Source organism: Apteryx mantelli, chromosome 4 (genome assembly GCF_036417845.1).
Source record: "Apteryx mantelli isolate bAptMan1 chromosome 4, bAptMan1.hap1, whole genome shotgun sequence".
In the NCBI taxonomy this organism is placed as follows: domain Eukaryota; kingdom Metazoa; phylum Chordata; class Aves; order Apterygiformes; family Apterygidae; genus Apteryx; species Apteryx mantelli.
In genome coordinates, this window is record NC_089981.1 from 51,532,085 (window position 1) to 51,636,797 (window position 104,713).

Consider the following 104,713-nt stretch of genomic DNA (forward strand, 5'->3'; position numbering starts at 1 on the left):
TTGCTAATATTTTTAGGTTTGTGCACGCACTAGTCAATCTTGTGGTGCAACCCCTGCAACTTCCATAGGCTTTCCAACTAAACCTGCTATTATGTACCATGGTCTTCAAATCAACAGTCAGTGACAAACGTACACAGCTTCTGTAACTGTGCAGTTGCTGTATGCCTTGTGTTTGTGCCAGGTATTTCAGCAAAACCTGGATACGTAGTAGTCTGTGTGTTTAGGGGCTGTGTTTCTGGATTCAGCCCATTAGCTAAATAAGATACATGTATGACCCAGGTCACTAACATATCAGTGCTTCAGTCTAGTATATTTAATTCCTATTCTGAGAACTTCTGCATTGCTCCATTGGCTGTGTGGGAAACAGGCTCCTAAATTTGAGCTATGAACTTGTTAGCTACGTAGATGATGATAGTATTTCCACACCCACAACACAGACCTGTTGCCCAGAGAGGCTGGGAGATCTACATCCTTGGAGATGTTCAAGACTTGACTGGACACAGCCCTAAGCAACCTGATCTGATTAAGACTTGCTCTGAGCAGGGTTGGTCTAGATTAGTTCTGAAGCTTCCTTCTAACCTAAATTATCCTATGATTGTGTTAGGCTCATTACTGGAGCATCCCCTATCCTGGAGTACAGGAAATCTAAGCTTTGAATCCCCACTCTGACCAATTTCAAGCAGGCATGTGAGCTCAGCATTTCCCTGTCTCCTTAGGAAAGTGCTGCAAATGGCAGGCTGTTGAGTACTCTTAAGTGGGTTTGCATGACGCAAACAACAGTATTCACTGGGCTAGAGAAAGTACAACTAGTACTCAATGACAAAGATAAGATATAGAACAGTCAGATTTGGTCCTGCTTTGATGTTCTTTGAGTGAATAAAATTTGACATGGGACACTGACAATAGTGCCTTGTCACAGAAGTTTGGCCTGGAGAGGTCATCAGAACTTCCACCCAGACCTCTGCCCTACATCTCTCCCCCCCCCCCCCAAGCCTTTCCAACACTCAGCAAATTTAAAAATTTCTGCATAAGAGAGAAAAAGCCTCAAAGAACTGTAGCATACCCATAGGGGAAGCTGAAGGACATTGCAAAACACCAGGAGAAGGTAAGAAACAGACCATGCATAACAGCAGAGAGAAGCAACCATACCTTCCCCCCTGCCAACACTCCCTGCTTGTCTCATTGGGAGGCAAAAGTATCCTAACTCACTATCCACTAATGCTGTACATGCTGGGGGAGAAGAAAATCAACACCATTAAGACTAGAAATAAACCTTGCTCCACATTTCATTTTTAGCTATGGCCACTCTCACATACTGAGAAGGAAGGAAATAAAAGAAGTATGTTAAAGTCGTCTCTCAGGACATCATTAACATAATTTCCGAGGGAGTTCTTAGCTCCTACATCTGTTCCATAGTAACAACAGAACCCAGCAGAGGTACTGAGACACAACTAGAAGGAAGTAAGCAGAGTCATCGCTGAATTTGTCTCTTGGAATAAGAAATGCTTTTCTCAAATCTAGCATTGTTTCTGTCGTATCCCACATCCTCTCCAGAAGTTTAGCCAGTGCCAAACAAACAATGCAGCTTGCCTTGCCCGCCACCTGCTTTGTAAGGCTATTCCAGATCACACTTCTCAGCTCATTAGTATCTTTCTAGTTTCTAGCCTAGGTGACTTTATGATCCATTTTTACTGACTTTCTTTGTGCCAGCCACATCTTTTTATCCTCTTCTCTAGATTAGCAAACCACGATTGGTAGTTTCTTCTCATACAATAGGTTGCTTTTCCTCCTGCTCATCCTAGTAGTTCTCTGCATCATCTCCTGTTTCAATTTGTCTTTGATTGAACATCATAGTTATCATTCTCAGCATTTACAGCGCTGAATAAAGCTTACCAATCTTTCATACTGTGGTAACGCTATCTCCCTTATCTCTACCAAGAATAAATAATTTAATGCCCCCTAGAATTGTATGTGTTATTTTCATGTTTGCAACACACAACTCAGTCGTTCAGTGATAACTCAGTACAACCTCTATCCCTTTCTTCCTTCATTGCCAATTAAAAGCTGTCATTATTCGTTCACAAAGAAACAACTTCAGCTAGAAAGACTGGGAAAGAGCCATGTGAGAATAACCAGGCAGTTAGTCCTAATTAGGACACTCACCTGGATATGTCAGAGAACTCAAGGCCTGTCTGAAATGAGCAGAATACAGACTGCGTTAACCACAAAACTCCTGTGTTGCTCTGTTTCTTGGGAGAAAGGCATGCAAATTAGGTCAGCCCTAGTTCCAGGAAATGTTTCTCACCTGAGAATCCTAAGAAAAAATAGGCACCTCCTTCCAGCTCATTAGTGGACTCATTAGCATATTGTTTAGCCTAGGCAGCTCTCTGCTCAACATGCTGACTTCTGTCAATCATCTTATTCCTCAGACTCAGTTCTCTAAGTACAGGAAGCCTAGGCATCACATTTGGTTCCCTGGATTCATTCTATGGTGGGATGGTAGCTTGCAGAATTTTTATATAACCCAAGACATCTCGAATAAAACATTTTAAGCTCAACAAATCCAAGTTCTCCATTTAAACTGTTTCAGTGGAAACTTCATCACCACATCTAGGCATGCTGTCATTAGAAGTTAGACATTACTTAAAACTGCTTGCAGAGAAAATGAAGGTCCAGCCTCAAAGGCATTTGCAACCTAATTCAGATTTTAAAATCTACCTGCTTGACTTGCCCAGGCTCTCTTCTGGCTCCTGTGGTAATGTGAAAATTAAATCAGGGTCTCAGCTCAGTAACAGTTGAACCAGATTCACACTGGGCTTCTGGGTCCAGCTCCACCTTTCCCCTATTTCCCATACTCACACATACATTGACCTAACAGGTATCTCTTGCCCTAGCTTCCATCAAACACTGACACTCACCATAACTAGCAATAATTAGTGCTAATTAGTTAAAGCAAAAGATCTATTGAGGATAGAAACATGCCCCCTTTTTCTATATACTTAGACAAACCCATTGAAGAGAAATCTATTAATGGTTATTAAATGCAAAGATGCCAACCCTGGCTCAGTGTGTCCATGAACCAGAAGTTACTGAGGGGAGTGAAAGTATTTTGACAGAGTAACACTATACAATTGCCCTGTTCTTACATTTTTCCCAAGACACTCGCTTTTGGTTACTGACAGAAATAGAGTAATGGGCTAGGTGGAGCTTTGGTCTGATCAGATGGATATACATACCCATTCATACGTTATATTTTTACTTGACTTATGTTTTCCACAGTTGTTCTGCAGGGAAGATGAAAGAAAGTGTGTATGCAGACTTGAGGTAGATAAGGAGCTGTAAGACTTTCTCCATTACATACTTTCCTCATTGTTTCCACTAGTTTGGCTTTGCAGGCACAGTGGCATGAGAATGAGAGAACTGGAGATGATATAACTTGTTGATGTAGCTACAGATTAAGAGCTATTTGCTTGTGGTGTTTATGAAAATCTAGAAAGTACTCCTCTTAGAACACAAGTGGTACCACAAATAAGTTAAAAAGTATACTTCATGGTACTGAGTGGTTTTTAAACTGACTGTTAAAATAAATTTTCTGTAAGCTAAATGCAATTATTAATAGTGAATTAGCCACATCTATGTTTCTTTGAAGTTTAATACTTCAGTACTCTTGCAATCGCTTCTCCAAAAGAGTTCTGGGGGCCTTGGCAATTGCTTACTGCTGATATTTTGATTCTAAGTCCTAGGCGTATAATAAACTCTGTTATAGAAAGTCCATGTGAGCCCATTTAATGAACTACATGAATCAAAGCCCTGCAATAAAGCCCAGTTAGAAATGGAGAGTACAGAGAATATTGATCCGCTTCTTAAAACCTTTTACAGATTTCCTAGCTTTCAGAAGCTCCTTGGTCAGTCATTGCTACAGAACCTTTCTTGCCATTTCCCTTTCATTAGGCTGCTGGGAGTATGGTCAGATGAATATGATTGAATAGATCAGCTGATGTGAGGCCTGGGGTATGAGGGAGCCCCCAAAATAACTGTTCTCACATATGCACGTAGTCCTCTGGGACTGGTTTTATTACTACCATACACAGAGGAAATTTCCACAGAAGCATTTGCTTCTCCTCTGAGCAACACCAAAACCCTTTGGGATTATATATTTCCTTTTACTGATGAGACAATGTTGTCTGGAGGCTCTGGGCTGCACAGAGGTTACAGATGGTAACATTACTATGTGCAGCACACACATGAAAGGGTCCTATGAACTCCACTAGCTCAAGAGCTTCAACCTTGGTCACAGTACATATGACAGGATAAAGCCCCCTGGGGTAGTGAAGCACACATTATTCAAATGAGAGATTTGAATAAGCCCTTTGAGAACTGTATCTTAAGATATAAACGAGGGATGTATGGTGTCCTATTCAAAACGTAGGGCTCAAAGTCAGATGATTTGGACTCTTTTCCAGGATCTACCACAAACGTATGGAGTTCAGAAGCCCAGATTCAAAGGATGTAGGTGGGATTTGAATGCTTAGATCTCACTGGCATCCACAAAGCCTCTGTTCAGCTGTTGTCCAAAGCTGGATTCACCTAAACTCCACATATCTCAGTATTCACAGGTCAGGATCTGTTTTAACACTTGCCTATAAGTGCTTCAGTCCCAACTGTATTAAGACCATCTCTGTGGATAAGCGCTAAGGGAACCCATAAACAAGGTGTTCCTCTACTTCCCTTGATCTGGTAAGCCTTCTCAGAGCGCCTCTATTATGGCTTAATACAAAATATAAAAAGGTCACTGTTTTCTTTTAAAACACTACTACGGCCAGCAACTAGTTCCCTCCAACTTTACCATTTGCTGAGTCACCTCAACGGATGTGGTAAAGCAGGCTGAATTCCTTTGTCATGGCAGAGGCATCTCTCTTCCCCAGAGAATGCCCTATTTAACCAAGCTATAGGTTTCTCTGGGACTGCCAGGAGGATTAGAGGGTAAAACACTGAACATCTTGTTGTGAAGCAGCTTTGAAACATATTGTATGAAATATCTGAATATGACCTGAACTGGAGGGAAAGCAATTACGGTTCTCTAGCAGCAGCTGGGGCATTTGTATGGCAGGAAGGTCCTGGATTCCAGGCACTGCTCCAAAGACTGTTTACGAACTTCAAATTAAACTGTTACAGAATAAAAATACTAAGTAATTCCTGAAGTAATCTTGGGCTCCTCGCTCCAGAGACTGGAAGCTCTTGAAACAATAAGCTACAATCATACAACCTCTCTTTGTCCAAATTAAGCTTTGTTATCATGTGGAGGATAAAGTAAAACATCCTTAGCAGGTAGAGCTAAGAACAGCTCCACCATGTGCAGCTGGAGTTTCACAGAGGGCCTGTTCTTTTATTAATACGTTGCATTGGTACAAGAGTGGGACTGACTCCTGACAACCACTTGAGGGGCAGTGAGCAGACTCCTGCTACGGATTTCCCTTGCAGCAGCCCCATGACAGTCATAGCTCACAGTGTGCTAAAGATGTTCCTGGGGGGGAAGGGTCAGAGCATTTCTATATGCTGGCAATTGCTGTCACAACAGGGGATCTTTGATGTTGTAAGCAGCCACCAGTGACCCAGCTCTCTCCTATTCCGGCCTGGGAAAAAGGACCTGCAAAGTTCATCGCTGACTTTGGGGCCCAATTGTGCTGGTGCCAAGTTGGTGCCATACATTGACACTATTTCATTTTAATAAGTTCAAAACAAAGCTGGGAGGGGGGAAAAATGAAGATTTTCAAAGAAATTCAGTCCCCTTCTCCCTGAGGACAAAGGATTCACACTCAAGAAGCTTTCCTAAGAGCTTCAGGAGTGGCTCAGCACTTGCAGACACCTGACAAACTTGTGCCAAGAAAGTTTAGAGTAAACAGAAGTGATGTGTGACACATTAAATATTGCTAATGAACATCAGGTGTTTTCAGGGAGAAAATGGCTCCTCAGCTTATGTATGGTAATTATTTTAAAGATCTATTTAGCATTTAGATTACTTAGGGGGAAAAGAGCTTCGAGCAGTTGATTGCCTTGAAAAATGCTCTGGTATTAAGTGGGGCTCCCTGAACTTGGCTTTCATCTACTCAGACAGAAAGCAGAGATGGCACTTCAGCTTAGGATAATTAAAAGGACTTTGACATCTTTTGGTTGTCCTTGTCAACAGCATTATAACATGCAGCCTCTAGTCAAAAAATATACACACAACAAAATTCACACAATAGCATTTAAGATAGTTAAAAGTACAAAAGATTAAATATGCTGCACTGAAGCCTTGAGAGAAACCATGAAAGAACCAGACTGAACACTCATACTGTGTAATTTAACCTGAAGAACAGAACCCTTCAATATGCTTTTAGACACAGCTACATTTGTCACATGTTGAATGCCTATTTTCATCAATAGATATTTATGGCTGCAATATCATCAGATCTCACAGGCTGAGTAATTTAGACCGAACAAAATTCTTGGATGCAAAGTCTCCCATGAAAATCCCAGGTAGGGCAGGAGATAAGACAGATTGCTCAGCAGTAAGGGACTGAGATACTAATTTTCCTCAGCCCACAGTCAGCTTGCACTGTGCTGACAAGCTTGGTCTAGGAGATGGTTTAAAACCAGTTAGTTCTAGACCAAAAGACAAAGCGGCCTGCAAGCGTAATGCACGAAGCCAAGCAAACCCAGGAAATGGGAATCAAGCCTCTGCTAAAATTTGATACTTTTCCTCAAAAATCCCAGAAGTGACCTAGAGAGAAAAACATCTGCTTCAAAGAGAACACTACGCCAAAGCTGCTGAAACACTATTTACTGCTTCCTGCCTTGCAGCATGTTCAGTAACAGAGACAGTCCAGCTGATATGATAAAGCCCATGTAGTCAAGCCTTCATCTGCACAGCAGTTATCATTAAGCTGATTTCAATGGGATAAAGTGTCAGTGCCTTGGTGGATTGAGCAGTGTTGTGGCTGAACATAGGCAGGGTGTTTCAGAGGGGGCGAGAGGCAATGCCGGTACTGGGGGAGGCTCTGTACAGAGTATCCGCTAAACAGTGCTAGTACAGAAGACAAGCCTGCTTCAGACATTAGCTGTTTCTGTCCTTCCTTGTAGTCATTTCAAAATTTATATATTCTATTACCTGCTGTTCTGTGTCTGCTACTGAAGGAAAGCAAGTGGGACAACCACCAAGCTTCCCCACACCCCTCAATCTAACCTGCCTTGGACTGGCTCACTACTGCTGCTTCTACCACAAAGCCTGAGATCGCTGACCAGCAGCACTCTCTTGGCCACTTGCATTTCTTAAAGCTAACATTATTAAAATGCACAATCTGAAATTTAATCAAAGCAGGAGCAACAATAGCTTAGACTTGGTCAGTCTCCCATACCCGAAAACTGTACACACTGATGAGTAAAGCCCCCTGCAAACCTACAAAAAGAGAAGGAAAAAATGCATCAGCGAGGACTAAACTCATCATCAATTTCCATTAAGAAAATGATCTCCTTTTTGCACCTCTCCACCTATAAAGTCTGTTTTAAGGAGAGAGAGGAGGAAACCAGATGTAAGTGAAGATGATAGCAAAGCACCCACAGACTAAACTGGAGCAAGAATTTCACGCTTGATATTCCTGCCTGGCTGGGAAGGCAAGGCAGTATGTGTAGATGTACACACCAGCTGCAGGATAGTCACTGCTGTATTCACAGCTGCAGGGAGATCAGCACAGGCAAACTACCCCAGCATTTGCACAGTGTTTCAGGCAGCTTTTGCACCCTAACCCACACTCCCGGCAGCTATGACTGTACCACTGCTAGTTGCTAAGATAGGTTCCTCAGTGAGAGCTTGCACGTCTCCACACTGCAACTGCAATTGCAGCAAGCTCGGAAAGATTCCAAGACTCTGTTTTGTCCAGTTCATTCTAACAAATTCAAGCATTCCCTAGGCACTGGTCAGCTCATCAGCCAGCACCCCACTACTGTGATTATTACCAAGCACACCTCTGCTGCAGGCAGCAGTAAACAAAATTGCTGTACTAGTCTCCATGGAAATGGAAACCAGAGCAGCTGGTTTCCTCTAAAATCACACTAAAACACAAAACTTTGTCCCAACAGGATTATTTTGCTAGCTTTTCTTTCATTCTTCATTTCGGACCACACAGTCTGGCTGAAGCTAGATTTACTTAACAGCTCAGATACGTTAAGCATAGGTTTCATAGAGATGTCAAGGAGAAGCCACAATTTCAGATGGGATGTCCCTGACTCAAGAACAGGCAGGTCTGAACAGCTGTCCAGTGCAATTTCCAATGCAGAGAGAAGACAACCTTGTTCTGGCCTGCATACGTCACTGGCGAGATTTAGCCAGCAGTTCTCAAATGGATGCAGATCAGCCAGAAAAGCAAAAGCTTGTTCATGTCTCCGCAGCACCCAGCCTCCCATCACCTAGGCCCACTGCTGTGGGCAGACACTCTGCCCCTGCCCCCCCCCTTGACCCCCCCTCTCAGCCCTGCCACCCCATCCCTGCTCCCACTCTCCAGTACTCACCTATCCCCAAGGAAATGCAACTTGGGTTGATGGCAAAGTATGAACAACTTTTTTTGATTTCTTCAGCTGAAGGCACAACTAGGACCATGAAAACACAACTTCATTTCATTTCTTCTGGTGGAGGCACAAACAGGACAGAGGCTTCCTGAACACACAGGCTTTACTATATAAAACTACAGTAGGACATGAGGCATTGCCTTAAAACACTCCAAGGTCCCCAAAAGGCAGCTGCTACTTCATTTTCACCACAGAGTTTACAGGTGTGTTGCATTTCTTTGGGCTCAGCTGCTCTGAAGCGCTGGCACCCCTCTGGTTATGCACAGTCCTCCTCAGCCTCGTAAGGCACAAGGACAGAGGCCTAAGTAGCCAGGGAGGGCCTAGGCCACTTTCAAAAACCCAGCTCAAATTAACTCTGTGCACCAGGCCAATTGCACCACACAGACAACCTCAATTCTGCCCCCTGCTCTGCACCTAACAAGCCCTGATTCCCATCCACTCATGCTAAACGCAGTGTCCTACTGCTTATACTGCAGGCCAAAGACAACCCAAAATAAATAACTCCTCCTACAACAACATTGCACTACCACCAAATGCCTTCCTGGAAACTACCACAACGCTGCAGTAACACCATACCCCTACCATAAAGCCTCCAACGACACTGCACTACCACTGAACTCCTGCCTGGAAAATTCCACAGCCGCACCGCAGTACCACCAAACTCCTACCATGAAACCTCCACCACAGCACTGCACGATCACCAAACTCCTGCCTGGAAGCCACCACACAGTCCCTGAGATGCCACCTGGAACCACCTAAAACAGCCACACACTAGCCCCACCACAGCAAAAGACTCCAACACTCAGAGCAGAGTTAAAACTGCATGCGCAGTGCAATTTTGTTGGCATGAGTTAAAGCAGAGCTGGGTATGAAAGTTGCTAAGTGTGTAATATACAGTTTGACAAAGTCTTTTCTTGAGTTACCATAACATTAAGTAACTGGGAAAAGGGGAGATCCGGAAGCTGTTTCAGCACAAGAGGAAAATTTCCACAGGATGCTGAGGTCCTTTGGCTCCCTCTGTGCAGCTGCTGAAAGAGAAACACACATTTAGAACAGAGGAAATGAGCCCCAAATCCCTGCTCCTCAGTACTGTTCTCCAAGCCTGAGCACATCCTCAAACACCACATCTCATGGCTGGAAAACTCCCTATTACCTGGACATCCCATACCCAACAGCCTGTGCACCAACAAGCATGTAAAAAGAAATGTCTTAAAAGGAAATTTGATATGGGAGGTGGAGAAGCAATGCCTTCTCACCACAAAATTGGCATGACTTCCCCAAAAAAGTTTCTAGGTCTTTGGAAGTGCCTCCCCAAAGTAAAACAAAAACACAAAAAAACAAAAAAATCCAACATCCTGAAAGGGCCAGCCATGCTCTTATGTGCCTGCAGCCCTGCTTACAGGGAGCTCCCTTTGCCCAGAGTGCCCTTCCCTTTCCCCCTCTTTGGCCTTCCTCATCCTCTCTTCTTCCTCCCTCGACTCGCCGCTCCGCACAACTCCTCTTCTTCCTTCTCCAGGAGCTGCTGCTGCAAAGGAAAACAGACACACTTGGCATGACAAGCGCAAACTCCAAACCCCTACCCACAGGGAAGGACTGACTCTTGGACCACCAGTCCTCTAGTTGGGGCTGCATCCTTCCTGCAGCTCCCATCATGGGCAAGTTGTGATGCTGGCTGCCTCTTCCTCTTCCTTGTTTCCTTTCCCCACCCCAGTCTTCTTCACAGCAGGAAAACTGCTTCCTAAGCTCACCAGCAACTCCTGCTCATCTGCCTTCCTCCAGGAGAGGTGGTATCCTAGAATTGTTTTTGAAGTTTCGGCTGCAGAGCTCTAAATAAAGAAAAATACAATGACTCAGCTGTTAAATTATATCCACCCCTATGAGCATGCTTTTTTTCTGTGACCGTTTGGAAATCCTGCTCCATAACCCTCAGTTCATCTGTTCTGCATCTGAGTACCAACAAAAAAAACGCACTAGAGAAACCAAGAAAGCTCATTCAGCATGTCCCAATGATATCTGCATCCTTTCTGCCACTTTCAAAATCTTGAAACATCATACTGTCCCACAAGTGATACCAGATTTCCTCTTTTCTCTTTCCACCCCGATGACCTCAGCTTTTCTTTTCAGAGATGCCACAGCCTTTCCTGCTCAAACGTCTGTGCTGTCCTCCAGAAATCCTATCTTCACCGTGACTCTGTCACACTTCCCAACACACCAAAGCACTGCCAGAACCACTGATGCCTGCTCAGAAGTACCTCAGTCTTTCCCCTCTAAAATAATATCACTGTCCCCTCTGCGGTACCTCCGCCTTTCCCTTCAAAATGCTGTCACTGTCTTCCCTGAAGTACCTCAGACTTTGCCCTCCAAAATGCTTGCTCTGTGCCCTAAGTTACCCCAGCTTTTCTCTGGCCCCCCAGCCCCATTCAGCATTACCTTAGTATATCCATCCAGCATACCTGTCTGTTGCCTCAAGTTACCTCAGCTTTTTCTATCCATAATGTGCACCCTGCCCCATCTAAATTACTTTAGATTTTTCTTCCAAAAGTCATCGCCCTGACCCTGCTGAGGGACCACAACGTTAACTACCAGAATGCCTGCCCTCTTCCTTCTGGGGTACTTCCACTTGCTCAACCTCCAAAATGCTTCCCCTGTCCCCTCTAGGTTACCTCAACTTTGCCCACCAAAAACTTTGCTCTCTCTCATTTACCTCACCATTTCCCTCCAAAATCCTCGCACTATCCCCTCTGAGGCACCTCAGGTTTTTCTTCCAAAATGGTCACTGAGTTTCCACTGAGGTACCTCAGGTTTTTCTTCCAAAATACTTCCCCTCTCTCCTCTCACTTACATCTGCTTTCTCCTCCAAAATACTCTTCCTGTCCCCACTAAGTTTCCTCAGCTTTTCCCTCTAAAATGCTTGCCTTGTCCCCTCAGGTTACCTCAGCATCTTCCTCCAAAAGTGCTCACCCTATGCCCCCCTCATTTACCTCAGAATTGCCTTCCAAAGCTTCCTCTCTCCACGCTATGTTACCGCAACTTTTCCTTCCAAAATGTTCTCTCTGTCCCCTCAACAGTACCTCAGCCTTTCCTTCCAAAATACTCACCTTCACCCCACTACAGGACCTCAGCTTCTTCCTCCAAATTGTTTGCACTACCCCATCTAAATTACTTTAGCTTTTCCCTCCAGAAGGGCTTGCCCTGTCCCTGCTGAGGGACCACAACTTTTACCAACAAAATTCCTGCCCTCTGGGGTACCTCCACAATGCTTCTCCTGTCCCATCTAGATTACCTCAACTTTTCCCACCAAAAACCTTGCCCTCTCTCTTCTAATTTACCTCAGCATTTCCCTCCAAGACGTTCGGCCTGACATCTCTCTGAGGTGCCTCAGGTTTTTCTTTCAAATGGGCACCATGTTCCCACTGAAGTACCTCAGGTTTTTCTTCCAAATTGGGCACCGTGTTCCCACTGAGGTACCTCAGGTTTTTCTTCCAAAATGAGCACCGCCTTCCCTCTGAGGTATCTCAGCTTTTCCCTTCAAAATGCACTCCCTGTACTCTCTGAAGTTATCTCAGCTTTTCCCTCCAAAAAGCTTCTCCTGTCCCATCTAGGTTACCTCAACTTTTCCCGCCAAAAACCTTGCCCTCCCTCTTCTAATTTACCTCAGCATTTCCCTCCAAGATGCTTGCCCTGACATCTCTCTGAGGTGCCTCAGGTTTTTCTTTCAAAATGGGCACTGTGTTCCCACTGAGGTACCTCAGGTTTTTCTTCTAAATTGGGCACCGTTTTCCCAGAGGTACCTCAGGTTTTTCTTTCAAAACGAGCACCATCTTCCCTCTAAGTAATCACAGCTTTCTTTCTAAAAGGTTCATCCTTTCCCCTCTAAGTTATCTCAGCATTTCCCTCCAAAATGCTGGCTATCTCCCCTGAGGTACTTCATCTTTTCCCGCCTAAACTTTGGTACTTTCTGCACTGAGGTACCTCAGGCTTTTCTGCCAAAATCTTCTGCTTCGTACCACTCTCAGGTTCCCCAGCATTTCCCACCAAAACCCTCTTGTGGTCACTTCTGATGTATGGTAGCATCTTCCAGCAAAACCTCCTGCTTCCTTCCTCTCTGTGGTACCTCAGGGTTTCTCACTGGAACAGCCCAGTGTTGCCCTCTGAGGTACTTCCCCACTTCCTGCCTTACACTTCCCCTCTGTGCTCTCTGTCATGGTCCTACCCTGTTTAAGTGTCACCTCCACGTTTAGCATTACATCCCTCATAATCTCCTCAGCAGCCTGAGCCCTCCAAGGCCACCCCAGCATTTCCCAGTACAGGCTCAGCGCAGCCCCCTCAGCCATGATAACCGACTGCCCTCCCCGCAATGGAGGGGAACAAAACACCTCAGCTCTCACTCTTCCCATCTTCATCCCTCACTTTTTAAGAGACGGCAGCCATCCCGGGGCTCCCACCCCTGTGAATCACCTCAGTGTTCACCCTGTGGCCCCCGCAATGCCCCCTGTAGCCCCGACCCTCACTTCAACGCGGGCGGCTGTGCACTGGCTGCCGCAGCCAGCGCAGCAGGCGGCCGCTGCTGCCGCCGCCACTTCCCCAGCCGGGACCGCACCTCAGCGAGCGCGAGCGCGAGCGCCGCCTTTAAAAGGGCCGCGCCCGCCACGCGCCCGCCACGCGCCCGCGAGCCAATCGCGGCGGGGGTGGCCGCGGGCCGCGCGCCCGGCTCCTGCCGCTCCGCCCGCGCGCCGGGACCTCGAAGCAGCGAACGGCGCCCGACGGCAGTTGGCGGCGGCCACGCGCCGGGTGCCCCGAGCCCCGCCCCCCTGGGTCTCTGTGACACCCAAAGGACCCGAAGCCCCTCAGGGACACGCGGGGCACCCACAGCCCCCCTGGGACACGTGGGGCACCCACAGGCCCTCTGGGACGTGCAGAGCACCCGCAGACCCTCCATGACACCTGAAGCACCCACAGACCCTCTGGGACACCCGAAGCACCCACAGCCCCCCTCAGACACGTGGGGCACCCACAGGCCCTCCATGACACCCTAGGCACCCACAGACCCTCAGGGACACCCGAGGCACCCACAGCCCCCCTCGGACACGTGGGGCACCCACAGGCCCTCCATGACACCCTAGGCACCCACAGACCCTCAGGGACACACAGGACACCCACAGCCTTTCAGGGATGCTTGTGGCACCCACAGCCGCTCATGGACACCCAAGGCACCTGCAGCCCCTCAGGGATACCCAAAGCACCCACAGGCTGTCAGGGACACACGGGGCACCTGCAGCCTCTCAGGGACACTCAAAAAATCAACAGTCTCTCAGGGACACCGGAAGCACCTGTTAGAGAATATTGAACTGAAGCTGTCTAGAATTAATTGCTTAGCATAACTTGCTTAGCATTAGTAGCTAAATTTGCTGAAGCCTTAGGCCTCAGGCTGTGAACTTGCTGTGAACTTTTACTTAGATAAGTAAAAGGGGGCCCCAGAGCCGGTTCAAGCTGGAGGGATAAAGAAGTTACACGGACAGCAGGAGTAGCCAACCTTGAAGATAAGCAGCGGCCTGCCTAGAGACAATAAAGGGGCCCAAGGAAGAAGGGGAAGAACCGAGACCTAACTATTACTATTGGTCCAAACTATCGCTTAAGGGGTGGGGAATTTAGATTGTAAGGGTATAATTGCCCAGGGATTTCTTTTTTCGGGGTCCCTCTTTGGAGGCACCCAGCTCGAGCTGTAATTACCACACGTATGTCATTAAATTTTATTTTTCTTCAATCTGACTTCGAACTTCTGCCTCAGCAGGAACCTAGGGTCGGACCCTGTTATGGAGGCCGGCGAGCCTGATTTTTCCATAACAGCACCCACAACCACTCAGGGACTCCCAGACAGGGACCCTCAGGGACACCCATGGCATCCACGGCCCCCAGTGACATGCAGGCACCCATAAACCCTAAGGGACACCTGAGGCACCCACAGCCCTTCAGAGACACCTGGAAAACCCACAGCCTCTTAAAGACACCTGAGGCACCCACAGCCCACTGGGGACACTCAGGGCACCATCATACCCTCGGGGACACCCAAGACACCCACAGTAACCCTCAGGGACACATGGGGCACCCACTGCCCCTCAGGGACACTCGAGGCACCCACACCCCTCAAGGACACCTGGAGCAACCACAGTTCCTCAGGGAAACACCAGGCGTCCACAACCCCTCAGAGACCCCTTCTTGGGTCTTCTCAGAGGTTTCTAAGCATAAGCAGTCTCATAGGTTGTTTCATTTCCATGAATGGAAACACTGTGCCAAAGCTTTTTTTTTTTTTTTTTTCCCTTCCCACCCAATCTTTTTGTGAGATACTTTCAGAACTAAAGTCTTTGACTCACACTTGGGGAAGTTTTTCTACCTCACCTAGATCCAAGAAAGCAAATGTGAAGCACCCGGTAAACAGCTAGATCTAAGAAAGCAAATGTGAAGCACCCAGTAAATTTTTTGATTTTTGTAATCTTTGGTATGCACTGAAGAAAACAGTTAATATAGGAAAGATTCCCATTCCCAAATGTTCACTTCAGTACAGGAAAATGTTACATGTTCCTTCCAGTTCAGTAGATGTCCCCCAAATTAATTTTCCCCATAGTAACTTCTATTGCCTCTGCCTCTACTAGGGAAACTCCTTTTGAACTCAGAAATAAAACCTTATTACAGGGAAAAGTGCAGAACATGGAAGTGTTTGAGCAGATAAATCCAGGTAAAAACAGAAGAATTATTAATGGATCTAGCAGCTGAAATTTGGTCAGCAGCTCTTGGACTTTAACAGTTCTCTTGAATGTGAAAGAAAGGCCTCATTTTACAGAAATGTTATGAAAATGAAAGAATTTGAATCTAACTATTTGTCTTGAGAAATATAAATAATCCAAAAAGATACATATTGTAGGAGCAGGTGAATCAGGTGAAAAATGAACAGTTTCAAAAATAAATAATGTTGTAAGTGGAAAAAGGCCCAGACCAAAGCATTTGAGTAGTGTGACCTTACAAATTTTGTGTTGTTGCAGCAGCCTACTACATTCTGATGTCTTTGATGTTCTCTTCCTGCAACAGATCATAATCTGTGGCTTGTGCCGGGGGCATAATGTAAGGAAGGATTATGGTAGTTTGTGTTTGGAACAGAAATTCCAAGACTCCTTCCAGATTAAAAATCTACCGTGCGGTTTCTGAGATTGTAGAAAATTAGACAATCATAATAATAATAATTATCCATTTATTTGTTCTCTCTGTGAATTTTGTTCTTTCTGTATTTTGTTCTACTTGTTCTATCAGCTTTGACAAAGGCTTTGTTCTAATTTTTCTTCTCATCTCCACCTCGGGTGGGTATGCAGAGTCCACAGAGCGCTTTTTTCTTTTTTTGTGGAGGGGAGGAGATTCCGTGCTTTGCCTGATTTCCGCAAATCCTGCGTCTTACAGCACCAATTAAGCCACAAAAGAGGTACATGGCTGCCTCCGAATGTGCTTTTAACAGGCTGACAGCAACACAGAACACCAAGGAAGAGTTCTCTATATTAATGTAATTTACACTTAATTAGTAGAAGACAGCGAATTGGTGCTATAAGCTAAAAGGTGCCAAGACTGCATGCAACATGAGTTGCAAAAACTCGGGGAACCTAACACACATGCTATGGCGCGCTGCTGATAACATGCTCTGCTCTAGAGTCTTCAATGCCTTGATTATGTAAATAGGGGAGATTATTCCATCCTTAAGACTCCAGCAAGCTAATTACCAAACAGTAAATCACCATGACTCAAGATTACGCAAATTAATTCTGAGCATTATCACCATAATTGCAATTGTATTACTGTTATTATCTGAGCAGGATAAAGTACATCAGGCCCCAGAGATTATTCCCTGCTGGTTGTGATTTAAATTAGAATTGTTTGGCATTACATAGCCTGCTGGGAGGCTGCAAAGAAGTGTTTTTTTGTTTTCAGTAGTTTCACTCAGCTTCTCTACAGGTACGATTTCCACTTGCTTGATGCTGATTCAGCCATTCTGAAAGCCTGATCCAAAGCAGACTGGAGTTAATAGCAACCTTTTCATTGATATCAATTAAACAGAGATCAAGTCCTAAACTTCCTGTTTGTTAAAATTACCATAATCAGTGCTGAAAAACCCTTGTAGCCCCTCTTGCCTAAACCCAGTTTGATTGTCACCCTTAGCTGGCCATAGGCTGCAAGGTACTCACCATGGTTCAAAAGAACATGTCAGCACATGCTCAACTCATTCATAAATGAGACCTCAGATGTCTCTGGATCATTCCCCAGTGCAAATGCCAGGGAAGTATCAGTTTTCCTTGGGGTGGCCTTTCAAAGGAGGTCCTTATAACACCCAAGAGCGTAACGGAAGGTAAACTCAAATATAGTCTCCCATTTAAGTGGAGTACAGCCGCTACAGGAGCTCAGAAGAAGAGAGAAAAAAATCTTGGGGCATACTTCAGTCTGAGGCTAAAGCACTGCCTTTCCTGGCTATTTCAGACTGCTTTTTATTGGGAACATCCATATTCCAAGTAACAGGGGAGCCAGACCTGGAGCTTCCTAAAACTGTGCTGCAGCAGAAGTTTTCCATTGGGTTATGATGTAGGTGCCTATAGTACTTCAATAAATTAGATGATGTTTCGCTGGAGATTAATTTCAATTCAAACATAACTAATTATGGGAATCCAGGACAGACCAGCAGGTAATATGTGTTGTGAGCTTAGGTGAAAAAGGATGGGACCTATTATAAATACATTTATAAAGGAGGAAAATGTCTCATTCTTTGGAAAATTTAGAGATATTGAAAGAAGTATTTGATATCTCTATTGACTCAAAACCCCAAACGGGCTGGGCTTGTTTATATTGCTTTAGTCTTATTACAAGGTGAATTCTACTCTCTCTCTTGCTGAATAGTCATTTAGCCTTAAATTAGAGTTAAAACTGTCATGGTTTAAAGCCAATTGCGTTGCATAAAATAATTATTTACCTAACTGCAAAGGGAATTCAGGTAGTTTGTGAATGTCATTTCAGAAAAAGAGTTAGCAGAGCGCCCTCTAGGTAAGATCTAGGAAAGCACAGAGTTAAGGATTTGAAAAGATCTTTCTGCTTTAAAGACAGGGTAAGTAAAAGCTTGATTTCTTACTGGTATACATTTGGGTATGAAGCACACAGGAAGGGAACAGATTCCTGCTAAGCCAATCTATTAATTAAACAGATTAAGCGTTAATTCGAAAACATCAAGGCAAAAGTCCTTTCCTTTAAAACAAGGTGTTCCAGCACCAGTTAATGTTAATCCTCATGATTACCACAAATTTTATATACTCACCACTCCTGAGCGACAACTGCTGAAGAGCTATGATGCAGAAATAAGCGACAACAGTTAGAGGTTATCCAGGATATGGGGAAATATTATTTATATCTGATCTAGAAGCAATATGCAGAGCGCTCAGAGAACGCCAGAAGTATTCTTTGAAGCTGACATTCACCATGAGCAACAGGAAGCTTCCAGTGTTATCAGCTTAATTTGTTGTGGGGGTCTGAAAACTTTGATTAATTCAAGGCTTTATGGTCTTTGGCATTCATCCTATTAGAAACAGACTGTGGCCTCCTGTGGGTATCCATACTCAGAGTCTTTGCTAATATAGCAGCCTTTCTGCCGCATTGTGGAAATGCCCTTCCTATCATTCATAACCTCCTCAGTTCCATTTTTCCTGAAGTGCATCTTCATCTTCCACCCCTTGCTGAGTGTTTTGCTTCTTTTACACACTAGAGGATTTGTGCGTGGCACCAAGATGTGCCATTTGTCCTCCTTCATTCTCCTCTTTTCTAATGTATGGTGAAATGAGGAGTCTGAACCCAGATCCCCGAACAGCTCCGCCCAGGTTACCCTGCACCTGTTACCAGACAATTCCTCCAACACTTTGGTAAAAACAACAATTACATTCTTTAGGGATGCATGAAGCAACAGATTGCCAGGATAAAGGCTTGTGTCTAAACTGCAGGGACACAACTGTAGGTGAGCTCGGCGGAACAGAGGAGATGATGGCTTGAGCCTATGCCTCCCCTTTGGGCTTTCTTAAGTTTGCAGTACTCATTGTGCCAGAGGTTCAGCTTGCACTACTTGCAGTGCCATGGCTGCCAGACACAGCTGTGGTCAGGCCTGCCTGGCCAGCTCTTTGACCACATATAGCTAACTCTCTGAAGGCAACATACCATGGCTGATGTCTGGCAGAGAAGCTTGCTGAGCTCCACACAGCATGAATAAAGAGCTCCCAGTTACTCAGGTAAAGATGCCTTGTACAATGTCTTTGCTGGCTGTTCTGTTTGGTTCACTGCTGTGTCCTTTACCAATCACTTTGCTTGCAAATCACTGTTTAACCAATGACTTTCTCTTGCATAATCAGTTTTACCAGCTCCTTCCTTATGTGGCACCAGATGTGGCTCTGTTTTTAATTAGGTAAGATAAAGCTCATTACAGACAAGTATTTCTCCAGGACAGTCCCACTTCAAGGCTGAATTTGGCACTATAGCCTGTCTAGTGGCTACTTAACGCTGACATCAAACATTCGTTATAGTGTTGAAATGGAATTTGCATAATATTTATGTGGCTCCTTTAAAACCTGTGCTGCCCAAGAATACAGCCACAAGCAATCAATCCACCCAATAGCAGGAGCTGATACAGTCACTACCAGCAGGGCAAGACACCATTGAAACACTGCCTCTCTGTACATCAACTGTATTGCAGTCCACTGAGTAACCACTACACCAGCCCATAATGTGCTAAAAAAGGTATTTCAAGGTCTATTCAGCAATACTCTTTTCACCAGAAAACAATACAGGTTGTTTAATGCAGGTTCCTCTGTAACCATGATGCATCAGAAACGCATGATGGAGCAAAATTCCCAGTGAGGCCTAAATTGGAAAAAGGGCAGAAGTCAGCTTTAGATTTGGTATTTAACTGCAGGATGTGACAGGATGTAGTTGTGTATGAAACTGTCCTCATTCCCTTCCTCTGCCTAGGGGAAGAACATTTACAACTGAAGTGTTGATCACTGCCAGCCAATATTTTCTCAGATGGTGCAAATCAGCACTTAGGAGCTTCAAAGAAGGTCAAAGGGAGGAAGATTTTTTTTTAATGTTTATATAACATTTTTGTGTGAACTGGGGGTGAAAGGGAGCAAGGAATTGGGAGTGGGAAATCATTGATATTATATTAATAATAATGAAATAACAAGGTTTGGATACAAATTTTCCGCTTAAATGCTGTTTGACAGAAAACTAGATTTTCAAGTGTTTACATCATTGTCCTTCTTGGAAAAAAAAGTCTTGCATTTCACAGAAAAGAATAAGCTGTTTCTGAAGATCCAAAGTCCTCCAAGACCTCTTAGGAATTGCAGTTGAGGCTGTAAATATTCCTGTAAATAGGCTGAGTTTCCACACCAGACTTCATATTCCAAAATGCATGACATTCTCTTCTCCAGGTCATGGGAAAAAACACTTTCCATTCAGTTTTAGTATTAGCATAGGTTCAAATCTCTTTCTGCTGAATTACAGTGGTGTGGTTATTTGTATTAACATAATATCTAGAAATCACAGTACAGAAGAGGATACCATTAAGTAAAGACAACCTGTGCCCAGAAGAGCTTATGATCAAGAGAACAAAAAGAGGGAAAAGACCTTTTTAATCTCCATTTTACTGATGTGTCACACAGAGAGTCTGTGGTACAGCTAGGAATGGAAACCCCATTGCCTGATCCATGAGTCAGTTGCTCTATCATAGATCTGTCACAGCCAGTCATGCTAAGAAGACATTAAAATCCTTGAGAAAACTAAACTCCCCTGGTTCCCAGTGCTATGACAGTGTACTATTGCTTGGCTTACACAGCCATTATGTCCCTCAATGCTAGCCCAGCACCTTATCCTTCCACCTTTGTCAGGAGCTGAAAAGAGGGCCTGACTTGATCATTATACAGAAGGAGACTCCTGGGGGACAAGCTAATATTGCCCATCTCCCACCATGAATCACTAGTAGCCACAGAGGCAGGAGTCGCTCTCCTTTGCTCAGTGGCAAACAGTGCCAGCAGCAGATGCTAGAGGAGTCTGGCGTGGGGCTGTGGTGACTTTGAGAGGAGAAGAATATTTAGACTTTAGACTTCTCACTCAGAAGTGTGCCCACTCGTGCTCACAGGCAGCAGTGGTATGTGAGCCAGAGGCACCCAGCAGCTGTGTTAGTGTGGGGGCTGGTGCATGACACAGCAATCACAATTAATCTTAATTACATGTTTCCACCAGCTGCTGAGCTTTGGAGAAATAATGAGGAGGTGGGGGGAGGGGGAAAGAAAAAGAAGAAACGAGGCTCTTGCAGTCCAGGTAAATTTTTCCAAGCTGATTGCCAACACTCAAAGTTCCCCAGGGCCTTTGTAGGCAGAGAAAAAGCAGCAAAGGGATGGTAAGATGTAGGAAGGCTTTTTATCTCTTTTAAAATAATCTACTCAACATTAGAAATCTGGGACATTTATACATGTGTTCTGCATGTGTCTCCAAGTGAATGGGGGCCATCAAAGCTTAATGTTTCTCGACTTTGCTGATATGACAGAGCTCTGACAGCACCTGGCCACCCCCATCTACACTGAAATATTTAGATACATCATTTTCTTAAGGTTAACCAGGATTCATAAACTGCACTTAAACAGGTTCATCATAGTGCTGTCCTTATCTGTCATGAAAAATACTGCATTGTGAGACAAGTATCCAGCACAAAAGGCACTAACTTTTGAAAAATAATGGCAACACCAAGAAATCTTTCCCCCATTTATCAGTACATTTTATAGGTATCCACAAGAAGGAAATTAATTCCCTTTTTAGCTTCCAAACATCCACCCTGAGAGATAAGAAATATGTGCTCCACAACTCCAAGAGTTTCAATATGCATATTTCAACCCTTCATTCAATTACAAATTATTATCGACACTCTGTTTCTGATTTCAATCTGGACTTGCTCTCTAGAGACCTAAAACAAATGTTTTTAAAGCAGCTACAGCAATTTTTATTTTATTTGAATGTGCACTGATAGCATTTCCACAGTCAGAAATCCTGTGGGAATTGAAGAGACCACTTTGGAGAATAAAAACAATTACAGGAAGTAGTACATGATTAGAAGAGAAACAGCAGAAGTTGTATAGTACTCTTCTACATTCAGTGATATTTTAATAAATAAAATGCTGTTAGGTGAGTCTTCAGACCACTCTGTGCATTAATGTAAATTTGTTAGTTTCATTATTCCTGTTTCACAGAGAGGAAATCCATGCTAGGGGGACGAAAGGCAATGCTTTCACACATTTGCATTTATGTAGTTTTTCAAATTTTTCAGAGGCCTCAGCTTAAGACAGCAGGGTCAAATTTAGCCATCTGTGGTTGATTATGTCAGCCTACTCAATAATGGCACACAGGGCAGTTTAAGTCATGTTGTCCAGATAAATTATTTAACAGTAAATTTATCTGCAGGGAGACAAACCTGATTCATCAAAACAGGTAGAGAATGCTGGTCAGGCTGGATCTTGGTTGGGCATGTGAGATGCTAATTAATATGTAAGCCCCAATCCCATGGTAATCCAGAAATTTTATCCTAATTTTAGGCTAAGACAGGGAGTAGACAGGAAACTTGCCCAGTGCCCTACAGCAAAATAGTGGCAGAGGCAGGTCAGAGTTCCCTTTTCTCAATCCCCTCTCTAATATCAGAACTTTCTGATGCACTGCTTTTGAAAAAATATTTTCAACTCAATATTGACTCTTTATTCAAGGGAGAAACTAGCATTCTCCTAGCTCATCTGTGGAAAAGATGTAAGAAGATGAAAATTCTTCATTTCCCATCCAGGAAGATCTCAATAGCCATCTCTGTTGCTGAAGAAATTTCAAGCAAAAAAAAGTATTGATTACTTAAACTTGGAATAAACTGATTCAGTCATTTTCAGTGTTCTTGCCTAGACTGAATCTTGGCTCATATGCACTGAGAATGCAATAGTGATTTAGCAACCATATCACTTTGAGGAACACAGTAATGGTGTGACAACATGACAACCACAGCTGCCTATTTCAGACAGGCTCCAATACCAGCAGATACCAAAGCACAGCATGTAGCAGTACCTCTTTTTAGAGACTATCAGGGATTCAAAGAAGGCAGTTCCCTAGTCTGGCAGGACACAATTCATTGGCATTTTTAGCAATGAAAGTATAAGCCATGCCCATCAGTGCATTGCATTTAATGAGCTGTTAGTGTGCTAAGCTGAGTAGCAGTAACAAAATATTATCATCATTTTGTGTCACAGTAAAAACTCTTCATATGCCAACATGTCTGGTAAATTATAGTAAAAAAGAAACATGAAAAAAACTTTATAAAACATCAGACTTGACCCTCAGACATGTCAGGTGAGGTAGTTCTGATGCAGCCCATCATTTTTACAGTTATTAGTAGCTCATTCTTTCTGATGAAAGTACAGCATGTTTGATAGGACCCTCCCCATGGGATTATGACTGTGTGTGGCTTGTTAAAACAACGTCTAAGGCTATGTCAAGAACTTGAATCTCCCAGACATAGATTTAATACCATTCAATTAAGGGTGAGCCTGTAACAAGTAGTGGATACTATCTCTGGTAGCAGTAGGTTTCATGCAATGGTGCAAGGCACAGAGCTACAGAGCTAATATTTTACCAGAAGCTATTTCTGGCCCTAATAATTCCATGTGCCTCTTCTGCTGATGAAAACAAAGACTACCTCTGCACTAGACGTCAGATATAAGTAAGAATCTGGTAACGTTACTGTTTTTGCCAAAATATATGAAAAAAAATGCAGATCATTCAAGTTCACAAGCCTCGTTATGACTGATCTGCCTTCCTGAACTTCAAGTCTTTTACTCAGAAATCAGATATAGGGCTACCTTAAAAGAAAGCATCTTCTGCAATGAATGCTAATATGTTATTCTATTTATTTATAATAAAGGTAGCAAAACTTCTAGCCAAATGACATTGCAATAGTACATTGTGAAGGAGGACTGGGCAAATGATGAGAGAGTGAAGAAAGTTCTGCCAGCTTCTGTTCAGTTTTGCACATGGATCCTTCTTGACCATTCTGCAAATACTCTACCTCCTAGCTGGTGCTGGTAAAGAGATTAAGAAAGGATCACAGTCTGGACTGCTGTTAAGGAGTACAAGCAGGAATGGGATTGGCATTTTGGCTCTTGACTGGGGTTTCAGTTGCTGAATCTAGAATGTAATACTGGCTGCTAGGAGTTGCAAGTGTCATAGAAAAAGGAGCTGCTGGAGTTGGATAGCTGGACTTGTAATTGTGGTTATCTGCTTTTCCTCCTAACCTGCACAGCATTTGGCTTTGGGGGACCAGCATTGCAGGAGCCTGCAGAACCAGGGTTTTGTTCCAGGTGCTTAGCCACTCCTGCGAGCTAACAAGCACCCCACTCATACACTGTAACCAAGGGGAGTTCTGCGCTATTCTGAGTTCATTTTCATGCAACACTTGCACTTGCACTTCTCTTGTAGCAGACAATTCTTGGTAACGCGTGCATATTAATATGCCCGTATAGTCACTAACCTGCAGGGAAGTCTTCTTGTAAGGGTGATGGGTTCTCACTTAGATGGTTGGATGTTGGGTAGCATCCCCTGAAGGTGACTGTAGTGCCCAAATATCAATATACCTTTGCATTATTCTTTGTGTAGCCCAGTTTTAAGGGAAAACACTCCTAACTCTCTGGGCCAAACCAGTTTTATCCAGCTGTATGTGCAACTGTATTATGCATCAGCTAATATGCAGTTCTGAGAGGTGGCCTGAATTTTGCAGCAGTTTTGCAGTCTACTCACATAGCATTTGTTTTAACTAATCTCCTAATTAATTTAGAGTCAGCAGGAGAGGCATGTTGCCTTTAAGACATTCACAACAAGGAATGCTGCTGGTGAAGATCAGATCAGTGAAATTTCCTTTGACTAACATTGTCTTAACATTCCTCCAATATAACTGATAAGCTGCTGTGTTATCAAAATCACTTCATACTCTGAGCTGCTGTGGTGCTTGCAAAAGACAGTTCTGCTCAGTGTGAAAAAGTGTGCCAAAGTCCTACCAAGCTTTAAGTAAGCTATTCTGCTAAAGTTACATAAAGCAGATGCAAACTGAAACAAAATGGAGATTGTTATAATCATGAAACATGTTTTGTTATATTAAGAAATTCAAACCCTAAATCCTTCCGATCCTAATTATTGCATATGGTTTTTCTTCTTTTAATAATTTTCTGCCAGTCTACACAGAAAATGCTCTTCAGTGTTGGGATGATCTCTGTGAAGTAATGTGTAAATGACAAACCTGCAATTCTGCATTATGTGCTGGAACACAGGCATGAACCTGTCATGGAAAATCCATGTGAGGAGGTACATGGGAGAGTATTCAGTACAACTGAAATGAGAAGCTCTTATCTGACAAGGCCAAAATAGCCTGGGAAGTCTTTTGAGTTCAAATAGATGGGTATTTTTCCACTGTTAGCCATGGTCCAATTTCAGCCAAAACTGACTAAGACTCGACTATATGGGAGACAGTAAGTTTGTTGATGAACTTAGGAAAATCAACAGATGGGCAGAGGAGTAGACAGCCCAGCTCTCTGCTGTTGCTGGGATAAAACTGTAAGAGGTTCAACAAGAGGAACTGAGAGTTACCTACCTCAGACCACCCTGCAGCCCAACAACAGAGGATTTTTGATAATGAAGAAACACTTTTGCAAGGCCTCTGTCTCTGTATCAAGCAAGTCCCTTTAAACAGGCCTTGGGAAAAAGGAGATCCAGCATTCAACTTCCCTAATGAACCCAAGCTGGAGAACATCTCTGTTCCTAAGAAAATGTTCTGCTTCCTGAGTGCTAAATGGGACTATTTGGACACTTTAAAAAGGCTTGATTTGCTTTTTAAGACAAATCATTTACTGAATTTGACCTGTTTGATCACGCTAGGTGTGGTCCTTCTGTATTTTTAACTTTGTGCAAAAAAACGTAAATATCTCCTCTATAATTTCTCCCTACACCTTGTTTGACAGTCTCCCATGATGCAACTGTTTCTATCCCAAATCCTTCTCCGCACCATTTATGTGCTAGATCACTGCATGCCTGACCTTCCTCTCCTCAGAGAGGATGGCCCCTCTCTCGTTCTTCTTTCTCTCTGCCTATTTGCCCTTCAGAAGACCAACATTTCATTTTCCTAGACAGCCATTATTAAAGACTGAGGATCTCCTGGTTTCTAGGGTATTGCAGAGGTTGTCACTTAGGACATACATAGCAAGACTCCAGGGAGAAAGCTCCACTGATATCCTGCTACAGAAGCAGGACAAAGAGAAAAACCCAGCTCTCTTCCTTTTTATCAAGTCCCCATAGCACTCAAATGCCAGACATGCTACAGGGCAGGATGGGGAAATGCTGATCTCCCACACATTAGCTGACTTCTACCAAACCCTCCTTTCCTAGAGAAACGCTCCAACATAGCCGCTTTCTGCAGAGGCATACCCAGCAGCTCCTAGTTCGAAAAAGCCTCTGTGGGTGAAATAGCAGGCAGTTAAGCCCTGATTTTAAACTCAGACCCTCCAATTTGGTATTGTTGGCTGGGCTTTATATGTGAGATGAGGGGGTGAGGTCACAGTAGGTGAAGCTCAGCAGCATGCATGCTAGCAGGTATTCATGGCTGGTGATGCTTCCCTGCCTCCAAGCTAGAGGCAGAAGACAGGCTTCTGGGAGGTTTAGTGAGGAATATGCAGACAGTGCTGGAAGAAAAGATCAAGGAGAGGGTTATAGAAAAAAATATTTTCTTTTCCCTCTCCCCTCCCCCCCCAGCTATACCTTTCAGCATATAAAAAACAGTTCATTAACTGCTCTTCTCAGCTTTTGCCAGAAAGGATACTTTCCTTCTCAGTCTGTTGAGGAGGGCTTCTTTAGGCATTTGCAACTGATATGCCACTGCATCCTATAAATCTCTGTCAGGTCCTGCAGTATCCTTCCTGCAATTCAAAGAACTAGGATAGGTCTGGGGATGCAAACTGAGCTGGAGATAGAGCAAGGGACCAGGGGACCAAGGATAGAGGCTCTTTTTCAACAGGAAGTAAAAGGGAAAAAGAACAGGCTGAACCACTTGTTTCAAATTAGATTTTATTCCAGGCATTAAACAGTCTGGCACATGCTTTCTTCAAGAAAAAGGAAAACAAATCTGGGTTCCACATAAATTACATCTGGCAAAATGCAATTTACAATGGAGTGGGGAAAATAAACCCTTTGAGACTGACTTCTGTACAACAGTAATTTTGGCTCCTCTTAAATAACTCCCCCATCAGTCCCCACCTAGCACATGAAATTACATTGGATCTTCTGATATAGTAACAGCTTTCTTAACGGACATTACCAATGTGAATGCTCTGTCTTCACAGTCTAGGGGTCCATTTAAAGTAAGGAAAACAAGAATGAGCAGCTGCTTGTTCTGAGTGTTAAAGAAACAAAACTTTGGGCCAAATTTGAGGCCTCAAGCAGTTTTCTTTCAAGGAACCCCTCTGGAGCCCTCTTCCAAAACAGTTTAGTTTGCCCATACTTGAAAGCAGCCTTTTGTGATGCCTCTTCTTTTCAGCAGTTGCTAAAACCCAGAGGAAACCAATGGACTAGATATGAAGATGTGTGGGGAGGTCTGCACTGGGCCTGCAGGAAGGTCTGGTGAGCAGTGCTTTGGCTGCCTGTAGAATACAGCAGGGGGGAGGTCACCTCAGGAAAACATGTCCAGAACTGGGTAGATTTAATGCTCTGCTAGGTCTTAAGTGGAAGGGGCAGTTTAAGTTACTGATCTCTAGCATCTGCCCTCTCTTTCCCTTCTCTCCCCCAGGCTAGGGCACCTGAGCAAGGAGGGTGTCCAATCTTCAGCTGCCCTAGCTCACAGCTCCAGATGGATGCCAGATGGTGAACAGCACTAACAGAGGCACAAATGGACAAATATTAGTCCAGGTACCTCTGCTCTGGGAGCAGTCAGTAACCTCCAACATAGGAGCCAAGCACAAAGTCAAGGGCAGCAGCCAGTGTGCTAACAAGAGCCCTTTGATCCAGGGCTGACTCGGAGCTTGGAGACTGTATATAAGCAGGGTTCCTGTTATCTACAGCAGTCAGGAAATACGTTTGTAGAGGAGCTGGGTCCTGGTCCCATTATGATTATGAAGAAGGAACTGCAAGAAAGCTGCACATACACAGTGGGAGCAAGAAGGAAGGAAGCAGTACCTGGTGGAGGAGAGAACAGGCTGTTAGCTGCAACCCTTGGCCTGCTGGGGAACAAAATGGGGGAAGCTCGGATGGTCATCTTAGGATGCATTTTGATGAAAATATGTAATCCTTAAGCATTTTATTGTCTACAGAGATTATATACAGTACCTGCTCGCTGGTCTTTTGTCTGTCTTTGCCTCAACTTTTTCTAGCCAGATATGGAAGAATTTGACCTAAAGATGAAGAGTAGCATCTCCTGCATCCTCTTGTCTAAAAAAAGCTATTACCAGTAAGATGGCATCTCTCCCTCCCTCAGGGGGTCTGTCTGCCCTGCCCTCTTCCCTTTCCTAGGCTATTTTCTTTTGTTCTCTGCTCTTTCTTGTTTCTCTAAGCTGCTGTGTCAGCAGTCAAAGCCTCTCTAAGCATCTCTACAGGGAAAGAGGAGATGTCTCTGCAGGGTCAGTGCCCTCCTTCCCACACACAAGTATAGCTGCTCCATGCTGTAAGCATGGGGACAAAGGGAATTTCCTCCTGAGTTTTTACTGGGCTGGCCAGTTGTTCATTTGGTTAATCAGAGTGTCAAGATGGTGAGCTGCTGTCAAAGTGAAGGGGGAACAGGAAAAGAGCTCCTGCTACCTGACTGGATAAAAGACTGAATTTTTTAAATAAAAAAAGAGCCAAGAACAGAAAACAAATCCTCCAGTTCTCACACAACCACTCCTGAGCACATACAAATATGCATACAAAGAATGGTATCTGTTCTTTTGTCAACTGTTTGGGCTTATAACAAGTTGGGAGAAAGAATTAAAAAGTGATACAAACATGATCAAAAGCAAACAGTTGTTCAGAATTCAAATGAGCATCCTCTGTCTCTTTTACATCAGATTAGAAGGGACCCAGGCAAACAATTGTCTACTGAAGGTAGCCAAACCGTATGGTGCCTCTGCCAGGCTCTTGGGGAGGGGTGTTAGTTTACAAGACCTAGCTCCAATAGGAAAGTTCAACAGATCTAGTAGAAGCTAACGTTGTGGGGATTTTTTTTTTTTTCTTCGAATAGGTAAACTTCCCCTGGCAGGTCTAAAAACCCAAACTCAGCTACAGCTAGCTGGTCACCGGAAGCAGGAATGGGATATTGGCTAGATACATCAGTCATCCTTGATATCCCCAGAACACAAAGGAGATATTTATCAGAGCAGACTCATACCCTGGCAGTATTTGTGCAGTGTACAAATACTCATCTCCAGGAGAGGCAAACAGCAATTTCAGCTTCACCAACTAACTTTCTCCCGCTGACTCCGGGGAGGAGAGCTGAGCATCACAAGTGGAGCAGCCCCAGGCCTTTTAACCTCCTGTCTCAGGCTGGGGGAAGCAACCAAGCAGAAGGATCAGGTGGCTTGTCACTCTGGCCACGTTCACACAGGCCGCACTCAGGTGTGGAGCCAGTGAGAGGACTGCTTCAGCCTGGCCAGTAGCGGGAATCCTGTGATGTCGCAGGGGCTGCCCCTGCCTTCCTCTGTGTGAGGGGGAAGTCATATGTGCTCCTTCCTCAGGCTGGTGCCTCTCTCCACTTGTCAGCTCTGAATACAGCAATAGTGTCAGCACACTGCCAGAGCAGCTCTTTTCATCACTGTAAGGCTGGGCAGTGTCTGGCAGCATCACATAGAGCAGCTGGAGAGTGGCCCCAGCAACTCCTGTGTCCCAGGGCTTAGATGCTTGTTTCCTGACTGTCAGGCCAGTTGGTGACAGACCAGATGAGTGGCAGGGGGGACATGCACACACTGCAGGCTAGGGTGGGTGCCAGGTTCCTGTGTGGAGGGTCCATCTCCCAGAGGCTCTTTTCTACAGGAATTTGGCACCCTGAACCCAGCCTCTGGCAGGGTCCAGCTGGACTGGCTGGGGGTTAATTTACTCACTGAGGCAGTGCTGCCCTTCGACCCATAGAAAACAGGGAACAGGAACTCAGTAGGGAGTAGCCCCCCCAAGCAAACTCCAGTTGTGCTGCTAGAACAGATCACTTTTCCCAGTTTTGTTGGAGTTGTGCCCCATTTCGCAATCTTGGCCCATTAGGTTGCAGAGCAGCTTCTGCAGGCAGAGGAAGGAACAGGCCTACCACAAAGAAATTACAATCCTGCTTCACGGATCTGCTAATCCCCTCCTAGCCCCTCCACTAATCATGATGACTCTTCTACTAGCCAGTCCTTACTGCAACACACCAGCACACACATGCATCAATGATGCATGATAGTAGAGCAAAAAAACAGGGAAGCTAAAGAGCTTGTATAATCATCATCTAAGTTGTTGGACTGAAGGTCATGGGCTCTGGATGCAGAGAAAGGAATGGAGGAGGAGAGCTACAAGGCAGTTCTGGTCACTCTGAACATTGGATTGGGTTCTTTCCTCACTCTGCATGCTGTTGTGCACAGACATCAGTTACAGAGGAGAATTGAAATCAGATGGGCTGATTTCAACAACAATCCTCACCCTCTCTCACCCCCAGCTTCTTTGAAAAGCTCAAAAACACAAAGTGCTCAGCTGAAATGGTGGCTTGCTGATGGGCATGATGAAAACATTTAGGGTTAGACATACTAAACCATTCCTCCCTTCCTAATCACCTTCCATTCCCAAGGTCTCATGCACAAAGAAACAAGGACATCTCTGTGCTACCATCATGTGACTTGTAGCAACTCCCACTGTTGGCCAGGTACATCTGCTTGGCAAGGATTGGTCACCACTCTTCCGGCTTGGTTTTCCAGGCAGAGACCACTGACAAAGTGTTGAATGAAACCGCCTTTCATCTTCCACTTCTGTAAGAAGGGAGATAAGAAACAGGCTGTTACTTCCATTTCACCAGGGAACAGTGACTCCAAGCTGGAGGAGAAAGGTTGAGAATAAACTGCAAGTAAACCACAACCACTGGGGAAATTGAAAATCAGAGTATGGGCAGCATCTCCAAAGCATTGGCTTCCTGTATTAGTGATACCTGAGGTTTGAGTTTAGCTGGATTGTAGGGCTAGACATTCAGAAGCATTTAGAACACAAAATCAGCAGCGGAATTTTCAAAAGCATATTATGTTCATGATTTCCCTGCCATTCTTTGCCCTGCATCTCTAGGTACCCAGATACCTCTCAAAGCCTGAAACTCTTCCACAGTTTCTCTCCAATCCACAGAAAGCACCACAGCAAAAAAATCACACTCCTTGCTGCTTGACTAGATCATATCTATCTCTCTCCTCCCTACCCCCTCATTTCTCCTCTCATCAGATTCAAGATTTTTATCAACACTATACTGAAAGCTCTTTATATCTCTGCACCCTTCACAACTGGCTCTTCTTGATTATCTTATCTGCTCTGCTGACATTTCAATTTCTAAGTGTCCTTATGACAGCTTCTCAGTAAATATCTCTCTGCTTTCTACAGTGCTGTCCTCTGGGTCTGCTCCCTCAGCGCATATCCACAGGGCTCCACATGTAACTCTTTCCTGAAGGTCCACTTTGGTTGTGCGGCTTTCTAGAAAGCAAAATATATGTCCTAACCTTGAATTGCAAATTCTTCTAGGAAAGGGCTGTACTTTCCATTCCTGATGGGAAGAACAGGGCCCATTCTGACTGTTAGCATAGAGAAAAAAATAGAAATGAGTCTTTGGACTTAGGATCTCCCAGGTGAGGCTGCGCTGTTCCCCTCCAGTCGGGCACAACTGAGCTCAGCAGGTTACTGGATTGCACACTCCAGGATCCTGGGATTTTCCCATCACTCATTTCTGTCACACAGATGAACCAGTTAGAATTTGGGGGTCTAGGTGCCCAGTCAGTCAAAAGCCTGGATATTATGAGGGATATTATGAGGATGTTTCAGCCAAGCCATGGGACTGATGAGGAAAAGCAGACAGCTTAACAGCACTGATGGACCTCAAAGCTATTGTAGAAATGCTATGCAAAGTAAAAAAATTCTACAATATCCAGACTTAATGTCAAAATCTACTGACACTGTAATTCTTGGGTAAGTAACCCAGCAAACAGGTCAGGTTGCTGTATGCTGTGTTTCAAGCACCCTGTTACACTCACATATTGCTGGCAGCTCTCCTCCAAATCTGGGTGCTAGTTATGCTTCCTGGAGGGTAGGCCCATTGCAAAGCCCAGAACAATCTGTCCCTTCTGCATCACATAGTCCTTCAAGACAAAATACCAGAGGGAAGCTCACTTTGCCAAGGCTGCTAGCCCTGACTGAAGGGTTGCTACTAAAGGAGGGCAATTTTTGCAGCTGGTTTTAATAGGCAAGGGGGCAGAGAAACATAAGCGATGTTGGGGAGGATGATACAAGGCTGTCTGATGCACGTGGAGGAACCTGCAATGCTCTCACCAGCTACTGCAACCCAGTGTCCACACAGGTCCCAGAGCCACCTGGCTTTCATCCAGCAGAAGCCCCCCTGCAAAGAGCTGAGGAAGAATTAATACCATGAGGCAGCAACTGTAATCATGGAGTAGAAGGTCTTCTCTCCTGGAAATCCCCAGACAGTAATACTCTGGGCTTATCTGGTGTGGTATGACCTCCGCACAATGGCCTCCCCACCACCGTTTCCCAGGATCATGGACACCTCAGTGAAGAGACTCTTGCTCTTTCCCAACTCTCTGCTTCAAAGCACACCTACCATGAGCCAAGAGGAAACTCTTCCTCACCCTCCACCATTGCCCCTGTCTCTGTAGTTGCCAGTTCCCAGCCTCCTCCTTTGCCTTCCGTTGTGCGCGTGCTAGGGAGCACCTGCCAGCCCTCCCTCTCACATGTCCCATAGCTCATCAGAAGACCCTGCTGTAAAGGAGAATGCTATTATAAGATTAGAGATGGAGGACAAAGTTGCACTAAGAGACACTTGCTTATTCCTCCCAGCCATTCAGGAGAAATCTGGCACCAATGGGAGATCCTCTGTCATGTTATTCCTCTAGATTGGAGATCCACTAATGTGTGATCTCTCCATGCTGAGCAGGCACCCACTCTACTGTCTGTAGGAAAAGTCTATGGCAACAGAAACAGCAGGACACCAAAAAACACTCACCAGAGCACATTTTCTGCTGCTAACAGACTACACCAAATCAATGAACTCCTCAGTGAATCACATCACTGGAAAGCCCAGAGTTTCAGAGGCACCCTGGGGTCCCTCTGTTCAACAGAAAGTGGGGTGCAGATAATGATGGGGAAGAGGGAGGAAGAATGCTGAGAAGATGACAGAGTTGGATATAAGCCTCATCTGGGCTGCAGGAAGGTGCTACACAGGGAGCTTCTGACCAGGAACTGTACTTTGCTGTCCTCCACAGAATACCAGAAGGAGCTTACTCATCTTCACCTGCACCCTTTGCAAGACCCTCCTGCTTGACTGCCAGACCACAGAATTGCCAAGGACAGCCCAACACCTAATTCTGCAGGGATATATTATATCTCACACGCCTAAAGAGAATGGGCAGTGCAAGTGGGTGGAAACTGGAGATACAATGCTTTTCTCCTAGCTTCAGCCATCTTAAAATTGGTCACCTTAGTCTACAGTAATCACATAGCGACACACTGATGGAAGGGGTTGAAAGTAGCATCACCCTCTGGAAGGGCCCAGCTTTGTCCCCAGACTGCACAGGGAGCCTGAACAGCTAATTTTTAAAGGGCAGTGATGATCCCAAGCTTTAGAAAGAAAAAAAACACCAGAGCAGGCACCACCTGCATACACAGAGGAAGGCTACAGGGATTCTGCTCATCTTCTACACCCAGATAATTATGACTGGTCAGAATCTGGAAGGGAAGCCTTTGGAAGATCTAAGCATTGCCACAATTTGAGGGATTTTCAAGCCAAAACTTTCCATTCTCCCTTTCTTGTGCAGATGGAGATAATGCAGTTTACTGGTCCCACCAGGTTGAACATGGGGATGGGAAAAAAAAAAAAAATCAATATTTTCATTGAAATATTGTCCCCCTCTCTGGTTGATTCTCTTCCCCAAATGTCAATGAAAAATTTTCCCACTTTTTTGTAAAGCGCTCTCTCCATCTTTGTTATCTATCTTTGTAAAGTACCTTGAGATGGTTAGATATAAGCATTCCAAGTACAATTGCTGAAAGAAAAGTCAAAAATAGTCAGTCATCCTGTACCAGTCAGTGAAATATCCCAGTGTGTACAAGAGCTGGAAGTGTTTACACGAGTAACTTTTCAGGGTAGTCAAAAGTTTGTTTTTAATCCCAACAATCCAATCAGTCCAGACTTTCTTTCAAGGTCCTGAGAAGAACCTTGTAAGCCTGGAAATGTAGTGGAGTCAGCCAAGCTCAGGAAACACAGCCGGGAAGAACAGATGTTGTTGATTAGGACTGAGACACCTTGGACAGAGCTGTATGCAGAACTGGTAACTGGAATAGCCAAGGGTGTTGCAGACTGTAATTGAATGTATTTGCACAGCCATGGGCAGCCTGAAGTTGGTGTTGAAGATGATGCATGCAAAATTTTAAATATATGAGCAGAGAGGGCATGATGGAAAAGCTCACACCAACATCCAGCAACTGCTGTCTCTGAGCTCTGCATTTGTAAAATTAGGAATCAGAGCTGAGAAAAACTCTTGTCTCTTGAAAATTGCTTTGAAGCAGTGGCATAATGCAAGGATCATTTTACCAGCTTATTACTATGAAGATGTTGAGTTGACTAGGTGCTTCCAGAACAGACAGGTTTTCACTCCCTCTCTTTTCTGATAGTCTGTATAAAGTTGAAATTGTCTGCTTTTCAGGTAATATGAGACACTGAGAAGCAAGGTGAGGAAAATTTTCCAATCATATGTCCAAAGGCATATGTGATTTCAAATAGTTTGTTTCACAAGAAAACCTGGTGTCTTCATTTTCAGGCAAAGGTCACATTCCTTTAGCAGATTTTAATGAAATATGGTTGTTTAATAGGATTTCTCAGCATGCTTCTGTTTTGTTGGGAAATGCTGTGCCAATGTTTCTCATTTTTATGCTCTTGTTTTAGTGTCTGACTCTCACTTTGCCTTCTATTTGTCCTCACTATAATACTAATTAACATGCCACTCCCACTGTCAGTCAGAGCCAAAACCAAAACTAAAGGCAATAATTTATTATGCATTCAAGTTAAAATGCTATTATTCAAATAACATTATGGATAACATCCATCTGGTTTCAAATCTAGTTCTGATTATGCAGAATAGCTGTTTTTCTGCTAGCAGTGCTGGCTGTTGCTGTTGATGATGAACGGGATCATGATGCCAAACACATTTTGTTCCTGGTTCTTTTCAGCTCGAGGGAGAAGAGCCTGATGGAGCCAAAAATCATCTGGACTGGGACCATTCTCTATTATCCTCCTGTTTGCAGGTATCTAGACTTATTTTGAGGTAATATTCTAGATACAGTTCATAATGCTATAAAACCTCCTCTAGAATACTGAATACATGTCAGATAGACACAAAGTTGTTGTTAGCACTCAAAATCAACAAAAAAAATCCCTTGCTCTGTGGACAGGCTTAATGCACAACAGCTGTTTATCATGGGCACCAATTCAGTACGTTTGAAAGCAGAAAGCAATTTCAAGAGCTGTATGGTGCCATTGTAAGGATGTAACAAGTCTACTGCAATGGGACTACAAAATGAAGCCATCACTTGTCTCATCTTCTGCCAGAAATCTTGCCTTTGCATCAGTCAGTCATAGACATGAAGACCAGACCTAGGAAAGTCCAAACATCTTCCACCCCATTCATCACAGACCTCTGATGGCAGTGGCATCAGAGAAGATGCTCAAAGCAGGGATATCATCATACCACCATCTTCTCCTTGGACATCATGTGTAGTGCACATTGTCCAGGCTCACCCCCTTCTGCTCACAGTGCCTGCTCAGAGCTTTCCCTCACCACCTCCACCTCTCTGAGGTAGCTCAACTCTCCTTCCTCTACTCCTTCTCAGCTCCTCTGAATTCCCTCTTCAGTAAAAATTTTCACAGTTTCTGAGAAGTCCACTTGAACTGAGGAGTGGCTACTTTCATGTGTAGTTTCAAAACACTGCTCTCTCTCCCTGACAGACCAACTCTTGGGCTGCGAGTTCCATAAGGAGACAGGCATGCTGTAGAGCAACTGAGGAAATTTGTTATCTCCTGCTTTACTCTTTCGTTTAGCATTTTTGAAGCTTTCCCAGTAATGGCTGATACCTGGAAACTCAGCTTTTTAAAGACTGGGAGCTGGGCTAAGGTGACATCCCAGGCAGGGAGTTCTGCAAGCTGGCAACCTATGAAGAACTAGACTCTCCCTCTGTCTTGTCTCTTCACTTCCAGAAGCTTGCCTCGTTAGCCCAGACATACGTTCCCAGATGAGCCCTATAAAAGCTGTTAGCTTAATTTCCCACTTTAGCTAGGAGCTGGCAGAGAAAGTGGCAGTTTCTAAAGTGAGTGGAAGACATTGCCTTAGATGCAGGTGGTTCCTCTGGAAGAGGAACAGATGAGAGAGAATGGGGCAGTTTGTAAAGATAACTGATTTCTAGCTAGTTAAAAAACAATATCAGCATTAATAACAAGTACTGATCTGTTTACAGAAGGAAGAGAGCAGAAAAACATTCCCCAGAAAGACAACAAATTTGGGCATTGCAAGTGGAAGTTGCTTCATATGTAGAAATCTGGAACAGGAGTTTGGGACTCCCATAAATATGCCCAAAACTTCAGAGCATTTCAACTCAAGTTAGATTAAAAATTCAAATGCACCTTTTCTACCTCACCTCCACAAAGTGCAAGGATTAATCTCTTCTGGCTAATAGACCCCGCACTCCACCCTCCTTCAGGCCACCTTTGTCCTTCCATGACAGCACAGGAGGGGAAAGACAGCTGATTTTAGCAGCTGCCAGAGTCCTCTCTGCTGCCATGAAAGAAAATAGTGCAAGCCACCTAGGGGGAAGCTAAGTGACCTAATTACATAGCAAGAGGATAAGTGATTACCAACAGGAAAAAGGAACAGGCAAGCACAACCCACCCGGGATATCCTTGCAAGGCTAATCTGAACTAAGAGTTTTCCCAGTGTATTCATGGTGATAGTTTTTCAAGATATTTCTGCATTAATCAGCCCTCCAGAGAAAGGTCTACACAGGCTTTCCAAAAATGGGCAAGACTGGATTTCAGTGCTTTTTTAAAATGCTTTCTTTCAGGAAGAACAAAATTCAGAGATACATATGGCATTAAAAAGTACTGACAAAAGTGGATGCTGTTAAGGACCGGTAGCAAGCTGAGCAGTCTCCTACCTGTGGGCAATCAAAGCAATAGATGCATTGGAAAACATGCCAGCATAGCCCTAGATGACAGAAAGTTTGTTGTCTTTTGGTGTAGAGGGAAGAACAGAAGGCAGGGATGAAACAAGCCCAGTCCATTTGCTGTCTGCCAAAGTTGGCTTGTCACCATTGTGTTTTGGCCAGTTCGGATAAAAAGGCACATCATGTATCTGTGAGGGAACCCTGGCTATCTCAGAGGCCAACCCTTGCCTCCTGCTGTAAGACAAAATGACTTGGGTGTCCTCACAGACCAGGGATGCATGTCTTAGCTGCAGGATGAGAGTCACAGAGCTGCATTTTGTTGGCAATATTGTAAAGCCAATACTGCTGCTGTGTATTTTTCTTCAGGGAGCAGTATGAGTGGAACGTCTGATGCTTTATGCCAGTCGATATTTCTCAAATGAGTTGCATGCACTCAGTTTTAAAGATCTGTTCATATGCCCCAAAACAGCAGAAAGAATACAGCTCTATTACTTCTAAATAAGTAAACAAAATGATAGCACATACAGCACTTCCCTCAGGTGTCTCAAAGCATTTGCTGCTTATCTACCCAGTCAGATGCCCTGCTCCATTCATGCACAGACCTGGCTGAACATAAACGTACCCAAGGAACCAGGCCAGGGTTGCACAGGGCTGGAGCTAACCACCCTGATGAAGGCACAGGCAGAGCAGGTACCCACACAGCAATGCGGGCAATCTCATACACCCAAGCTTATGAAACACCTCAGAGAAGCAGATGCAGAAGATGGAAGGGACTTGTATACACCTTGATAGTGCTGGAGTTTTTCCTGCAGGCTGCACTAATATGGGAACGCCAGCATGTGGCAATGAAGGGATTAAGAAAGGTACACAAATTACCTGTCTGCCGTCTTTCTGATTGCAGGCTTCCAATGTGATTTGAGAGCCAGTGGAGAAGGAGGTAATGGAAAGACACTTGTCCTGCTGTCTAATTAGCGGGTCATTGAATATCCACTCCTTTGACATAAGAAAAAGAAAGGTTCCATTATGATGATAATGGTGATAAACAGAGGAGGGAAAAGCTTTTTCTATCAGATATCTCCAAACTCTGGATCCCTTGTTTGACTCTTATCAAAGGCTCCTTGGGAAGACTGTGGCAACAGCCTTCACCTAATCAGAAGTTTATGCTCAGGCTTAGTGCATTATGACTATTTCAAAACATGCAGCTTGCTCTCCTGACCATTTGAGCTGCCTAGTTAATCTGGGATCCCACGCAACTCCTCGCTCTGCAGTTTTATAGGATCAGGCCTGCATAACAGGGAGGGAACTGACCCCTGATTTACATGTTGTGCAATTGCTTCTGCATATTTTACACAACAGACATGTTCTGTAATAAGTAACAAGGACCTACAAATTGCTTATCAAGGGAATCAAAACACATGCAGCCATCTCCATGAGCTAACAAATATCACCAGCATACACAAAGCACAAGCCATTTCATTTTCCCCTCTTCACACTAGCTGGATGCCCAACCCAATCAACTATTATTATGCTTTCCCCAAGGAAGAAACAAAAAGTGCAATAAGTTTCAGAGATTTCAAATTGTAATGACATGGAACAATGAGTCAGATTAAATAGCATGTTGAATGCTGGCTGCAAACTTGTTTCCAACAGTTAACAGATGTGAATATGTATTTTCTGGCATAAAATATCTTACTGTGACACTCAACTTTTGAAGCTACTTCCCTGCTGCATTGTGACTACCAAAAGAGGAGACTGGGTGCAGATCCTCAACTGGTATAAACCAGTACAGCTCCACTGCAGTTAGGAAAGCTGTGCCAAATTACTGCAGCTGGGGTCTTGGCTCAAACCATCTGCAGTTACAGCCAAACTAGTAGACCAAGGAATATTTCTGACCCTGTGGGAATCTTCTGCCTGCATGCTGGGGTACAAACCAGGCACACCCCAGGACTGGTTTTCACGGGAAGGAGTCATAGCCCCATGGGCTGGAGATGAAGGACAGCACACCCAAGCAAATGTCCAAATGGAATAGTTATGTGACTTGAATGCTGGTCATGCACTTGCTGCACAGACTACTTACACCTTTGAGAATTCACGTATTATCTGTTTCCTTTAAGTGACAAAGATCTTCCCAACCGGTGTCTGACTGTCAGGTCTGTTGAGTCAACAGAGCTTTGAGAGGGATATGGCTTCCTTTTTCTGCTTGCTATTAAAATCATTAACAGGACCAAATTCTTCCCTCATTCACCTCTGTACAAACCCACCAAGGTCAGAGATATGTCTTCTCAGTCACTGGTAGTAAAAAGGGCAGGAGCAAAGAACCAAACTGAAGCCCACCTTACCTGAGTGACAGGTGGATTGTTCACTGTCCCTTTACAGTTTCCCATGTCAGCCAACATGTTCCCTGTCGTATCCTGTGCCTGAGACTCCAGGCAGTTTCCTCCTTGTTTAATTATCCCTGGAATCAACTCCTTTTCAGGAACCCTTGAAGTAAAACACAGTTGCATGGCATTTCATACCCCGAAATGTACCAAAGCACTTACACATTCATAAGAGCAAAACTGGCCCCTGACTGAAATACAGTTGCCTTTGCTTTGACAGAAAATGAAAGACATGCTATTCATTGCAAATGTTTGAGGGAGGCAAAAGTCAAGGGAGAACTTGTTCAGAGGGATGGTATCCTTTTTTTTTTCCCCAGAAGGCATTACAAGATCCTTAGGTACTCCTCAAGCAGTCAGGGCTCCAGTGTGATGTCACCTCTAAAAGAGATCATTGCCAGTAAAAAGCAATATCCACACTGATCTATCCTGCCCCTGCCTCCCCCTTTTCCAGACTCTTTTCCCTGGTGCTAGTACACATTCACTGTCACTTTGGTAGCAATACAGGAAGAACCTGTCAAGGCCAGTCTCCAATAAGATGTTTTAGCCTTAACCCATATTAGCTGTAGGCTTTGTTGACTGGGAGTTAAGATGCATTGCCAGGGTGTGTTAGGTATCAAGTGCTAACAACACAGCTCTGGTTTTGCCCGGGCTACCTACCAGGAGGGCAATGACACAATGCTACCTCATCTTGACCCAGGGAAGAGGAAGCCTTGGACAAAACTGTTTCTGGAATTCACCAGGGCTTTCTCTGGACCACTTGCACCTCTGCACTGAGGCAGCCTAGGTCCACTCAGCTCAGCTGCCTCCAGGGAGAGCATCCAACAGACAGAACTTGAGCCTTAATTAGGAGGGATGTAATGCTTCTGTGCTTGTCTACACACCCATGCTTGTCAGAAAACACCACTGCTGCACATCCCTGAGGGACAGCTCTATGGGGTAGAACAGAGGGCTCCCAGAGGAAAGAGCAACAGGTCTTGCATAGGATTGTTGTGATCATACAAGCCAAGAAATGACAAAGTTCCTCATCAAAAGAAAGAAAAAAAAGGAAAACTTTTCCCAGGCATGAGCCCCTCCCTTGCCTGCTGACATGAAGACTCAACTTCTTTTTATTACCCACCTCCCAGATTCATGAGAGATTTCTACAAGCTGAGAACTGACTCACTTGAGTTCTGGATAGACGTTCTCCAGATACCATTGGAAGGATTTACAGTTCAGTTTGCGGCGCTGCTCCACTCGCTCTGCAACGCTGGAAAAACATGCAGGTTGTTCAGGATAAGATAGTGAACAGGAGAGAGGGGAGCAATGAAGAGTGGCCAGCTGGTTGGAGGAAGATTATAAAAAATTTCACCTTTACTCATTCTCCCACCTAGCTGTTCCTAGGATCAGAATAATATCAGTGATTAGAGCTGAAAAAGAGGAGAGGCAAATGGCAGGAAATGGAAAGGAAAAAAAGGCACGTTCAGAGATCAATTCTTGCACTTCCTTTGGCTGAGAGAGGTAGCAGGGTCCGGGACCTACAGGGTTAAATAATGCAGAACAGTAAAGGTATCAGAGGACCAGGAAAGTGTTTCTGGCTCTGGGTGCCCCTGTAGAGCCATTCCATGAAAATTGCACAACCATCAGCTCCTGAAAAGGCCTAGGAAGTGTCTGTGCTCAGGTATGTACAAATGGTTAAACTGTGTGTGCTGGAGGTGGGGGAGACATGAGAGCAGCCCTAGGCTCGGGTTGTGTTGAGGACCTAAAATGCACAATGACTTGTCTTTAAACAGTTCAGGGAGAAGAGGGAAGTATGATGGGAACTTTACTCAGCACCCAGTGAGTGTCTGCTGCAGCAGTTCTCTCACTGCTGATTTAATTGGCTTTAGCTGGCAAAAGAAGAGAATTTTCCTCAAACAGTCCTACTGAGCAGTGATGCTGGGGACTTTCCTCTTCAAACTTTGCCCCTACATACCTGTGTTGGGAAAGACTTTCAGCTGTACCCATGCCCCTTGCCATACTTAGCCATCCAGAGGCCATTGAACTACCCATAGCTCAGGAGAAAGTGCCTAGACCTTATATTCACACAGAAACCATATGGAAGGAAGTTTCATTTTTGGCCCAGTTAACTCTGATGGTGTCAGAAGCATTTGCATTCTAAACTTAGATTTAATGCAGGTTCACAGGGCCATTACTCCAATTGAAGAAATTGCCTAAAATCAAATCTTACAGCTCTGCTCCAGCTCTTATTCAGACAAAGCTGCCAGTAAACCCCCTAGGAAGTCTGCATGAACAAGACTGCAGGATTTGTCCCTAAAACACATTAGCAATATATCCACGTCCAATATGCAATAGTCAGGTTTTCTTCACAAACAGCCACTGTACTTGCTATTTGGCCCAGGCTCAGCCGCTGCAGTCATCTCAAAGACAGATAAATTAGGTAGCTATCTGTATAAAAACAGTTAATGTATCATGACAAAAAAGCAGGATGTACAACAAAGAGTATGTGGGAGTTCAACCAAACCTGCTCATCACCATGCAAGCAGGAGATGCATCATAGCTACACATTTGAGACACAATCATGTTTGCTAAGTCCTTAAGCTAATACAGCAATAGCTTTTTCTTGTTCACAGACAGGTATAACCCACAGACAGCCCACACTCTTAGGGTTTTTTACATTTTTGGGGGGAATCATAGGGGCTTGCTAGCACAGAGAGCAACCCCTCCCTTTGTCCCAGTTTTTGGTGTCCATCACCGATTTCTGGTCCACAAAGAATTCTTAAGCCCACAACAGCCAGTTCCACGCGATCTGGAGACAGCTTTAGCAAAGGCACCATAAAGAGCACAGCTCTGCACAGAAGAAGTGGGTTCAGCAGGTCCTGGAGACCAGTCACTATTGGATTGTTTCAACATATCTCACCCATTGCTCACTCTCTCTCCTGCCCTACAGGTAAGGTAAGTACCTGGTAGGTAAGCCACCCCATTCACCTAGCAGGAGAGAGGGGAGCGCACTGGGTGAGAATCAGCCCCATGTGCCAGCTAGTCTCACTTGGCCCCAGATTCTGCATCCACACAAGAACTTTGAATCAAGAGCTAGTAACTATATAGCTCAGACTTCTGGAGCTGTTACATGCTGTGTTAGAAAAAATTCTCATCTATCCACTTACAATGGGTGGCCTTTTAATTTCATTACAGATCCCTTCAGACTTCTGTTAACAAGTGATTTATGTGGGGTTGCTGGGGGAAAAATAAATGAAATAGAAGCAAACCTTGTTAGCCAGCCACTCAAGCTGCAACTTTCAGGGCAATCCATTTAGAGCATCTTTTCTTCTGTTTCCCACACTTACTCCCGGAGAAGGTCCAAAAGCCATTTCTTTCTAACAAGCTGATTATCAGAGGCCTCCTATTGAGGTTCAGGGGCAGCTTACCTTCCAAACGACTTGCCAATGGCAGATGGCCGGGCCTCATAATAGTACTGCTTGTATTCATCCATCCACACTTCTGCTGTGCGCTTGGTATTCCTGCATGGGGATGAGGAGATGCTTTGCTGCCTGCTGCTGCAGAACCTGCCCTCTTGGCAAGCAGGCACTGGGTGGGCAGACCCAAGGCCTCCTTGCCAGAAGGGAGTAGGGGACAGTCCTGAACATGAAACGCAGTGGACAGTATAGCAGGACTTAGAGTGAATATTTTAAGTGTATAAACCTTGTTAGGATGTTCCAGTTCAGAAGTTAAAACACAGCCATAGTTCACCATGATTCTTTTCATGCATGCCCCCTCTGGAGAGACAGCTGTACTGATCATCAGACTGCTAACTGACTGTCCCAACTATCATCCTGCTTTTCAGTCTCTCCTTCCTCTAACTGCAGAGGTTCCCTAGCTTACAATATTGTCATATTTCAAGTTGGAAGAAACCTCTAGGCATCACCTAGTCCAACCTTCTGCTCAAAGCAGGGCTAGCTTCAGGTTAGGTCATGTTGTGCAGGGCCTTGTCCTGTTCAGTTCCGAATCTCCAAGGATAAAGATTTCATGCCCTCTCTGGGGCCCTGTGCCAGGGCTTAAGCACTCTCATAGTGAAGTATCTTATCTTTCTCTTCCCTTCTGTCCTGCGGTGGAAATTGTCCTCCTGGCTCCTCTCAGAGCACATGCAGCTCAACAGGATCTCTGGACACCAAAGCAACTCCGAGACACCAGAAATGACTAAGGACTACTGATACCCAGGCATATATCATAGGCAGTACCCACAAATGGCCAGAGGCTCTCCTTAGAGCACTGCTCCCCTGCTCCGTTGCAGACTGCAGAAGAGATACAGTAGCACAAACAACAGAGAAGGGGACAGGCTTTGTGCACAGACACCAGCAACTCATTCTTCCCTTGCAGAATGAATATTCAGCCACAGTTCATTCTCCTCTGTCATCAGGCAGAAAGACAACAAAGAATTTAGGCTTATTTAAACGTACCCAACATTGAGGTGATCTGGCTGCTACCAGGAACTCCTCAACACTTACTTGATGTAAGTTAATGCATTGCCCTCAGGAAAGTCATAGGGATGGCGCTTCCTGAACACATGTCCCACTCGACTGCAGGGAACGATCTCCAAGCTGCCACCGCACATCCATACTCTGAAAGAGAGCTCTGGAACAGACCCCAGGAGTCACACAGCTGCAGCCAGACCAGCAACATTTTCAAGAACAACAGCTTTCAGCAGTGCACCTGAAATCTTTGCCCCTCTGCTCTGGAGGTATCTCCAACAGCAAAACCGGGAAAAGTGACACCATGGTGAGCGAAAAAACTCTCCCCTTTATTAAAATGGAGGCAACACCTGTGTCTCAGGCTTTCTAACCTTCTCCAGCCCCTCTCCTCTCTCTGGTCCCCTAAGCTTTTCTGTGAGACACCTTCTCATTTGACTTGATCATTGTGGCTTGCTGTCAGGCCTTCAGGACAGCATCTGGCAAGAAACTGAAATCACCCCATACTCATCTTGTTTTAAAGATTTCTTTAACTCTCTATCCCTGCATATGGAAGGAAGGAAAGACTCACTGTGAAAAGCAAATCGTGTGAGGAAGACAGGGAGTTTAGGAGACATAGAGAAAGAAGAGCAAAAGATTCAGGTACAGGCATACCTCAGATATTGCGGGTTTGGTTCCAGACCACCGCCATAAAGCAAATATTGTAATAAAGTGAGTCACATGAATTTTTTGGTTTCCCAGTGCATATAAAAGTTATGTTTACACTATACTGTAGTCTATTAAGTGTGCAATAGCATTATGTCTGAAAAACAATGTACAAAATGTGACACAGAGACACAAAGTGAGCACATGCTGTTGGAAAAATGGTGCCAACAGACTTGCTCAATGCAGGGTTGCCACAAATCTTCAATTTGTAAAAAAAGCAATATCTGCAAAGCACAATAAAGTGAAGTGCAATAAAATGAGGTATGCCTGTACAGGAAGTGAACTGATGTCCTCTCACCCATACCTCCAGCCATATCACCTGAGATACCACTTGAAAGCAGAGCATCCTGAACACTGGTCAAATGTGACCTGCAGTTGCCCTCTCCATATCATGTAGGGTGATTATGGCACAACTGATGTGATGAACATATGTGCAGGCAAACACATCACCCTACCTGGGACCCAGAGCACTCCCTGAAGACTCCGAGTACCACGGGCACAGGGAGTCCCTCTGCTCCTGTTGTGGGCCTCTCCCAAGTCCCCAGAAATTGTATTAAACCCTGCATTAACAATGTTATCCATCCTACAGTATCTCACTGCTATCATTCATAATCCCCTTGGCTCCGTTAAAAGAAAAAAGTGGGTGACTGGGTTATAGTTTGTCACCAGTTGACAAATCTGGGAGATGCTGAGAACAGAATTCAGTCTAATATATATGAGTGTAAAAAAATTGAGAGAACCCTGTTATTTGAAGAAACCCAGATGGTCCTGAGGCTAAATTCAGCATTTTGTTAAAGGATTAGAAGAACATAGAGCTTTGATGTACAGAAGCTTATTTGCATCACAGAAGAGAAATCACCTTGCTCAAGCTTATGGGTCTGTCCTAGAGAGTTTAATCATTGCCACACTGGAGGGGTTTTCCACTTGCTTTTCAAGTGGCAGTGAAAAGAGAAGGGAGAAGAGGAAAAATGAAAATTAGCTGGATGGTTGGTTAGGATTTCTGATCAAGTCCTTACCAAAGGGTTTCAGATTGTGTAGACTGATTACTTCAAAAACTTTACTTGCTTGGGATCTGCCTTCAGTAATGCCTGAATTACAGGGGTCTGATGTTTAGAAATTAAAAAGAAATGATGTATCTAGATCTAATGGCTGTTTCAAAGCAAGTACATACATTAACATCCTCCCACCCTTCTTTCTCCATAGTTTTCCTCTCCATCTCCCAGGAAAGGTTGTTTCAACAGTGTGGTTTTTAGCAGGGAAGAGGTTATCTACCTTCTAATCTACCTTCTGCTTCTAAGTAAAAAATATTTTAATAGACTATATTTTGTGGCAATTCTTACTGTCCCTAGACTCTCCCCGACTCTTTACCACAGTTCATTATTTTCAGTCTGTTTTCAACAGGGACTTCCAGCTTTGAAGAGAGGAATAGCTTTAAAAATGGGAAAAAAAAAAAACAGGTATACTTTTTTGTTGTCAAATACAAGCTGGTTTCTAACCCACTGCTGTGTAACAGCAACAGGCTCAACGTTGAAGCCACTGATTGAGTCATTGCCTCATATCATGCAGAAGAGCTGAAAAAACTTTCAAAAATAAAAGTACTGTGTTTTCTTTTAAAAATATTTTCCCATTGCCATCACCACTCCGGTGTTGTGGCAATGCGGCTCATGGACAGGGCCCATTGTACAGTGCATTGTGCACTTAACCTTGCCCTGTTAAATGAAAAGTCAAGGTTCAGAACAAGAGGTAAGTGATGGAAGGCAACAAATCACACAAGGCAAAACTGGCAATTCCAGTATGCCTGGCACAATTCCACAGAGCCTAGCCCAGTCACTGTTACTAACACTGCAGATCTTTTGAAAGAAGAATTGTGGCAGGCAGCAAAGACTCAGAAGTGTTTCTGCATTAGTGTGTCATTCCTCTGAAACACATAAAACTTACCAAAATTCTCTCCTCCCCAGATGTCCATCTGAGTATCATATTTTCCCAGGTGGTTAAACCAAGACTTGTCAATCACAAAGATGCCTCCTGCTATAACAGGGGTTCTGGAAAAGAAAACTAAATAACCACATGTACTTCTGCATATGCAGCACTGCCATCACAAACACCACCATTTTAGAGGGGGGTAACTTGTCCAGGACTGACAAATTATATCTCATGAACTTGCAAGCAGAATTCCATGGTCTTCCTCACTAGATCATCCATCTTCCTTTGTTAGACGGTGCTGCAAGCACTACATGAGTAAAACTGTCTTTTGCATTTACAGAAATGTGCCCCATGTAAAGCAATAACAGGGGTAGTATCTGATGACTGTGTTCACCAGCTAAACACAGTGTGAGACACCTTGCTGGCTGCATGTACTGCTCTGCTGTTGGCAAGCTGGTTGCTTCTGGAGTGCAAAACAGGGGCTCAAAAATTATGTAGAGGAATTGAATGATATTCTTTTTAATGTAACATTAAAAAAAAAGTCTGTCTATGCAGACAAGCACTGTGCCATTTTATATCAGGATTTATCACATTCTATTTCTCAGAGCTGTTTACATAGCAGCGAGGCAGGCAATGACTGTTTGAGCCACCAGAGTCTATTTTGTACGTAGAAACACACATTTAGGAGAGGAGCACAGTTCTGTACCCAAATTACTAGTCAAGATTCAGTTCCCACATCTGCTTTACACATTCTGGGTGACCTAGAGGAAACTGTTTAGCCTCTTAATTTTTTAATTTTTCGTGTGGAAGATAGGGGTAATTCAATTTCCTCATCCTTAAAGGGATTTCTGAGGCATTCAGGGTGTTGAGTGAGGGAGACCACAGAAATGAACATGTAGAACAAGTGACTTGTAGAGATTGCATGTCTAGAAGCCTACGACAGCATATAGCTGCTATTTCTTACAGTATTCAGGGAGTAATACCCTCAGAAAACGTAAATCTCAATGCATTGCAAGATTTCTTCACAAATAATGTGAAGAATTTGTCATCATCAAGGAAACACTGTGGCATTTTGTCCTCAGCAAGACAATCCCTGTATAGTCCTTGCCATACAGGCGAAGGCTTAGTAAAGGCATTCGGAGGGCTGCACACAGTTCATCAGAGACAACTACCTTATAGACTGAGTTGGGTCTGTTCTGGACATCTTCTGCTCTATAGGAATCTGCTCCCACTTAAAGTGAAGGCTCCAGTCAAATCCTGAGGAGGAAAGAAACATCTCAGACAAGTTTTGTTCTTGGTTTTCTACTAGCTTCAATGATAGTCCCCACCTTTATATCACAGGCTACCCCTCCTTTCCTTTCCTGACCTCCCTCATTGCCTACCCAGAAATGGCAGGAGTCTATCCTAATGCAGCCAAGAGGCTGCTAATTTTCTCTCCTGGCATCCTCACCCCTTAGCAGTACAGGTCTCTGCTATGTTACATTCCACATCTTCAGGAGGGGGTGGTCAGTGCGAGATGTAAAAGTTAGCATTGCTGCATTTTGGCCAGTCTGTCTTACACTTCATAGTCTGCCAAAGTTATGAGGCTTTAATCAAGATACTCTGTAGAATGCAATGTATTCTAGGGAAAAAAAGGACTGTAGTTCACTGTAACCATTCCCCCTCCAAGCCTATTACTTATTTATAGTTGGCCTGTGGTGGAGACTGGAGCACAAGACAATCGCTAGGGTTACACCACTGTGAAAGGTAGCCAGAGTGAGTTGCCTTTGGAGGTCAAGGAGCATAGCAGTGAATCCCAGATGTCTATGTTTTCTCTTGCCACAGAGGAGGGAGAACAGCACTAGGCACTGCGGGAGATAATAGAAACAGCCACAGTAGAGTTCAGCTGCCAGCAGAGAGGCAAAAATGCTCTTCAAAAGATACCATGAGGGGGCCTGGTAGATAGGAATAGCAATTGGAAGTGCCTGTTGGGCATTGATATACCTGCAGTGTAGGGAGCGGTTGCAAACCAGACTCACACAAGGCAGGAGGTTTACCTCTGGGCTCTCAGCGGGAAATGATCCTTGTCTGGGGAAGCTAATGGAAAAGTATGCTTGTTGGAGGCACAGATTTTGCTGATGAGTCCTAGGCAGCAGGTAGGTACTACCTGAATTACTATCATAAGATGAATCACTCTCAGGGATGCAAATGTGGTATGCTCTGGCTTGTGTGTCATCAACATGTGTGTGAAGGTCCAGGTGCCCTCTGAATGCTCTTCTGTAGTGGCATGTGTGTGCAGGAGACTTCTCAGGGAATGTTTTTAAACATTCTGGAGGGCCATGCTCAGGCACTGCCCCAAAACATGCAGTCCACGTGAAGTGACAGAACCAGATTTGAAGACTGTTGTGACCCTTTAACACCACATGGAGGAGACAGAGCCTGGACATGCTTTGTGCCCATACAGTTTCACCTCCCCTGCTGTAGGGGGTCTTTCCCAAGGAGCAAACCGCATCATACAGAAACACCAGGTGATGCTGGAAGGACCAGAAGGAGCACAGGAAGAGTGAAGAGTTTCTAGGGGTGGCCCTTCCCCATTCTCCTTTCTTATCACCTTCCTTCCCTTGCTGGAAACTGTAAAGAGAGGTCTCTTTGGGTTATAAGCAAGAAAACTGAGAGCACAGAAGGGGCACTTTTCAGGTCTGGCAGCTTGGCATGAGAGCTGCAGCCCAGACATCCTGTTATTCACCTATAGTTAGGAGGTGTGAAGTGGCCAGAGGACATGGTGATATGTTTATTCAGTTAAATAAGCTCTGGATTTACCAAGCCCCATGACACTGATGCAAGCTCAAGTGCAACTCAATGTGGTTTGGTTTTGTTTCAACTCTACAAAAGATCTGACCTTGCAAATTGCAGGAGAAAGAGGACAGAGAACCCATCAGGAAAGAGCATCACTCTGCTTTCTTGAAAAGCTGAAGAGAATAACAATTATTTTTCAGGCACCATCCCTCTGGTCCAACTCACACAAGTCATCCATTATACCCACCTCCCCTCAGATCTGCTGATGCTGCCAGGTAGGCAAAATTATCCAGGCTGATAACATCAATGATTGGACTCACCACTCGGGTATAATCCTGAAGGAGAGAGAGAAAATGGGAAAGAAGTAATCAGACTTTTCTTGAGGCACTGGCAAAGCTTCCTGAGATGAGAAAATATGAAGCTGGACATGTAACGTAAATTTTTGCCTGTCTTCTCCAGTACGGTTCTGAGATGTGGGCAAGAGATCCATGGCCACTACATCCAAATATGGAGATAGTGGCTGTTAAACAAACTGCACACCAAGCACACAGAGAATGAAGCCTGAGGCCCTGACACCCAGAAATGCTGCTGAGACACAGCTCTATTTCCTGCCCAAGTCACAGGACATGAATCACTTCCAAAGGTTTTGTGCTCATTTTTGCTATTTGCTGACAGCATAGTTACTACTCAGCCTTTCTTGAATTAACTCATTGTCATCAGCCCAGAAACAATCAACCCACTAATAAATCATTTTCCTAACACGTTCTATCAATTGAGACCCTTACTTCAAAAAACGTAAGACAAACTGGAAAAAAAAAGTCAAGAAATTGGGAATACTCTATTTGCACTAAGGGGAATATATATTTACAGTTTTTCTTTGCAATGGTTTTATTAAGTGGAAGTTGAGATTGTAACAATTTTTCAATGTCAAGAGACAGCACTAGAGAGTCTTGTGATAACAGAAGTCAATGATAAAACTGAGAGCTGGCAATGCTGGAAACAGCATCCTGTTATTAGACACCTGTCAGCCTCCACTGTTGTGGCTCTTCCATGCCTCTCCTACTGAGCCTCCATTTTGCACCTTGCAATAGCTCTTCCTAGTGTGACCTCTTTGGCCAGGATGGCACATCCTAGGATAGAGCCTGTTGTTCATGTATATTCCCGCTGGCTGTATGCTGTGGATGGCTACACAGACGGAGCATGTCTGCACAGTCTGTGTTCTGTCAGCACTCACCTTGGAGCCTGGTGGCAACTATTCCAACCCTCTAATGATAGGACTGGTCAGGACAAGACTGAAATTTGAACAAGGACCCACATTGGAAATGTGGGAGGTAGGTCTGCAATAGGCTTACCTGAAATCTGCTCACTAAATACACCTGGAGTCAGCACCCTAGGTTTTGCAGCTCAGATACTTCACTAAAAAAAAAAAAGTCAGGTCCTTTCTGCTTAGGAATCTTATACTGCTGCCAGCAGCTTGACATTAAGAGCAGGAATATGGTAAGCATTTATGGTCATCCATGGTGAGCAGACATGAATACAAGGCAGCATCGGAGCCTCCACACCTTCTCCTTGGCCCTGTTATTCCATGGAATCCTTCCTTTCATAGAAGGGGATTGATCCCAGCCACTTGCACTCTCCCATGTTTGCTCTTACAGCAGAGCCACATGTCCTCCCCTCCAGCCCTACCATGCAGACAGGGTGACAGCTGCTGATGTTGATATCTCTTATTCACTTTCCAGTCTCACGTCAGTCCTTTCTCAAGTGAACCAGCAAAGGGACATCCCTGCACACACAGGCAACACCACTGTGCTGGGAAGCCACCTGCATGCAGGTGGTGTATGTTGGCAGCTTCGTGGAACCATTAAAGGAAGGAAGATTTTGGCAATAGCAAGGCAGAGGTGAGGGTCCAGCAGCCAGAAGGAAGATGGAAACCATGTAAAGTTTCACGGTGTCTGTTGAGAAGGTGTCTACACTATGTACAGAAATATGAAGTGCAGCACTTTCAGGAGAGCTGAAGTAGGAGTCATGGTTTAAGGATTATGCATTGTGCCCCATCACTCAGCACCTCTTGCCCCACCAATAGGAGAATGCAGAAGCCTGTCAGGAAGCATCTCATGCCCAGCTAACTCAGGTTGCACCTTCCTCTGTGACAGCCTGTCTGAGGAGGGCGGCACTGGGGAAGGCACCGTCACCATCGGCACCAGTCGTGGCATGCAAGGGCAGAGGATCCACCAGTACAAGACAGGCCAGCCCTGTACATCCCAGGGAGGGGGAACAGTGCTCACCTCTTTCACTCTTTGAAGCATCGGCTGCAGCCACTCGCTGTTGACTTCACAGTGACTGTCCAAGAAGGTGAGGATGTCAGCGGTGGCCATGTCAGCTCCTCGCACCCGAGAGCGAATCAGCCCTAGGATGAAGAAAGGACAGTAGAGGAACAGGAAGGTTAGGAAGGTAAACAGCTGAGCCTTATTCAGAAAACAAAACGCTCTGTGTGGCCACTACATGAGAAGAGCAAGTGGCTCTTCTACATCACGTCTCTGTCAGAAGCAGAGAGCAGCCAGAGCAGGGCAGCTCCTCTGGAGGGTATGCAGCAAGTTGAGCCCTCCCAGTTTACAAGGAATGGCCTCAGGTATTCCACTTTTTTTCCATACCACTGAACTTTGATCTGGTTCCTGATGACAGACCCCTTCCCCTCCAGCCCTCCTGACAGGTACATTGCTGCTGCCTTGGCTGTGTCTGCTCATCCTTCCGTCCTTCTCATCGCAATACTCCTTCTGGCTCTCTCAGAACTTCTACTGGACCAAGCGCTGCTCTTTGCTTGCTGCCTTTCTCACTACTTTATTTACATTTGTCCTTTATTCTGCCCTTTGCTCAGAGACATTAACTTGGCCCTCAGATGTCTCTGTACTTTCTTACAGACCATCCTAGGCAGTGGGATCCCTTCCCAAACTGAGCAGTCACTACTGTCTCCCCCTCCAGATCCTCACTCCAGGCCTGCTGTGCCCCAACAGCTTTAGAAATATGCCAGCATGTGCGAGTCAGATTATAAAGTGGCTGGGGAAAGTCAGTGTTATCACTTACGCATATAGGAGATATATGAGAAATAATTTTCCTTAATTGTAGCTATTTTTGATAGATATATGGTTTTTTCCCTTTCCCACATCTACTAGATGACTTATTACTTTATACTGTGAGTTTAACAGAACAGGACTCATATCTGCATTTATATTCATAAAGATCTTAACAAAATGCAGTTCTTGTCTTAGCCAGGGCATCTGGACATCACTTCTCATTATTTAAAGTGTTAATGAGAACACTGAAGCCTGAGAATTGATAAGTCAGGTTCACCCTCCACAGAACCTCCAAACCAGGAAACCAAACCCTTGTATTGAAAGTACAAACTGTAACCACAAGAAACAACATGTAGGCAGCTGGCAGGCAGACAGGGCTATGTGGGAAAATCAGCAAAATCTTTGTACCTACAAAGTTTTCCACACTCACCTTCTCGCCGAGTGTTGTGTAGACACTTGACTTTGGGGATCTTGGTAAGGAGATGGCAGTCCTCAGCTTAGATAAGGCAAAAAACATTTGGCACAAATGCATGAATGAGTTGGCTTTAACAGAGAGCTCCAATTAACCATTCTCCTGCATATCCATGGGAGGGGAAATTCTGCTTTCACTTAATATCACATTAATCAGCCTGATGGCCTTAATCCTGTTGTCTGAAGGGTACACAAAAGAGCACTGCTTGCCTAACTGTCCTCCTTGGACAGCTGTGTTTCCTGGTGCTCAGAGGGACTGGGCCTCTGCCCTTCTGTGCTCAGCGTTTCACAAGAACAACAGGGCAGGAGCTGGCCATGTGGCACAGAGTGCTGATGAGATGGAGGGACCATAGGGAGCCAGGGCTTTAAATTACCAAAGTGCCAAGTAAAAGAGAGTCCTGTCATATTAAGCGATCTCATCCATTCTCTTTGTCCTTAGCATCTCAGCTGGGCATTTCCCATCATTTGTTCTCAGGGCAGTTTCTGCTTGATTTTATTTAATATCTGCAACAGGGCTTTGATCCACTTCCTCAGGGACACTATTACATTAATACATGGATGCTTAACTGAGGTCTTCATTGGCAGCTTGCCAGAAACCTGTGGCATCCCTCATTTATGTTACCCAGGAGACAGGGAGAGCAATGGCTACTGGGTCCAGCCCAGCTGTACCAATGACCACCAGGTCACACAACTTTGCAAGGCTGCACACTCACATGTGGCATTCCTACAAAATGCACTTCCTCTGTTCCACCAGGCCCTTCCATCCCCTATGTTTATCCCGCCTTCCTTTTCATGTTTCCCACACCCCCTTTCCTGTTGGCATCCTCCCACAGACTCAGCACTCCAGAGAGAGTGCAAAGACCATCAGCCAGAGTGCATCTCTTGGCATGCTTCTGCAGAAGCATTTCCATTTTCAAGGATACAGGCAATCTGAAATATTGCTCTTGTGTGGGCACTTTGGCAGCTGCTGCACCATCCAAATGAAGTGGCAGGTGCTCTTGATTAAAAACTACTGAGATTTTGCTGGACATCTGCTACAAAGGGAGACAATGCTCTTATCTTGGCCAAGTCACAATTTTAGGTAAGTACAGGAACCCACATCAAGTCATTCACCCTCCAGGAGTGGAGCACATCATTCTGATTGTAACTAACTGCCAGCACTGACACAGACCCTCTCTATCTTTGGAGCAAACAAGGCAGATTTTAAAGGAAAGTGTCAGACCTTAGACGTTTACTAAAGAGCTCCATGCCTCCATGTATGTGCCTAAGTGAATTGGTTGTAAGACCAAAAATATTCAGCATGCCACTACTGCCTGTGAGAAAAATGGGAGTTGTCATGGAATGGGTCTTTTTGAAAATATTTCTATTGACTTAGGAGCCTCAATAGGAGTTTTTAGCTTATCCCTGTGCAGTGCTTGTCCCAGGCATCCATCAGTATCTATCTGGAATACTTGGCCATTGAGGCTGGATTTGAATTTTCAGGCGCCAAGCGTGGGACACTTAGGACTGTTTGTTGGATGTGCTCAGGCTCATGAAACTAATAAGCTTATCCACATCAGATCCTGAGGTCCTCAGAAACTTAAGTGCCCAGTCTCGAGATCCATCTTCAAGAATTTTTGGGGGGCCAAAGCTACTTAAGTATTTAGCTGTAAAATCAAGAGAGCAATGCTTCCTTACCTCAGCAGGCCAACGTGGGCATTCACAGCTATCTGTAAAGTGCTCTGAAGGAGTCATTATCAATTATTAGAAGCAATACACAACTAGATTTGGATCTAGTGCACATCACGGGAGAAGCAGGAAGTCTTCTGCCCTGCCACCTCATCACTATGATACAGCAGCCAGGAGCAAGTGCAACTGTAAGGACAAAGGTGGGCCCCCAACCTCCAGTCTATGGGTCTGGCGGGACTCATGCACAGGACACTCCTGCCTCATGCCAGGCTGCAGGAGAAGGCATGGTGCTACCTGAAGCAACAACTCCCATATGGTCTCCTTCAAGGATGCCTGGGATCTGTGACACCCTGAGACAGGCAGACAGCCCCAGCCCTGGCCTGCCTGCAGGACACCAGGCAGCAGTTTTCAGGGGGCTTCATCACATCCTCTCGGTTTGTAACTACCCACAGCCACTCACTTACGCCATATCTATGTACACATCCACACTAAACAGCTCAGGAAATGGTGTTTAACACAACTAGATAGATCTCTCTGGCAACCAGGCCAAAACTGCCAAGCTGACAGAAAGGTAAGTGCAGGGGTGGAAAGAGGAGAAAGCACTGGCCTCTGCCATATGCAGAAGCTAAACTGGACTCAGAAAAACCTCTTTCCCTTTCCTTTCTCTTGCACACAGACAAGAGTAACTCTGTGAGGGAGGGGAACAGAACAGAGCAAACAAAGAGGGAAAGGAGAAGGCAAGAAACAAGTGCAAGAGTAACAGATCCACACTTACGATCTGAGCTGAAGTCGTCTACCAAAATGATCTCCTGGATGAGACTGGGAGGGGTGCGGTTCAGGACGCTGCAGTGACCCAGGGAGGAAAAAGATGACCTTTGTGAGTTGCCATATAACAACAAAGTGGGACTGACACAAACCTGCTATGCTATGTATTACAGCAGGAATATCGAACTCCAGTAATGCGGAAGAGATAACCTTGCCCTTGTACCAGGGTCCATCAGGATCCTAACTGACAGGCAGGAACACCAACTCCCTGTGCATCCAAAAGAGAGCACCCACAGAGAGCTAGGATGTTTGAACCGAACCGCGCAGGAACCCACAGCCAGAGAGCTGGCTTCAGGACTTGGCTGGGAGCAGCCAGAAAAGGAGACTGGGGCATGCCCTCTGCCTCAAAGCAGAGAGCAGCCCTGCCAGCCCTGAGGCAGCTGGGAGGCAATTCCTGCCTGCCAGACTCAGGCAAAGCTCCCCACCACCAGGGTGTGCAAAAAGAGCTGCCACTTTCCCCAGCAAGAAGCCCCTCATACAGGGCTCAATGCCACAGATGACCCCTACAGGAGCTCTCTCAATGATTCCCTTTTTTGGGAGAAGTTGCCAGTTTTCTGGATTTTTTTTCCCTCTCCTCTTTTGCTTATTTGTTCTTCTTCTAAACTGGCCATTATGCTTTCTGAGAGCACAGACCTTTTCTTGGGCTATGTCCTGCTGTATATTGCAATACCCTCAGGATTGCAATGGGTTTGTGTCTGTAGGACAGAGGCTTTCACACACAGGAGGGGAGAATAAAAGCTTCTGTGCTCCATGGACATCAGTGCAGTCTGGTGTCTAGGAGTAAGAGTGGTTTAAGATACCCACTGTTCTTTTAAAACTTTTCTTGCAAAGCATTCCCTGCAGACCTGTAAATCTTTCCCTGATATTCTTTGCTTGCTTGTCAACACCTTTCTATTGCAGGGTTCAAAACATTGACCTTTTTGTCCCTCCCATTTGATCAAAATGCTCAAATTAATCTTCCATGACCTTTTTCAAGTCCCTTTTCTGGCTTTCCTTTAACCACAGGTTACTCCCCCTTCAAGCCTCCTTCTGTGCAGTGCCTCTATACACAGACCAGGTCCTCATTGCCTTCAACAAGATTATTCGTGTACTAAAAATCAGTCATGCTTAAGCACCTCGATTAAGAGGATAGTTATGAAAACTATAATATTAACAAAAACAGAGGCACTGTCCTCTCGGTTCTAGCAATCTGTCTCATTTCATTGGCACCTCCTCTTCTGATTTTGAGCAATTTAGAGAAAGATTACTAGCTTTTTTTTTTTTTTTTGCTTTGTTTTATACAGGAAACAGACAACAAGAGTAATCCAATATTCCCAAGGATGGCCCACTAAAGCCATAGAGAAGGAAATTACTGTCTAGCTAAGCAACATCAGTGATGGCTTCGCATACCGAGCCAAAGTTCCCTTAGTCTGGGAGAATTTTCAGCACATTGCAGAATCCTAATTGCTCTGCTGCTCAGTATCACATCCCACTCTATTTCAGGTTTATGTTGCTTCATGCCTCCCTGCGAGTATTTGTATGTTGAGCTTATATGTCCCTAGATGACTGAGCCCGCATTTTTCAAAGCTGAATCTCATTTGTTTCTCTTGGCTTCTACCCCTCTGGATCCTTTAGCATCAAGGAGTATGTGTGTTGGGAGTGTTCCTCTTTGCACTGAAGATTGCAACTTCTCCCAGCATAATCATCCAAATATTTTACAGACAAGGTTGCCCCATGCAGAAATTCTTGTCTGTGCAAACTTAATGCAGAGCATAAGCAACTTGGACAGGCTTCATTCTCCACTCCACAGTATAACGGCTGTGAAATGGCATTCTATTAGCAATGCTCACAGACATTTTCTCCACAAGTTTCAGATCTTCCAACTCTATATAACTGGAAAAAAATGGAAGTGTTTTGTTCCCTCTTCCACAACTCTCCACCGATTTCCCAGTAGAGAGAAAATATTCCTCGGGGAGTTCACAGCTCATTGTTCAATAACCAGCTCTGCTCCCAGGTCTGCAGTAACTTGTGAAACCTTGGGAAAGGTACCTAATCTTCTTTGCACTTTGATTTCCCTCTCTTTTTAGTAGGGAATACAGTAATTCTCGTATTTCTTTTCAGTGAGGTGCAGAGACTGGCATGACAATCTTTTACTCTTGGGCACAAAACATATTATTAGGACTCCAAATCCAAATGACAATTGCCTTATACATCAGAAAAAGACACATGTCAGTTTTTTTCCCTTGTCTCATGGATTCCTTGCTTCCTTTGTCTGTTCTTACAGTTTCCTCCTTCTTTCAGTATCCGAGTCCTTACTCTGCCCCATCACACCACATCAGCATTGCCAATGAGTTTCTCTCCTCTGTTGATCTGTCCATCTCTCATTAGCTCACAGACACTCCAGCTTATTCCAGGTGTTAGCAGTGGAGCATCTCTTTTCTCCTTTGCTCTGAAATTGTCTCCTTTTTTGCTATTACTTAAACTGTCAAAGCCATTCTGTAAAGCTTTGCAGTGAATTGCTGTACCAAATGCTCTAGTTTTAAACATTGTCCTTTCTAGCAGAATGTATAGAGGTTCTCTGCATAGGCACTGAACCACTGACAGCTGATCAAGTCTGTTGACTTAAAATCTAACCTTACATTTTCATCCAGAGACGAACAGTACCCATAATACTGACTAAAATCAAAGAGAAAGAAAGGGACCAGACAGCAAAGCAGTTGATTTTCCCTTCTGCAAGAATGGTCACCACAGCAGAAGTGATGGTATCACTTAATGACTAATCAGGCAGACGTACCAATCACACAAAATGGCTTTTGAGTGATGGTTATCTCTGAGGGTGTACAGGGATGTCAAGTAAGTAACTGGTTTGAGAGTGACAGGTGTGTCCTGCAGAGGAAGTGACATCAAGCAGACAAGCAGCTCTTGACTGACAGACATCGCCTGCAGAACAGAAGATGCTAGCAATGAGCCATTTGAAATGGCACATTCACAGTTACTGGTGGACAGCCTATTTCACATTTTTCCCCTCCCCTCCCCTCCTTAGTCTCTTGCTGGATCTTTTTACACTGAAAGCAAACCAGCAAAGTTTGTCTGAAGGACTCCCTGTATCAGACCAACAACATTTGAGGCAGCATGGCCTGTTTGTGCGCTGGCCTGGTCCCTATAGGGGCTCACATGCTGGTCTGCTCCATGCAGCAGGTCCAGTCGCTCACCTCTTCCTTTGGTGGAGAAGGAAAGCAGCTGGAGCCCACAGAGGGGGGCAGCCTGCCCATGCTGCCTCCAGGGACCAAGAGGGATGACTGAGGGGTGCTGGAGGGAAGTTATTCCTCCCCACAGTCACTCCCCTCCCCCCCATACCCAGATGCTTCTCCCACTCCCAAGTGGCAATAACAGCACATCACCCCCATTTTTAATACCCAGCTGCAGCAGCAGAGTTCCCAGGGCAGAAGGAAGAGTTCAGCAGCTGCTGCCAGGGGTGCATGTGTGAGAGTGTGCACGTGCACATACACATTTGGTTAGCAGGAAGTGTCTTCAGATCAGGATCTGGGCCCTACAGCTGCCAAGATTAGACCAACATGAAATAGACCATAATGCAGGAGTCTCATCCCTGGGTGTCTTCCCAAGACCTTTTCCTGCCAGCATTGCCACTCAGTTGGGTTGCCCTGCAGAGTCATCTGAACAACATGGGGAGACAGTATCTGGCTGTGGGGAGCAGATTTAGACTCCCTCTTGCTTTACTTCAAGCTCAGTTCAACAACAGCACCCTCTTCATGTATTTCTTCCTAGACTTTCCCACAGTTTTACAGATGATTTTGGAGTGCCCAAATTCATGCACTTACCAGCCAGGCTTGCAAAGGTCTCAAGCATCAAAACTTCATCTGGCAGCACATATTCTACTCAGCTCTGAAGACTGGGCCTCTGAAAAAATTGTCAGCCATAGAAAATTTTGCCCTCACTGGTGCTTATTTTCATCAACTGTCTTCTTTCACCTCCACTGCCTCTTATAGCATACCCATAGTATAATTATGATCACTAAATTTGGGAAAAGGTCCATAGTAACAGTGGCATCATATTTAACTTTCACCAAATGCATCTCAAATGGTTAACTCAAATCATCCTGCTCTACCTAGCTTAAAGAGGCTGTTATGGATGTAGAAATACTGACAGTCTAGAAGCCTAACTAGTCAGCAGGGTAGCAGGCAGTGCAATTTTATGCCTCCTGTTGTTTAATATCACTGTGCTCCTCTGCAGTCTCGCAACCAGGCCATAAACTGAATAGAACAGTCCTGTCCCTTTCATACTTGACATATCCCAAAGTGCTGTAAAATAATTGGTTGTAAAAAAAATGGTTGGTACACTGACTGTGTAGGTGAATTCAGCAACAATTATTCTTACAGCAATAACTCAGCCTGGCACATTCAGATATTTTTTGCTGAAAGACAGGACTCTGGGGTTAAAGATGTTGTCTTGAAGAACACCCTGAAATCTTCAGCTCCCTTCATAACAGCACTGTCAGCCTGCAGTCAGGACTCAGCCCCATGCCTCTTCTAACAGGATAGCCATGACCTGAGCCTTCACCTTTGTGTATGGGTGTCAAATCTCCTGTTCCTCAAAAGACAAGGCTACCAGCCAACACTTGGTTGCGTGACATTACAAATACTGTTAGAACCCAAGAAGAATTCAGCCTTTATGATCCCTAGTCAGACAGCTATAAATCAGGGAAAATCTTTCTGACATTTGATGTAAGCAAGGAGTACATTGGGTGCACTGGCTGCAAACCATTTGGCAATAAAGACTCCAGTGGTAGCCAGAGACCAGGGAGGAAATATCAACCAGCCCATCATTTACAGTGGAGCACACCAGGTCCCTCACAAGTGTACTCCTTCAATGGCAGCAGCATCGAAGGGATCAACTTGAACAGATGGGTCGTCCCCCTTTCAAGGGCTCTGTTGAGAGGTCTGAGTTGCAGAAAACCTCAGAGACCAGCTGAGATCACATCTGAGGCTGGTGAGGCTACATCTGGAGTACTGTATCCAGTTTTGGGCTCCCCAGTACAAGAAATACATGGACATATTGGATGACATATCACTAAGATGATTGAGGGATTGAAGCACCTGACATAAGAAGAGAGGATGAGGGATCTGGGACTCTGGAGGAGAGAAGCCAGACAGGTTGTGGAATCTCCATCCTTGGATATATTCAAAACCCAACAGGACATGGCCCTGATCAACCTGCTCTAGCTGACCTTGCTTGAGCAGTGGGTTGGACTAGACAATCTCCAGAGGTCCCTTCCAACCTCAACTATTCTGTGTGATTCTGAGAGCGTGGCATTTGTTTAGATCCAACACCCCAGCAAGCCTGGCCTGTTAATGCATTAGCAACCCTCATCTGCTAATTAATACACATCATCTCCAAAGGATCTGAATTTTAGTTTCTCCCTCTATAGGTTACTGCTGCTCTAAATGTCATCTTCTCAACATTTTAACTATTGTGGCATCTGGCTATTTAACTGGCTGCCTTGAGATTTTCTTAAAGTTCCTGCTATCATGGTTTCTGAGCACCTAATCATTTACTGTATGACCTATGATGTAACCAGCAGAAATCTCCTGCTGTTGCCCTAGCAGCACCATGGCTCCAAGTAAATCTGCTCATTTTCTGAGCAGTGGCTCTGTAGAACTCATTTTATGGTTCAAATGAAAAAGAAAGGAGAGAGGTAAAAAGGCAAAATGTGTTAATGCAGTACATACAGGTTTCTGGAAACAATGTGGCACCAAACCTGGCAGACAGAAAACCAGCCTTCCAGCCACGAGGCCAACTTGAAATGCTTATTTATTCACAAAGCACATTTCTGTAAGTCCACAGGACCTGACAGGGAAGAACCAGTGAAGATGAATAATGCATTCTGGCTAGCAGTACTATCAGCTCAACCTTCCACTTGAGCAATTTGCTCTTCCTTCAGCCTCCACAGGCTGCTCCTGGACCTCCTTGCAAGCTTCAGGGACCTTTGAGCAACTATTTGAAGAGTCAGAGAGGGCAGAGGGCATGTTTTTGTAAAAATTAAAAGGAAAAGAGCCTCCCCAGGTTCTGTAGGGGTAACAAGGAGGGGAAGGCACAGATGGAACATTACTTTGTGGTGCAGATAATTGCATGTTCCCATCTGCTTGGGGATACTGTCAGGCCCTATGCCACACATTTACCTGGTTAGTTGTGGCACTACTGATACTCAGATATGAGGAGCCACAAATACAAGGTAGCAAAGGTCCTGTAGGTTTGGTAGGGTCTGTGCACAAAGCCCCAGGAAGGATCTAGTGGGCCATTAGGTTCACTGGCTGTTTACCAGCAAGTGACTGAGCATCTGCTCAAACCACAAGGGCTCTCTTTCTACCAGACTCTGAAACCATCACCTTCTTCCTGAAAGTACTTACAGACTTGGAGGTCATGTTCCTGCTGTCACTGAACTGGCCCCAGCTATTGTTGGGGGCCACTCCTTCCTGTAACACGTGCCCTTGCAGGGAACCAGATGCCTGTTCCTGCCTGCGGAGCGAGGTCCCTCCCAAGCTCCTTCCCTTAGTTGCCGCTAGTAGCCCAGTGTCCCCTCTTGTTTCCTCACTCTCCCAAGCCATAATCAGACTCTTTCTGTCTATGGATGAAGGCCCAACAATCTCTTTCCTGCTGCTAATGATCCCCCACAGGGTCTATCTAGCTGCTCCTTGCAGATATGCTCTGTCCTTGAAGATATGTCTGTCCCACTCATCCAGGTCCTGACCTGTCCTTGTGGGCCAGCTGGAGAACAGATCACAAGCACTTGGGGGAATGAAGCCACTTTTCTCACCCAGTCTCTGGACAATGTCTAATCCCCCCACCAGTGTCCTTTTGGGTACCATCATAAAGGCTTTGTACCCTTCACTGAACTCACCTTTTCACTGTGCGCAGCAGCGTGGAGCGAGCCTCATTGTGGAAGGTGATGATGAGGCTCGTAGCTGGCAAGTCTGTGTCATAGCGTACAGAGGTGCACCTGCAACATGGGGGAGGAAAAGCATAAACCAAACACCTCCTTGCAGCAGTCACTGGGGCAATGTGCCTAGAATTTCTGAAGTAGGAGAAAATAATATGCCAAAAACAGTGCAGCGGAGATGCAGCAAGGAAGGCCTTGGCAGCTCCTGCACAAAGATCAGTGGAGTTAAATAGAACAATGAGATAGAAGACTGGTGCCTGTTCAAAGGCAAAGTTTGGCAGTCCTGATACCTAAACTCAAAGCAGCATGCTGAGGAGAATGTGTGTTTGCATGGAGGACAAAGATTCATCATGGATTCTATTCCCTGGATTTGCCAGCAATTCATGTAAAATCATTTCTTCATGCATAGGACATGCACACACTAAGGGATGCATGGAGCTTGTAGATTCAGGCATTGGTGTATAAAGGCTTTACAGGAGAGGAAAATGCTATCTAGTACTGTGACCTGCATTAGAGAGGTGCTCAGGCTCAGTGGCTTCTCTTTTGAATGCTAACACCTCTGCTGGCAATGAAAACAATTCCTTCTCGCCTGGCTTTGTAATGTTAGGTATATCCATTCATTCACGCATTCAGAACCATGGATAACTCAGGATCAGCCTGCACCAGGGCTTCTTTCAGCCTTGTGGAGAAGAAGGATTCTGGGAGGAGAACTCCCGGACTTGCATCCTGGATTCAGTTCAGGTAAATACTAGGAATGGCAGACTCGGGCTGATGATGTCCTCCAGACTCTGCCTTCTTGTTAACTTTCAGCCAGTGACAAATAGCAATCAGTCTGCACTCATTCCCTGTCTGATCAAGAATCCATCCCTGGAATTGTGACCTGGTATTAACTGCCCAAGGCCACACTTAGACTGAATCAGTTCCGGGAGGGAATACAATTCATTTCTCATGACTTTATAACCACTATTTTACTTCCACATTTACTATTTTTTATGACTATTACTAAACTGTTACTTTTTTTTTTTTTTTTTATAACCACATTCAATCCTACTGTTTTATGACTATTCTAAGCTATTAATATTTTTCATTGCAATATTTTATTAAGGGGAGAGCAGCATCTTACTGCAATTCTCAAACATATAAAGAAGCCTCAATAAAGGCCAAAGAGGAAAGCTTGAGACCAGGCACGAGGCATATCACATTTATTATTGCTTCAAAATAACTCCATGACTTAGAAACAATAAAACCTATTAAGGCAACAGGAATTGGAAAAGCAGAAGAAGTTGGTGTATGTGTTATCTGGGGAGGAGATCCCAAGATCTCAGCATTACTACAGCATCACAGAGGACAAGAAAGAAGTTTGTGCTTGAAAGTTGGGTCTCTTTCTTTTGGATCAAGGAACACCTACGTGCTGTGTCAAAAGGAGCTTGTAGGATGTCAACTCAAGTATGCCCAAGCTCTGTCTGTATGCTGGAGAAAAGTGATGTGTTAGTGACCTGTTGACCCCCCTAGTCCTTAAACTCAGGACCAGGTCAATTCATGACACAAGGAAGGGCTTTCTCAAACCACATATAACTGGTACCAGCTCTGAGCCATCCTAGCATCCATTCCAAGATTGCTACAAGACAAGGTATTCAAACACAGTTCCCCCACTCCCACACTGCTACCCCTGCAAAGGGGAGGAACATGGGAATAGATTTATCTGCTCTGATTATCTGCTCAAAGTCTCCCCATTGCTAAAGGGAATCCTTGCAAAACTAGGGCCTGTAATGGCTGTACCTTTCCAGGAAATCATATACATGTTGTTCTTCAGACTAAGACTGTGCACTGCAGTGTGAGTACACAGATGGGGCTTTTCACAAGTGTGCTCTGCGTGCTACTGCAGATCACAGGTCAAAATAAATTATAATACACCTTTGAAAGGGGTGTTTTTTAGGTCAGAACATGACAGCAGGTTAACAGAAAACAGCAGTTCTGCATGGCAGGGAGAGTTGTCAGTAACATAGGACATGGCACTGCTCCAAGTCACTAGCGAGCCAATCTCAAGTGCTCTGCTGGGCGGACAGGAGCACGAGACTTTCATCTCACAACCAAAGTCCCAACTGCTTGCATTCACAAAGCACCCTGATGGTTGTCAGCGCTGGCAGGCTCACAAAGCTTCATTTCTCCTGACATCCCTTCACAGTTCCAGTCAAGTTAGATGACAGGTTTCCCATTTCCAGCAGCTGTGAGGCATTGCTGTACAATGCTAGGTAGGGTCTATGTTCCAGCCCAGACAGATCACCATTTCAGACATGGTTAGTGTGCTCCTATTTTTTCTCCATTCAAGTAGGCTGTTTTACACTATACTATCACCATGAAACCTACAGTTTTCAAGGTACAGTGTTATCCTTCCAGGTGAAATGTGCTACAGAAATTACAAGATAATTACACGAGCACTACTAGCAATTTAAGGATAAATTTAGTCAGCAGAATAAATTCACCCCCGGTGAAACAAGGGCAGAGCGATGAGCGCTTTGCAAGCCATGAAATATTCACTGCATGAATATTAAAATCATGTTAGTTTCATCCCTACCTCAGCAGCACTCATCCAAACTGTAACGCTCAGGACAGAAAGAATGCACCAAATAGGCTGCAGAGAGCCCAGGCTTCTGCTGAGAAGCACAGCAGCTAAAGCAAGGCTGCAACAACTATGCAACTTGCAGGCCAGGCCAGAGGACACTGAAAATCCACGAGTGAGAGAGGAGTTCTGCAGAAAACAGCTGCCAGTCGAGCAATTTGATCTGCAATAGAGGGGATGTGCTGCAACTCAAAAGCTGAAATAATAAGCCATTGCTAGGCTGGGAGAAGAGAATGCTAGAAAAGCAACAAGGTGGGGCTGAATTAGTCAGGGATCTCTTTGCACATCTGAGACCCTTCCAGATTAACCGTGAAACAAAGTGAAGCAATGGACTGAGCCTGCCAAAGAAAAACCCAAACTGCCCTTCCTTAACATTGCAGAACAACACAGGAGGCCACTGGACTCCCTATGCCAAGCAGTGGCTGGGGCTTGGACCAAACAAGGCCTGTGTGGTACCTGTAATGCCTGGTGTCCCGAATGGGCCGATCGCTGCTGAGTCTATCGCTCTCTAGCTGATTAAAAGCATGTTGGCGGTAGGGGTCTTCTCCGGCCTTCAGCAGCTTTGAAGACAAGTAAGCCTTTTCGTCAAAACCCCTCCAGCTGTTCTTCTCTCCTTGGGGAGCCCTTGTCATCTAGAGCAGAGAGAAGCATCAGCATCAGGGAGAGCAGCTGACTTGTTTAGACACTCATAATAAGCTCAGACACATGTACATCAAGGCAGGCCAATTGCCACAAGTCTGGAAGAGACTCAGGTAGTGGAGGAAGGCAGGACAGGCAAGGACTTGGAATGGAAAGCAGGAAACCCTCACAGAAGTAATGTTATAATCGCCCTCTCCCAGGAAAATTACAGGCCTTGCTCTCCCCACCGACTCAGCTTGGGATAAAAACTGTTTTGCTGATAGCACAGATGGAGCCAAATTCTCTTCAGCATTTGTTATACACGACATGCTAGACTGCAGGCATTTGGAAACCCTTCCAGGCAACATGGGTTTGAAAGCAGCCTTCAACCAGTGTTGAAATACATTGAGGAAAAACAGTTTCAGCCTTTTGTTAACAACTATCACATACAAACATAGGCACAGCTGATTTTACAGGTCCCAGCTGTGCCTTGCCCAGCTTTGGCCAGTCTCACACAAGAAGTCCATGACAGAGTTGAAAACTGCATGTGATTGTCCCCAGTCCCAGGAAAGACCTTGAACAACTGGCCTATCCTTTCTCTTCTCCCTGAAGACTTCTTGATCATCCTGCTTCTGTGTATTTTCCACATTTCTTTAGCTTTCTTTCAAAGGCTACAGAGTCAGTGCAACACCAACACTCAAAAACCATTGATTAGAGCCCCTGGGAGGGAGGAAAGTCACATTTCTAGCCCCACTGAACTCTATTAGAATTCCGATTTTGGTTGGAAACAACCTAAAATCAGTAAAATACTTGCTATAAAATAATTAGGATTATTTATACAATAAAAGTAGTTCAACCAGAACAAATCATCTATGGCAGCAGTTTGCCAGACTAAATCATGCAAGAGCCATAAAATGCCCTCAGCCTTGTATGAAGGAGTGCTGGAGCTCTCTGAAACTGCTGGAAAGATCAGATTCTGGCACAGTTATACCTCAATCCAAAGTGCGAGACAATCCCCCAACCCTGAGATCCTTCTGTGTAAAATAGTTAGGATTCCCTCTAATATTAGGCTTGATTATGTTTCTCTCTGCTATAAGGCTCCTTTTAGGAGTTTTGGAGGACAAGAGACCATAGACTGGTCCCCACTATCACACAAGGTTGCTTGAGCTGAATTGCTATCTTAATGGGGTGTGAAACAACTCAGAGCCCTAGTGCCATAGCAAATTCCTGAAGAAGGAGAATATTTAGAAGAAGAAATATCTCTGCAGCTTTCCCTGAGAAGTGCTACTCGGTAGTTCAGACAGTTCTAAGAGAGTTAGACAGTTGGGTAAGGTGATGGCAGATGAAATTCAGTGTAGACAAGTGCAAGGTAATGAACATTAGAAGAAATAGATTGAACTACTCATGCACAGTGATGGATTCTAAATTAACTGTGACCACTCAAGTTAAGGCTCTGAGTGTCACTGCGGACAGCTCAATGAAACCCTGTGCTCAGTCCGCAGAGGTGGAAAATATAGCAGATAGAGTGCATTGAGAATAGGACAGAGAAAATTGAAACTATTATAAATGCTATTATATGAAATCAATGATAACTCAGCAGTCATAGTCAGAGTGCAAGTTTTGTCAAACCAATCTCTGGAAGGATCCAGCACAAAAAGGAAAGGTACAGAAGTTATTGAGGGATAAAGAGAAAATTAAAGATAAGGACTATTTAATTTGGAGAGAAAATGAATGAAGAGAAAAAAAATGAAAGAGGCTCAGAAAATTGTGCTACTACAGCCAAAGTCAGCCTGATGCTCAAATTTCCCTTTCTCATAATATAAAATTAAGGAAAATGTCTTTTCATAAGAAAAAAAAACCCACAGCATTTTCAGCACAAAGAAAATTATTCAAACAAGCATAATTAAACTGCCGCATATGGATTCACTCTAGTTTAAGATTCACAGAGATAATATTTTAGGCAAATATTTTACCTTTTTTCTTTCTCTCCAAAGAGAGAGAGCCCTGCTGTATTTCAGTGGAGGATGGAGTCCTGCTTCCTTCCACTTGCAGTAACTGCTGCTACAGGACTGAATTTTCTCTTCAGTTAGCTGGATTCAGACGACTACTCCATATCTGTATGGCTGGTTTCATATCCTGCTTCTTAAATTCTCCCTTGAGATTGTGTTTTCAGTAGTAGGAGGAACCTTTTTAGTATCCCTAAAAACTGAAATGTTTTTCTCCTTTTTTAATTTATATTAAAAAATTCAAACTTAAGCTTCCATTTCTCTTCTTTCTCCTGCCCTAGGAAACAACACTGATTTGTTGCAAAAGCGCAGCTCATTCTGTGACTTTAAATATTTTGCAGTCACTCACTTGCGCTTTGCTGGCTATTCTGTCTTCCAAGTCCCAGGTAACTAACAGCTGCTTGTGGTTTATATTGCCATGAACATTGTGCAGAGTGCTGGAAGCAGCAACAAACCTTTAAGAACCATTTTGCCAGGACCCGCAGGGGCTGGGGGCTCCCCGTCCCTCGCAGCCAGGGCCCATCCCACCGCCCCAGGGGATCAGGGCAGCTGGGGCAGCCTGGGGGGCACCCAGCCCCGGGCCAGGCTGAAATGGGGTCTGGGCAAGGACAGGGTCGAGACCCAGGAGTGGGCAGGGAGGCTGGGAGCACCCTCAGGGCTTGGACATGTTTAAACTTAAACTACTATACCTGATTCATCTGGATAGTACGGCTCTCACATTATCACTTTTTAAAAATTGAGTTATAAGTAAAGAAGACTAGAAATTAATTTTCACTTAAGAACATTTCTCATTTTTATCTCGATCAATATCTCTTCATGCTCTCTTTAAATGAGGAAAAAAGGAGGATTCAAGGATTTTATAGTTCAGACAGTCTAACTTCAATTCCCAGAAAGACACACTAACAGATAATCAAACAAACTATCTGTGAGCACCTAGACGATAACAAAGTCATAAATAAAAGCCAACTAAGATTCATTAAGGCTGTGTCATATCAGACCAACCTAATTTTCTTCTATGACAGGACAAGCAGTCTTAAGGATGTGAAAAGCAGTAAATATGACACATTATGACTTTGGTAAGGCTTTTGAGACAGTCTCATAGACATTCTCATTAGCAAGCTAGAGAAAAAGTAGTCTAGATGAAAATACTGTAGAATAGGTTGGAAATCTCAGATTTCCAATCAGAAAACTGGATGGAAAGCCATAGTCAGAGCAGAGCTACCAACTGTTCACTATCAGAAGAGAGAGGCTATGGTGAATGCAGGTCTTCAAGGTTTTTTCTGGATCCAGCACTATTCAGCATTTTCATAAATGGCTTGGATGTTGAGATAGAGAGCATGTTTATTAAATCCACAGGAAATCCAGGAAGAACATCAGACACAGTGGAGAACAGAATTAGAATTCAAAATTATCTCAACACAAAAATTGTCTGAAAACAATAAATGCAATTCAATAAAGGCACCACAAACTACTACAGTTCAGCAGGACTGCACTAATCTAAAACACTGAAGAAACAGCAAAGTAGCAACTCTGCAGAAAAGCCCTAGGTGTTACAGCTCATGAAACAACGCAACAGCAAAGTCTGATACTGAGAGGTCAGCAAACATCATACTTAGTGGAGCCCACACTGCTACAAAGAAGCCTGGCAAAGTGAACATGAAAAAAATATTTAAGGATAGACTTGTATCAGACTCCTTCCTGGAATTTAGATGTTTGACTATAGGACATTTATCACTTAATTCAAAACATACTTGTCAGGAGCTGCACCGGTTTTCTATGAAACAGTAGCTAGTTCCCTGCCAAACCAACTGCAGTGAGCAGGCTGACTTCCACCCCTCCTTCCCCTCCCTTCACATTAACACCTCTCAGTTCAGGAAGAAGTCAATATAAGCACATATGAGCTTTGGCTATATTTAAGGCACAGTATGTGCAGCTGAGTGCAGAGGTGAGAATTTTATCAAATCACTAGGACATCTCATACCCTACAGCTCTCTAGGTAGCTGCACACCCTATATCCCCAACACTTTAGGCTGGAACTACTAGTGAGACTTACGGGAGCAGAAGTGCCCAGTTCCTTCTGACTGATGCTCTGTGATAGATCAAAAAAATTTACTACATAAAACCTGAAGTAAAGATGAATAGGCACTGGAAATTTGAGTGTCTAGACTAGGGATTAGCAAAACTGTTTGCATAAACTGAAGTTTGACCCAAACATTGCCGAGACCTCCAACAAAATTCACATACCAACATTTCAAGAAATATTGTAAATGTTTTTCTAATCTCATTTCACCATTTCTCATTTTCACGTACAAATTATTTTCAGCCTTTCAGTGAGAAGACTGAGCTGCTCTTCTGATGTTGAAAGCATGTACTTATTTGCGTTTCAACATGGTTCAAGAGATCATCAACTATTTAAGTGGTTAAATTAATGTCATAAACAAGGGATTAAGGAAAAAGAATTAATACCATGCATGTTCGTGGAAATTTGAGCGCCTCATTTCTCGACTATCAGAGATGCTCCTCTAGGCTTGATCACTAGTAAGATAACAAGGCTATAATATAGATAGTGCCATTCACCTCAGCATACTGTCAGTGTCTGTCAACAGACACAGGCATGTCAGCTCCAAACATGAGAAAACAGCCACTAAAATTGGAGCAGTTCGGGAACTCAGGGTCCCAAGATATTTTTTGTGGCAGCAGGTTGGTGAAATTCAAAAAGGATAACCGTATTTCAAGGGTTGTGAGATATCATTACTTAACATGAGTAAGGTGTGCAAAACAAATGCAAGTGCAATTAATCATTTTACAGTTAGTGGAAGGTTAATCCAGCAGCATTTTTACATGATAGGATGTACACTTTGCAGATCTTACATATCTCTATTACGGGTGTTTGTACAACCGAATAAATGGAGCAGGGGCTTCCATGCTTCTCTTTTTTGTTTTAAGCTCATTTTCATGATTGTACCAGCTCTGTTGAATCCCAGTACAGAAAAGCATCAATCACACACCTACACCAATAAGTGTTTTTTCAAGGAAGAACAGGACTGGCGTAATTGATATTCTTTTCCTATATAAATGAATACAAACACAAACAAAGCCAGGGAGCAACCACCCCACCAAACCTCCCTCCCCCCCAAAAGCCTTCCTTTTGATTTATTCCATCATCCTGCAATGGCAGACAGACCAACCTCACGCACCAGCCATCACTGTGCATGGGGATGCTATGGAGACACTTGCTGCCTAGTGCTGCCCTGCAAAGGTTGCCAATCCAGCTTCCCCAGCTTCAAGAAAGGCAGGCAATAAAAACCTACAGTTGTAGCCCTCTCTTTTGTGTGCCAGGGTCTTGTTCACCCCTTCAGGAGCTTTGTCAACTTTGCTGCAAAAGAATCAGGAGAGGTTCGACATGCTGTTTCTTCCCTTTGGTCTCTGTAAACTATATCCTGGCACATGTATGGACTCTGAACAGCACACAGCACAGAAGGTCAGGACTGAGAGCTGTAGCAGCTCCCAAGAAAGTCCCTAGAGATCCTGCTTCCCCTGGAAGTAAGCTCCTGTTGATGGGCTGAACCTGCAAGATGTCTTGAACATCTGTTGCTGACACCAGTTTTTTGGAGGATGCATTGTAATCCCAGTTGGGTTTATGAATCCCAGTGTGCACGTGGCTCTTGTTATGTCTCATGAAAGAATCCATATATTTCTCGGAAAAATTATACAAAATACTTCAAGAGCAGAGGCAGTGCCTGACAGCATGGGACCTATTTTATTCATGCTTTGTTTAACCATGTAAAGCATTTTAAATGTGGTTTGGGAACTCTGCTCTTATGAAATGTTAATAAAAATTACCACAGTTAAATAGAACCATCTCTGTTCTTAGATAAGTGCAAATGCTGACAAAGGGGCTCAAAGATTGAATCAAATATTTTGTTTGTAGGTTGCACAAATTGAAAGTAACACAATGGAAGCAGTAAAGCAACTTGAATCGATTAGGTCACATGCCAGCTAGTCGATCATGAGAGGTTTTTTACTTACATCAGCTCTGGACTATCTTGAGGCCTGCTGCCAGTTCCAGAACAGGGCTGGAGAGATCAGTGGTGGGTCCCCAGTGGAGGTTATTTTCAATGCCCCCCAGGAAGAGGCTGCGGCTGGCAAGCTGCTGTTGCCAGCTCATGAGGTGTCTCCAGAGTCTGTGGAGAACAGAGCTGTAGCTACTTGATACTCTGTCCCAAGTGACAGTGGGAGTGAGAAGCAGGGAAAGTCTGCTGGGGCTTGCTTTCCAGCATCGCCACTTGTTCAAGGTGCCTCTTTACCTCCCTGTTCTTTTCTACTGTCTCCTGGCTTATTGCCTTTTGTGCATGCAAAGGTCTTTCTCTGCTGCTATGCAGAACTGCATCTCCATTATCTTCTGTTTTAACCCAAGAAATCCTTTTCTCTCCTATATGTCCCAGTCTGATGGCCAGGAAGCCGCAGGATTCCATCAAGAATTTCTTATTTTGTTCTGCTCTTCTCCCCTCATAGTTTTGTCAGACACTGACCTGTTGACAAGAAAAATGTCCTCAAGCGTCTGGCCCTGAGCAGGTAGAAATCCTGCATGAAGCAAGAAAAGAGAAGCAGTTATTTTTCTCTGTTTAGTTTCCATAGCAATGTTCCCCACACCCATCAATTTTTGGATGCTACTCTCAGAGCCTCCTCCAAGAACTGAGACATAGAAGACGGCATGGCATTTTTCATGCTTTTGCCTGCAGTCTGGATGCAGTGAAAGTCATGTTCTCCTATGCTGCTCATCACAAGCAGCCAGCTCTCATGGGTTACTGGTGTGAAGGATTTCAAAATGGGATGTTACTTACTGGTCACATCAGGGGGTTGATAGACAGGGCTTGGCCACTGCCTTTCAAGTAAGTTTGCCATGGTTTGGCAGGCTGGTCTTTTGAGCAGTTTGGGGAAGAAAGTAGGCAATACAAGAAAGATAAACAAGTGCAATGCATGGAAAATTTAGAGAGGGAGCGGTTTAAAAAATAAATGCAAGGATAATTAAATAACTTCCTCTGCAGCCAGCCTTAAAATAATGGAAGGAGCAAACATGTGCCTCACCAGGAAGCAAAGAAAGAAAGTACTTGTATAGGAAGGTTAAAAAGGATCAAGAAAACATTCTATGCTATTCTCCATAATGGTCCTACCACATGATTTTCACAACTTCTCTGCTTTATAACTTTTTAGCAATGACAGAACATTTCTGCACTCAGAATCCTATGGCTAACACTAAAATAAGTAGTGAGGTTGTGTGAGAGAAAGATGTCTTGGATACTTTTACACAGCTGGAATGCTGTATTTTCTACTTGGAAAAGGTCTCACATGATACACTTTACAACAGCTTGAAACCTGCTTCATAAAATGCTTCATACTTGGTTTGGACAGCTCTCATGCACTTGCCTCCTTGTAATTCATTGAACCAGGAAGGGGAATAGAGGGAGGGGCACACAGCAAGGAGAAGGGATGAAGAGGGATAGGGGATAGTAGAATAGCGACTGAGATGGAAGGAATTATTTGATTCCAACATTTGTTAGGGTTACATTACTTTGGACCAGGATACCACTGTGATCTTTCTTTTGAAACTGTAAGAATTCAGAAGCAGAGGCAAAGAAGGAACACTAGGAAAGAGGGATTGTTTTGTGATGGGCTGAGCAACAGTTTACCTAGCCAAGATGAGAGAACCTTTAAAGCGTGCACAGCAAGGCTGGGATTAAGAGATTCAGCTGGTTTCCACTTTGAGTATATGGCATAGGTGCTAATAGACCAGGAAAACTACTGGCTCATTGACTCCAAATATGGCAGTATCCAGTGCATGCCAAGAGAAAAAAACATGGATGATCCAGCACAATGTGCAATTCATATTTATAACGAAGATGAATAAAGCAAGTTGAGAGATAAATGCTCACCAGCTGATGTGTCATCTGTAGGATCCCAAGAACCCTCATCTGAGGGGCCGGCCAGCCAGAGGAAGAATAGGTTGGCCAATAACAGATCATTTCTTCAGAAGAATAAAATGTTGCTTTTCAGTGCCTTTTTTAGTATGAAAGATGCGTGTGGACATACTCGTCAAGATATTTAGTCCTCTAGAAAACAAAGAATGACATTTACAGGACAGAGCTCCTGGTTTTCAGCAATTTCAGCTTCCACGAGTACACTCAGCCACAAGGTATCTGTCAGGAGATCTATCACAAGCTGTGATTCTCAGATAGCTTCACACAGCGCTACCCTCATCCGGCTTCTCAGAATATGGAGAGGTAGCGTCCGTCCTACTACAGTCCCAGCTACTTGCTTTCGTATCTAAGAACTTACAGTCTAGCTTCTAGGGAGACCAGCATCTGATGATCTTACTTGGCCATCTCTTTAGTGACTCTGTAGGGAAACATCCTGGTCCTGCATGTCCTTGTCCACAGGGGGGAAGGGAAACACTTCTTGATCACTTTGTTCAGGTCCCCAAGGCAAGGTGGTTCACTGTGAATGCCAACATTGGCAATAGGCTTTTAAATGCTCATTCACAAGAGGGTAGTGATGTGTGGTCACCACAACCCCAGAGCAATGGAGGAGGCACTCATTCTTAAAGGTATGCAAAGCAATATGGGATGACAGCCAGAGATCTACCAAAAGTACACAAGCACCAGCACAAAAGCACATATCAGCAGGCATCACTTGGCAGATACGGTTCGAAAGAGCATGGGGCACTTGCTGCCATGCCAGATACATGAGCTCAGCATCACACTGCATGCAAACAAGTCACTTCCTCATGCAGTGACTGGCCTCAGCATGAGCTAACCCTCTCCCAAACCCATGTAGATTAGCAGTCTATGCATAAATCATGCCAGCTTGGATTCCCCTCTGGATATGGTCCACAGTTCACATTTGTCCTGATGTATACTCATTGTAGAATGATAATCTCCGAAGTAGGAATTTGTTATATAACCTCACATGTGACAGCTACATTTTACTATCCCTATCATGCTTTACTGCTGGGCAAGACAGACTTTCCCCTCCACATAACAGGGGACAACCTCTGTGAAGTATGTGCATCTTTGACACAGCTATGAGACCCTCAAACATGCCTTGAGAAGTTACCAGGGGCTCAATCCTGCAAGGTTGTCTGGCCCAGCTGCTCAGAGGCAGGAAGACATCATCCATAACTGCAGGGAGTATGAGACTCAGTGTCCTGAGACATCCTTTTAGTCTTTTGTTTTTAGGAGTGTTGAATAAAGCAAAGCAGTGGAAGCCAAAGAGCTTCAAGGATATTTGCCTGAGGGCACTCCCATCCGAACAGTTCAGAGGAAATAAAGCTGCTCAGAACCATGGAAATCCAGGCCCCAGATGAGGTGAAGCAATTGCCAAGGCCTATTTGTTCCCTGGGTTTGAACTGTAATGCGCACAGATGTCCATTGTGCAAAACTGGAAATTTATATTACAACTTTTTTTAATATATTTATATGACATTCCCATACACTGCTTTTATATAAAAACCCACATGTCCAGACACACACCCATCTGGCTTCTATGTTCATTTGACCTTCATCCCATTCCTTGGAGTAGAGCCATTTTTGCCCCTATTTGATAAATTCTTGTCATAAAATGAAGGTTGCCATTTCTGCTGGTAGAAATCCTTGCACTTCTGTATTTCTCTCTAGAGGAGAACAATGTGGAGAAAATGCTGAATCATACAGTGAGGGAAAGTCTTCAGAATTACTGAGTACCAGCATGAAAGAAGAGTCAGTTTGCAGGGCTGTTTTTGCCTGAAACAGCACTTGTTTTCCAAACATAACTCTCTCTATCCATACATAACCATGACAACATCTGGTTGCAGGGAGAGAAGATTGACACGAAAGTAAACCCCAGGGATAAGTAAGGGAGTAGGCAGTTGACACAAGCACCCCCACCAAAACGACAGCATTGTCAGAAGGAGATCCCAAGGGGGAGCAGGCAGCAGAGCGCCTTCAGGAAATGAACATTTTGGACAGAGAAGTGATGGTCACATGGAGAGGAAGCTGTCTGCATTCAGACATCTGTCCAGTATCACATAGCAAACCTCCTTCGCAAAAGCCATCTAGGTTACTTAATGTATATAAGAGTACTTCTCTGCTAAAGGTTATACATATATAATTTGTAAAAGAGTATTTTGCAGTCCTTCAGAGTAAAAGAGATGCTATGGAATGCTGCATTTTTTCCTCTGGAAAAATACCCTAGTCTTTATTAACATGTAAATATGTTAAACATGCTCCTGATGTCCAAGTGATTTTGAAGAAGGCAGTTTCTTTCAAATTAAGATAAAAGAATTAGAAGAATGTTTTGTTATTTTTTTTCTAAGTGTAAGTTGTTCAGTGGCCATATAGACATTACCTGAACCCTGATTTATGGCATCTCATCCTATATCAGGATTTAGATGACATGCTCTTGATTACCTGGTAACGCATATGAAGCCAATAAGACAGTTCAAATGAGTGGGCTAGGCCTTCATTACAAACATCAGTCACCTAAATTGTTTTTCTCTATGCCCATGCCCCCACCTACACTGTCTGCACCGACACAGCGTATGTATGTGCCTTCTATGCTGATGTACTAATCTATTCCCTTTGAACTCAAGTGACATACATTCAGCCTTTTCCTTCCAGTGAATCACAACTGTCTAGATTGACAGATGCATCCACAGCTATTTTTGCAGGAGAGAAAGCAAGATCAGACCTGATAAGCTGTGTAAGGGGCAGCTTAGTGGTATTCCCCAGGCCAACAAAAGGTAGAAGTCAAGTGACGGGGACAACACGAGGCACAGAAAAAGCAGTTGAATTTCTGAGGAAAACAAACATCTGAAGAAGTCAGTACGGGTTTTGCACATGTTGCGCACCTCAAGTCAAGAGGGGAGATGAAGCTACACTAGCCACCAGCTTTCCACAAAGAAAATACAGTGCAAAGCTTAAGAATATAACCTATATCTCAAATGTTACAACCGCACTGTCCAGAATTTTAACTGTGCTATTAAATTTCCCTAGGACAGCAGTCACAAAGGGGTAGTACAAGTTTTATGTGGAAAAACCCCTTGTGCATTCAAAATATCATTGCAGTTTTAGCATTATTCCAGAAACTGTAACTAAAACTTCCACTTCCATACTACTTGTCTAGAAAACTCTATGAAGAAGTCTCCCCAGCAGTGAAACCAAGGGATTAACTATTTACAAACAGAAAACCTCCAACGGTTTAAAAATAAATAAAAGTGTTGCTTTCCTGCAGCATCTCAGTCTGAACTCCCACACTAGCTGGGTGCTTCTTGCTAATGCAGTCAGCAAGCAACTAGTTACCTAAGAGTTGAGCAGAGGTCAGCTAGCACTCAGGAGCTGACACTGCTCACCCAAAGCACTACAATATTTAATTATATTAAGCTTGGGGCTCATTTTCTTCGTCTTCAAGACCACACCGCAAGGGCTTTTTGTTAAGGCTAGAGAAAGGAAGATAAAGTACATTTTTAATTGTTCATTCTGAAGAGTCAAGGCTTTAAAACAGAGTTTAGAAGATAAAGAATCAAATAGTGCGGTTTGCAACTAGCTTGTATTCACACTCCTCAGAAATACTGTGCACATGCACTGCTGAGATGGGAAGACAAGGGAGCATTTTGCACCCTCACCAGGGACAAACTCAGCCCCATGGCTGTACATGCAAATTTATCCCCAGGTTCCAGCAGGGCAAGAATTTTCCCTCATATTAATACTTCCTGGGGGGGGGGGGGTCTGGCTGCACAGTCTTAATATTTTGAAGGTTACCATGTTCTGCACCAACCATCTCCTCTCCCCACTTTAGATCAACCACTAGAGAGATTTTGTTACAGCCTGTCACAGACAGTTACGCCAGCAAGCGGGAAGCACAACATGCCCTGCAAATTGAGCAGAGTGGCAGACTGACCTCAGGAAGCCAGTCTCCTGCCTTTGCTCCGGCTGGGGGTACTGTGCTGTTTCTAGAGGCTGGCCCATAGACCCAGTCTAATAACAGCCTGCCAAGAGCTTGTCTTCCCAGGAAATAACACCTGGGTAGGACATGACCTTGAGGAGTCATGTAATTTACCACAATGCTCCACAGGGCTCTTCCTCACATCAGCTTTTGAACATCTCACAGAATGGCTCTTGGCAGGACCCATCGGTTGGGAATTAGCCAGAGCAGATACTAAAATATAACTCGCCTGTAAACCAACAGCAAAATTTGTGTTTAAGAGCGAGAATTCTTATAAATCCTCAAGCCACCATTGAATTATGGTCTGATTTCTTAGAGAAGCTCAGGAACAACCTTCAGCTCAGAAGGCAAAGGCTTGCATTTTGGAGGTTTGAAGCCATAAGGTCTATCCCCATGGGTTGTACTAGCGATAATGTTGATGGTCCATATGCACCCCACATTTATTACCAAAACAATTCCTTCTGCACAAGGCCTTGTTCACTCAGATGTGTTCTCTGCCATGCACTTAGCTTTGTGGCACACAACATATTCCTCTAACTGAAAAAACTCATTCTGTTTGTCAGTGAATATTTGAGAATATCAGGCCATTGGCATTTTGTTTGGAAGTCAAATGAAATTCAGCTGAACTGATTGAATTTTTCACTTACTGCATTGCTCCAATTCCAGGACTCAGCAATCAATTTGAACTGACAAGACCCTCGGAGCTGTGCTCTGCTCCTGCCTGGGTCTCCATTTGCAAAGGCATAAACTTCACCTCCCCCATAGCAAATTTAATCAAGGATGGTGCATACCAATGAATAATCATGCAATGGGCTCATATATGACTGTCAAATATGAAAAACCCCTGTGCTACATTGTGCAGGCCTCTGTCATTTTAGACTTCAATCACATTATTAATAGAGGCCTCCTCAACAGCCTCTCTGCTCTGCCGTTTAAACTTCGTCAGTTAGGAAAGAGTTGGGCATATAAGGAAGGGCAGAACCACTGAGTCAGGCATCACAAAAAGTGTACATCTGATGGAGCCTTGAAATATACTCTGGGCAGGTATGTCCAGAAATACTCATGGAATCACACAACTCTCTCAGCACATAAAGTACTATGATCCCCCACGTGTCCACTTGTCTCATTCTGTAGATACAAACTGCAGCAAAATAAACTAGATGATTGCAGTGACCAGCACGGATCTTAAAAATCCATTACTCTCAATACCCACCCAATACAAAGGCAGCCATAATCTGCCTCTACACATACAGTGCTCATAATTCTGTTGTGAGTCTCATAAGATCATCTTAAAGCTGCAACTCCTGGGTTATGTTGTTATGAGAAATTATGGTTTCTTTTGAAAGAATCATTTTTTGCCTTAATAGTTGCAGAACAGAAAAAAGTGAACACCAAGAGATTCAAAACCCAGAAGGCAGAAATAAAGACAAGACATTCTTCAAATTGCACTAATCTTGTAATGCTTGAATATTTGTGGTCAACAGTAACACAGCTACAGAAACCTTGGGCTATAGCTGCTTTTGGCTTGGCTAAATCATGGATTTGGCCCGGCAAAGTTTGAGAATCCCTATTTTTGTGCATGTTTATTAAAAGATATGCCTTTGGTATTTTGGTCCACATATTCAGCTAGTGAGTTTTTGCCCAAATCTAATTTTCAGAAAGCTCCCAGGAGCACAGCAGCCAAATTCCACTTTCATCAGCACAACACAGACTGCAGTCCCAACACCCTCACTTCACTACAGCTGTCTGGCTCACAATCCGTCACCAACTCAGTGCTTGGGCAGCAGTTTCCTACAAATAAGTTCTCAAACCAAAGATTCACACATCTCAATAAAAATGTGGGTGCCTGTTTCCAGTATCTGGGGCTGCAGCCTCAACCTATGGCTTCCCAAAAGAAAGAGGTATTGTGTGAGTATAGCCAATACTGCCACTGAACAGGGTTTTCCCTTCTTCTTAGGCTTTGCCAGATCCATTTTTTTAAATTCTCTTATTTCAAAATAGGGCAGCTGAGAATAAACCCTTGAACTGGGTGAACTCTGTTCACTTATTTGGGCAATGTAACAGTCTAGCTATCACCCAGTGCCTAGGAGCACCAAACAGGTGAATTTTTCACCACTTTAATTTATTTCAAAGAGAACACAGCTCCAAAAAGCCACCAGTGTTGTGATGGTCACAGAACCTTGCCTGGGCCTTCAGAAACCTTCCTAAATATGAAGGAAAAATAAAAATGAGATGTATTCAATCCTATCATGCTCCATGAAAATCATGCAGTTATTCATGAGGATGAGCTCTGCTGAGCAAAGTCTCCCTTCTCCTCTCCTCAGTTACACAGAGCAACGTGAAACACAGACATTTTGTCTGTATTCAGAAGAATATAATGTAAAATCTAAATATGTTGCAAAGTACTAGCAAAATCCTGGCCCAGTGGCACAATTCCCAGTGATCTCAGCAGGAAAGGATTTCAGCCCCTACAGAAAATATGAACAGAGAGAAAAATCACACCCTGTGCTAACTGGGGCTCCAGTTTTCCCCCATCTTGCACTATCATTCACACCCAGATTTTATAACACGTGACTGTATAATCTATTGAAAATATCAAGCTACTTACCACATTAAGCTTTCCCTTTTTTCAAATCTTTATTTGCCCTAGAAAATGAATTGTGTTAGAAACCATTCTGAGTATGTTGTTAAATAGCCCTCATTACACAGAATACAAATAATGTATCAATTTCTAGCTGATGGAGGTGAGCTAAAGGTTAAACACAATGCAGCTCATTAAAGCCATTGAGTTTCAATCGCAGCTCATTTTTCCCCAGATAGACAAAGCTGTAGACATTTCTAGCTCATTCTTGTAGGGTTTTAGTGTTGCTAGCACAAGAAGGGAACATGAAGGTGAACAAACATGAACAAAGGAAACGTGCTGACAGGTTTGTTCAAAGTAGGTTTAAAAGTCATAAAACAAACAACAGAGCTCTGGTTACAAGCATGGGGACAAACAGTAAAGATATCACATTTAATTAAAAAAAAAAACACCAGAAAACCAACCACCAAAAAACTTTAAAGAACTGTTACATAAGGAACAAGAAGAGGGAGGCCTGTCCTTAAATGAGAAAAGGAGAGAGTGAAAGAGGCATTTGCCTGTAACTGTGTGTTACACAGTATGGAACAAGCATTTCTTACTATATTCGATAAGGTGCAAAAGGCGTTTTAAATAATGAATTCAAATCTGGCAGGACTGTGGACCCACACCATCCAATGGATTTATCCTGCATATCCTATTTCAGGAAGCCTATACATACCACAGCTGAAGGTGGTCTGAACAGCAACAAGCTACACTTCAATGAAGAGCAAAACTCTGTAGCACAGCAGCATCTCCTACTAAATAAAATGGATTTAATAGTTCAAAGTGGCATGTGGAATTTTATGTTTGATTAGCACAAAGGCAGCTGCCACTGAGACCTCTGCAGGCACAGGGTGTGAACCAGAGTGTGCAGAGCAACTCTCATGCCCATTGAATAACCCACACTGCTCAGGATTCAGCCGGTTGCTGAAATGCATTTTTCAGTCTTTACCTGTAATTAACAGAGGCTTAAAAAATATGAGTTATCCTGACTGTCTGAAGGCAGTGATGAGAGATGTCCTGAACTTCTACAGCAACACATTCTTCAAGATTTTTTCTTCTTTAGATGAGGGGAACTTCACTGTCTGTCAATATATAATTTACTTCATACAAATCTCTCCCTCAGCCCTCTCCAAATCAATACTAGAAGGTGTATTTAGGTTGTAGAGTTGAATACTCAGCACTAAGGACAATCCCGAATTACAGGTGTCAGTGCAAGGCTAATTTTACCATGCACGTCTACTGTAAGCACTAAATGACATGACCACACACAATTACATGTTAGCATGTGCCCTGATCCATGAGACTGAATTTCCTGGAGTTCAGTTATCATTTCTTCCCCTGCTTCTTCAGTCATACGCAAAGTAGAACAGAAACAAGCAGCATGCCAAACGCATCCAAATCAAGTCCCCCGTGATATCTCACTTAGTAGCTTCAATTAATTCAAGGCCAGAAATGGCAGTCAGGAAGGATCAGCCTGCCACTTGATCCCTGAGGGGAGCCAGAGCAGTAGTAAGCCAGAGAAGTCCTTGCATTAAAAGGGGCAGCTTCCTTTTCACATGCACACTGTGCTACACTCCTTTTAGGATCATCCCCCGAAGGAGTGGTGCAGGGAAACAGGATCTCTTTTTCTAGGCAGCATCTGGATGGGGCACCAACTCTGGCAAACGCTAGTCTATTCTCTTCTCTTCTTCAAAGCCATGTCCTCTCAGTATGGGTTTCCTTCTCTCCCAAACATCAGCCTCCACAATCATTGTGGGGCTTCCACCCAACTCCATAATTGTCCTGGTGGAAGATTCTCCCTCTCTCTCCTCTATTGCCCAGTCCTGCCACACTTCCCTGGAGATGCTTCTGGAGCGGGAGAGGACTATCTGAATTACCATGATACCCTATGCATTATGAGCATTTTGGAAGATCTAGCTGTATCTCAGCCAGAAACTCAAAATGCTCTGCTCTTAGGAGCTCCTCTCCTACTTCACTAATTTTAAAGGAACAATGACACGCCCATGACAGAGTGAAAACAGACAACTAGAATGTAAAACAAAGCAAAAAGCAGAACCACACCACACGCGACAGAACACCAAGAGTAAAAAGCTGAGCTCCCTTTGCCTGTCTTCCTGGGCCTGGTTCCAGACCTATTTTTGAATGTCCTGGAAGCTGCAAGAGATACACCATGTGCAAATTGGATTCAAGTCTTCTCCAACTAGTCAAAGCCCCCCACAAAATACTACAAGTCCTGACAGTGATCAAAGTACTCTAAAGCTTGAAATGCAGGCTATTCCAACACCCATCCCGTAATCACCTGCTTCTGCTCAGCCTCAGCTCAGTGCTGCAAAGTAGCACCTGGCCCCTCATCTCTCAGTACCAGGGGCAGAAGAGATCAGGCAATGGCAGACATTCACCAACAGCCTGCAACCCCTCCTAGCCTGCCTCAAGCAGAGGGAGCAGTAGCTATCTCAAACCCACTACTATTTTCCTTTACAGCTTCATTTCTGTCTCTGATTTCGTGTGCAACGACCAGGACACAGGCTATAAGCCCAAATCTGCAATTGATACAGAGATCTGTCTGCTTTCTCAGATGTTTGTTACCATAGCAATACCACAGTAATTTTAAGTTTGTTTTGTTGCTTTTGTTTTTTTTAAAGCTAGGTTCTCATCCAGTGCAAACAAAGCTACTTCCCAGTTATGTGAGAAGGAAATTAATACTCAGTGTGCTGCAAACACTGCAGGGCCTGCTCACTGGGAAGAGGGGTGCTGTGAGGAAACAGTCAGCTCCTACCTCCGCCCCGATGTGATCACAGGGCTCTGCCCACTTCATTCACTGGAGCCATTTTTGGCACCTTCACAGTGTCATTACTGGTCCTCTCTGATGAGGACCAAGCTACTGTTCCTCATCACCTCCACACAGGGTTCTTGGGATTAACTTTTCTTCATAGCGAAGACAATCAAAGTTGTTTTGAGCTACTACATCCACTTCCAACTTTTCCCCTAAACAGCTCAGCCAAAGGGGGCCTGCAAAATGGGAACAAACCATGTAAAGTCAACTTTTCCTTCATTGTTAACATGTACTTCAAGGGTCTGGTATTAATCTACAGATGCCTAAATACAGTTAGCATGAGGATGCCATCCGGAACTGCTCTGTCAACGTAGTGGCTAACACCTTGGTTTTCAATATGTGCTTCACAGGCTGCTCCAAGGGATCAGTGAAAATAAGATGAAATAAACCCAGAAATTCACCCCCCCCCAAGTAACTAACTGTGACCAGGTTCAGACTTAAGGGCATGCAAGAGAGAACCCTTTCAACAGCAGAAAGAAAGGTGTCCTTTTGCAAGAAGATTTTTAAAGAGCCAAATGCTTGGAATATTCAGGTAATCCTGAAAGGCTGAACCTTTAACAGACAACTCCCCAACTCAGTGGAAAAGAAGAACAGGCTAGCAACACATTCTTCATTAGAAACTAGTAGCTAAGAAACAATAGAAAATTGTCTCACAGGGTCAAATCTTTATAATGTATATTCATCATAAAACAGAGCACCTTTGCACACATATCCTTCTTTTTTTGATTTGCTAGAACCATACACCATCCACTTCTGTATGCCTGGTTCACAGAGGATAACTCTCTGGTTCCTACAAATAAATAGTCTTTAAATGAAAGCAGTAGAGGTTTGTATTGCAATGCTATAGGCTTGGGGTTGAAATACATCAGCCATTCAGAACAGGATAGGTAATTTTGTTAAACAAAAGTAGAAACCTTTCAAAAAGGTACCTTTCAAAAGCCCACTGACCTTTAATTATAGATTAGGGAAGAAATCATGTTTCCCTTTGCAGAAAAGCAAACTTCTTCAGCAAAAGCATAATGGTACTGCGTGATGGGCTACTCCAAAAATGGCTGCTTAGAGAGAGACAACTGACACAGACCATGCAATTTAGAGAAGGCAATGTAACAGTAAATTTTATCTCTGCATTAACCAGTTTTTTGTAATTCATGTCCAACCATGTAAGGTCTCAAATGTGATGATAGGTGTTGAGGGAAAAGAGCTACCTATCTCAAGCAGGGTTGGTATCTTGGGAACCCTGAAACTAAGAGTCTCACAGGTTGAGGTACTACAGCTTCACTTAGCCATCTCTTATACTATAAATCACAAGCACATGCTCATTTGTTGCAGTTTTAATCTATAGAGTTGAAAGCGCTCCAAAGTTTTTGCTGGTAGAGCCTCCCTGCTGAGGGAGGTCAGTGCAAGCACCCCCCTCTCCCAACTTGGCCACTGAGGGACAGAGTGGCAGGGCCAGGCTCAAGGGGGCAGAAGCAGCAGGAGCTGTGCCTGCTCCATGGCTCTGTGAGATAGGTCCTGAACAGCTTCAAAAGCTATGAAGCTTAGCTGGCAGCCAAATAGGGATCAAACCCAGCAGTTCCAGTTCCTGTTCCCTCCAGCTCAACCATGAGAGGGCTCTTCCATCTCTATTTCTCATGCCCTAAGGAGACAGCATCACGATGGCGAGCCAGTCACATTGCAGCACACCAGATAGTTTAGAGACTTAACAATTCTGATCTGATTTCAGATTTGTCTGTATAGCATTGTCTGTAGACTTGTATCAAACAATTAATTTGAGGACAAGCGTAAGAGGTGACAGAGGAAAACCACTTTTCCTCAGGGATCACAGACAGGACCTGGTAGAGACCAACCTGGACTTTGTTCCTCTTGGTCCCCTCTCCTGCTTCCAAAAACCCCTCACTCCTCTGACATCCCTCAGTCTCTTAACCCAGTTATTGGAAGATGCCCCCCCAGAGACCACTCAAAAGCTAGCAGAACCCTCATTTCCTGCCCGTAGTGCACTGTACTGGCCCAGACCCTGCCTCTCTTCACAGCCCAAAAGGGAGGTGGTACCCAGAGGCAAGGAAATAGGAGCATCTTGTGTACACAGATGAAGTGAATGTCCCACAAGACAGCTGGGAAGGCTGATTTCTCCTGTGTTTCCTGACCTCCCAGCCACTATTCCCCACTGGTAACACTCAAAATCTGGAGGCACAGTTCTTTATAGTAACCTGCAGAGCAAAATATAACAGCATCTTTGCAGAGCAAGAGGAGCAGTTAAGAAGCACTCCCAGGCTTTTAAATCAAGTATTCTTGCTTCTTTCAGCAAACTACCAGAACTTCTTCCAGCTGCATGGCCTCAGCAAGATCTTTGGAGAACACGATTAAGGATGTTCACAAGGCTACAGTAACATCTTGCAGAGCACTGGAGAAGTAATTAACACCTCTTTTCCATCTCAGCTCAAAGAAAGAACTGCTTCATAAAACACCTACTTCAAAATCTACCTAAGCCCTTCATCTTAGAGACCCTGCAAACCTCAGATCCAAAGTGTTTATTTTAATTAACTGCTTCCATTCGCCATTAGGACATAAAAGATTTAGATTCACCAGGTTTTTGTTTTGTTTTTTAAAGGAAAAAATTGTCCTACAATTAAAAGCAGATAACGGTGTTCTCTGCCTGGCAACAGCCATTTTAAACTCCTATTTTTATCCTCTTTGGAGACAGTGAGGCAATTTTTCATTACTCATATCTTAAAGAATAAACTTTTCTAGTTAGAGTTTAATCAATTAATCCTCAGTGCCATACATGAGATTTCACATAGAGGAAATCCAATAAGCTATGGATTGTCAGTAAATTCTTATCTATTTTAAATTACTGGTCCATAACTCTCGTCCTCATGATTAAAAATAAAACAAACAAAAAAACCCTGTGTTTGGGCCCTCAAACTGCAAGCTAGACATTTAGAAAACTCTGCACAGAAATTATCCCAGGGGCTTTTCTGGGCAAAGAATGCACACAGCCCACAGGTCAGCATTTCTTCCAGCATCTTAAAAACTTCACAATAGTCTCTCTTCTGAGATGCAGATTATAGGCACTGCAGAGTTGCAAACAAGGACAGATATTTCTTCAGCTCTTTAAATTCCAGCTAAACTTGAAAAACCTCACAGAAGTAAATAAATCTTCCAGGCAAGACCTATCAAATCATACTTGGCTGCAGAGGCACTTTCATCCTAACTCACCACAAGAGAGCAAAGAAGAGAAGAAGAAAATTTCCTAACCCCTCAACCCCCAAAGAAAAGTGAAAGTGTGCAGAGGGAATCTGCAATACAGCACTCACTGAAGAGCAGGTCTTAATTAAACTCTTGGACAGTAATCTTCTCTAATAACATCACAGATGACCTAGCTTTTGTGTTAGAGGCCAGATAGAGCTGATAATCACAGCTTTTACCTACAGTGATAGCCCCAGTGGGATTTGGCCCCACACCCTGCAGGTATACCCCACTCCCACAAAGCTGATCTCCTCGGAGCACATCTTGTCTTTTCCCCTATAAGCCATCTGCATGGGCTTCCCTTTCTGCCTCTGCCTTCCACACTGGCATTGCTCCCCAAGGTTCCTGGGGTGAGACTGAAGTCTTTGCCAAGTTAAAAAAAGGACTTAAAACTTGTTTCCATGAGAGCTTGCATGTGTTAACTTCCTTTCTGGGGCAAGGGGAGGAGGCAATTCTCCTTAACTATTGGCTTACAATCTGATATCTATCTGGGGAGAAAGGCAGGAGTCAAAGAAGCTGAAAGAAATTTTCACTTAGAATCCAGATGGAAATTATTGGTAAAAAAGCCATTCTAGTGGTCTAACTGTTCCCACTAGCTTCAGAGGAGAACCCTGCTGCACCCCACTGGCAAGCATTTAAAATCATATTTATGCGTGTTAGATCAAGTGAGACATTTTTATTTTATCATCTGTAAGGACAGACCCTTCAGAATCTGAGTGGAAGCAATTAATCTTTGGTGCTGGAAGGTAGGTTTCACAGAGAAAGACTCAATAAGCAATTTTAACCTCCGATTTTTGAGTTCTGCACAGCAAATGGACTTTCTGAACTCTCTCTTCTTAGGTCACTGTCAATGTGGTACCCCTATGGGCAGCTGAACTGAAGGAGATGTGGGGAGACGGAAGGGCAAGGAGGGCGTAAGACCTACTTACACTCTGAACTAAGCTGTTAATTTTGAAGTTGTCATAGCAAGTCACCTTGCACTCTATCCTTTCCTCCACCAGTGGCAGCGTGAAATGAAAACAAAGATGTTTAGGGGAGAGGTGCTATTAAAAATTTAAACATGTCATGATTTTCCCCCTTTATCACTGCAATTCTAGAAGTTTACAAATATGCAAGTTTAAGTGTCTCCTGATCAGCAGAGAGCAAGTCTTGTGGAGCTATACCTCAATTCAGTCAGCGATTCATTGAATAATTAAAAACATAATAGTGTCAGCACAGCAATATCATATTGAACCTCATCCCTGTCTGGAGACACTAAGGACTGCCACATTTCGTATAAACACTGAACAACAACAGACACATTTCCACTGATGTAATTCATCTCTATCCCCTGCCGTATTAAAGAGAAAGATGCCAGTGTTTATGATGAACTCTTCTAATTACAAACCCTGTGCAAATCACTCATGTCTCACCTGAGGGATTTTAGTTTAACCAGGAGTCTGATTCAGGAATAAAACCCGGTTGTATGGCTAATTAAGCACAAATCACAGTGACACTTTCTTCTGCTAAGCAGGAGCCAACAAACCATACCTGGAACAGCTCATTACTGTTTTCCCACTTGAGTCACTTGCAAGGGCCTTCACCTTGCAGCTCTTCACAATGCCACGCTTGCAGACAGACTTGAGCACTCTGTGTTGCATCCCAAAGCCACCCCAGGAGAAGTGCCATCCTTGAGGTGCAAAGCACACTGGCACTGCGCATCGATGGAGTATAGCCACCTTCTTTTCCCTAATCCACCTCCCCTCTCTGCAAAAGAGCTATGACTATTCAAACATGCACTGAAGCTCGAGGGAAAAATGTCAGTCAAATGCCTGGCATCAAAGACTTTCAAAGAGAAAGTCAATGGAGCCTGAACAGTCAGTGTAAATCAAGACTTTAACCTTTCTCTGCCTCAGACTCTTGATGTGTAAAAATGATGCTCTAACACTTATCACATTTCTGAAGTGTCAAGTGCTCCTGACAGATGTGTCGATGCAAAAAGTTGTTTATTAATAAAAGTAACAACTGAAGCGTCTCAGTGTTATTGTCTCTGGACTGTTTCCCCTGTAAAGAAAACATTGGGCAGAACAGATATCAGTACAGATCCGTTCACTGTAGAAATAATAATTCAGTTTCAGCCTGTATATCTTTACATAGTTAGATCCTTGGCTTGGTGCAGTATCTTAGTCCCAACTAATCTGATATTAGAAAATAACTGATAAATATATGAGCTAGTATCTCTGTTTCAGGTGCACAATACAGCACTTTCTGCTTATTGATCAGCAAGGACAAATCTGGCTGCCCAGCAGCTGAATCAGACAGAAACAGCCCCTTTGCCACACAGCAAAGAAAGCATTCCAGGAAAATCACTGCTCTCATTAGGCCATAACATGCATTAAACTACCAACAAATCTGGCTTAAAAAGAAAAATTCCAGTGGTAGCATTTTCCTCTCCTGAACAGGAAGTGGTCCATGAAATTAGCACTGGAGGAGCAGATGGCTTCTATAAGAGCAGTCCTCTCAGCTCTCACATCTCCAAATGAGGGGATGCAGCAGAGCTCCTTCCACAGGCAAGGAGCAGCCAGCTCCTGCCAAGTGATGTTGAATCCTACTCTAATGCCAGCATCCTTAGATGATCATTTCATCTAAGTTTCAGACAGTGACCATGCAACCTGGCACAATACAGACCAAAACCACAGTGCTGAGGCTGCTGTGCATCCTGCGTATTTTATTGTCAATCTATTTAACGGGATGGTGGGGAAGAAGAGTTATCAGATGACTTCTGTACCTCCCCAGACAAGCAAGAGGCTCCAAGAGATACCGAGTGGGTCATTATTGTAGGAGGCAGCCTGCATCTGCAGAGAGACTGCCTGCAGAACACAGTATTTAACTCCTCCACAACAATGACATGACTGTAAAGAGGAAGCACAAAAAAACCACCTCTTCTTTCCTAAGAAATTCAAATCACTGTACTGACAAATTAAGGAAGGCACTATTAAGACTCTACATTTCAGCAATCATTCAAATGTTTTAAATGTATTTCAATATTTCCAGACGAGCCCTACCTCATGAGCATATAATAAAATATCTTTGCGCCCCACACTTAATGCTTCTCAGTCATGGGGAGCACCAGGGAAATCCCTCCAAGTTTATGTTAGCAAGCCCAGCTAACCAAGCAGCATATTGCTGTTCACCTTTGCATTCTCAGAAATGCACCAAATCAATTTAATTAAAAGCTAAGAGATTTTTTTCAACTATCAGTTTGAGAAATACACAGTGATGAGTTTTTAGGTCAATAATGAGAACTTACTAAAACACAGTATAAATGCCTTTCTCTCTGTCAGATTCAGTGGATGTCCAGAGGACAGATAGCTGAACTGTCTTCTAAATAACATCCAGGACATTCCCCCACAGCTATTTTTTGCCATGCACTTTGGGAATGCTGGAGGTATCAAAGTGGCAGAGGAATTGCAAATAGTCCTTCTGGAACCACAGCCTTCCAGAGAGCTGAACACCCCAAACAACAGTAGAGGATTTTCCATTCACCTTTTCCAGGAGCAAAGTTATTTAGCTAATGAGCAGCTTCAAAAAGAAGGAAGCTTCCTTTGGATCATCAGGGTTTCCAGTCTTATGGTCGTTTTTTCCTCAAGTAACTCAAAATAACACATTTCTGCTTACAATGAAGAGCCATTCTGAAGCATGAATTCTGTCCCAATCCCATAAGGATACAAGGAAACGTTCAAGAAGAAAGAACAAGTATATGGCAAACAGGACGGGTTCCTCCAGAGGCTTCGAGTTACCTGTGGCTGTCAGGAGCCCTCTTGAGGTGGCATATTGCTGCTGCCCAAGAAATGAATAAGGCACATTCCTCCTCACCTGTCTTGAGTGAGAGAGAGGGCGTCTCTAGACTGTGTCTTGCAGCATAGGTACAGGTTATAATCTGTACTCAGGTACAGATTGCAACTCAAGGCCTTCATGCTTTATAGGTGAATTTACCCTACTTACATGACAGATTTATTAGCAACAAAGGTACCAATACAGTGGGGGTAAAGGCTCATTCATCCATTTGTACCTTTGGATCATTCAGCAGATTTTGTCCCCATTGCTACAGCCTAAATTAGTTACTACTTCTTGGCACAAAAATGGGGGGTGCAATACCCGGATTTAGATGTACCACATTCAGACTCTTATTTTGAGCAACAATGCGTATGAATAGCTGAATTCATCCTTGTAAAATTCTACCAAAGTAGATGTTCCTCTGTGTGTTTGCATTTGGCCATTAATAACTTGTGGCAAAAAGGCCATAAGCCCAATCAGACAGTATTACCCTTCATAACTTGTGCAATCTGTCACCAGATAGGAATATAGGTGTTCAAGCATGCAGGCACTTACATTGCCATTATCTATCTGGTTAGAGAACGTGGCAGCAAGACAACAAACAAGTACGCACTACAAAGGACAGGAGTGTATGCTCAGATGAAAACATTCGTTTTTTCTGCAGAGAGCAATCTTTAGACTGACTTCAATGTATTTTTTCCCCCAACAAGAACAAATCACATAGGCTATTGGTCTGAGCACAGAACTAGAACCCAGGCATTGGTTATGGATGTCACTTTGCATTAAAAACAACATAACATGGGAAACTTCACTTTACCCTGATAAAGTCAAGAAAGAATTTAACCCACAGAGACTAGAGTTAAGACCAAAGAAGCAGCATCCTTATGGAGCCACACGGACATGCTAGTCGCAACCACAACCAGCTAAAAAGCATTTAAGAAGGCATTTAAGTATTAGGGCTAAGGAGGAAGAGATTGAAATCCAGTTCCCAGCTCACAGAATTCATGTGTGAGCTCAGGAAATGCCCTGGGATTTATTTCCATTCAGTACAGAGGGCAGTTTAACTTAATGAAGCATAGGGCTGTTAAGTGGTAACTGGTTTACTGATTAACATTTTCACCTACAGGAATCATTCATAAGCTTTCCTATCCTGTCTCATACACAGCCTGCAGCAGCTTGTTCTTAAACACTTCTTCCACAAAATGATCGGGGGGGGGGGGGGGGGGAGCACACACCAAAACCTGAGCCAGCACTAGGTATAATTGAAGGGGTAGAAAATTCCTGAGCCCCCTATACACAGACACTAGCAGAATTTATCCCCCCCAAGCTTTCTCAGCCCCTTCAGGTTATGCTAAATGCCAAATTAGGTTTTAGGTGGCCAGCTTATAACCCATCACATAGAAATTATTCGGGGGGGGGGGGGGGAGCAATTACCAAGACAAAATGCAAAATCCTAACAAGAATGAAGTAAGTCCAGTTAAAATAGCAATGTTGCTAGGACAGACTGTATTTTAATGATCTCTAGGCAGCAGCTTGAATCCAGTAGGAAGTTCTTTGAATTCACATTAGTACACAGTTAATATCCAGGCTGTCTTGACTTTATTGGGATCTTAATCAGAGTTAATTACCAGAGGTTAGCAGATCTGAATAACAGACATACTTTTTTTTTTTTCCTCCTTTCAGCAAAGATTTAGACTTATTCACTGCTCTACATCAGGGATGTAGGGGGAAGAATGCTTTCTTTCTCCAACCCTTTGTCTGACTCATCTATGGAGATTATAAACTCCCTGGGACAGATGCTGTCTTTTATGTTCACATTTAACCTTGAGCAGAACAGCCCCCAGCCTGGATACCAAAATACCCCTATGAGGAGGGAGCTACAGACTACCATGAGGTACCCAGCAATGCAGGCTCTACATGAGGTCTGTTTTAGAGCAAGACACACAGGAGATCTTAGGCTAACTTTGATGTGCAAATCACTTAGAAAAAGATGGCAAGGTGACTAGTAACTCCAGGCAGGCTTGCAGCAGCCCCTAACAATTTATTATTCAGCAAGTTTTCCTGCTTCATTCTCCTGACTTACATGAGGTCTTTGGTCCCAGAGCAGACAACCTGCAGACAGGAGGAATCTGCTACCAGGATGCACACCCAGCTGTGAGCCAGGCTGCAAACTTCCCCAGGCATACAGGGAGGCACAGCCACGGCGAGGAAGAGGCTGGCAGGCTCAGGAGCCTGCTGGTTTCTCACAGTAAAGAACTTGTCTCCACATCTTGCCTTTGGCAGCTGAAATCTTGATGCACTTCAGAGACTCACCCAACTCTGCCAAGCAGTCTCAGGTAACTGGCTTGCGCTACCCCAATCCCTACTTTGTACAGATCATAGGGGAACCAAGTCTACCGCAGGTTAACCAACATCTGACAACTCGAAGGGCCAGCCACCAACTGATACATGACGACCAAAATCAGTCTAAATTTACCCACATCACATGTTCCCATTGACAACGATATGGAAATTTACCTTGGGAAGAAAAATACTGAACTACTGATAACTTAAAGCAAATTCTGATCTAAGTAAAAAGATGTTTTCCACTGAGATTCAATTCCCCTACTCAAGACTGAAAAGATATGAACTCCTTTTTATGCTTCAAAATGACCTGGCAACATGCTTCATGGCTGTCCTTGCCGCACAGAATGGTAAGACCACACTTAAAGCTTCACACAAAGCTGGCAAGTTAAATATAGCAGTGGGAGACCTATTTCTAGCGGAATTATAAAAGCATTAACAGAAAGCTAGACCAGAAAATTGATGATGTAATGTGGATCCTCAAAGCTTAATTGATCTTAATGAATCTGTCATAGTTTAGCATATTCCTGGACATCTAATTAATGCTGTGTGCTGTGGTATTATTTCCTAATTCCTCAGTTTCACTGCTGTATAAATCAAGGAGTTCAAATGGTCATTTTGCACTTCTACTTTCTGACACTTCTAAGGATTCTTCCAAGGTGAATAACACCCAAAAAATCAGAATGTTTAACGCTAAATTTAGATGCTACACTTTTAAATTCTGCTGAAGTATGACTGAAGGAGCTGGGCAGATCTGCGTGTTATGTTTTCTGAACTTGTAACCCACAGATAGCATCAAGTTTCTTTTGTGCACTCGTGAGCTGGGGAACCAGAATACCACCTTAGAGGACTTCTAACTTATAGCAGGCCCAGAAGAATAGGAGGAGGATGCCTTCATACATACAGCTGCATTTGAGCACCCCCCTCTCCTGCAGCTCCTCTGCACAGCACTGCCCACCAGTGCTGGCAGGATCCTGCTCTGACCGACTGCCACGAGTCCCCCCCTTCTGCATGTCACGCAAGCAGGGTACGAATTAACACGAGCATGTCAGGGAGCTGCCACAGCCTAGCAGGTCACAGAGCAGCCCGTGCAGATCCTGCAAGACAAATTCAGAGACAAGAAAGGTGAGGGAGAATTTTCTCACCTCTTCTTCAGCACTTGCAGTGATGCTAATACCTATTTATCCATTCCTACCCCTTCTTTATGATGTCTCTTAGGAGACATTGGGGAAAGCAGAAGAAAGATATAGAGCACTCCAATCCCCTTTAAGCTCAATGCGACAATTATAATCCTCTAACTAAAAAGAAAGAAGAGGGAAAAATAAGATGGGCTATGTCAGGTTGGAAGGACTAAATCACTCTTAACTAGGGCACCAAGATTTAAAGGGCTCAGCTCTGCACACATCACATGCCTCAAACAATGTCCACTCAGTATTTGTTGTCCCTGCAAATTCTTCAATGAGTGAGCACAAGCAAGAGCTCATAAGACCTACTGCCCTGAGGATGCTGGCAATGGGCAAACAGACTAAACAGCCACAGCATTGCCAAACTGAAGCTAACGAGTCTTAAAAACAGAGCTGCAGAAGCGCTCGGGTAGCCCCATTGACTCGCAGAAAGCAAGGTACAGCAAAGGTCAGAGTGTTACCAACCACACAGGCCAGGGCCACGAAATCCAAGGGTAAAAAAAAAAACCAAAGAATGAAAATATATATAAACATGTATTTTTATATTATATATACACACGCACACATATACATTATTTATATATACACACATGCACACATATACATTATTTATGTGTTTTTATATGTGTGCGTGTGTATATATATTAGCCCTGCCAAGCACAATCATTTTTACCTTCCCACCATGTTCCCCTTCAACTCATAGTACATCTCAGCAGAAGTTGAGACTTTGAGCCCAGTAAAGCTAATGAAAAAATAATCTATTGATAATTATTTTTAGTAACATTGTAAGCTTAAGCGATGCAAGTGGACCAGCAGATTTTTCCCACTACCTGATGTTACTCAGTTGGTTCTGTGCTACAAGTACAGCATTGCTTACTTCAACTTTAAACCACCTCCTCCTGGCTTGCCTAGTATTGTTGCATGAAGTCTGTGTTTTTAAGAACTTGACCAGAGCCAGCAGTCCAGCCCCCAACTTAAATCATTTTCATGCTTGGCCAAAGGGAGCTTGTGCTTAACTCTGTGGGAACCACAAGGAACCGGTAAGCTACCTGGTAAGAGTCAGTCTGCAAGGAAATCTGGGCTTCTCCCCACTGCTAGACACTGCTGAAGTGAGCTGTGGCATCTCGTTAAATATTAGGTCCTCTCTGCAAAGGACAGCAGGACATGAACTGAAACCTGCACTTCATGAGTCTGACGGGATGTCAATGCAGGGAACCCTTGCTTTCTCCTGTTGTTCTATTTCATTTATTCAGGGTCCACCTCCATTCCCAGAGTTGTATCCCTGAGGCTGACAAGACCTGCCTCCAGGCAGGTGCACATCCTGAGGGAGCCCTGGGGGATAGAAGTCCCCGAAAAATGAAATTGCCTGTTGATCCATAAAAGCTGCAGCTTATCCCAGTTGAGTGAAATACCATCCCCTGAAAGTTGCAGACAGGGCAAAAGTGATGAAGGGTCAGGAGTTAAACCATTCGATGGGACAGATGAATGGTGAATGTCAGCTGGCACCTGCTTTGTATGATTCATGGGCACCTGCATCCAAAGCATAACAAACCCAAGGGTTACAGGTGCAGCAAGAAAACAAATGCACACACACATATTTCTCCACCTGAAAAAGTCCTAAAGCAAATACAGTGTTTGGAAAGTTAATCTACTGTGTCAACATGCTCTTGTACGGTGGCAAATACCGGCATGGCTAAGGTTGCTAGCTTGGTTACTCAGAGAAGCAAGTAAAATCCAACCACTGCTAGTCTTCTGACTAAACAAGAAGGAGGAAAAAAAACCCACAAAAACAAATGATCAAGATCTTTCCTCCTCAACTTGCCTATACCTAGAGAAATCTCCCTTTCCCAGCATGTTCCTAAAGAGTCTCCTACCAGCTCTCTCACAAGAGGCAGGTGATGCTCGGTTCAGTAATGTTTGCAGAACATTTAGAAATCCTTTGGTACAAGGGAAGAAGATGCCTTGATCTTATCTCCTTGGTGTTCAAGTGGCTGAACACAGAGATAGCAAGCAGCAGCAAAAGCTGAAACCAGGAAATGTGAGTCAGTATTACAATATAGGATCTTTCAGCTGCCAGACAGTCTCTAGTGGGATCACAGAGATGCTGCACAGGTCTCAAAAGTTGGTCAGACAGCAGTAACAGGCAAGATACCTGCTCTAAACAGCAGTCAGACACCAGCCTAACAAGATTCAGAGCATTCATCTAACAATTCTCTTCCATCTCCCTCTCCCAGTAATATTGCTTCTGTACCACCCTAAAAATGCCAGCAACCTGGAGAAGCCCTCAGGCAGCCCCGCATCCAGCTTTTGACTGGAAAATGGGAGCAAATACCTGCATCTTCACCACAAACACTGCCAGCCAACAGCAAAACTCCTCTTTCAAAACTACATACCAGCTGCCCTTCTGACTAACAAGCTTTCACTGCGCAACAGTGTTGGCCTTGATCTCTTCAATGGGACATAAATATACTGGGCACATTTCCCACTCTGCAATCTTTTGAGGGGGAAGGACAGAGTCCTGGGCTCTATCCATCAGCTCTGTGCTAAAGCAGACGAGCAGCAAGCAGCAAATAATTAACCATTTGTACATTGTGTGGAAATGATGCCAAAACCCCTCCAAAGATGCATTTTACATGTTCTGCCTCAGGGAAACTTCCAAGGAGCAGAAGGCAACTTCTGCCAGGGAGGGAGAAAAGAGAGCGCAGGGAGGAAGCCCACCCTTCAGAAATGCCCAGAGGGGCTCTAGGGGAAGGCACATGACTGAACTGCCAGAAGTCCAAGGACTACTGATTTATATGAAGCTGTAGCTCTTAAGAGAAAAAAATGCTTCCCTAGAACCGCGATATTTGCTTGCATTTCTGCCTTCCTTGGAGGATCAAACAAGAAGTGCCCATAGGCTCAGTTCACCAGTGGTTCAGTCCTGCAGTTTATCAGGTTTCTGCATTTTTATTTCGAGGGCCCATAGAATGTGTTTGGGGAGACACTTGCCTCCCCCCATACAGAACAAAACATGTCATAAAAAGAGACAAAGGATGTTATTGCCAGAGCACAGGCATCAACTCCTCACCTGCTGACAGGCAGGGAGGTGGCACCACTGCCCTCCAGCCAAGAAGGGCTGCAGGCAAATAGCTTCACTACTGCCTACCATAGCTGAACTGAGCAGTATGTTAACTTCATTTCTGGGGGGGGGGGGAGAGAGAGAGAGAGAGAGATCCTGATTTGATAGGATTCACTGGGAAGGTTGATCATGAAAAGGCCAGATTTCAACATTTCTGGATCTAAAACAGGGATCTAAAGAGTCACCGTTATTACATGGGCTATTTCTGGAACTCTGATCTCTGAAGCTGCTGACATCTTCCTCCCCCCATTTTTAAACATTCACAAACATTCGCCTTGCAGACTCTGAGTCAGACAACCAGATTTTAAGTTTACACTTCTGCAGGTAAATATGAGGTCAATAAACAAACTGGTTTAATATTAAGACTTTCAATCAACTACAGCTTTTTAAACTGATGTGATTTTTATTCTTCACATCAAGAGAGAAGTAAGAAAACCACAACTCAATTCAAGCCTAAAAAGCATTTCAATTTTTAAAAACTGTGCAATTCACCTTAATTTGCCCAGGATTTGAAGTGTTATAGCCTAGATGCAAGAGCAGAGCTCTTCAACTCACTCACCCAAGAGACAAGATTTTTTTTTCCAGACAGAAAAGCAGCCAATTTAAAAAAAAAATGCAAAGATATTTTTCCAGAGAATCATAAGTTACATGAGTCACCTTTATTTGCAGATGAGCCCAGACCTAAACTCCAAGATCATCAGTCATACAGAGCAGAGGAAACCAAAAGCTAGATCAAAATGCGCAGCTTCCTTAGAGGCTCTGTAGCAGGCCAAGGGACTCAAGAGGCACCGACTGGCCCTGCAGACAGAGGTGCCAATGATGCAGCCCACAACAGCAACTGCTCCAGCCCCAGGCTAGCCGCCAGCCTTGCTCCAGGGGGCTCAGGGAGCACCGTCCCCAGCGCCTCTGCTGCCTCCCCAGCTCCCCACACACTTTTCCGCCCCACGCTCGCTCCGCAGTCACTCCTCTGCTCCCACGCAGGCGGACAGCCAAAGACAGGACAGCTTGTTATTCACGTCCCATCACGGTGAAGTCCACTGTGCTCCCTCCCCGGATGGACAGCAGCGTCGCTGCCTATGGTTACAGCAGCAGGAGCTTGGCACTTCACCAGCTCGCCTCTCACAGCAGCCCACCGACCCCTTGGGAAACTGTGCCCCACATGCACAGGGGGAAGCCTGGCCACTGCAAGCCCCTGCTGTTTCCAGTCCCTAGGCAAAGAGATCGCTGTGGGTCAGGATACGATATTTCCACCGTGCTCTGCGCCGCACTGCTGTCGGGGCGTCAGAGGAACCACCCTTGTCCCAGCCGTCAGCCACGGGGGCCCACACATACCCAGAGCGGGGTCTGGCAGACTGCGGGGCCTCTGTTACAGAGGGGAGAGCGGAGGCAAAGGGTGATTACTTTTCTCTGCTATTGGATTTAGGGCATGGGCCAAAACTGGGATGTTTTACAGCATTCGATGAGTAGGACCAGATTTACTGCAACAGCTATACAGCACTATAGCTTGTAATGACAGCTTATAATGTGGCTAGCTGTGAGCGCATGCTGCTCCCCTCCCCCAAACAGCAGCAACATACCAACGCTCCGCACTACCACAGCATCCTCCTCCTGAGGATTTTAAGGTGCTTAGCAGACATCGATTCATGAAACCTCACAAGCCCTCTGAGAGGGAACAAAGTAAATGCTATAAAAAAAAATCGGAAAGGATAAGCAGGGGAATGGAGAAATAAAATGCCCGGAGCAGTGCGTTCAAGCACACCAGAAATCAGGGGCTCAGCAGCAGCTTTCCCCGCGCTAAGGTGGAAACCAACAGACAACGGTGCTCCAAATCCTCACTTTGCTCAACTTTGCCCGGCCAGCGTGAGAACTTCTCCCGGCATGCCCCGGAGGGCCTGCGTGAGTACCAGCCCTCGTACAGAGCTCCTTGCCTGGGAGGCACTGCACGCATTCCCACCATCCTGCTCCAGGGAGGGTCTCACAGCAGAGCAGTCCCAACTGTCACCAACCCATAGGCCGTAACGAGTGGCAACTAACATCCTCGCTCTCCCTGAGAGCCTCTATTTAGACTTCTGATTTTCTGCAGCTGCAAGTGATGCCTGAGGGACTGAGCAGAAGGATTCCCACCATGCTGCCCAAGGGCGCAGGCTGCTCTAACAGCGTTTTCCATATCTTCATAAGGCTTCCTAAACCCCCTCCCCACCCCCATTTTACAGGTGAAGAAAATGGAGACTCAGGCTAAAAATCACAGTACCAATCCAGGAGGGAAGTGGAGAACCCCGGCACCTGGCCCCTGCTTCAACTCTGACCAGGCTGCTGCTTTTGTTCACTTCCATCTGTGTGCAGTCAGCTGATAAATGGATTTGCAGCCAAACAAACAGTGACACACAGTGCAATTCCCCAACTGCTTGAGCTGGGTCACTCCCGGGAATGGCCTTGCTGGGTCACTTTAACCTCAGGAGCTGCTTTATTTTTTAATGAAGCTATTGCCTCGAGCTGGGGGAGCTTTATTGTTGCTATTGCCTTGCAGGCTGAAGGAGGACAAACATCCTCCATGGACAGAGCAGAAAGGTTCCTGTCATCCTCCTTAAGTCAGGAGCTTGATTTTATCACCATATCAAGCCCACAGATAACCCAGGGAGTGCAAGACTTTGAAAGCAAATCTGAAACAGTGCAAATAGACAACACACAGGGAGTACTGCTAACACCGCTCAGGTCAGCGGGGAGCTCCTGAGGGCACCCCCATCTCCCACCCTGCCCAAACCCAAGCCTCAGCCTGACTTGCAGACTGCCCTCTCTAGCTTGAGACAGCTAAAGCTCGGGAGCTCAGCCCTGGTTGCCTATTTGGGAGCAAAGCAAAGGGAGAAGACGTAGAGGCCAGTAACTAGGCACACAGTCCCCCTGCAGCAAGTGCTGCTTGCATCTCCCCCCACCCAGCCCCGATTCAGAGCCCAGCAAGCGGGAGCAAGGGTTTGTTAGAGGATGCAGCTCTTTCTGGTCTTGCCAGGAAAAAAAATTGTGCATTATTATACATATGTGTATATATATACATATATACGCATGCACCTCTTACAAAAAAGAAGAACCTTCCAGCTGTTTCATCCACCCTTTCCCTCAGCCAAGAAGGACAGCCTGCTCTCAGCCAGGGAAACAGAGCCTGGGCAAGCCAGTGGGGACAACTTGCAAATACTTTACACACAGCATTACTCTATTCCCTTGAGATCTGCCGATCCTGCTCCCCAATTGTAACTGCTGCCATGGTTACAAGCAAAAATGCTAAAATAAATACAAAGAAATCTAAATGCAAATCTAACTCCTCCTCTCTCCGTTTCCCTCTCTCCCCCTTCACCCCATTCATTCATCAACCCAACCCCCCCCCGATCTCCTGACGAACTAGGATTAATGTTCCTGTCAGCATCTCTCCCCATGGTGGAACCGACAGCAGCAACAACAAGCAAGCCCCAGTCCCCGAATTGACGATCGCGGAGGAATTAAAACGCAACACGCTCTGCGGTCATGTCTCACAATGAGGGGGATGGTCCTGTCTTCCCGGTGGATCTCCAGCCTCCCGGCCGGTCTTTGCCCATTCCTGGTGCTGCTGCTGGGGGATCTGCTGGACGCTGCTGAATGAGGCTTGTTGTCCTGCCATAAGTAATAGAAAGTGCCCAGGATCCAGGCGACGGTCAGGATCGCGATGGCATTAGCCCTGATCCTCCTCATCCCGAGAGCCCTGGCGGCGCCTGGGAGCCCTGGCTCAGCTGGCAGCAGAGGTTTCCAGGGGAGGCAAGAGCAGGAGCGCGTGCGAGCGCAGGAAGGAGGGGAGAGGAGGCGACGGAGGAGTGGTGAGAGGATTCTCCCCCTCGCTCTGCTCCCGAGCTGGCTGGCGCTCGCAGCACAGCTGTTTGCGTTAGCTCTCGCCTCGGCTCACTCCTGCAGAGACACCGAGCTGCAGGGTCCTAACGCCTCGCGCCTGCCAGGCGCCCCTCGGGCCCGGGCGCGCAGGCCCCATGGCCCTCCCGGCCTGCTGGGACCGCGGCCCCGCTCCGCTGGAGGGGTCGAAGGGCTTCTGCGCCTTCACTGCGACCGATGCCCTCCTGACGTGCTCGGCAAAGTGGGGAAGGGCACCTTGGTTTAATTGCGGAGCTCCAGGGGCACAGGAGCTCGGGGTTAGCTAAAACCAAAAAAAGGGGGAGTGGGAAGCAGGTTGCGTGCATGGGCACCAGTGGGTGCACAACAGGCATTTAAGATAGGAGCCTGAAGGGAGAAGGGCTCCATCTCTGATATTGAGGGGGTTTCATTGCAAACGAAGGGTTGGCAGTGCAGGAGACGCTCCCTCCATGAGCAGCTGGTCTAGCTGAAGCAAAGGAAGAGATGACGAACCTAGTGGGAATGGGTTTCCTCAGTGCCCCAACGTGGCCTACTGGTTACCTGAAGAGCTGCTGCAGCAGCAACTGGGCAACCACAGGCTCAGTCCCCCACAAGGCAGGGCTGCCCCGATGGCTGTCCCTGCCGCCTGTGCCTGCTGCCCCCAGAGCTACACGGGACTTTTTTCCCCGAGGAGGCATCAAGGGTGGCAGCACACAGAGGAGGCCCTGGAGCCAGCCAGGCAACCAACTCCACACGGGGTTCAGGCAACAGCTTTGTGGAGATGGGGCACATGGTCAGAGGCTGTGAAAATTCACAGAAGCAAGTCTCCTCGATGACTGTGGACCTGCCCAAGCACCCCCTCCAGTCACTGCCACTCACAACAACTCAACAGCCAGCGGTCAAAAACAGCTATACAAACTGGGGGCATCCTGGGTGAGTGCTGTAGACACTGGCCCAGTGACTTGAACACTGGGGGAGAAGTGGGGACAAGGGCAGGACAGGGGTGATGTGATTCCACTTTGCTGCGTTTTGCCAAAGCTGCAGCTATAAAAAAGCTCAACAAATCCAGCCCTGTAGGCACCAGACCATCTAGCTCATGAATACAAATTGCATGGCACAGACAGTCCAAGAGCATGAGCAAAGTGACCCACTGAAGGAGCTTGGGGCAGGAAGGGGGAAGATGAAGCTTATTTGTGCAACTAGGACTTAAGAATTTGTGAGTACAGAAACACAGGTACCTAAAAAACTTTGCCAGTGGGAAGTCACACACCTGGAGAACGTGGGTGCCTCCAAGGCACACAAGGAAGGGATCAGAGCATTTGAATTCAAGCGTGTAAAATGGTAGCTGGGCTTCTAACCCCCTTTTTGCCTGCCTACCTCCTGGCCTAATCTTGCTAAAGGTAATTACAACCTGCTCTCCTAAATTCCCCCTTCAGGTTTACCTGCCCACAACTGGCATCCTGAAGCACTGCACCATACCAGATTCCCGTCAGACACACACTGTGCTACCACTTGGGGCAGGAAGCTACTGCTAGGGCATGTGTCAGCAGGGGACCGCCACCTCCAGGGCTGCTGCGGGCATGGGACCCAGTGCATGCTCACTGGTACCCAGCACGGGCTCCGCAACATTATTAACATCCCTGCAAAGCACTCTGTGATGCGGAAAGGTGTTATAGAGCACCTTAACCTGTGCTAGGCACCCTTCCCAGTAGCAGATCAACCACCCACAACCTCGCAGGCCAGCTGATCAGAGCCAGCAGGAAGGGAATTCCTCTGTGACACACAAGGAAAATATATCAAGTCTGCCAAGGGATCAACAAATAACTAACTACTCCAACTTGCATGGTTCATGTCTCTGTTCCAGCAGTTTGAGTGAAATGTGAAAGCTGTCCTCCCACTGCCTCCAGCCTCCACTTCTTTCACAGTCCTATAGAAAAAGGTGCTGCTGTCCTACCATGCAGGTTCACACTAGGTAGCTCTTCAGCACAAGTTGCAGAGGGACATGGAGATAAACAAGCAGAAGAGCTTTCCATCCAGAAAAGGAAAAAATCTGAGAGAGGATTGTGCTTGTGTCCTGTGACAGCATGGCCAGCTCATATACTGTCTCCCCTTTCACTGCTGTGCAGATACCAGACATTTCTCAATTCCTTCTTGGTCTTTTCTCACCACCCTGTGAGATTTGCTACAGAAAAGCAGGTCACTCAAACCCCAATAGAGGTGTTTTTGAAACAGAAGAATTCCCTCTGACCCAACACAACTAAACAGATCGCTTTCTGTGGCGTTTTCCGCAGTGCTCCCACAACAGCCGCTCATTTACTTCCTCAGCTGCCCTCCTTGCTAATTCACCCTACATGCTGCTTTCCTCTGTGTGCCTCCACACATTTCATCACTTTCAGTTCTCCTGATCATGAATTCTGCCCCACAGCCATCTTTCAGACAGACACCTAACAGTTGAGAAGTCTTCTATAAGGTCATGCCAGCACCTCCCCTTTTTTGCTCAGAAGAAACCCAGCTCCCTGACTCTTCATCATTCAGAGTCTTCAGAGACAGCATCCTTTTAATTACTGTTACCTTTTTAGAGGAACCACCACCTTCTGGGCAAAGATGCCTGGCACTTTATTCCCTCTGCAGGACAAGGGCCATAGAAGCCCTATACTTTTCACAGCACTGGCACTTATATTCTGCAAGCACAGCCTAACATCTGCTGTCTGCTAATGCAGCCCAGCATCTTGTTCGTTATTACAGTATGGGCTCACTTACTGTGGCCCCACTTCTCCCCCTGCCTAGAGTAGCCATTTGCACCTATGCAAAGCAGGTGCAAAGTGCTGCCAGGTGAGCAAGCAGAGCCCTCAGATCCCGTTGTGGTTCATAGCTGAAAATGCTACACAGGGGCACACGTCAGCAGAGTTCAGACTACATTGAGAGTTAACATCTGTGCATGCGTGCACAGGGCTGTATGGTCCACAGACAGCACTGCCTTCAGCAGGATTCAGCAAGCACCTAGCTACACCCAGCCAAGACTTACTCTCATCTCTGGAAGCAGTTGCACCTTACAAAAACAGCCTTAAAAGCTGAGTGCCTGCCAGTGTGTGCTTTCAGCCATTAATGAGCTTGCACTCCTGGAGAGGAGACTCTCTCGAGCTCTAAGCAGTAAATCCTCACGCCTGCAAGATGCACTGCCGAGCCCTCTTCATTATTCTGTCCTGATTGCATCCTGTTATTCCCAGAGCATTTACAACACAGTCCTTCTCAGAAAATAGCACAGAAAAAACAAGAACTCAGTTAACCTTCACTACCTGGGCAACGTGGCCTGCTGACAATATATACAAACGATAGGAATCAACCTGTGCAGAATCACTGCTTTCCTTCATTAAATTAGTTCATTAATTACAAGAAACAAACAACTCACATGAACTAGTACTTTCATTTGAAGACTCCAGATCTCTTTCGTTGAATGGCCTATAAGCAAATGCCAGGAGCAAGCAGAGCGCTCCATAGGTAAGCCTCAGCAGAGCCCTGAACAGAAGTCAGCTCCAATACAGGAATGACAAGCTGAAGTTTAAGGGTTTTTCCTCCTAGAAGAAAGTCATTTTCACTCACCTCTCTCTCCATTACCAGCACAAATCAGCCCCATAGTGCACTGATTGTTCCTACAGAAAAGCAGCCAGACCCCGCATGGTACCAGAGTCCTGCTCTAGCCCATGACTCCAGCCAAGAGTAAAAGCACAGAGTTATCCACCTTCAGAGCTGTTGACTGAGCTGCTCACACTTGCTCTCAGGTATCCCATTTCAGCACAGATAAGCCAAGCTTGCAGAGACCTATTATTTACGTTGTTTAATCTTTGGGATATTCAGTCCAAGGAGGGTTAGGGAGTGCTGGTAGGAGCACTTTAGCTGACAGACCTGGAAGAGACAAGAACTCTCCAGCACAACTGCTGCAGAAAAGGCATGTGCTTCTGCAGCGCTGAGCTTCTGCATGCTTTGAAAGCATCTCAACAGTGATGTTTCATCTTCAGGGCTCAAAAACCTCCCTGCAGGATGACTGGCTCCTAGATCCAAGCTAGTCATAACAAAGGTGCTGTGTTCCGCAGGTACAAAATTGCAGTGATTTCTCCTCTGGCTGCAAAGCTTCGCT

General features: G+C 44.7%; 1 protein-coding gene across 2 annotated transcripts; it reads right to left on the reverse strand.

The window, feature by feature from the left end:
- Positions 1–26,789: 26,789 nt before the first annotated feature.
- On the reverse strand, positions 26,790–100,596 carry GALNT16 (polypeptide N-acetylgalactosaminyltransferase 16). Of its 2 annotated transcripts, none has more exons than XR_010884020.1 (16): positions 100,237–100,596; positions 65,406–65,581; positions 62,291–62,389; positions 55,346–55,413; positions 52,862–52,927; positions 51,646–51,767; positions 49,608–49,695; positions 47,758–47,842; positions 46,601–46,704; positions 43,997–44,123; positions 42,920–43,012; positions 40,678–40,761; positions 39,477–39,618; positions 38,014–38,130; positions 30,495–30,686; positions 26,790–27,900 (listed from the first exon to the last, which is right to left on the reverse strand). XR_010884020.1 is itself a non-coding variant. In XM_013959555.2 (16 exons), exons 1-15 carry the CDS (start codon positions 100,429–100,431, stop codon positions 30,549–30,551), a joined length of 1,704 nt encoding a protein of 567 aa, XP_013815009.2. In that variant the 5' UTR covers positions 100,432–100,596; the 3' UTR covers positions 26,790–27,900; positions 30,547–30,548. The 2 variants fall into 2 exon arrangements, 1 of the variants encoding a protein (XP_013815009.2); XM_013959555.2 differs by having other exon boundaries at positions 30,547–30,686.
- Between the last annotated feature and the right edge of the window lie 4,117 nt (positions 100,597–104,713).

What these genes read in the sequence shown, in the direction of transcription:
- GALNT16 (XM_013959555.2), bottom strand. Translation starts at nt 100,431, where the DNA reads ATGAGGAGGATCAGGGCTAATGCCATCGCGATCCTGACCGTCGCCTGG. An exon ending in CTGCTGCGCACAGTGAAAAG is followed by an intron (nt 55,414 to 62,290) that starts GTGAGTTCAGTG and finishes GGGTCACTGCAG; the next exon opens with CGTCCTGAACCGCACCCCTC. An exon ending in ATTGGCAAGTCGTTTGGAAG is followed by an intron (nt 40,762 to 42,919) that starts GTAAGCTGCCCC and finishes ATGTTTTTCCAG; the next exon opens with CGTTGCAGAGCGAGTGGAGC.